The 144179-nt window shown below is 39.7% G+C and overlaps 1 protein-coding gene and 1 long non-coding RNA gene across 2 annotated transcripts; both read right to left on the bottom strand.

Moving 5' to 3' along the window:
* Positions 1 to 77695: 77695 nt before the first annotated feature.
* Positions 77696 to 86675, bottom strand: FAM170A (family with sequence similarity 170 member A). Its single transcript, XM_060146201.1, has 6 exons — positions 86529 to 86675; positions 83806 to 85237; positions 80299 to 80439; positions 78766 to 79492; positions 78435 to 78493; positions 77696 to 77830 (listed from the first exon to the last, which is right to left on the bottom strand). The coding sequence occupies exons 2-5, from the start codon at positions 83873 to 83875 to the stop codon at positions 78487 to 78489; spliced, it is 945 nt and encodes a 314-aa protein (XP_060002184.1). The 5' UTR covers positions 83876 to 85237; positions 86529 to 86675; the 3' UTR covers positions 77696 to 77830; positions 78435 to 78486.
* A 9043-nt stretch (positions 86676 to 95718) lies between these two features.
* Positions 95719 to 143133, bottom strand: LOC132518193 (uncharacterized). The gene is made up of 4 exons (XR_009539879.1): positions 142818 to 143133; positions 129374 to 129467; positions 98020 to 98178; positions 95719 to 96118 (listed from the first exon to the last, which is right to left on the bottom strand). It is a non-coding gene; the product is annotated as an uncharacterized LOC132518193 (long non-coding RNA).
* Positions 143134 to 144179: the final 1046 nt, after the last annotated feature.

Below are 144179 nucleotides of genomic sequence, written 5' to 3'. Positions count from 1 at the left end.
TAGAGGGAAATTTCCTCAATATAACATAGGCCATATATGACAAACCCACAGCCAACATCGTCCTCAATGGTGAAAAAGTGAAACCATTTCCACTAAGATCAGGAACAAGACAAGGTTGCCCACTCTCACCACTCTTATGCAACATAGTTTTGGAAGTCTTAGCCACAGCAATCAGAGAAGAAAAGGAAATAAAAGGAATCCAAATCGGAAAAGAAGAAGTAAAGCTGTCACTGTTTGCAGATGACATGATACTATATAGAGAGAATCCTAAAGATGCTACCAGAAAACTACTAGAGCTAATCAATGAATTTGGTAAAGTAGCAGGATACAAAATTAATGCACAGAAATCTCTGGCATTCCTAAACACTAATGATGAAAAATCTGAAAGTGAAATTAAGAAAACACTCCCATTTACCATTGCAACAAAAAGAATAAAATATCTAGGAATAAACCTACCTAAGGAGACAAAAGACCTGTATGCAGAAAATCATAAAACACTGATGAAAGAAATTAAAGATGATACAAATAGATGGAGAGATATACCATGTTCTTGGATTGGAAGAATCAACATTGTGAAAACAACTCTACTACCCAAAGCAATCTATAGATTCAATGCAAGCCCTATCAAACTACCACTGGCATTTTTCACAGAACTAGAACAAAAAATTTCACAATTTGTATGGAAACACAAAAGACCCCGAATAGCCAAAGCAATCTTGAGAACGAAAACGGAGCTGGAGGAACCAGGCTCCCTGACTTCAGACTATACTACAAAGCTACAGTAATCAAGACAGTATGGTACTGGCACAAAAACAGAAATATAGATGAATGGAACAGGATAGAAAGCCCAGACATAAAGCCATGCACATATTGTCACCTTATCTTTGATAAAGGAGGCAGGAATATACAGTGGAGAAAGGACAGCCTCTTCAATAAGTGGTGCTGGGAAAACTGGACAGGTACATGTAAAAGTATGAGATTAGAACACTCCCTAACACCATACACAAAAATAAGCTCAAAATGGGTTAAAGACCTAAATATAAGGCCAGAAACTCTCAAACTCTTAGAGGAAAACAGAGGCAGAACACTCTATGACATAAATCACAGCAAGAGCCTTTTTGATCCACCTCCTAGAGAAATAGAAATAAAAACAAAAATAAACAAATGGGACCTAATGAAACTTCAAAGCTTCTGCACGGCAAAGGAAACCATAAACAAGGTGAAAAGACAACCCTCAGAATGGGAGAAAATATTTGCAATTGAAGCAACTGACAAAGGATTAATCTCCAAAATTTACAAGCAGCTCGTGCAGCTCAATAACAAAAAAACAAACAACCCAATCCAAGAATGGGCAGAAGACCTAAACAGACATTTCTCCAAAGAAGATATATAGATTGCCAACAAACACATGAAAGGATGCTCAACATCATTAATCATTAGAGAAATGCAAATCAAAACTACAATGAGATATCATCTCACACCGGTCAGAATGGCTCATCAAAAAATCTAGAAACAATAAATGCTGGAGAGGGTGTGGAGAAAAGGGAACCCTTTTGCACTGCTGGTGGGAATGTGAATTGGTACAGCCACTATGGAGAACAGTATGGAGGTTCCTTAAAAAACTACAAATAGAACTACCATATGACCCAGCTATCCCACTGGGCATATACACTGAGAAAACCATAATTCAAAAAGAGTCATGTACCAAAATGTTCATTGCAGCTCTATTTACAATAGCCAGGAGATGGAAGCAACCTAAGTGTCCATCATCAGATGAATGGATGAAGAAGATGTGTCACATATATACAATGGAATATTGCTCAGCCATAAAAAGAAATGAAACTGAGTTATTTGTAGTGAGGTGGATGGACCCAGAGTCTGTCATACAGAGTGAAGTAAGTCAGAAAGAGAAAGACAAATACCGTATGCTAACACATATATATGGAATCTAAGAAAAAAATATGTCATGAAGAACCTAGGGGTAAGACAGGAATAAAGACACAGACCTACTAGAGAATGGGCTTGAGGATATGTGGAGGGGGAAGGGTAAGCTGGGACAAAGTGAGAGAGTGGCATGGACATATATACACTACCAAGCGTAAAACAGATAGCTAGTGGGAAGCAGCCGCATAGCACAGGGAGATCAGCTCAGTGCTTTGTGACCACCTAGAGGGGTGGGATAGGGAGGGTGGGAGGGAGGGAGATGCAAGAGGGTAGAGAGATGGAAACATATGTGTATGTATACCTGATTCACTTAGTTATAAAGCAGAAACACCATTTTAAAGCAATTATACTCCAATAAAGATGTTAAAAAAAACCTCTAATGCTAAAATCATAATTCTAAAATTAAAATCATTACCATTCTATCAGCTTGCTAATCTTTCAGGCTTAAGAATAGACTAGTGCATTTTAGCAATATAAGGTTAAAATACAATTAAGGTTGAACTTTGTATTTTTCCACTTAAATGTCCACTTTCTTTACATGCTTATAGGTTAACTCATTTCTACCTCTTTATTTTTTAAAATTTCTACCTCTTTTTAAAGCAAAAAAAGAGACGAAAGAAAACGAGAAAGAAAAACTGACAATGCTTTCTGTATTACTGATGCAATGAAAATAACAGAAATAGTGAGAGAAAAATAAAACAATTTCATGTACCTGTTTCAGGCTAATTTCTTTTCCAAGAAAAACATTAAAGAAAAAAAAAGAATGAGCCACAGATTGCCCAGTCTATCTTCTCTATTAAAATAACTGCAAAAAAAAAAAAAAGGAAGAGAGGGCTAATGGATCATTACAAAATAAAGTTGTCCCTAGTCACATTACAGTCTGCCAAAAATTTTTTAAAAGTCCATTCTTCATTCTTCTCTCTCCCCATTTACCTTGGTTCTTGAAATCACTGATAGAGCAGGATCATGGGAAAATAACAGTGCCTGAAATTGTGATAGTATACACATAAACAAGTGAACTCTTTATAGGATTGATGGATACATCAGACCAAAAATGTCAAATTAGTTCAAATTTTAAATTCTTTTACTTAATTTCTTTGGATACTGACCTCTAAAACTTGTTTGTTTGTATAGACACAACCTGTATCATTGCTGAGTTAGAAACCAGTAGCTCACAGCATATCATAACCACAGCAGCCCAATTCAACTCACCAACTTAAAAAGGGAGCAAACTCCACCATCTCCTAGTCTAAGAATTAGCCTCGAAGCTCTACCAACTGGTAGAGAAGGCAAAACAACAAGGAAGTAGATTTGCAACAGCCTAAGACATCCTCAAAAAGGCACACTTAGTTTTATAAATTTATATAAAACCAAAGTCCCTCCTTTGTCCCTTCTTTGACTTTATCCTTGTTCTCTGGGACTACCTCCCTTAGGGTGTAACCGAGAAGGACCCTATGGGGCTCTCCCAGAACAGGACTCTTCACCATGTCCTCCACCTGCCTTTTGTCTGCACAAAAACTTTAGTCAAAGAATAAATTTAATCAGAGAAGTGAGAAAATGCAGAAAGAAAGGAAAACAGTCAAGAAAGACAAAAAAAATAATAGTTTAGCCATTAAAGTCAAGGACCTTTAATTCCTCCCTAAGGGCTCTAGATAATATTCTAAGCCAGGTTCTTTGAGCTGTTTTGCAGATACTGAAACCCCCAACAGGTGGAAGAAGTTAACTGTATGGCTGCCCACAAGCAGTGGACCACAGACTGGTTGGAACCAGAATGTTCATGATGTTGGCTCCCAATTACCTCACCAACAATGAGTCAGAATAATGTCCACAAGCTGACCCCCTTCCTCACCCTGTCTTTAAAAACCTTTCCTTGAAAGCCTTCAGGGAATTCAGGTCTTTCAAGCACTAGCTGCCTGGACTCCTTGCTTGGCACCCTGCATTAAATTCAGCACTTTCCTTCACCACAACCCTGTGTCAGCAGATTGGCTTTACTGTGCACAGGCAAGTGGACCCAAGTTTGATTCAGTAACAAGGGTAGTGATGCCAGCCCCTTATTTCCATGAGCAAATATGCTTTACACATCCACCTTTTGTACTATCATGACCCTGCTGATGGAAGTAGTTTGGTGCTTGGCTTACCATGTTTGCTGACTGACCTATCCTTCCAGATCAGTAACCCTAGGCTAATTGGTTTTCTCCCAATAACATGAAAACAAATTTTGCTTCCAATATAATTGTGGAAACAATTGATTGTACTTCCTGATATATCTTACAGACACCACCTGCTGTCAAATAAATCTTTCTGACTTATCCCTATGCTTGTATTTTGGGGTATGTTTCCTAGGATGAGTCTATTTTTCATTAGAGCATTATAAAGGGATAGATGAGGTTGAAAAAAATACTCTTTACATATGAAGATAAGGAAGAGCCTCCTATTTAGAAAGATACTTAAGCTGAGTTCTAAAAGGAGGAAGAAAGCACACTGAACAGATACATGGGGGAGAAAATTACAGACATGGGAAGAGGTAGTGTAAAGGCCCTGAGGGACGAATGAGTGTGCTTGATGTGCAAGGAATAGCAAGGAGGCCAGTGTGATGGAGTAGAGTGGAATGGACTGGAATAGAGTGGAGTAGTGTAAGGGGAGATGGTAGAAGATGTTAGGAACTGTAGACCAGAGCAAGAATTTTTTAAATGTGAAACCATCTTAAAGTTTTGAAAAGAGAACTGACAACACCTGTCTCTCATTTTTAATGCTCTATGGAAAAGAGGTTATAAGGGCAGAGTTAGAGCAGAGAGATGCATTAAAATGCTATCGCACTTCTAAGCAATAGATGAGGTGGACCAGCATAGGAGTGGTGGAGGTAGTGAGAAATAGTTTGATTCAAGAAATAATTTGAAAGGAGAAAGAAGAAGGTTGTGGATAGATGGTTGCATGTGGGGTATGAGAGAAAGAGAGGTAAGGATGACTCCAGATTTTTTACATGATCAACTGGAAGAATGGATTTGCAGATACTAAGAAAGAGAAGAAAATAGAGGAACAAATGTAGAGAAAGAAATTAAGAATTTGATTTTACAGTATGGAATTAAAAATAGAACTATCATACAATATAGCATTTCCACTTCTAGGCATATATCCAAAGGAGATGAAATCACCATCTCAAAGAGATATCTGCAGTCCCATGTTCATTGTAGCATTATTCACAGTAGCCAAGACATGGAAATGACTTAAGTGTCTGTTGATGGAAGGAAATGTGGTGTATAGATAAATAATGGAATATTATTCGGCCATAAAAAAGAAGGAAATCCTCCCATTGTGACAACATGAATGAATTCTGAGGGTATTATGCTAAGTGAAATAAGTCACACAGAGGAAGATAAATACTGTATGATATCACTTATATGTAAACTTTAAAAACATTAAACTCACAGTAACAGAGAGAGAATGGTGGTTGCCAGGGCTGAGGGATGGGGAAAACAGGGAGATGTTGGTCAAAGGGTATAATTTTTCAATATAAGATTAATAAGTTCTGAGGATCTAATTACAGCATGGTGACTACATTTAACAATATTGTATTATATACTTGAAAGTTGCTATGAGAACAGAGCTTTAATGTTCTCACCATACAACAAAAACAAAATGGTAATTATGGGAGATGAAGGATGTGTTAACTAACCTTATTGTGGTAAATACAGCACAATATATATGTATATCAAATCATCACACTGTACACCTTAAACTTACACAATGTTAATGTCAACTATATCTCAATAAAGCAGGACATTTTTTAATTTAAAAACATAATTTGGTTTTGGACAAATAAAATTGGGATTCCCATTAGTCACTCAAGAGGAGATGTCAAATAGGCAGTTGCCTATGCAAGTCTGGCATTTGGTAGGAGAAATCTGGGATAGAAACGCATATTTGGCAATATCAGTATATAGGTGGCATCTGGTTGGGATAGAGTAAGTGACTCTGTTGGTAAGGGATTATACAGAAGACTGCTTTGAAGACCCTTGTTATTCCACATCCAAAAGGTGAAGGAGAAGACTCAATTTCAAATCATTCAGTCATGCTTCTTAATGTCAGAGGTCTCTTTTGTAGCTATATGCAATTGGTAGTTATCATTAAGTAGTATCATTTTCAGAGGAATCAGTGCTAGTGAAGTTCACATCTTATTTATTTGCTGCTAAGCACCAGCTACTAGCCTCAGCTGATCTGAATCTGGACAAAATGAGTTCAAGTAACGGGAGAGTTGGACTTCGGTAAAGAGCATTGTGCCTTTGAATAATGTCCTTTAAGATAACCCAAAGGCTCTGCCCAGCCACCTGGTGTTTGAGAAATTGGTAGGGCTGCTCTAGAGCATTTTGATTCTGATAAAGGGTCTTCAAGGAAGCCACAAGCTTGGGTTCATATTATTCAGCTTAACAGACATCCACCCTTAAAATAAAGACAAATATTTATTTATTTTTATCCCAGTGTAGTAGCCTAGATAGACCCAATGATTCCAGACTCCAGACCTTTGTAGTCCCATCTCACATTGAATAGGGCTGACCTGTATAACCAATAGGATATTGTGGAAATGATGGTGTATGACTTCGAAGCTTTCTCTTGAATTACCTGCTTGGGGGAAGCCAGCTGCCATGTTTCAAGGACATTTAAACAGCTCTAGAGAGGAAAGCTCTTGGCAAGTTGCTAATACCCCCTGCCAACAGCTAGCAAAGAGCGGAGGCCTCCTATCAACAGCCATGGGGCTAGGCATCTTAAAAGAAGATTCACCAGCTCCATTCAAACTTTCAGATGACTGCCGCCTTGGCCAATAGCTTGACTGCAGTTGCATGAGGCCCTCAGCCACGACAACCAGCTAAGTTGTTCCCAGACTCCTAATCCACAGAAATGAGAATGAGAAAGGTTGTTGCTCTAAGTTGTTAAATTAGGGAGTAATTTGTTACGTAGCAATAGATAATGAATACCTCCATAGTCTTTTCTTTCCTATGCCTTCTTTCTCCTTGTCTACACATTTGATTTGGGGTTTGCTTCACTCATAGGATGACAAAAGTTGGAAGAGTGAGTTCTCAACTGTGACTGCATACTGGAATATATTTGGGAAGCTTTAAAAACACTCACACTTGGTTCCCAACCCCAGAGATTCTGACCTAATTGGTGTGGGATACAGCCTGGACATCAGGATTGAGTAAAAATTATGTTCAAACAATACATCACCTGATTTCACATGAGATATAGAGCCAATTTGACCTGCCAAACTTCCTTCCAAAAGTGAAAGGTAGGGTAAGTGTTTTATGGGTCAGAGTCTTCTAGATATGGACTCTGCAAAAAAGAGTCAGCAATTAAGGTATGTCTCCCATCATTTGGGATGCATACAGAGCAAATAAAGCCACAGCAGAAGGTACAGAGGAAACACCAGGTAGATGTGGGCTGCTTTCCACCTGTACCCACTTAACACTTGCTGCTGTGTACCTACAGTTTCATAAAGGGTGACTTGAACTATTTTCTTCTTTTTACCCAAACTTTTACCACATTCAGTCCTCCTCATGCTCCATACACACCACATCCACATCAGTTAAGACACTTTTAACAAGTAAAAAAAAAAACCAATCAGCTTAAAAATAAAAATGTATTCTTTACTTGTAGCTGATTCACTTTGTTATACAGCAGAAACTAACACAGCAATGTAAAGCAATTATACTCCAATAAAGAGGTTAAAATATATATATATCCACTGACAGAAAAAAAAATGTATTCTTTCGAATGATACAAAACTCAGAGGTAAGACAGTCCAGAGTTGGTTAATTGAGTAGCTCATTGGCATCAGGCACTAAGGTTCATTCCCTCTCCGCTATACTCAGGTGTTCCTCGATGGACACCGTTTCCTCAACTCCAGGAAGAAAGAGAGAAGAACAAAAGAATAGAGAACCTCTCTTCCAACGTATCCTCTTTTACCAGGAAAGGAAAAAAACTCACTCACACACACATACACACACACACACACACACAAGATTTCCCATACATCTCATTAATGTGAAAACTAAGTTATATGCTCATTTCAACCAAAACAGGAAAAAGAATAGGAAAACATGATTGCTAAGGCTGGACATGATCTACCTCACAGGGCTAAGGATAGGATCATACACACATGCTTCCCTCATACCATCAACATCCATATATTCCATTGATTAGAAAACTTTCAATTGCAAATAGCAGATATGTATGTTAGCTATTGTGTGCTACAAAACATACAAGCACAAAATCTCAGTGGCATAAAACAAAAATCATGTATTTCTCAGAGAGCTGCAGGTTAACATAAGCTATTTGGTTCTATTAATCTCAGCTGGACCTGTGTTTCTTTTGATAGGCAGCTAATCCAGGCTGGGCTTGGCTAGGTGGTGCTGCTTCAAAGTTCAGTTGGACTTTGCTCCTCACTGCAGGTTGGGCTGAGGTCTATCCAATATGCATTCATTCTGGGGCACAGGCTAAAGGAGCACAAGGTACCCAAAGAAGCTTTCTCATGTCAATAGCAGAAGCCCAAGAAGGCAGGCAGAAATGTGATACCTGCTAAGGTCTAACTCAGCACTGACACAGTATCAAAGTCAAGACATGAGGAAATGCACACCATTTCTAATGGAGAGGACTGCAAAGTCACATGGCAAGGAACTTAAATATAAAGAGAAGTTAAGGACCAAGGTTGGTATTTCTATCTACCACAGATACTAAATCTGGCTCTATTTACCAAAAATAAAATTATTAGAAACATACTGAGGACTCACACAATTGATGGAAACTTAATGATCAGGCTCATAAAATAAACATCTCTAAAACCCAAGGAGCTGGAAGCACAACAATCATTTTTAGCAGTAATAATCTGCCAGGATACTGCCACCACTGGACACTCTATGTCACTGCCACTCCGGTGAACCCAGCTGTCCTTTCTCGTATTTCCTAATTTAAGGTTTTAAATACCTGGCAGGAGCATCCAGTCAGCTGAGTATAGGTCATGCCCAAGCAGTATTATCAAGATAAGGGCCTAACCTTTTGCATTTCCATATTGGGAAGTGGACACTGCCTCCACCAAGACTACGCATAATTAGAGATTCTCTCAAGATATGACGGGACTTAGAAGTCAGAGAGAAAAAGACACAGTGTTAAGGGGCTTCACTAAACTGGAAAATAATAGGGATTCTGTGAATGGATAAAAGATATTCCATTATAACATCAAAGCATCCCTTACAAAGGGAGGTATTTCATGCCCAAAAACAGGAGGGTGAATCTTTAGATCATTCATGATAAATCATCTGAGGCCTAGCTAGCATTTACTAGTAATACATATTCAAACAACAGTTTCTTTTGGATCGAAGAGGAGAGATATCTGTTAGCCTTGCAAAACTCTAATTGCTTTGTGCCCCTGAATATACTTAAGGAAATCAAATATGTTCTCAATTTTATACTCAGCATTTAAATAATCTAATATACATGCTGCTATTTGGTCACTTCATGTTCAAACATGCTGAGGAAAAACTGTTGAGCCTTGCCATTTGCAGCAACACAGATGGACCTAGAGGATATTACGCTTATGGAAATAAGTCAGACAGAAAAAGACAAATACTAAATGAAATCTAAAAAATAATGCAAATGAATGTGTATACAAAAACAGAAACAGACTCGCAGATACGGAAAACAAAATTGTGGTTGCCAAAGAGAAGAGGGAAAGGGGAAGGGTCAAATTAGGGGTTTGGGATTAACACATACAAACTACTATATATAAAACAGATAGGACTTCCCTGGCGGTCCAGTGGTTAAGACTCCATGCTTCCACCGCAGGGGGCATGGGTTCAATCCCTGGTTGGGGAACTAGGATCCCACATGCCGTGCAGCACGGCCAAAAAACAAACAAAAAAAAGTAAAGTAAAATAAAATAGATAAGCCACAAGAATTTACTGTGTAGCACAGGGAACTATACCAATTATCTTATAATAACCTATAATGGAATATAATCTGCAAAAATACTGAATCACTATGCCATACACCTAAAACTAACCCAATATTGTAAATCAACTATACTTCAATTAAAAAAAAAAACCACTGGGCCTTGATATGTCCCTCCAAAGGCTTTTCTATGCTGAGAGTTCTACACTGGGATAGGTGTTTAATTCTACTCATAGCTTTAGGAGATCTTTAAATTCAAATTACTATTATTATGCTTAAATAATGTCATTGCACTCAAGGGACATTGACTGCAGTATCAGATTAGGTCATGAGATTATTACAGCCATAAAGAGAGCTGTTTTTAATAAAGGGCAAGTTTTATTATATGTTTGTAGTAGATCAGGTCTATATCACAAAACAACCATTTGGTTAGTGAAGAGAAGTGGAGAGGGAGCAGAAAGGAATATTAGAAAAGAGACTGAAGGGAAAGGAGGAGAGTCAGGAAAGGAAGGAGGGAGGGAAACAGGGAGAGAACAGGAGCTGGGGTCAGGCACCTATCACCTCTCATTGCTCTCCGCACACAGTGGTCCTCTGGGTTATTGATGCGTTGCCGTAGTAAGATGGCACAGGATCCATGCAAGGAAGGTGATGCCTGTTCTCTTTGGAAATTTTCTTCTTAAGCAACTGGGGACACTGCCAACAGGGGAAACATTATGGCTCTCAGTTAACCACACCAACCACAACCACATTGGTAGCCCAGGCTCCTGCGATCCCAAGCCTGCTCTTTACCTTCCTTTTTCTGAAAATAGGCAGAACAAGGATATCCTCATCACAAGGTGCCCACTCAAAGGAACAGGAGTGGAGAAAAAGGAATGCAAAGGTACGGCAATATTCTTAAGACTCTGACTTCTCATCTAAACAACTTTCTGGCCAGCTGTGGTTTTGTTCCCATCACTGCCCTTCTAGAACTCAGACTGTCCCCACATAATCTCCTTGGCCTTTTAGTTACTCCTGACTATATTCAGCGGAGCCCCACTTCCTCTCTCTGTAGACTACCAGACTGAGTGCCTAAGAAAGAAAATGGAACCACTATTTTCTACACTGAAATTGATAATAGACCCAGGAATCTTAATACATATAATGAAGAAGCTTTCCCAACAATGCCCTGAAAGGTCTCACCATATAGGAAGGAGAATGAATGAAGTAAATTAATTCCATTTAGTTGTATGAGCTGATCAACATGGCACAGTTTGGAGAGTTCATCAGTAAAATAAATGGCTTTCTAATTTAGGATATTCTTAAGCTTCTCCATTAAATAAGTATTTCTGCATGTATACATTTAAATAGGCTATCTAGTTCTAATTAGATCTAAAATGAAAGTGGATAAAATAGCTGAAATGTTCACAATTTATGCTCAATAAACTACAGTAATTAAATTATCAGAATAGTTCTTGCACAGAAGAAAACTTTATGTTAAAAATTATATACCCTTTCTCAGGGGCTTCCCTGGTGGTGCAGTGGTTGAGAGTCCGCCTGCCGATGGAGGGAACATGGGTTGAAGCCCTGGTCCGGGAAGATCCCACGTGCCACGGCGCAACTACGCCTGTGAGCCACAACTACTGAGCCTGTGCTCTAGAGCCCGTGTTCCACAACAAGAGAAGCCACTGCAAAGAGAAGCCCGTGCACCACAACGAAGAGTAGCCCTCGCTCGCCGCAACTGGAAAAAGCCGCAACTGGAAAAAGCATAGCAACGAAGACCCAATGCAGCCAAAAATAAATAAATAAATTTATTTATTTATTTAAAAAATGATATACCCTTTCTTTATATTAAGAGATCCTAAGACTCCCAATAACTAGATAGAGGGTCATTCTTTCTCTATTCCTGACTGAAAATGGGCAGACAGTATTTGAAATCATTTTACTTTCTAGCCTAGACAACTCAGTGACAAATGATGGCTTTCGGGCTTCCCTGGTGGCACAGTGGTTGAGAGTCCGCCTGCCGATGCAGGGGACACGGGTTCGTGCCCTGGTCCGGGAAGATCCCACATGCCGCGGAGCGGCTAGGCCCGTGAGCCATGGCTGCTGAGTCTGCGTGTCCGGAGCCTGTGCTCCGCAATGGGAGAGGCCACAGCAGTGAGATGCCCGCGTAGTGCAAAAAAAAAAAAAAAAAAATGATGGTTTTCAATACCAGTGATGGATTTTAGTTCTCAATTGCACTAGTGCTAAAAAGTCCTGATTTCAAAAGAAAAAGAAAAAGAGACCTTCCTATTTTAAATTCCATAAAACCATTGAATAAGTATAAAATTCTTACTTTTTTGGTACTTATAGCCTCCAAAAGAATTATTGTCATCATGTTATTCCTTAATTTTTCCAATAAATGTTCTTACAAGACTCAAATTTACTCAATTATTTGCATGCTTTACCTCTACTATTCAAATTCCTGCCAAAATCCAAATTAATTCTATTGAGCATTATTTCCTGTAGTCAAACAATAAAAGAATATTGTCTAAATGCTAATCTGCTGTTTATTCATTTTCCTCATATAGCTTCAGTCCCCCAGAGTTTGACATTTCAATAAATCCTTAAAAGGGATTATAATGCCGCTTGCTATATTTTGTTTTCTCCAAGAAAATAAATTAAGAAACTTTCCCACCTTTAACCTCTTAAAAAATTATAAAGAAGCCTATCTTTCTTCCTCTAGAAAACAGGCTTTGAGTGTGGAATTAATTCCAAGCATCTGGAATAAAGAAACAGTCCCTGGGTAACAGAAGATGATTTCAATGGATTCTAGCAAAAGCTTCCCTGTAACTTGTTTCCTTCAAAACAATCTGATCACCCTCATTCTCATAGGATGCTAAAGCAGAGAATCCCATATGTGCTTATGCAATATTCAAAAGATCCCTGAATTTTTTTTCTGCAGCTCTAACTACAGCCCTTTGGTTTGCCTGTCATTGGAGGCAATCTGTGCATAGTGGATGGAAAATGTAGTCCATGATGTGGTTCTTAACAGCACAAATTAAAGACAGGTTAACATTTTAGTCATGATTGGGGGGAAATTTAATATGCAGGAGTTAATTAATGTGAAAACAACTAACTGAATTAAGAGCTATGCATAGCTGACTTGCTCATATGGAGCAAGTTATGTTGAAGAACCCAAATCAATCTTATTCTCTTCATGCACTCATTACTTCCAAATACTCACATTGAGCAGGTAGAGCCTGAGCGCTGTGCACGGCCTACGATTGCCTGGTTTTTTTTTTTTTTTTTTTTTTTTGCAGTACACAGTCCTCTCACTGTTGTGGCCTCTCCCGTTGCGGAGCACAGGCTCCGGACGCACAGGCTCAGCGGCCATGGCTCATGGGCCCAGCCGCTCCGCGGCATGTGGGATCCTCCCAGGCCGGGGCACGAACGCGCGTCCCCTGCATCGACAGGCGGACTCTCAACCACTGCACCACCAGGGAAGCCCCGATTGCCTGTTTTTTAAAGCTGATTCTATCCAGTAGTTCATGCCCACCACACAGGTCAGATTTACTTCACAGCTGCCCCAAATCATAAGGGCCTCACTGCCTCTGGCACTCAGATGTTCACAGTACATGGCCAGTCTTACCAAGGAAATAAACCCCTGCGGCCAAGGTGTTTCTACAGTTTTTAAATCTGTATTGGTCCCTGCAATTGATAGGTGCCAAGAAACGTAGGATTTGTAAAAAGAATGAAATCTCCTCCCAGAAAACAGCTATTGGCTCAAAAAAAAAGTTTCACTTCAATCAAATGCTTCACTTCAAAGCCAATATAAACCACCCTTTCTAGGACCATGTCAGTCAGTTCAGGGGTTTAAAATCCAGAAAAATATTCAAAGTGGAAATCAGTTTACACCTCCAACTTCCTAATGGAGTGCCCACAGGCTAAGTGCCCACTGGACAGTTGAGTGTTTTGCCACCACTTTCAATTCAATTTGTGTCAGGCCACGTCCTAGGGACAATGAGGTGAGGAAGCCAGGAGACAGCAGGAAACAAGTGTAGTTAGGGAAGAAGAGAATAGCACATGGAGATTTACAACCATAGGTCAAGTTGGATAGGAACGAGAGTACAAAGACTGGCCACAGACTAGGGAAGGCTGAGAACATACAGTGATCACGTGAGGGTTGAGGAGTATTTTAAGGGACAGGATGAGTGTGGAGTGCATCACGTCTATCAAACTCTTTCATGGTCCCACCCAACTCAGAAATATAGTCTAGCCATGGGCCCAGGATAGGAAATAAGTGGATTAGGAAATTGGGTTTCATGAATACATGACAGTCCTTGACACATCAGTCTAGAATTTAAATAGTTTTAAGTCTATGCATCCACCAAGCCTTCACTCAAATCCAGCTCTTTTATGAAAATTTTCAATTCCACCTCAGTCAGATGAAGATCTGGCCAGCTTCTGAATACAAACACTGATCTCTCATTTGACAAATAACTCCCTCTTGTGATATCTCTTTACTTTTATCCTATTGTTTTCTAATTACCATCTTGTTTTTAACATTCTAAGAATAGAAGATTTGTTTTTCCAAATAGATAATGAGTCACTTATAGGCAGGGAGTATGCCGTATTTCTAGTTCAGACACATATGAACACACAGGCAAATACTTACACACGGCCTCTGCCCCTTATGCATATTAGGTATATTACAGGAATGTGGTGAATGAGAACGTAAGAATCAGAATGTGTAAAACTAACTCATCAATGCTAAACACTTTTGAGTTTACAACACAAGGTGCAGTGTTTGGGGAACTAGAGATCCAAAAGATGTCAACCAGCGTCTACCTCCTCAACGGACTTTGTAAAGAATGAATATATGTATAAAGTCATTCTTTAAATAGCAAATAGGAAGTTCTACATAAAATGGTGGTTTGACTCCATGGATTTATTTCTTGAAACAAATTTAGCATAACATAAAAGAATAAAAAACATTATAAACTTTAAAGGACAAAGGAAATGGGAAAAAAGGCAACGACAAACAAGATATTTTTATTATAACTTCAGAGGGTGGAAAACAGATTGGGAAGTGGTAAATGACTTGAAGCATAAAGAAAGCTGAAACTTGCAGAGAATGATAATGATGACAAGTAGATTAAGACTCTCTTTAGAACCCTGGAAAGCTCTCAAGAATTGGAGGCACCAGGTATCTTGGGAGGCAGAGAAAAGGATGGGGCTACATAAGGATTCATTTGATACTACATACCTCCTCTACCCTGCACCAAGTGAGCTTCCCTCCCCATGCCCTCAAGAAAAGAGAAAATGTACTCTAGAGAAACTGAGTCCAGGAAGACTTGGGACTCAGACACACCCAGGCTTAACAGAGTGAGAACAAGGTGTATGTTGAAAACAAGGAATTAAGAAAATGCCTATTAAATAAAAAGATTATTCTGACACTTGTGAAAGACTTTTTTCAGGGAGACTATTACAATGGGGTTTGTAGTGGGGGATAGAGACCGGGTCAACTCTGAATAGAGCAAGAAGAAGTGGAAATATATAGCCAAAGAGCAGGGTGGAAATCAGTGGATGGAAAATTACTAAAAGGAAACATCAGGAGTAAGGAGAGATTCTGCATAATCAATTTGACAGGATTATTGCTGAAGGCAGGCCAGGGTGATAAGATATCTAGAGTGCAGGATAAGGAATTTGGTGAGATGCCAAAGCTAAGAGATGAAAATTTTGATCAGATATCAAGAGTGCAGGATTTTCTCTTTGGTGGGGCTAATAGTGGACTCCAGGAGGGCTTGTACCAAGGAGTACTTCCCAGAGCTTCTGCTGCCAGTGTCCTTGTCCCCACATTGAGCCACAGCTGCCCCCCGCCTCTGCAGGAGACCCTACAACGCTAGCAGCATTAACCAAGAAGAACTACAATCCTGCAGCCTGTGGAACGAAAAGCACATTCACAGAAAGATAGACAAAATTGAAAAGGCAGAGGACTATGTAACAGATGAAGGAACAAGATAAAACCCTAGAAAAACAACTAAATGAAGTGGAGATCGACAACCCTGCAGAAAAATAATTCAGAATAATGATAGTGAACATGATCCAGTACCTCGGAAAAAGAATGGAGGCAAAGATAGAGAAGATGCAAGAAATATTTAACAAAGATCTAGAAGAATTAAAGAACAAACACCTAGAAGAATTAAAGAAGAAACAGACAGAGATGAACAATACAATAACTGAAATGAAAAATACACTAGAAGGAGTCAATATCAGAATAACTGAGGTAGAAGAATGGATAAGTGAACTGGAAGACAGAATGGTAGAATTCACTGCCACAGAACTGAATAAAGAAAAATGAATGAAAAGAAATGAAGACAGCCTAAGAGACCTCTGGGACAACATTAAATGCAACAACATTCACATTATAGGGGTCCCAGAAGAAGAGAGAGAGAAAGGACCTGAGAAAATATTTGAAGAGATTATAGTCCAAAACTTCCCTAACATGGGAAAGGAAATAGCCACCCAGGTCCAGGAAGTGCAGAGAGTCCCAGGCAGAAAAAACCCGAGGAGAAACACACCAAGACAAATAGTAATCAAATTTACAAAAATTAAAGACAAAAAAAATTATTAAAAACAACAAGGGAAAAACCCCACAGATAACATACAAGGGAATCCCCATAAGGTTAACAGCTGATTTCTCAGCAGAAACTCTACAAGCCAGAAAGGAGTGGAACGATATATTTAAAGTGATGAAAAGGAAGAACCTACAACCAAGATTACTCTACCCGGCAAGGAGCTCATTCAAATTCGACGGAAAAATCAAAAGCTTTATAGACAAGCAAAAGCTAAGAGAATTCAGCACCACCAAACCAGCTCTACAACAAATGCTAAAGGAACTTCTCTAAGTGGGAAACACAAGCGAAGAAAAGGACCTACAAAAACAAACCCGAAACAATTAAGAAAATGGGAATAGGAACATAAATATCGATAATTACCTTAAATGTAAATGGATTAAATGCTCCCACCAAAAGAAACAGACTGGCTGAGTGGATACAAAAACAAGACCCATATATATGCTGTCTACAAGAGACCCACTTCAGACCTAGGGACACATACAGACTGAAAGTGAGGGGATGAAAAAAGATATTCCATGCAAATGGAAATCAACAGAAAGCTGGAGTAGCAATACTCATATCAGATAAAATAGACTTTAAAATAAAGAATGTTACAAGAGACAAGGAAGGACACTACTTAATGATCAAGGGATCAATCCAAGAAGAAGATGTAACAATTATAAATATATATGCACCCAACATAGGAGCACCTCAATATGTAAGGCAACTGTTAACAGCTGTAAAAGAGGAAATCGATAGTAACACAATAATATTGGGGGACTTTAACACCTCACTAACACCAATGGACAGATCATCCAAACAGAAAATTAATAAGGAAACACAAGCTGTAAATAACACAGCAGACCAGATACATTTAATTGATATTTATAGGACATTCCATCCAAAAACAGCAGATTACACTTTCTTCTCAAGTGTGCATGGAACATTCTCCAGGATAGATCACATCTTGGGTGAGAAATGAAGCCTCAGTAAATTTAAGAAAATTGAAATCATATCAAGCATCCTTTCTGACCACAAGGCTATGAGATTAGAAATCAATTACAGGGAAAAAATGTAAAAAACACAAACACATGGAGGCTAAACAGTACGTTACTAAATAACCAAGAGATCACTGCAGAAATCAAAGAGGAAATCAAAAAATACCTAGAGACAAATGAAAATGAAAACACGATGACCCAAACCTATGGGATGCAGAAAAAGCAGTTCTAAGAGGGAAGTTTATATCAATACAAGTCTATCTCAAGAAACAACAAACATCTCAAATAAACAATCTAATCTTACACCTAAAGGACCTAGAGAAAAAAGAACAAACAAAACACAAAGTTAGTAGAATGAGAGAAATCATAAAGATCAGAGCAGAAATAAATGAAATAGAAACAAAGAAAACAATAGCAAATATCAATAAAACTAAAAGCTGGTTCTTGGAAAAGGTAAACAAAATTGGTAAACCTTTAGCCAGACTCATCAAGAAAAAGAGGGAGAGGACTCAAATCAGTTAAGATTAGAAATGAAAAAAGAGAAGTTACAACGGACACTGCAGAAATACAAAGCATCATAAGAAACTACTATAAGCACCTCTATGCCGATAAAATGGACAACCTGGAAGAAATGGACAACTTCTTAGAAAGGTATAACCTTACAAGACTGAACCAGGAAGAAATAGAAAACATGAACAGACCAATCACAAGTAATGAAATTGAAACTGTGATTAAAAATCTTCCAGCAAACAAGAGTCCAGGACCAGGTGGCTTCACAGATGAATTCTATCAAACATTTAGAAAAGAGCTAACACCCATCCTTCTCAAACTCTTCCAAAAAATTGCAGAGGAAGGAACACTCCCAAACTCATTCTACAAGTTCACCATCACCCTGCTACCAAAACCAGACAAAGATACCACAAAAAAAGAAAATTACAGACCAATATCACTGATGAACAAAGATGCAAAACTCCTCAACAAAATACTAGCAAACAGAATCCAGCAACACATTAAAAGGATCATAATCAAGTGGGATTTATCCCAGGGATGCAAGGATTCTTCAATATAGGCATATCAATCAATATGATACACCATATTAATAAATTGAAGAATAAATCCACAAGATCATCTCAATAGATGCAGAAAAAGCTTTTGCCAAATACAACAGATTTATGATAAAAACTCTCCAGAAAGTAGGCATAGAGGGAACCTACCTCAACATAATAAAGGCCATATATGACAAACCCACAGCAAACATCATTCTCAATGGTGAAAAACTGAAAGCATTTCCTCTAAGTTCAGGAATAAGACAAGGAGGTCCACTCTTGCCACTATTATTCAACATAGTTTTGGAAGTCCTAGCCACAGCAACCAGAAAAGAAAAAGAAATAAAAGGAATACAAATTGGAAAAGAAGTAAAACTGTCACTGTTTGCAGATGGCATGATACTATACATAGATAATCCTAAAGATGCCACCAGAAAACTACTAGATCTAATCAATGAATTTGGTAAAGGTGCACGATACGAAATTAATGCACAGAAATCTCTTGCATTCCTATACACTAACAACAAAAGATCAGAAAGAGAAATTAAGGAAACAATCCCATTCACCGCTGAAACAAAAAGAATAAAATACCTAGGAATAAACCTACCTAAGGAGGTAAAAGACCTGTACTCAGAAAACTGTAAGACACTGATGAAAGTAATTAAAGATGATACAAACAGATGGAGAGATATACCATGTTCTTGGATTGGAAGAAACAACATTGTGAAAATGACTATACTACTCAAAGCAATCTACAGACTCAAGGCAATCCCCATCAAATCACCAATGGCATTTTTTACGGAACTAGAACAAAAAAATCTTAAAGTTTGTATGGAGACAAAAAACACCCTGCATAGCCAAAGCAATCTTGAGGGAAAAAAACAGAGCTGGAGGAATCAGACTCCCTGACTTCAGACTATACTACAAAGTTACAGTAATCAAGACAATATGGTTCTGGCACAAAAACAGAAATATAGATCAATGGGGGCTTCCCTGGTGGCACAATCGTTGAGAATCCACCTGCTAATGCAGGGGACACGGGTTCGAGCCCTGGTCTGGGAGGATCCCACATGCCGCGGAGCAACTAGGCCCATGAGCCACAACTACTGAGCCTGCGTGTCTGGAGCCTGTGCTCCGCAACAAGAGAGGCCGCGATGGTGAGAGGCCCATGCACTGCAATGAAGAGTGGCCCCCGCTTGCCACAACTAGAAAAAGCCCTCGCACAGAAATGAAGACCCAACACAGCAAAAATAAATTAATTAATAAACTCCTACCACCCAACATCTTCTTTAAAAAAAAAAAGAAAGAAAGAAATATAGATCAATGGAACAGGATAGAAAGCCCAGAGATAAACCCACGCACCTATGGTCAACTAATCTATGATGAAGAAGGCAAGGATATACAATGGAGAAAAGACAGTCTCTCAATAAGCGGTGCTGGGAAAACTGGACAGCAACATGTAAAAGAATGAAATTAGAACACTCCCCACACATTAGAACACCATACACAAAAGTAAACTCAAAATGGATTAAAGACCTAATTGTAAGATACTATAAAACTCTTAGAGGAAAACACAGGAAGAATACTCTTTGACATAAATCACAGCAAGATCTTTTTTGACCCACCTCCTAGAGTAATGGAAATAAAAACAAAAATAAACAAATTGGACCTAATGAAACTTAAAAGCTTTTGCACAGCAAAGGAAACTATAAACAAGACAAAAAGACAACCCTCCAAATGGGAGAAAATATTTGCAAATGAATCAATGGACAAAGGATTAATCTCCAAAATATATTAACAGCTCATGCAGCTCAGTATTAAGAAAACAAACAACCCAATGAAAACATGGGTAGAAAACCTAAATAGACATTTCTCCAAAGAACACATACAGATGGCCAAGAGCCACATGAAAAGCTGCTCAACAACACTATTAGAGATTTGCAAATCAAAACTACAATGAGGTATCACCTCACACCAGTTAGAATGGGCATCATCAGAAAATCTACAAACAACAAATGCTGGAGAGGGTGTGAAGAAAAGGGAACACTCTTGCACTGTTGGTGGGAACATAAACTGATACAGCCACTATTGAGAACAGTATGGAGGTTCCTTAAAAATCTAAAAACAAAATTACCATATGACCCAGTAATCCCACTACTGGGCATATACCCAGAGAAAACCATAATTCAAAAAGACACATGCACCCCAATATTCATTGCAGCACTATTTACAATAGCCAGGTCCTGGAAGCAACCTAAATGCCCATCGACAGACGAATGGATAAAGAAGATGTGGTACATGTATACAATGGAATATTACTCAGCCATAAAAAGGAACAATATTGGGTCATTTGTAGAGATGTGGATGGACCCAGAGACTGTCATACAGAGTGAAGTAAGTCAGAAAGAGAAAAACAAATATCGTATATTAGGGCATATATGTGGAATCTAGAAAAACGGTACAGATGAACCGGTTTTCAAGGCAAAACTAGAGACACAGATGTAGGGAACAAACGTATGGACACCAAGGGGGGAAAACGGGGGGGTGGGGGGAGCAGGGGGCTACTGTGATGAATTGGGTGATTGGGATTGACATATATGTAATAATATGTATAAAATGGATGACTAATAAGAACCTGCTGTATAAAAAAAAATAAGTAAATAAAAATGACAAAAAAAAAAAAGAGTGCAGGGTTTTCACTAAGCTGAACCAGCAGGAATATTTCTAAAATTTGATCAACGGCAGGGCCCAAGAGTGACGCCTAGTCAAAAAGAAGACTCAGAGGAGCCTGACTGAAGTTTGGTCTTTGTCAGTATGAATGGTGAGGGAGGGAGTGGGGCACAGGTAAAATGCCAAGAATTGGGCCCAAAAATGGCATTATATTTCTCAGCAGCATGGCTAAAAGCTGGAAAATAATGGAATAATATCTCTAAAATTCTGAGAGAAATTGTTTTTCAATCTAGAATTGTATATCCAAGTAGCTTGATTCAAGTATGAAAGTCTCCTGAAAACATTTTTTGATTATTCTTAAAAAATTATTTTCCATGTTCCTTTTTTTTTTCAGGGACATACATAGGATATGTAAGCCCAGAAAAATATACCATGACAGCTTGCTGCCTGTGAGGGGAGCAGAATATGTGATCCCAAAATATGTCACCTTGGCATGTGGATTATTTTGAGCTGAAGGTAAATAAGACCCAGCAGACCTAAAAAAAAAAAAGCAACTTTTACTCCCTTAATTACCTAAAAGAATTTAGATGGAAGACCTGGCCCAGAAATATAGATATTACCAAAGATAATTTTTTATCCGAAAGACCAAACGTAGGCAGGGCAAACATCTAATTACCAAGCATCTGCTCTTCTTATTCTCCTGTGAATTTCCCTCTTCCCCTTTGAAGCCCCAGGCCCCTACCCCATTCTTTAGCTCAGTATGGCATATAATCCTCAACTGCCCAACTTGCTCTTGGGGCTCAAATCTTTGGGGGTCCCATATATACAAAATTAAATATTTCTCTTGATAATCGATCTTATTTCAATTTAATTACTTATTTCAATTTTAATTACTTTAAAAACCTAAAGGGGAAAGAGGGAAAATGTTCTGCCTCTATACCTGCAGAAAATTATTTAGCCTTTAACAGTTTAGGGAAATTAAACTATAACCAATTATTTTACAAAGGGTTTTGGAATAAGAATTATAAACGAGAGAAGGGGAGACCTTTAAAAAGGTGGGAAATAACACTTTCCTCGTGTTTAAATTTTTTAATTAACATTATCTTTTATTAAGCTTGTTTTGCAAGATAAGTATCCCATAAATGCTTCTATCAATACCCTCTTCAGATCTTTTAGTTTCATTTTTGCTGGCACCAACATTCAATGCAATCATATACTTGTGTGACCTTTTCGGTTTGTAAGGCATGGTAACCTGATAATTTTTCTTTTAGTTTTTCCATGTAAACACTTCACTGTGTTCAATGGGGCATAAGAATAGGAGCCTGCTTTTTATTCAGTTACCATATTAGTTAAGTCACCTTTTGTTGCAGAATAGACACCTTACGGATGCTAACTTGGCAAATAAAGGAAGTTATTGAATCACATGGATTAAAAATTCATGTATGACTTGAGGCCAGGGCTTGAACTACGTCAGCATAACCAGGCTTTCTCCTTCTCTCCACCCTGTTCCTTAATGTGATGGCTTAATGTGATGTCAATGAGGCAAGATAATTAATCCACACCTTTCATGTTCAAGTCTAGCAGAAAATATAAAGAGCATCTCTTTTAGAAAGCTCATTTTAGAACCCAAATAATTTACTTTGATTGGCTCACTTAGGTCAGGTAACTTTCCCTGAAACAGACACTATACCCTGGGAAATCAGGGTCACAGCTTTCACGCTGTAGAGTCTCTGGCCAGAGAATAGGTAATCCAGTTTCCCAAAGGAAAATTGGCATATTTTTTCCTGTAGAGGGGGAATAGATGCTGGGCAAGCAAAAATAGCATACATATGTTACAGCTCTTAATACATTCAAAAGCCCATTGTTCTGCTGTCTCCACCGAGCAGAATTCCCAAAGAAGAATTTACCTCAGCCCAACTAAATGCTTCTCTTGGTTAAAAAAAAAAAAAAAAAAAAAAAGTTAAAAATTAACACACAATTTCTTTTTAAACTTATGATCAAATCACACACAAATGCATATTTTTCAAGTTCTACATAGTCATTTGGAGTCTTTATAGAGTCCTTGCTCAATGTTTTTAGTAGCTTATAGTTATGACAGAAACTAACTATAAATGTAAGGAAAAGTTGTGATTTTCTTTCCTCAGAGGATGTGCATTTCTACCTGCAGTTTTCTCTTGAATATCATCACATTCTACCCTCAGCTTTGATGATGAAGTATAAGGGTTTTCTTTCACATCGATGCCCCCTGGGTTGCTGGCTATAATCAGCCCCCCGGGCAGGAAGCTGAGTATTCTGGGCAGTCACGTTGCATGTCTCCGAGATCAGATGAGGAGAGCAGCTCCATGGAGGCTTCCTGCATATTCCAAGAAATGGCTAAAGTGATGTGGTTTTCCTCTTTCCAAATAATTAATTTTCAAAAATTGGCATGAGGCTCTGCTATTTCTGTACTTGCATAAGATAAACCACTCTTGTTCCGTTCAGCTGCACATCTGCCTGTGGAGCACTGGGTTAATAAGTTACCCCTGCCATTGCCACCCGTGAAGGACTGGCTAGGGCTTTATTTCTTTTCTACTTTTATTTATTTATTTTGTGGTACGCGGGCCTCTCACTGTTGTGGCCTCTCCAGTTGCGGAGAACAGGCTCCGGACGCGCAGGCTCAACAGCCATGGCTCACGGGCCCAGCCGCTCCGCGGCATGTGGGATCTTCCCGGACCGGGGCACGAACCCATGTCCCCTGCATCGGCAGGCGGACTCTCAACCACTACGCCACCAGGGAAGCCCTAGGGCTTTATTTCTACAGAAACAATCCATTCTCTGCCAATGCATCTGAAGGTCAGACAAAGCAGCATAGCTTTTCTAGTTTCAAACCTCACATTTTCTTTTCTAAATGAAAGTTTATCACATTTGTTTATCCAGTACCTAGTAGAATTAAGTATCCTCTCTTTAAGAGATCATAGTCTGGTAGAAATTCTGATATGTTATTATGCTATACAATGATTTAGAAATGTATTCTAGAATCCTAGTATATATGCATAGCTAATCTCCTAGATTAAAAGTTGTCTTTGGACTTCCCTGGTGGCGCGGTGGTTAAGAATCCACCTGCCAATGCAAGGGACATTGGTTTGAGCCCTGGTCTGGGAAGATCCCACATGCCGCAGAGCAACTAAGCCCACGAGCAACAACTACTGAGCCCGTGTGCCATAACTACTGAAGCCCACGTGCCTAGAGCCCATGCTCCGCAACAAGAGAAGCCACCGCAATGAGAAGCCCGCGCACCACAGCAAGGAGTAGCCCCCGCTTGCCGCAACTAGAGAAAGCCCGTGCACAGCAACGAAGACCCAATGCAGCCAAAAATTAATTAATTAATTTTTTTTAATAAAGTTGTCTTTGATATTAAGTAACCACCAAAAAAAAAATCCACTTATGTATTCATGAATTCTGAGAGAGAAATATTTTTAATACATCTACATATATATATTTATATATATATTTATTTTTAATACATCAAAGACATTTTGATACATTTACTTAAAGCATTTTTCTCCTATTGAACAAATCCCTGTTCTTTGGTTTCATCAAATCATAATGATTATAATAATTTGCAAATTTAAAAAATTAATTTTGAACTTCCTTAGGGTATACATGGTTTGATAATTCTTTATATATCTTTAGATTCCATTATCAACTTCTCATAATTCTTTCCTGATAAAGTGGATTGGTGATGAACGGAAAGGACAACCCTAGAGGGGAAGCAAACTTCTTTTTTGTTCTGTTTTCTGGTCACTTCTTGAATGGGATTTCCCATGTATGGCTTGGATCTTGCAGCTAAAGAGAAGTAACTCCTGGAAGAAGATATTTAGGAGCTAATTTATATAAGACGAATAAATCCAAGACAAGAAGAAACCTTTAGGGTTATAAATTATAGGATTTTTCCCTATTATAGATCCAAGTACAATAAATAAAAATTGGGGTTTATTTTCCCAGAGATTAAAGTACCAGAAACGAATCTCCCATGTGGAACTTGCTCTTAGGCACAGCATCGGATTTCTCCCTTGATGTGTAAAGCAAGAAGTAATGGAAAAAAATATCCCAGCTGAATGAAAACCACAAGTGTCTCTGATGCCCTGGCCCTAATGGCTTTTATTCCTCTTGCAAAAACTTTTTTACCCTATAACCAAAATAACTGTCTAAGGCACATTGTCTGCAGTCCTTTGCAAGGCTTTTAAAATACTTTCAAATATAGTTTAACCCACCAAAGAAGCAACAGGTCAGATTAGGATTTGAGGCTACAGTAGTAATTACAGGTCCCTTTGGTTGTTTAACACATAACAACTCGTCTGGGGAAGGCCGGTATTAGAGTAAATTAAATTACAAGATAAACTTGTTAGACAAGTGTACTTTGACTAGACTTTTGAAAAAGAATCCAAATGATGAAAACATCATCCACTATCATTTGTTTCACCAACCCACAAAATCTTCACTCAAATATTAGGGTCAGTTATATATTTATCAACTCGTGTGTGCTCTGAAAAGATAAACTAACGCATAGGGAATAGAAGTGTAAAGTGGGACTTTAAGTTATGTATCAGGGAAACACATAAGTCTTTGAGAATCTACACTGAAGATCAAATTTAAAACTTTCACTTGATTCTGGAAGGCTGAGAAAGCCCAAGGAAATAAAGTGCTAATAAATGAGGAAGTAGAAATATGCACTGAAATGCAACAGAATAAGGAAACAAATGTTATGCAGCTCAAGATACACTTAAAAAGATTCAATGTAGCTGGATTCTAAAATAAGACTTAATATTCAGGTTTAAGAGGTATTTAATTTTTTCCCAGCTCTGTCCACTGAAAGGTCCTAGAAGCCCAGAAGTAATTACACCCCCCGGAGCAATTAGCACACCCAACACCCAGATCTTTATTCCTAAATACCATTCTCTATTAAAAAGAATCAGGTAACCCTGGAGAAATGACAGATTCCAGGGTTGGTGCAGGGAAGGTACAAGATGAACCTGAACATTTTGTGCCAGAAAGTAAGGAACTGCTAAAAATACACTAAAAGTTAAAAAAAAAAATTGACATGTCAAAAGGACACATAGAGCCAGCTCAAAGGCATTCCCACTGGGCAAGTCAGAGACAATTTAAGCATCAAAATAAACAAGGTCCATAACATATTATAACCCATTGAATAAAATAATAATCCATATTGACAATAAATAGATGATTGATAAATAAATAAATAAATGGTATAGATAGATCTTTCTAACTAGAATGCCAACTAATAAATCTGGAAAGATCCAATTTGAAAATCACATGCAACTATCATGATAAAAATTTATTTAGATAAGGCTAATTGATAGATTAGTCTTGGGTGATAAGGGTGGTGAGTGAGTTTGGTGAGAAACAGGATATTTCTATAGTTCCACCCCACAAATTATCACAACTATCACACCAACAGTGGAGCACAGCCAGCAATCTACCCAGTAGTGAAGCCTAGGCTGCAACCTTCACATCGTCAGGGTACAGCTCTTGGCCCCAGTGATCACACAACACAGCCTGAGGCCCTGCACCAACTTAGTACCCTGTCTGTGGCCCCACCTGAACATAGAGTCAAGCCAGTGGCCCCACCCTGCCAGGAAACACAGCTTGTGATACTGCCCAACCAGAGGTGATTGCAGAGCCCAGCTGGTGGCCCCACCTGACAGCAGAGCACAGCAAGTATCTCTGCCAGACTAGGGAGCCCACCGAGCGGCCCCACTTGAATGTGGAGCCCAGCCAGCAGGCCCAACCAACTGTGGAGTCCAACCAGCAGTAACTGCCCTGACTTCAGAGCATGGACAGTGGGCTCATCCAAATGTATCCAAGGAGATGAAAGATCTGTACACTGAAAGCTATAAAGACACTGATGAAAGAAATTAAGCAGATACAAAAAAAATGGAAAGATATTTCCTGTTCATGAGAAGAATTATATTCTTCTTGTTTTGGATTTTAGAAAGTTTATTAAACATTTTGGGATTGTCTGGGCTATTGTTCTCCATTGCCAGTGTTCACAGAGTATAGGAATTCATGCTTTGGGGTTGAGAGAGAGAGATTTATCCTGCCTTGTAGTCTTGGCTATTTCTTATCACACTTAGGGGGTTTGACAGTTTGGACGAAGCTGGGAGTAGAAGACGTTTCCATTCACTACTGTTTGAGGACACACTGGAGGAGGTCAGACACGCTCTCTGCAGTGACCCTGTAATTGTCCCTACTGGAGAGAAGTATTCTTCTTAATATTTAATATTATTAAAATTTTCATACTACCCAAAGCTATCTATAGATTCAATGTAATCTTTATAGAAAAAAAGGCATTTTTTTACAGATATAGAAAAAATTGTTCTAAAATTCATTTAGAGCCACAAATAACCAAAGCAATCTTGAGAAAGAAGTACAAAGGTAGAGGCATCACACTTCCTGATTTCAAACTATATTAAAAAGCTACAGTAATCAAAACAGTATGGTACTGGCCTATACACTGACACATAGACCAATTGAACAGAATCAAGAGCCCAGAAATAAACCCCCATATATAAGATCAACTATTATTTGACAAGGGAGCCATGAATACTCAATGGGGAAAAAATATTCTCTTCAATAAATGGTGATGGGAAGACGGGAATAAAGACACAGACCTACTAGAGAATGGACTTGAGGATACAGGGAGGAGGAAGGGTAAGCTGAGACAAAGTGAGAGAGTGGCATGGACATATATACACTACCAAACATAAAATAGCTAGCTAGTGGGAAGTAGCCACAGAGCACAGGGAGATCAGCTCGGTGCTTTGTGAACACCTAGAGGGGTGGGATAGGGAGGGTGCGAGGCAGGGAGACGCAAGAGGGAAGAGATATGGGGACCTATGTATATGTATAACTGATTCACTTTGTTATAAAGCAGAAACTAACACACCATTGTAAAGCATCCAATAAAGATGTTAAAAAAAAATGGTGATGGGGAAACAGGATATTCACATGCAGAAGAATGAAAATGGATCCTGATCTTACACCACTCACAAAAATTAACTTGAAGTTACTTTAAAAAGTAAATGTGATACCTAAAAACTGTAAAACTCCTAGAATAAAATATAGCAGGTAAGCTCCTTACCATTGGTCTTAGAAATGATTTTTTGGATATAACTCCAAAAGCACAAGCAACAAAAGCACAAATTTTTAAAGGACTACTTCAAACTAAACGTGTCAGAGTATCAAGAGAAACCATTAACAAAAATGAAAAAGCAACCTTTGGAATGGGAGAAAATATTTGCAAATCATGCATTTGATAAGAGGTCAATGAAAAGGTAGGAATGTAAATTGGTGCAGCCACTATGGAAAACAGCATGGAGCTTCCTCAAAAAAATTAAAAATAGAACTACCCTATAATCCAGCAATCCCACTTCTGGCTATATATTCAAGGAAATAAAATCATGATCTCAAAGATTTATCTGCACCCCCATGTTCAATGCAGCATTATTCACAACAGCTAAGACATGGAAACAACCTAAGAGTCCATCAATAGATGACTGGATAAAGAAAATGTTGATATATATATATATATATCTTTTAACATTCCCACCAACAATGCATAAGAATTCTCCTTTTCCTACATCCTTGCCAGCAATTGTTATCTCTTCTCTTTATACATACAATGGAATATTATTCAGTCATTAAAAATAAGGAAATCCTACCATTTGCAAAAAATAACATTAATGAAACCTGAGGGCTTCATGCTAAGTGAAATAAGAATGACAAATACTCTATCCCACTACTGAGCATATACCCAGAGAAAACCATAACTCAAAAAGACACATGCACCCCAATGTTCATTGCAGCACTATTTACAACAACCAGGTCATGGAAGCAACCTAAATGCCCATCGACAGACAAATGGATAAAGAAGATGTGGTACACATATACAATGGAATATTACTCAGCCATAAAAAGGAATGAAATTAGGTCATTTGTAGAGACGTGGATGGATCTAGAGACTGTCATACAGAATGAAGTAAGTCAGAAAGAGAGAAACAAATATCGTATATTAATGTATATATGTGGAACCTAGAAAAATGGTACAGATGAACCAGTTTGCAGGGCAGAAATAGAGACACAGACGTAGAGAACAAGCAGAAATAGAGACACAGATGTAGAGATTGGGATTGATATATATACACTAATATGTATAAAATGGATAACTAATAAGAACCTGCTGTATAACAAAGTAAATAAAATAAAATTTTAAAAAATTAAAAAAAGAATGATATACTCTATGATCTGATCTCCCTTATGTGTAGAATCTAAAAACATTGAATTCATAGAAACAGAGTGTATACTGGTTAATGCCTGGGGCAGGGGATGAGGGAATGAATGAAGGTGGTCAAAGGGTATAAACCTCCAGTTATAAAAAGAGTAAGTGGGGCTTCCCTGGTGGTGCAGTGGTTGAGAGTCCGCCTACCGATGCAGGGGACATGGGTTCGTGCCCCAGTCCGGGAAGATTCCACATGCCGCAGAGCGGCTGGGCCCGTGAGCCATGGCTGCTGAGCCTGTCCGTCCAGAGCCTGTGCTCCGCAACGGGAGAGGCCACAACAGTGAGAGGCCCGCGTACCGCAAAAAAAAAAAAAAAAAAAAAAAAGAGTAAGTTCTTGGGATCCAATATAAAGCATGGTAACCGCAGTTAACAATGCTGTATTGCTAAGAGAGTAAATCTCAAAGGTTCTCACCACACGCACCAAAAGAAACACCTATGTGAGGTGCTGGATGTGTTAACTAACCTTATTGTGGTAATCATTTTGCAATATATACACATATCAAATCATCATATTTGTATGTCTTAAACTTACACAATGTTATAGGAAAATTATATTTTGGTAAAGATAGAAAAAAATTTAAAACACAAGCAGAATTTATTCTCTCTCTCTCTCTCTCTCTCTCTCTCTCTCTCTCTCACACACACACACACACACACACACACACACACACACACAGTTAAAAAGCAGTTGAAAAACCTTAGAAGCCCTGCTTCTAAGGCCTTTCAACTGCTTTAATCAGGCCCTAGAACATCCCAGATAATCTCCCATAGTTAAAGCCAACTGAATAAGGATTTCAATTACATCTGCAAATTCCCTTCACAGCAATACCCAGATTAGTGTTTGAATAACTGGGGATGTAGCTTAGCCAAGTAGACACATCAAAAAGAAAAAGAGAAACCATCACATTATGAAAACTCATATATATAAACAAGGAGGTTAAAAAAGATTATTTAAATGTAGAAACTATAGCCATTCATTCAATACTACTGCCATCATAAAAAAACGTATAACAATAAAAGCCAGGCAAACCTTGTAAAAGAATAAAGATGTTTCAATAGGCACAAAACAGACATTTAAGATGAACGTCATTCTTGAGACAAAAGTAAGAAGCTATCAAAGAATAGTCAAACATAGCCATCTATAATATACTGTTTCAGAAGGAAAGCTTTAGCTCATAAGTCAGGTTCACCACGATAAACAACCAGAACCTGGAAAATACTGGACATCATAAATGACACAGAGACTGAGAAACAAGAAGTTGTCATATTTTATCATGGTTCAAAACAAAATGACTCTCAGTCCTATGCCTTGAAGGGGACAGAGGTTAGAAAAACGCTAGCAGTTGTTTTATGACCTTTCCAGCTTTGAAAAGAAAGGCCCCTTAGGCCAAGCAAAGCCCATTTTTCCCCATAATTTGAAGACCAACAACATTTTATCCTGGTGTGAGAGGTTGATCCTCGCTGTTTGACGGCACACATCTTTTCACAGATGGAACTGAAGGCAGTGCTTTCCCAGAACCACGACTCTTTTCCTCCTTTACCCTGAGCCTGCAGTGCCTGGGTACACTTCACTCCAAGTGACTGTTCCCTACAAGCTATAGTTCATCTTTTCTTTTCTTTTCTGAAACACTATATTGGAGAAGAAAGCTGCAGAGCAGCTTTTGTGAGACTCTATTATCAGAACAAAAGGAGGAAGAGCAGGCATCAGTAGTTCATTCTTCTTAATAATTTTTATGGACTGAATGTTCTCACTGAGAAGTTAGAGAAGTCACTTAGAAATTCATTATGCAGGGAGAAAACTCAAGATGGCTCCTGGCACTAAGCAATTTTTTTTTTCTATTAGATCGCTAAAGTAGTTACCCCGCACCTGGGTGTGAACAAAGCTTAATAAAACCTTGTAAGTGATAACACTATGCTCTCAGATTATTATCTTCAGGATGTCTCTGTACACAGTGCATATAGTCATCTTCAGTACCACTGCCTACACTGAAACAAGCAGAGGCCAGGAAGACCCTGCTGAGATGGAGATACTATTGGGTCGCTGATCGGTTCACTTACTAAGAGGTCCACTCCTACCCACTGGCCTCGCCTGTGAGACCAGACTCAGCTTCAGGGTCTGCCTGTTAGTAGGGTGGGAAAACTCCCACAAAGTTGAAGCTTGAACTTCAATTTACCCAAACAAGCCCTCTCGTGGGGGAGGGTGAGTAAGCCTAAAGAAATAATGTTACTGAGAAGTTAAGACTTCTACAGTAGAATCCCCTCCTACCAGCACTAAAAACGAGGAGTAGGACACAACATGGCATAAGTATTCCCTATTGGCCAGATAAAGGGGTGAGCATGTGAGATTCATAGGAAAGTTGGTGAAGACTCATAGTCCTGGATTTGTACAGAGAAAAGACAACAAGGAGCTTGAGAGGTCAAGGGTGAGTCAAGGTCACTAGATGGGTAACCAGGACAGAGTGCTAGTGGCACAGCAGGCCAGTGCAGACAACAGCAGCAGCACATGTTTTGTACAGCATCCTGGAGAGATAACAGGAGCAGTGGCTACAGCACACAGAAGCAGAGGCACAAAGAGAGGCACAAATCTTATGTAAGATAACCTTCCTCTTGGGGTCCCCCAGAAAGACTAGAAAGGGGAAGGTGTAGGTACCTGTTGAGGCCCTTGAGCTCTCAGATTTCTTGCTGCCTCTGGAGGTAATGGTTAAGTCCCCCTATGATCTTAGCTCCGTAGTTCTTGCATTATGCATTTTCAGACTTTATTTGAGCATTTCTTTTTCCAGACTGAGTCTGAAAACCAGTGGTGTCAGACTAAGTGTGATTTAAAAACCAGACTGGGTCTGGGATCAGACCCAGACCACCTTCAGGGACTTGAACCTTTGGTTCACATCCCCCAATTAAAAAGGGTTACAGCAGGCTCTTGGAACGAGCTGGAGATCTGAAGTTAAAACTGACCTAGGGAGGTTTCTCTATAGAAGTAGTTGGCATCTTAAGGTGGACAGTTCTCCCAAGATCGTGGATCAAGATCTTAATCTCCAATATGAAAGCTTTATTCCTTTTGCTTTTTCACTACTTGCCTTTTCTCTCTGTTAATGTACAGGAAGATAAGGTTCCGTATCTCCGGTATCTTTCACTGAATGTACTGCTAAGGTCATAGCTGCACAACAAAAGTCCTTAAAACTTTCTTGCTAAGGTGGTTTAGATAATAAAATTGCAGAACTAGAAGGAGTCTGTGCCATAGTAAATATCTCTTACTGTACCTACATACACACCTCTGGTATTGCAACAAATACAAGAAATTATCAAACAAGCCACTTGGCTAAAACAGGTTGATGCTCCTTCAGGTACATTCTTTGATTTATTTGATGCCAATTGGTTTGATTCTTGGGGGCCCTGGCTAAGGAGTACACTCAGTCTCTTGGTATTATCCTCCTAATAGCTATCATTATAGTTTCCCTGGTGTGCTATATTCTCTCAAAGGTCTTAAATGCATGTTTGCAGCCATCAGCAGTACATCAAATGGTCTCGCTGCACTTGGAAAAACAGAAACAAAACAAACAATGAGATGAACAGCAAGAACAATTCTTTCACGATCTGGCATTATAACCTAAAACTTTTATAAGGAGACAAGAAGGAACTTAACTCTGATGGTTACTGAGAGTGGGCTAATACCAATTTTTGGTCAATCTCTCATGTATGAGAGGATGAACAAAAGGGTGGAATTGTTAAATGAATAAACAAGGAGGGCATTAGACTGACGTGGCTTTAATGCTGTGGTGACCTATATAAGCAAACCAAAATCTCAGCCTATAAATTCCTCAAGACTACAAAATCAAAATACTGAGGACAACTAATCACAGTCAACTAGGCTTTAAGTTACAGCCAATAACTAATTTCCTTACTTTGCTTCTGCCTCTTCTCTATAAAAGCTTCTCCCCAAGCTTTTACTGGTGGACCATTCCTAAACACTTCTGGTTTGGTATTGCCCAATTCAAATCAATTTTTGCTCAGATAAGCTCAAAATGTTTACTATGCCTCAATTACTCTTTTAACAGCATGAACACTCCAGTCCTTCACAGTCCCCACAACTCTCAATTGTCTTTTAACAGTTGTGTTTCACATTTTTGTGACTCAGTGACATTTGAGCTTGAAAGCCTCTGCTATAAGTGAGTATGAGGTGGGTCCAGTGGTAGATGATTCAAGGAAAGGCCAATTAAACTGTAGGTCACTCTTCCTGATACCCCAATTAACACATTTAATAAAAAGCAAGCTATGCTGTATTTCATGTTCTTCCAGGCCTTTCATCCAGCATTCCAAAGCTCATGATCAGAAAAAATATGCAGTCCCGATAGCTCTCTTCTTATAAAATATGTATATTCATAGAATCTTTTCTGTTCGTTTCACAGAATCACAGCATACGTACATCTCTTTTTTGGCTTATTTGTTTAGCTTGAAATATCTTTTCTCAGTATAGAACAATGGATGAAGTATTTAAAAATACTGACACAAAAATATCTAACATTTTTCTTTCAGCTTAGCAATGTACAATAAAACAACAAACAGAAAGCATTAAGAGCTGAATTATTCCGAAATTGGTCACACAGAATTCCAAAATACTTGTCAGAAGATTTTAAGCAATAGATATTAGGAAGGTAATGCATATATTTACATGAGTCTAAGAACATTTTTGTAGCCTCCTACAGTTGAAATATACTGAGCCACAACAAGTCTCCAGACAAAGCTCACTTCTATAATTTAAGTCCCATTTGCAATAACTTCATAGGACAGCATAGACATTAAAACATATAATTTGTGTCGGCGGCAAAGAGATTCCATTATTCACTTATTCATCTTGAGATTCTCAGTTACAAACCAAAGAAATTGTTCTAGCTCATTAAAGCAGATAAAAATACTTCATTAAAAGGATATAAGTTTCAGAATCTCTGGGAAAGACCCAGAAGCAGGCTTGATGTTCACTCTTCCAAGAACAATCTCCAAAATAAGACACAAGACTGTTCCAGCACCAGGGCTACCACCAGGTACAACATCACAGTTTGCACTTGTGGTTCCAGGTACTAGAGACAACTCCTAGAGTCTTTTGGACTGTGTCTCTGGAAGGCTGGATGTCTTGGCCTGCGTCAATGTTTGTGCTTGGCTACAAAGCATGATGGCTAGAAAAGTAAGGTTATGGGCTCTGCCACTGTGAGCGGTGGGCTAATAAGGCGAAGAACTCCCCACACACAAAAAAAGGTATACAAAGGTGCTGAGGAATCAAATGACCACTGCCCACCCACCCACCCCTGCCAAAGCAACAGGGCATTAGATACTGGGTGAGAAAGTGTTAAAGAAAAATAAAATAACATGTTAAGAAACAAATTCTTGTGGAATTTGGGGAAGACAGGACAAAAATTAAGCAAATAATCACATTAATAAAAGTATAACTACCAACCGCGTAAGTGATCCAAAGGAGAAAGTTCTGGTTCTCTGAGAGCTCGTATCAACTGGAGATCCAGAAGACTTCTTAAGGAAATGATTTCTGACCTGGGATCTGAAGAAGGAATAAGAATTAAACTGATGAAGGGAATTGAAGAACATTCCAGAACATTCCATTCAGGGGAAGCACATACGCAGACAGCTGTGATGAGAGGGAACACAGCAAGTTTGAGGAGGAGGAAGGACCATGTATTTACTTGAGATTAAGGTTAGGGTGGGAAAAGAGTTGTGTAAATAAGGTTTGAGAGGTAGATGAGGCTAGATGAGGCAATATTTATGTCTTCATTCTGAAAGCAAATGTGGAAGGGGAGTGCAAGAGTACTCTAATCAGATCTCTCTGATAATTTTGTGTCAACTGAGCACTGGGAGGCTGTAGACAACATGTGGTTCAGGAGGGAGGTGATTGTAGTCTCACCTCTTACAAGACACTTGGAGAAAACCCACCAGCCACTTTACAGTAGATCCTTGTTGCTTTTTCTTCGGCGTGTGTAAGTTCTGTTTTAATCAGTTTTGCTATAACTGTTATTTTGCAAAATTGAATTACATACATGCTTAAAACATTTTCTGATTTTGAAAAGTTTAATGTCATAAATATTCCTTTTTTGGAAACTGCATCTCTGATGACACTCTAGAGCATTTGCAATTCATAGCCTAATGCATTTGGCTAAGTTGAAATTCCTTGAAATTCAGAATTTATAATAAAAGGCATTATGGTTTCCAAATAGTAGTGGATGACCAGGGAATTACAGTATTTAGCGCTGCTTTTCAGACTTCCACCTGAAAACTGCCTTTCCCTGGTCATCTGATCTACTGTCTCTTCGCCAATTAATTCTTAGTTAATTTCTGCATAAATAGCAATAGAAAGCTCTATAAGAACTTCATTAATTTTTTCTTCAATTACTTGAAATTTGGTTAGAACTGAAGATTTCTTTGCATTAAAGCAGCCTGAAGTATTAGCTTAAAAAAGTGTGGTTTGAAGCCAGGAGACTTGATGTTAAGTTCTGTTTGCATCACTTCCCAGATATATGACATTTTGAAAGTTATTGGAGTCTTTAGCCTTTATTTTCTCAACTGCAAAAGAGAGGGCCTCCAGCTGAGTTGTAATGAAGATAAAATAAGAGGCTATTTCATCAAAGTGATTCGCATGCTAGGCAAGTGTAGAAGCATAAACATGAAAATGATTTACTAAATAAACAGGGTTCGGAAATGCAGAAACACTGGGGTGCTTCATAGCAAAGAAAATATTCAAAAATTTTGCAGCATTTTAAGAATACGCACAAAAGTAGAGACCAGAACTGTTTTGACTGTGCCTGTGTTCCTTCTTTCGGGATTTTCCTTGTTGGTCTCTGAGTTTAGAGCATGTGAAAACCCTGGATCAGCCTCCAGCAGCCTCCCAGCCGGGCCACACCCCAGAAAGCAATCGTGGCAGTAAATTTAAACAGAGTCCAGGAGTAAGCAAGGCATATCTCTTCAACAGCCATGTATGCTTAGGTTCTTTTGGTACACTATGTTTCATTTCATTTTATTAGCTGTTTATCAGATATACAGGGCGGAATTAATAATACGCCTCAGCTCAAGGCACTTTATAATCATCGATCCATATGAGTCTCTCTACTTTTAACAGTTATTTATTCTACTTATCCACATCTCCAAGGTAACCATTCTGCTGTATTTCTTTTTTTTTTTTTAATTTATTTATTTATTTATTTATGGCCGCGTTGGGTCTTCATTGCTGCGCGCAGGCTTTCTCTAGCTGCGGTAAGCAGGGGCTACTCTTCGTTGCGGTACACAGCCTTCTCATTGCAGTGGCTTTTCTTGTTGCGGAGCATGGGCTCTAGGCGTGCGGGCTTCAGTAGTTGTGGCACACGGGCTCAGTAGTTGTGGCGCACGGGCTTAGTTGCTCCACAACATGTGGGATCTCCCCAGACCAGGGTTCAAACCCACGTCCCCTGCATTGGCAGGCGGATTCTTAACCACTGCACCACCAGGGAAGCCCTATTTATTTCTTTTTATTTTAAAGTGCTCTAAAATGTGTTGTGTGATTTTGTTAGCATTTATTTTAAACTAGGTAAATCCTTATAGATCTCATTCATTTTCTTACTCTTTTGGACTAAGTACTATCTTTTTAAGATCCAATCTTATTTCTATGTGTACATCAGATATGTCCCTCCTAAAGCTCCATAACCACCCATGGTATGTATTCTCCAAGTCTTGCCTATTTACTCCACCCAAACTGCCACCAACTCCCACCACTGTAAACATTACTGTAATAGCTATCTTTATATATTTCACACTACAAAAATATTTGAAATTTTCTGTGGGATAAATTCTCAGTAGCAGAATTGCTGTGTCATAGTATGTATGTACACTTGATTTGTCTACACCATGCCAGACTGTTCTTCAGAATGGCTGTATCAATCTACTCCCCATGAAGCTTTCTGCATAGCTGCTTCCCTGACAACACTCAGCATTATCCAGTTTTCTAATTTTTGCCAATTTAATACTGTTAATTTAACCTGAATTTCTCTGATTACATCTTCAGCATGCCTTTGAGGACTTGGTTTTGAGAGTTTTCTTTTCTGTAAATTGCTCTCTCATAGTCTTTACCTGTTTTCCTATTGCGGTAACTGACTTGTCAATTTACAGAAATTCCCTGCTAATTATTAATTCCTTTCCAGTTTTGAACATTGAAAATACCTTCTCCCATTTAGTCATCTATTAATTTGGTCCATAGTGTTCTTCATGAATGAAAAACCTTAATTTTCCTGAGCATAATGAAGCTTTCACAGAGTATTTCTTCTTTTCTAACTTTCTCATCCTTGGAGATCTTCCCCTGTGGTCCTCTCCCTGCCTGAAGTCTCACCTGAGGGTGCTGGGGACAGAATGACAGCTGCTCAAGTACAGAGGATGGATCAGTTTTGTTTGATGCTCTTTCCGCACAACTACAACAATGCCTGGACCAGGGTTAGTGCCATTATATATAAGTGCTAAATGAATGAAGTTAGAAAGTCTCCCAGAGCTATGGAGAGGTCATTTCACCTCCTGGATTCTTTAAGGTGCACAGTTCCCCACGACTTACTTGGTTTGCGTACAAGAAAAATCCTTCTTGCTCAGGGAGGGAGGGCTGCAGTGGGGTGGAGCAACGGAAGCTGTTTGTCACTCTCTTTCCATGATTTCAATTTCCATGATTTCAATCTCCATATTGTTCCCAGTGGATCGTTCCGAAAAGTCAGTATCTGGAAGATTTTACATAGATACGCATATGAGTAAGTATCTTGCTGGTAACCAATATTTCTTGCTGGTACAAACCAATCCAAAACGTACATTCCCACAATATTTCTGATTGTTTTCTTTATTGGGGTATAACTTACATGCAATAAAATTCTCCCATCTATACAGCATATTTGCAGGGGGAGCCTTAATTTTGATATAATTGTATTTAGCAATCTTTTGCTTTGTTTTTCCTTTTGAAATTTTTTGAAGTGTTTCCCCATTCCTAGATTGTGAAGATTATCTCATACATTCTCTTAAATCAGCTGTATTTTTTTCCCTTCTAACTTACATGTTTAATCTATCTGGAGGTAACTCATTATGTAGTCTTAGGTAGGGATCCAATTTTTCTCCATATAGTGAGACAATTTCCCCAAAAAACTTCAACTAAACATTTTCTACTGATTTGTGGTAATTCCTTTAAAGTTTATTAAATTCCCATGGATATATGAGTCTCATTCTGAGTGTATCATTTTCTTCCACTTATCTGTTTATCTGATCTTATACCAATAGCACATTGCTTTTACTACTCTGGCCTTGTAGTATGTCTTAATATCTGGCAGGGCAAGCTCTTCATCTTTACGACTTCTCTTTAAGCAGCAGACAGCCATGAACTTTTATTTCTCTCTACAAATTTTACAGCAAATTTAACAGTTTCCCTAAAATATCTAACTGGAATTGTTACTGAAATTGCATTGCATTTATATACTAAATTAAAGAAAATCTCTATCTTAATAATATGAATTCATCCCATCCAAGAGCATGAAATGTCACTCTCTTTCTTCATAGCATCTTTCATGTCCTTCACCCAAATTTTAAAGTGTGACAGGAAAATTATTTGAAACTTGGAAATAAGACCACAAAAAGGTGAGTGGGATATCCTTTCAATATCACATGAGGGCAAAGGTCACAAAAGTATAGTTATGAAATGTATTTAGTTTATCTCATTGTTTACCATTAATAAAAGGTCTCAAACTTAGTGAGGTTACATGTTAACTTCTAGAATTTTTTCCAGTAGACGCAAATAATTTTGTGTCTAATGAAAGAGATGACTCCAAAGATTTATGGTCTGTGTTTGGGACATTAGTTTTATAACTAATTCAGCAGTCCCGACATTTCTCTGCTAAACTGCCTATAAATCCCTGGCATCTTAAGTTCTCTTTGAACTGGCCATACACCTTATTGGTCCCCTTATTTATTAATGGGTTTAAAATCTTTAACATGTTGATTTTATATTTGCATGAAAGTCATGGTTTTAACTTTTTGAAAAGCACACTTTGGTGAGTTCCTTCATAAAGGTCTTACATATTCTAGGTTACTTTAACTCTTAGATAGTTTATAGTTGTATTTCAATTATGAATGGAATATTATTTTTCTGGAGTTTCCCGATTAATTACTGCTGGTATAGAGAAATATTTTTGATTTTGTAAGTTGATGCTGTATAAAGCAACTTTGCTAAACACATACTGGTTCTAATAGGTTGTCTCTGGATTCTATTAGTTCTTTTAAGTACACAATTACAATATCAGCAATTAATGAACAGCTAGATACTATACACTAATAAATTTTTAAAGATAGATAAAGTGGATAAATCCCTAGAAAATTATCAAATGCCAAAATTAGCCCTAATTTTACAAATACTTCCCTTGAGGTTGATCCTAGGTTTAGCTTCTGACTCTCAATAAAATTCATATTTATGTTGTGTACATAAATGACCTCATTTAATATCCACTAAAATTCTGTAAGTTAAGTGCTATGCCCATTATATATTGAAGAAAATAAAAAAGCGCATCGTAAAATAAGCGCATCGTACAAAGTCACAACATTAGTTGTGGTGGCTCCTTGTCAAAAATTCAGCTCTTGTGCCTTGAAACCTGGTACAATTTTCTGAGGCAGAAACTTTTGTGTGTCTCTCTGCCCCTATCCTCCAGGTCGTTTTATTACCTAGAAGTTCAGAAAAAAATAAAACTGATCATAGCAAAGAAATGTTCATCAGCTAATAGGGTAAGTATTCACATGAGGTTTGATTTTTGCTACCCTCACATCTACAAAGGAAGACCAATTTGTTATCACAGAAAAGTGAGAAATACAAAATGATATCTCATCAGGGGTTTTGCTTTCTCTTTGGAGTCTGGAGGACAAGCAGGTTCCTATAACTGATGAAGCTGCTTTTAAGATGTACTTGTGGCAGTGTTCTCAGATTCGGCAAATAAATATACAGGGTGCCCAGTTAAATTTAAATTTCAGGTAAACAATGGATATTATTTTAGTATAAGCATGTCCCATGCAATATTTAGGATATATCCAGTATGTGTATATGTGTGCATACTATATATCCAGTGTATATTATATACACATAGTATACATTATAATCTTTACCACAACCCTGAAAGATTATTATTCACCTTTTAATATTGATAAGGAAGCTGAGGTTCAGAGATATTAAGTAAATCATTCAAGGCCACCAGGTGGTAACTGGCAAAGCTGATCAAGACCATCTAAAACCCATGCTCTTATACTGTTTCCCCAGTTCCTCAAGTAACCCTGTGGGACAGCACCATGTTTCAGTTAACCCCAGTCCCATTCCCAGCCCTCTCCTCCCTTGCTCCACTCTATGGCAGGAGTTGGGAAAACTAAACTCTCCCTTTCCAGCTTCCATCACTTCCAGAGCAGGCCATGTGACACAGTTCCGGCCAGAGAAGTGAAAGCAGAAGTTGACTGGAGCTTCTGGAAAATCTTGGCTTTCACGATCAAAGGGACAAACATGAGTCACTGATCTGCCCCTCCTCCTCTTGCCATGATCACAGATTTGATGACGGGCGATGTAGCCCTCATCTTGTGATGACTATTAAGGAAAGGCCAGGGGGTCTATAGAGTTGCCAGCCAACCCTGGTACTATCGAGCCTCTGAACCAAGGAAGAGCAACACCTACCTCCAGACTTCCTATTAGGTAAAGATAAAACTATTTGTTTAGCTACAGTAAGTCAGGGTGCGAATTTCCTTTCCACACTAATTATTTGGGTGTTAGGGATTCTCAATAGATTCAAATTCAGACAACATGAATTGGATGCCTATTACTTCCAGGCTCCTTGATAGATGTCATCATAATTTAACCCTTACAATAGCCTTGTGTGGTGGGGATTACTGTACACATTTCACAAAACTGCAGTTCAAAGAAGCCTCGCAGCCTGTTCAAAGTCTACCCTAAGCTGGTAGCAACATCAGGATTCAAACCTGTGTCATCTGAATCTGACTGTAGGCTTTTCTCTTTTAGATGACTGGAAACACTCGTATGATACTGAAATAACAGTTTGGTTTCATTTTGAAAGTATGCATTCAACAGGAATTTTCCAGTTTTCAGAGATGAATAATCATTTTATAAGGAAATTTTACTTTTACCAAAACTCATATTCCTTAAACTCACTGAATACATTAAATTAGCCTATGGTTTTTCATTTTTATGTAGAGCAAGTTATGTTCTCTACTAGGGAGAAAAGATGTGTGATAAAATAAAGGTTGAAATCCAAGGAACATTTTTTTAAAAACCAAGTACCAAAAACTACTACGTTACAAATGTGAAAAAAAAAACATGGAATATGATTGTAATAGTTACGTCTCACATTGGCTGAGGATGGAATATGTAATGCTGGAGAATTCTTTTACCATTGCATTTTACGCTGAGTTCATAGTACTACACTGACTGGCAATCTCTCTTCATAATGAGAGTCTTTCGGCAGAGGAAAAGAAAAATAAGTTGTCATCTTAAAAAAGAAAAAAAGTACTATAGAAAGGGACAAAGATTTGTCAAAGGGCAGCACAATAACCATTATGGGAAGGCATTACAAAGTCAAAGAGAGCTGGGTAACCACTCATTTGCCCACCAACTTAATAGGATAAATTCCTCCAGGCTCTTAAAAGATAATCAGCACACCAATTATTTTCTCAGGGCACAGGAGCAGGTCGAGGAATTACTGCTGTGTTCTGACACAAGCCAGACAAGTCAGAAATGTCATCGTCAAGCAGTCTAAGGATATTTGAGCAGAGAGATGTTAATCACAGGTGAGTCTTGCCAGTGGCTCTCCAATCACAGAAGTCAGGGTTCATTTTCAGTTCAAGCATGATGCTCTCAAATCAAATCTGGTATTAACGACATCCCACAATAAGGAGATTTGCAGCAACCATAAATGTTTAGATCTCTAAGTCAGTTGTCTATTTGTCCTTGTTGTCAGAGAGCACATATTTACTCAGCTTTCAGAGCAAAATAATTCATATAGATGCCAGAGATAGGGGAAGATAGCATTGATTCATGGACATGGGTTGCTGTGCAGTAGGTCTTTTGACGTAATAATAATTGCTATTTGTTTTGTACACTAAAAATAATTTCCAGGTACAAATATTACAATCTGTTCAAATCTATTAAGTTTTCAGGGGAAGTAACAAGAGTTTTGCTGGCTTAAGCAGTCCTCTGAAGTTCTTTTGTTGTTTCTATTGCTGTTCCATCGGGCTTTTAACTTTAAATATTTTATTTAAAAATTTTTAAACCTACAAAAATGCTGAAAGAAGAGAACAATAAATACCATTTATCTAAATTCATCAAAATATTAATATTTTATCACCCTTGGGTTTTTTTTCTGGGAATTTTCTTTTTTATTTTATTTTATTTTATTGATTTACAATGTTGTGTTAACATTTCTTTCCTTCTTGCCTATCTCTGGACTAATCATATTTTTTAATGTAAGAATATATATACTTTCTTGCTCTACCATTTGAAAATAAGTTCCAGACACCATGACAGTTCATCCCTAAATATCACACATCTGCTAAGAATGAGTGTTCTCCTATATAATCAGAGTATCACTTTCATATATCCACATTCAAATTTCCCCAGTTGACCAAAATTGTTTTTTTTAATTGTTTTACTTTTTCAATCTAGGATCAAATCAAGGTTCACACATTGCCTTTGATTATGTCTTTTAGTATCTTAAATCTTCTCCTGAAGAGCATTCTTTTTGTTTCTGTTTCTATTTTCACAACATTGAAAAATTCATATATATTATGAAAAATTCATAATTTTTCACAACATTGAAAAATTCATATATATTATGCCCCACATTCTGTGTTTAATTGTTCTTCACCACGAGAATCAGGTTAAATATTTTTGGCATAAATACTACATAGCACACAGGGGATGCTGTATACCTCCCATTGTGTCAGGTATCTATTCTAAAGGTTAATTTTCCTTGGCAATGAAAACACATAATCCATGGGATAATACCTCTTGCCACCTCCAACAACATTTTACTCAAAAGTTTTAGTATTCTTTGATGATCTGTGCTTGAATTGCATTCAGGTGCAAAATGGTGATTTTTTAAAGAATTCTCTCCTTTTTCTACATTTACTATAATCTTCTGTAAAGAAGAGCTTTCCTACTTATTTCTTCTCTCTCCCTCTCTTTCCCCTCTTCTTTCTATCACTATAGATTTATGTTCAATGTGATATAATCTCTTACCATCATTATTCTTTTCAATGCTCAAATTGTCCCGGTTTTTTTTTTTTTGGTTTTTTTTTGTTGTTGTTGTTGTTTGGTTTTTTTGCCGTATGCGGGCCTCTCACTGTTGTGGCCTCTCCCGTTGCGGAGCACAGGCTCTGGACGCGCAGGCTCAGCGGCCATGGCTCACGGGCCCAGCCGCTCCGGGGCATGTGGGATCTTCCCAGACCCAGGCACGAACCCGTGTCCCCTGCATCAGCAGGTGGACTCTCAACCACTGAGCCACCAGGGAAGCCCTCACTCAGACTTTCTTATCAGATTTCCCGGAAGTGGGGCAGAAGGGGAGGAGGGAAGGATGAGGTTTAAGATGTCAGCAAACATCAAATAAATGGGGTCAGATAAAATTTTAAATATTTTTTAAATTTGTTTAATTTAAAAAACTTTAAAAATAGAAAAATTTTAAAAAGTTATTTTAATTTTAAAAAATAAATTAATTAAAATGTTTTTAAAATGTTTAAAAATGGGGTCAGACTATTACACTGGACTACACTTACATTCTTTTACATAAGTCTATGAGATAGAGATCTGTTACATAGGTACCATGTGCGCCCAGATCACCTCCACAGGGTACATGTGAAGTACCTGGAATAAGAACACAAGGCACTTCCAGCTCTTTAAGTGGGAAACAACCTCTATTAATACACAGTAGCAGCAGAAAAATCATTATTCCTTTGCAAGTTACTTGACATTTTCAAATTGTTTCTAAATCAGTTATGGACAGGGCTATCAATTTTCTGTTTAGAAAATCAACTTTAGAAAGGATATGTGCTTTCATGATGTCAGAGGGCTCCTCAGAGGGTCAAAAGCATTTAAACTTGTCCCTCAGTCAAGACATCAAGATAATTCTAAGAGCCTCTATATTTCATATAAATGTCAGATTAGAGCAGCTCATCATTAAGTTGAATTAATAGAAATAACCATTACATTTAAACACTCAAAAAATAAAGCTACAGATCTTTGTCAAAACATATAATGATAAAACAATAATATTAGCAGCTAACATGAATTGAATGTCTTTATGTTCCAAATACATTATAGTCATCCTCGTAACAGTTCTTTGGATTTAATATTAATATTATCTCAAGTTTGCAATGAGGAAATTTAAGCCCAAAGAGGTGAAATAATGTGACCAACATCCCACGGCAGGTAAGTGAAGAAGTGAGAATTCAAACACAAAGCAGAAAAATAACATTGAAAATTCAACATTTCGGGACTTCCCTGGTGGTCCAGCAGTTGAGATTCTGTGCTCCCAGTGTACGGGCCCCAGGTTCGATCCCTGGTCAGGGAACTAGATCCCCCACACACCGCAACAAAGACCCCGCAGGTCACAACTAAGACCAGGCACAGCCAAATAAATAAAAAGATAGATATTTTTTTAAAAAAAGAAAATTCAACATTTCATTACTGTATTTTAGCTCTGAAAGTAGAACACGGATTGATTTCCACTAAAGATAGAAAGCGCCAGACTGGCTCAGATTTTAACCTAATCAGCATAAACTTTTATTCTCTTCTCTTCTATTTTTACCTTAGAATATTAGGGTCCAGCATCCAAGACAGCCAGTAGCCAAATGACCAGGGATGGGGCAGAAGAACTGTTTGGACTTTTCCAATCCAAAGGATCACATCAACAATCAGTTTGGAATTCAGTGAAGTATGCCCTGTTGCGGTCTTGAGGTGATTTTTTTCAGCTGAAATCCAGATTTCTCTGCGTTGTAACCACTCTGAAGAAACAGAATAAACCCCCCACCCAAAATCTGGTTGGAACGTCAAGACTGATGACACACAACAAGAAGGTATGAAAGGTTTATTACTTACATGAAATGAGAGAGGCGTTGAGTTCAAAAGTACCTATAGACTAATGGGTTAAAAAAATTGTTCAAACACTGTTTGACCTTCAGCTTTGGAGATCTCAATATCACATGTGTAGCATAATAGTCTACATGACATATTTTTCAGAGCACTTTTACACACATCTCATTGAATCACCTCAATAACTGAGTGTGAATGACAGAAAATTTACCTATGCAAACGTGAAGCAAATATCTCATGTAATCAATATGTGTATTCCAGTAGGCAGAGGGTGCTAAACACCTTTATAACCCCTTGGTGCACGGCTTTGCTCAAATGGCTGTGGCAACCAGCTGTGCCGCAGATATAACCTTTGACAAAATGACACACCTCTGCTGTACTGCCCGTCACTTGCTTTCTGGCCCAAGCTTCTCTGTCCACTGAGATTCTGGGCTGTGATGGGTCACATGCAAATCTGTAAGTACAAGGAAATTAACACCCCTGGAGCAACCCTTGATTAACATAGGATAGGAACTGGGAAGTAAACACTCACCTTTCCCTGTCCCTGGTGGACGATTCTGAGGCACATTCTGTATAACTCCAGTGGGGCCCTGCTAGCATTGAGCCCCAGCTGCACGCAGCCACCTTCTTAAAATTGCATCCTTGGATTCACTTCCTTTCTTCCCTGTTCCACTCTTCCCAATCTGCTGTGCTTATCCTGCTTTATCAGATTTGGCTACAGTAGTTAATAAATCGTTAATATATACTTCAAGAAAAATCACATTCCCTGGGGACTATTCATCAAGCCCTTGTCATAGAATCTGCTTTAGAAGGGAACCCAAACAAAATCAGAGAGTTTAAGTAACTTAAAAAAGAGTCAGTTAATGTTGCAGTTAGAAAACAGGTCTTCTGTCTGCTTATGGGATGTGATTAAAAGCACAGGCACTAAAGTCACATTCAACTGGGTCTGAAACTAACTGGTGCACTTTAAGAATGTGACTTGATTTTTCTGATGCTCAACCACTTAATCGGAATATTAATATAAATGATAATAACAATGGCCAGTCATTATTGAGTGCTTCCATGTGTACACTCTTTGCATATATTAACCTTCTAATCCTCACCGTAACCTTATGACATATATATATATTATATATATATATATATATTTTTTTTTTTTTATTCAAGACCCATTTATTCTCTAATTCTGCCCACATGGAGACACCCTCCTTGAAAAGGCATTGAATCCTTCCATTCACTTTAACACCTTGTGCTGAAAACATGTGTTCTGAGGTTTCAACTATGAGATCCACATTCTTAAAGCACTGATTCTTAAACCTCATCTAGATTTCTCCCCTTGGATGGGGGGAGATGACCCAACCACAGCGAAGAACAGCTCAGGACTGTGGGCTCTGCTCGCCCAGAAGACCTTGCAGCTCCCCTGACCACCCGGCTGGATCCAGGACTAGGGCCTGCTGGACTGCCGCCAGCGCCACCGCCCCCAGCTCCTGTCCTCTTCACTAGGCTGGCTGTCACCTCTAGTTTCCCTGGAGTTTGGGGATTCCAGACGGTCTCTGCTCACACTTCTGTATGACGCCTGCTGCCTCAGCACTGCTGATCCACACTAAGGGGGGAAAGCACACAGAACTGCTTTTCAACACACCAACATTCCACACAAAAGTTATTTTATAAGCCTGCGGGTTCTTTTTCAGCAGAGGAGATTCCCAAGGTCATGACTTCCCCCGGCTCCCCACTGCCCTTGCCGGCAGACTGGATGTGCGTGGCCGCCGTGCTGACTCGGGCACACCCCCGTGGCTCCACTCTGGAGCACTCTCCTGGAGAACCGAGGACGGTTCCCTGGGCTCACCTGTCCTGAAGCCAGCCCTAGAGTGACAAGAGCCACACCTGCAGGTCTATTCCACTGACCAGCCGCACAGGACCGAGCTGGGCCCACGGACCTTGGTCTGAATTGTGTTGGCTGGTCATTCTTGCCTAGGTTCACAGGCCAACAGCCAGTGTCCTTCCTTCCCTGCTCATCACTGCACCAGTGGCTCACTCCTACCTGCTGCCATCACAGGCCTGGCAACCTCGTGTTCGGGGCCAGCCAAGAACTGAGACCCCAGCAGGCCCCTAGTTCCCAGCAGGCAAACTCCCCATTAAACTACCGCTGCCTGGCCGTGTTCTCGAGGCCTCAGAGCCGGGAAAGTGCGAAGGGCATAGCAAGCCGCGGCGCCACCAGCCCCGGACCCGCCATGCTCCGCGGAGGCGCCGGGTCCTCGCCGCACCACTACCCCCAACACAAGCGACCTCTGCGCCCGCCTGTCCCGCGGACCCGGGTGCGCCTCCGGCCACCGCGACCCAGGACGGAAGCGCGGGGCGTGGTGCTCGGCGCGGGGCGTGGTGCTCGGCACGCGGCGGGCGCGCGGCGGGCGCGGGGGCGGGCGCGCGACGGGCGCGGGGGCGGGCGGGGACCCCGGGTTCCGGCCCCGAGGCCGCGCGGACCCGGCAGGCCCACCTCCGTCCCCGCCGCCCGGAAAGCGAGATATAGTAATAATAATATTAATAATAGTATTACTAATATAATAATATTAATATATTATATTAATAATAATATATAATTATATAATAATGTTGGTATTCTATTATTAATAATTATTATTATATATTATTATTATTTTCACCATTTTGCAGATGAAGAAACTGGGGTACAAAAAGCTTACTATGCCCAAGATCCTAGAGCCAATAAGTGGCACCTCAGGTATTCCAACTCCAGACGCTCAAACTCTAGGGCTCACACATTTAATCATTATTAAACACATTTAAACACTATTAGCCTCCTCACAGGGTTGTAATAATAAAATTTAAAATAAAGCATCTAGTACAGTGCCAGTTGCATAAACAGTGCTTATAAACATTAACGCAAAAAGGAAAGAAAAATACTTTTTAAAAAGTTTAAATCCTGATTTAAAAATTGACAAATACTTCTTTTCTGTTAATTTATCTTTGTTTCTCTAATTTCCTTTTTTCTTGGACTCTCTTCCATTAAAATGTCACTGCCCTTCCACCACTGTGACTCACTGATGTTTTATCTTTCCCTTGTTCCTGGTCCCCAATCACCTGCTCCAACTTTACCCATTTCTTCCTTTCAAAGCTCATTTTTCTCAATTTCAAGGCTGCTGACAGATCAGCCTGTGAAACATTAGAGAGTTTATTTTCATACCATTCCCTTCAGAATATCACCAGAATAAACGTATTTGTGGTACTTGAGACAAACACCCCAAAATACATGGACAGTTGCAATCAGTATTTGTCAGACCCTTCAGTATGTAAACAGAGGCTTCTCAGTGATCAAAAGGGATCAAGAAAAGGATTTCCCTGCATTGTGGGTGCTGCTTACAGTCTGAGGTACAAGCAATAAATAAATAAATAAATAAAATAAACACTTTATTTGATTCACTAACAAGATCATCTTTCTTTTAATTAATAGCATAAGTACTAACTCACCTTAACTTTCCTCACAAAGGATACCAATGAGGATAATTTGCATATACAAAAGATTCACTCAGGGAGCTTTAATTAAGGTCCCTGATAACTTCTCTGATTGCATTTTTCACAACTGCCAAGAAACAGTGCAGTGCGGACTTCTTTCCCCTGGTGGAGGAATATTTTTTATAGAATTCTGAATGATTCAATGATCACTAGTGAAACATCAGCAGATGACACATAGATAATTCCACAACTGATGCACTTTGTCTCCTTAGGCAACCTTGAATTATTCTAAGTTTTAGGAAAGCAACATCTATAACAGCTTGACTCTTCTTTGGAACTAAGCCGAGTATGAATTAATTTAATTTATTTTAATTATATTAGGTATTTCCCAATGAAGAAACATTCCCAGGCACTGTAAGTAAACTTGCAGTTTAGGATCTCCTTTTGATATAGCCAATATTTTATGATAACTGTAAATGGAGTATAACCTTTAAAAATCGTGAAACACTACATCGTAACATATAATATTGTACATCAACTATACCAAAATTTAAAAAAAAAAACCTTCCATCGAACAACCTTTTCAAGGTGGTTGGCACATTGACATTTCCAAGGTTTGCACTGGTTCCTCTATTCCTGTGGAAAACAGCCATTTGCTCTGACTTCTGCACAATGGTTAATTAATAAAAAAATTAATCTACACATCAAAAGACCTTAATGGATCCACATCTCACACTGAAATATTCCCCCAGCTGAAGAGTTTACATATTGCTTACTCTTTCAGCCATCACTTGTTTCAAATGAGTAATTAAAGGAAAAGCAAAATTCTCAGGACCCACATATTCAATGGTATCTGTGTTTGTCTAATGTCAAGGATGTGCATATCCTTGCATTTTAGGAGATAATATTTTCATGCCAAATATCAATATACTTCAGTGGTAATCATATAAATGTCTATAATTTCAATTTTCTCTGTGTGTTCCCAGTCTAGTTAACTCAAATATAGAACCCCATATTAAACATTCTGAAACATTGTGTCCTCCAGCTTTATCAGCTGAAGAAGTTGTACTGAACTTTAAAATATAATGAAATAAGATGTTTTTAAAGGGGAACTCTTAGCACCACTTTTACAGAGCACTCTTGGTACAGGAATCAAAATTATTAGCAGTGCCTTTTTTTTTCTTGTTTTAAGAGACTTCTCATTTCTGGCTGATGGTTACACCTCTAACTAGATTTCATGCTCCATGCTCAGAGAAAGAAAAGCACACACAGCTCTCCTAATAACCAAATAATAATCTCTTCACTGATCATCACAAAAGTCCAATCTCTATCCCAGAACCTATTAAATTAACTACAAAATCTTTGCTGGACTCGAGTTCTCACCAAAAAAGTCTGTCTGTGAGGACATTGTAGTCATTTAACCTCACTATTCTACAGGATGTTCCTACATTCCATAATGTACCTGAAAGGGTTAAAAAAAAAAGTCCTTTCCTGTGACCCTGTGAATTAATCATAATGACTGCTCTCGATGACAAAGAAGGTCCCACATGAGGAGAGATCTGAGTGTAAGAACTACTGCTTGGTAAAAGCTCTGGCTTAGGGATATGCCATCATTTAGCCATAGGAAGTTCAAGTTACTATAGTTCAAAAACAAGAAAGGGATTACTTGCAGAATCCAACTGAAGAGGTAACAATCCAAGGGGCAATTGATTCCAAGGGAGGCACTGATGCCAAAGCTAAGCAGGGCTCTAAGAGAATAGCCAACATTGGAGGTCAGAAATCGGGTCATAGAGTAAGGGTATCAGGAGGGGGCAGCAGGCAATCAGCTCAGAGGACACCTGCTCCCCAGGAGTGACACACCCCCACTGGTCCTTAAAGACCTACCACAGCAATGGTGCCTGGCAGGAAATATTCACGAGAGATGAAAGCTTTTCCTTTTGAAGCTTTGATGGCTCTCCATAGCCTAGTACCACCCAGAATCATCCTGTGCTGCTGGAAGGCATGCAGCTAACAAGTGAGAATGGCACTTTCATCCATTTGTTTCTCAATTCTAGAATGCTATCATTTTAAAAGAATATTCGAAAGAGATCTTACAGTGACCTCAGAGAAGAGGGACATACTGGGTGCAAATATGTTGCTGTCATGCACACTCATTTAGTGCTGACTCCACCTCTCCCAATATCACCTTCCCCACAACCATCACTATCAGTCAGTTCACCAGGAACCAATAAGCAATATTACCCAAAGCTACCAAAAATTTAATTTTAAGTTCAAAATGGTTTCATAGGGTGTCAAAATTGTTAATGCTATAGGGCCTAAGCCAATGCTTCTCAAACTTTAATGTGCACACAAATCTCCTGAAGGATCTTGTTAAAATTCTATAGTTCTGGGGTGTTAACTGAGTGCTTGCATTTGTAACAAGCACTCAGGTGATGTCAAAAGCTGCTGCTCTATGGATCACACCATTGAGTCCCTTGGTGACTCAGAACCCCCATAAATGTCCAATACTCTTGATGCTCCTTCAGATTAGAATTCAGCCTAGAATCAAATCAAATTCTCCAAATCAAGGGTTCTCAAACTGAACTCCATGGGTCTGCAGCTCTGGCACCAGACTGCCTAGGTTTTAATCGCAGTTCCTCTGCTTACTTCCTCCATTTCCTCATCTTATAGAATGAGTATAACATAGAACCTGTCTCATCAGGTCATTGCTGGAATTAATTGAGATGACTCAGGTAACATGCATCACATAGTTCTTAGCATGGTAATCAAACAGCAAAGGTTAGTTGTCCTTAGAGGACCCCAAGAAGAACTTCAGGGCACTCTATGAAGCCTTCAAAGTTATTTCTAACATATTCTATGTGCTGCAATTCATTTACCCGAGAGAGAGTCTATGTCTTTCATAGATTCTCAATGGGATTCACAACCCCCAAAAGTTTGAGAACTGAATTTAACAGCACATTAAAAGTACTATACACCATGCCCAAGTGAAATGCAGTGATGATTTAACATATGAAAATCAATCATTGTAATACAGCAAATTAACAGAAGGAAAGACAAAACCACGTGATTATATCAACTGATATAGAAAAAACATTTGACAAAGTTTAATACCCTTTCATGATAAAAACACAGCAAACTATTAATAGAAGGGAAGTACTTCAACATAATAAAAGCCATATATGAAAAACCCACAGCAGTGAAAGACTTAAAGCTTTTCCTCTAAGACTAGGAAGATGGAAAAGATACCCACTCTCATCACTACTATTCAACATAGTACTAAATGTCCTAGCCAGAGAAATTAGACACACAAAAAAATAAAATAAAAGGCATCCAAATTTGAAAGGAAGATGTAAAATGATCTCTGTTCACAGATGACATATTAGGCACAAAAATTCCTAAAGATTACACACACACACACACACACACACAAACCTGTTAAACCCAAGAAATAATTTTAGCAAAGTTGCAGAATATAAAATTAACATACAAAATTCAGTTGCATTTTTATACGTTAACAATGATCAACCTGAAAGAGAATTAAGAAAATAATCTCATTTACAACAGCATCAAGAAGGAGAAAATGCTTAGGAATAAACTTAGCCAAGAAGGTGAAAAACTTGTACATTGAAAACTACAAAACACTGCTTAAAGATATCAAGGAAGATTGTATTTGTATATAAATGGAAAGACATCCCCTGCTCAAGAATTGGAATATTGTTAAAATGGCCATGCTACCCAAAGAAATCTACAAATTGAATGCAATCCTATCAAAATCCCAGTAGCAGAAAAATATCTTATGATTCTTATGGAGCCTCAAGTGGCCATAACAATCTTGAAAAAGAACAAAGTTAGAAGCCTCACACTTCCTGATTTCAAAACACAGTACAAAGCAACAGTAATCAAAGTGGTATGGTACTGGTAGAAAAACATTTAGACCAATTTAACAGAATAGAGAGCTTAGAAATTAACCCTTGCTTATATGGCCAAATGATTTTTGACAAAGGTGCCAAAAATGCACAATGGGGAAAATACAATCTCTTAAACAAATGATATTGGAAAACTGGATATCTACTTGCAAAAGAATGAATTAAAGAACTAAGTACAGGACCAAAACTATAAAACTCCTAGAAGCAAACATAGGGTAAAAATTTCAGGACATTACATTTGGCAATAATTTCTGGGATATGACACTAAAAGCACATACAACAATGCAAAAGTAGACAAATAGGACTACATCAAATTTTAAAACTTCCATGCAGGTAAGGAAACAATCAGCAGAATGACAAGGCAACCTATTGGAATGGGAAAAATATTTGAAAATCTTATATCTAATATGGAATTAATATCCAAAATATCTGAGAAACTTCCACAACTCAACAAAAAACCCCACAAATAACTGATTTTTTAAGTGCAAAGAACTTGAATAGACAATTCTCCAATGAAGATATACAAATGGCCAGCAAGCATATGAAAAGATGCTCAACACCACTAAACTTAAGAGAAATGCAAATCAAGACCACAATGAGACATTATCTCACACCCATTAGGATGGCCACTGTCAAAAGAACAGAAATAACAAGTGTTGGAGAGGACATGGAGAGGTTAGAACCCTGTGCCCTCTTGCTGGGAATGAGAAATGGTGCAGCCACTATAGAAAATAGTACAGAAGTTCCACAAAAAATTAAAAATAAAATTACCATATGATCCAGCAATCCCAGTTCTGGGTATCTCTGCAAAATAATTCAAAGCAGGATCTCAGAAATAAATCTGCACACTCTGCAACATTATTCACAATAGTCAGGAGGTGGAAGCAAACAAAATATTCCTTCACAGATGAATGGACAAACAATGAAATATTATACAGCCTTAAAAAAAAAGAAGGGAATCCTGTCAAATGCTACAACATGGATGAATCCTGAGGACGTGATGCTAAGCAAAATGAGCCGGTCACAAAAGGACAAATACTGTATGATTCCCCGCATATGAAGTATATAGAGTAGTCAAAATCATAGAAACAGGAAGTAGGAAAGTGGTTGCCAAGGAAGGGCTGGAAGAAGGAGGGTGGGGGAATTAGTGTTTAATGGGTATCGAGTTTCAGTTCTGCAAGATGAAAAAGTTCTAGAAGTCTGTTGCACAACAATGTGAATACACTTAAAACGCTAAACTGTATGTTTAAAATGACTTAGATGATAATCACTGTGTTTTTATTACAATTTTTTAAATATATACTGACGTCTGAGTGCTAACCACAGAGAATATCATTTAATTTGTCTGGGACGCAGACTGGACACTGGGATTTTTTAAAGGCCCCCTGTAATTCATCAGTGCCATACAGGACCATGGGCCTAGTGTCCGATGTTATGATTTTTCCAAGAGAGGCTAAAATCAAGATTTTTATCTTTATTTTTAGCGTTTATATAAACATTGCTGATTTTTTTTTAATGCTGGCAACTAATTTTTTAAATTCTGTGCAAACCAAACACACCACTTGCTGCCTCTTGGGCTACCGATCTCCAAGTTCCTTTCTGGTTTAAAATGTCTGTGGATCAAAATTAAGTTTCCTGTGTCTCAGTAGGTGGCCTCCTTACCAGGGGACTCTCCTCTGGCTTTTGAATCTTCCTATGTGAAGTACTCATCAATAAAATGGGTCACTATGCACAATGGGGTGTCCCAAGAAGTGTATCATGGTTACAAGGCCTTAGCATGTGTGGGTTATCGTTTTGGTCAATAAACTAGACTGGAGGTTTTTGAACAACAATTTCAGGCAGAGAAACCTGTTTTTTTTGAGGGGGTGGGGGGATGTTTGTTTATTTGATTTCCAGTTTGAGAGAACCCTGTAGTTTAAGCTGAATAGTACATGGATTCCTAAATACATTTACCATACAAAAGCTGAATTGCTTTGATGTAAGTAGGACTGGAGAAGTGGGAAGCGAATGACTGTAATTCATTTCCTGCCTTATCAACAGGCTTTTCTGTCCTGAGTAAACTCGGCTCCACAGAGCCTCCATCCAGGTTCAAAGGGAAAGGTTCAAGGGCTGGAGGAGGGAAAGCAGTGAGCTGAACATCTTCATCCCCTGCTCCTGAGTAACCACTGCTCTTACCCACTGTACTGAGCTTCTACTTAAGCTTTTGTTAGAAAAGGGGTTCAAGTGCTTTAAAGAAAGAAGTTAAAAAACCCTGACCTAGGGGCTTCCCTGGTGGCGCAGTGGTTGAGAGTCCGCCTGCCGATGCAGGGGACACGGCTTCGTGCCCCGGTCCCGGAGGATCCCACGTGCCGCGGAGCCGCTGGGCCCGTGAGCCATGGCCGCTGAGCCTGCGCGTCCGGAGCCTGTGCTCCACAACGGGAGAGGCCACAACAGTGAGAGGCCCGCGTACCGCAAAACAAACAAACAAACAAACCAAAAAACCCTGACCTAGATGAGGGTATCTAGAATACTCATTAATTTTTCAGATAACACTAATAGAAAAGTAACTGCACAAATAGAAAATACAAGCACCAATGAACAGTGAATAAATAGATGGAAAAGAAAGTGGAATTCTGAGGCTATCCAACGAACCAAATCATATGTGAGTGTTTATAACACAACTTCAACCTAGAGAAAGCCTAAGTAAAAGCATGGGGATGTACGGTCCCGTGCAGCCTGCTCACTGACCTTCCGCGTGGAGCAACACTCCAGGCTAGATTTTAGTGTCTGTGAGAGTGAAAAGCATGCTTAGCAGTGAGGTTAAGTAAAGGTCTATAACATGAACCTTGAGGAAAGAGTAAAATAACCAAGATTATTCTTTCAAGATAAAAACACTATAAAAGATTGAATATAAAAAGACAAAGGCTGCAGAAGCAGCAAAAGAAAAAAATAGGTAAATTGGACTATATCAAAATTTAAAACGTTTATGCATCAAACTTTTGTACTATCAACAAAGTGAAAAGGCAGCTCTTGGAATGAAACAAAATATTTGCAAATTATATGTCTGACAAAGGGTTAATATGAAGAATATAAACAGAACTCCTACAACTCAACAACAAAACAAATAACTCAATTTAAAAATGGGCAAAGACTTGAATAGGAATTTCTTCAAAGAAAATATACAAATATCTAATAAGCGCATGAAGAGATGGCTTTACATCTCTAATATTAGGGAAATACAAATCAAAACCACAGTGAGATACTACTTCCCATTCATCAGAATGGTTATTATCAAAAAAACAGAAAATAACTATTGGTGAAGATGTGGAGAAATTGGAACTCTTGTGCACTGCTGGTGGGAATATAAAACCGTGCAACACTGTGGAAAGTAGTATGGCAGTTCCTCAAAAAATTAAAAATAGGATTACTATCTGATCCAACAATTCCACTTTTGGATATGTACCCAAAAGAATTGAAAGCAAGGATGTGAAAAGATATTTGCCCACCCACATTCATAGCAGTAGTATTCACAATAGCCAAAAGGAGGAAACAACCCAGTTGTGCATCAATAGATGAATGGATAAAGAAAATGTGGTATACACCTACAATGAAATATTATGCAACCTTAAAAAGGAAAGAAATTCTGACGCATGCTACAACATGGATGAACCTTGAAGATATTATGTGAAGTGAAATAAGGCAGTCACAAAAGGACAAATACTGTATTACCCCACTTATATACAATACCTAGAATAGTCAAATTCATAGAGACAGAAAGTGGAATGATAGTCGCCAGGGGTTGGGGGAAGGGAGGAAAGAGGAGTTATTGTTTAATGAGTACCGGGTTCCCATTTTACGAGATGAAAAAAGTCCTTGAAGTGGATAGTAGTGATGGTTGCACAACAGTGTGAATGCCACTGAAGTGTATACCTTTTTATAAAATGGTTAAAATGGTAAATTACATGTTATGTATATTTTACCACAATGTTTTCAAATATTTTTTAAAAACAAAGACTATAACAATCATGAAAGCATATTAGTCCACGTGCCAAGTGAGTTTCATGAGATGCCAGCCATACTGACTTAACATATTTCTTCTTTACAATATCATCCCATTTCATTTGATAGACATCAGAATCTGTGATCCACCAGGGTGAACTCTGAGTGCACCTGCAATGGCAGGACTGGTCATAGGGACTGTGACTTAGAGAAGGAAATCAATGGAAACAAGAAGGAAAGCTTAGAAGGGCTGGTTGAACACAATGAGGTGAGCAGGAATACTGAAAACATTTCAGGCCAAAGGGATTTTAGTGAACCTGATGGTTCTTGAATATTATTGGCAAAGATACTTATAATAGACATCAAACTACTTATTGTAACAGGGGAGATAAAAGTCAACTGGTACAGTTTGTGAGAATGAAGTCTTTAGACTACTAACAGGACAAAAGTGTAGACAGTAGGGATTGTTTATCAGACACTAAATGTAATACAGAGAGAAACTAAAGGATCTCATTCCAAAAACACATAAAATTGCCTCATGGATGCTGAAACAATCTTGTGCTTGGAGACAGCAATGATTTCACACATTTTACAATATTAGAAGGTCTGGCCCCCCTTCCACTGGAAAAGTGAAGATTCTGATTTTTTTTTCATCTTCTCTGCTTCAGATGGATCTGAGAAACTCAGACTTGTTTGGCATGACGTGTATCACCATTAAATATGCTTAAAGGAGTTTAAGTATCAATGGATAATGAATAACGTAAAATTAACAATGAATAAAAGACATACCAAATTTGATACTTCCACGAATTGAGAACTAATAGCAAATTCACAGCAAATAAGAGAAAACTCCAACAAAGTAACCTGGAAAAAGCTCCAAAAGATTTAGTTATAATGTAAAAAAGAATTTTCAAGAAAACGTGTCAATTAAGCTTTTGGCAAGATTTAAGAGCAGAGGCAAAGCTCTCAAGTTCAGGGTGGTGCTAGAGGATCCAAGCCCCTGCTGTGCCTGAGGTAGGCAGTGAAGGAAGAAGATAAAGACATGATGCTTCATGGGAGGTAGGAACAGCTGGAAGATACACAAAGAGCTGCCAATGAGCTCCATCAGCCAAGTGGCCCCCCAGCCCACTGGCAGCACAGTGGGAGCCAGACACCTGCGCACGATGCCTGAAGCACACGCCAGAAGGATGTTCTGTGTCCAAAGACATGCCAAGCTTCAGAGGCAAAAGCCTGTCCAGGTGGGCAAGATGTAATTGACCTATGTGCTTTTCTTTTTTTTGTTCCTCTTGTTATTGATGTCAGGTCACTGAATATTCATATCTTAAAAGCTGTGTTCCATTTCATAGAGATAGCCATTTCAGGGTTTGGGATTTAGACAAATGATCTACTTCACAACAACCAGCCATAAGACCCACATCACTTTACTTCTCAGTATTCAACCTTCCTAAATCCTCCTAGATGGCTACATTTTACCCAAAAGACATCTCTCCATTCACAGGAGCAGGGCTTCATGGGGGAGCAATTGCTCACACTTTCTGTGACTCGCCAACCACGTTCCTTGTGAGTAAAGGTCACCACGGCTTAGTAACACTTTCTGTGTAGAATATGGAGAGGAATACAATTGCATTTTATAACCAGATCTACGTTTGTCCTTGTGACATAGCGACAGAGGAGAAAAAAACATTCACTGACTGTCAAGCCTCAAAAGATGACTTTAAATCGCCCAGCTTTATGTTTCAGTGGCCTTTTTTATTGAAACATAATCAACTTATATTTGATGAAACAGACACAAGACTATGGGAAGAACAACGATTCCAAATGTGGGGAAGGTCTAGACTTCTTACTGTTTGTTATTTCAGTAATTTAAGCGTTTTGAGATTCAGGTCTATGAAACTCCTTTCTAACCCAAGTCAAGGACTTGGTCTCTCTCCAAAGTTTTTTAAAGAAAACACAGATTCAAAGTGAATGCACATCAGTCATGTGGGGGAAAGGCGGCTTTTGTAGTGAAATACGGATCTGAATCTCAGCCTTATCACTTATTAGTTACATGACCTGACATCAGTGTCTTTACCTCTCTGAGCCTCAATTTTCTGTCTGTAACAGGGTTCTGATAATGCTTACTTCTGCTGCTTGCTGAGGATATTAAATGGGGTAATGAAATCAACATTACCTGGCACAGAGCCAGGGACATGGTCAATGTTTTAAAAATTGAAGGTAAAAAGAGGTTAGGAAATTTCTGGCTTCTATATTGTCTGAGGAGAAGGAAGAGGATGGGGAGAGAAGGAAAGAAAAGAAGGAGTATCACAGCACAATGCACTGATATCCCTAAGATATGTCACTATCCTAACATCCTTTCTAACAGAAACACAGAATAGAATCAAAGACCCATCTTATGCAGCCAACTCATAAAGCAGGTATAGGACTCCCACCATAACATCAGGAGTCCAACGGGTTCCACTGTAAGTAACTTGGATTTGTACTCAGACCATTCAGATGTGAGGATAAAATCATTTCTTAAATAAACTAAAGGGAATTTAAAGCTATCCCTCTACCCCCAGTCTTTACTGCAAGGGCTAAAGAATTTCCATATTCATCTCCCTTTCCCACTCACTTCAGACGTGCCATGTCCCACTAAGATGCATTTACCCTACTTCCCTCTCTTCCATCTCTGTTCGGGTGAAAAAAATCATCCATTCCTGTATTGGTTCAGTCTTTTGGACCATTTCTAATCGATTTTCTTCATATCTCATCACAGAATGATAACTTTAGGCAACGCTTGAAGAGTAAACTGCAGCCAACTAGCGAATTCAAAACAAGCCCAAGGTCAGCAGCACACCAGTGAGACCAGGGTTCATTCCTTAAACGTTAGAATCATTTCACGTGAAAATGAAAAGCAGGGTTAATCAGTTAATGGATCTGGCACGGTAGCATCCAGAGGGGCAGGGGAGGACAAAACACTGAATGAGTTCAGAGACATTATAAACAAAGAGGGTCATTGCCTACATGTTCCTGCTTCTCTCCTTAAGATCTGAATGTCCTTTGAATCCTAACATTTAAGAGTGCAACCCTTTCCAGCTCTGGGAGGCTTGAATGCCTCTAGTGAAATGCCAGCACTAATGAAAGTCTAATACCTTTCCACCTGCAGCACCTGTGCAGACAAATTGTACCAGGCTTCAGACAAGCTGAAGAGCCCCCCGTGTGCTGTAGATGGAACAGCTGGTAGAGTCAGTGTTCATTTGCTGAATGGTTCCTGTAATCCCAGCTTGAGCTGGATAGGAAACTCTACAAAGGTAGCTAACTCGGAGCTTCCACGCAAGAAACATCTGTCAACTAAACAACTTTGTGTGAGACGCCTGCCTTCTCGGCTGTGGTGAATGATGACAAAGACTGCCACCAGATAGACTGACAATGGTAGTCAACACATCCTTTCTGAAGTGACACAGCAAGACTCCATCGCCACTAGCTCCAGTTGTTAAACAACATCTGGCACAGAACCGGAGTCATTTACCCAACCCCCTCTTTGGAATAAAATGAACACTTGGTTATTCACAATGCATTTGGTCCCCTTCCATTGAGAGGTATTTTAGCTACCTATTTGTTCTATCTATTGAGTGTATCCTGCATCATTGTATCTACTCTACAAAGCCTGTAAGCATTATTATCAAAAAGAAAGATGAAAAAAACCTTTTCAGGAACCTTCAAACCACCCAACTAACTTCGAAGTATTATCCTACTCCCAGAATTACCCCAGTGGGTACAAGCATATACTATGGAGAGAGTGTATTTTTCAATAAAATATTCCCTTTGTGTGTATGCATTGGTTGAAACATGCCCTATCTTCTTATGAAATTATTAGTTCGTTATTAAAATTCTTCAATTGAACTATTTCTTGAGATCTGTTCCTTTGCTGACTCGTACCCACTATCACTGATCCTAATCCCACCCTATACCAGAGATTCTCAGTAAAAGGAAACGAGAAGATTGTACATACACGAAGCCTATGTTCACACCTTCTCTCCAAAACTAATACACCAATAAACCAATTGAAAATCAACAAAGAGAAAAAGAGATCCTTCCATGCTCCGTGCCCACCTGATCTCACATTGTCCTACTTCTACTCTCAGCTTTGTCTTCCATTTCTAGATCTTTTCCTATCTTTTGGGAAAATCTGAACTTATCTTCTGAATGAGAAAACTAAATGCCTTTAGTGAATACTCACCCCTACCTCCTCCTTCACTACACAAACTTCATCATGCATTTTCAAGGCAAGCACCTTAACTGAGCTCCCCCTGACTCTCCACAATGAGGGAAGGGGACTGTCCAGAATTTCCCATCAGAATGAATTTGGATGCAAAGAGTCATCTGAACTTTAAGGCTAGAAGAGGTTGTTCTGAATTTCACTCTTTGAGGAAAAGGATTTCTTTAAATGATGGTCCTTTAAAATGTTAATCTATTGGCAATGTGCTTCAGCATCACTTTAGGGAAAAACAAATGACACTTTGTTTCCTATAGACACTTTACAGTCTACAAGTTGAGTTGATTAACACTTGATATTCAGTACAACATCATGGCCCAAAAGCTAATAAGAAACTTATTATGAATGCCTTCACAGCCTAAGACAGTAGCCTACAATTCCTTCCCATTACTGGTTCTGTCTTCCAAGCCTAATGATTACTCCTGCACATAACTTTACACTTTGATTTTTTATCATTACCAAGCCATCAGACATGGATTAGGAGAAAAGTCAAAGTAATAGGAAGTTATATCCCAATATTATTTTTGAGCAACTAACAGTTCTCACTTGAATGAAATGAATTTTATTTTACACCAAACTCAACGATATAGCTGTCGTCTGGAACTTCAGTGCTATACTCTACTTACTGGAAGTTTAGCTCATTGGATTCCTGGATTTCAGCACAGAAACCCTGAGTTCCACTCTTCAGGCCTGCCATTGAGTTACTATGTAATCATGCCTGAGTCATTTTTTGATTTGTTTGCTTTTTCTCCATTTGTAAAATGGCAATAATCCAAATTCTCCAAGTCAGGGATCTCATTTTAGGATTTATTTTTAAGCTATGTTTCTAGAAGCCCTAAAATTCTGCATAGTTGTTTCAGGTGTTACATATAAATAATTTAGTCCAAATTTTTTATTTTTAATGTATATTTTAACACTGTGGTAATATTCTAGGAGTCACTAACTCACAAGTGATATATATTAGATTTTAACACATTTTGGTGAACCCCCTTGCAAGATATGTCTGGTTAACTCATTCTTGTCTTCAAATCTCAGTGTAAAACTCCTACCAAATTTGTGTATATAAATGACCTTACTTTAAATATGTTATTTATTAGTAAGTGTGTAGATTAGCCCTGGTCATTTTTTTAAAACAGCAGTACCTGGTTTGCTCTCATTTCTAAAGATGTGTAATCAAGTCCTCATGTATGTGAAAGCCTTTGTCAAAGCCTACATGCTAAACCAGTCCATATTGGGCATGTGCAGTACCTAGTCTTATCATGCAATCTTTGGGCAATGAGGCAAGATGGTGCTAGTGGTATATTGAGAAACTACTAGAGCCAGGTTACAAGGGCTGTTTCATTAATGGCAGATTTTGCAATCATGTTGGGGAATCATGCTGGATTTTCAGGGTGAAAAACAGTTTTGGGGATCATAAAGGGTTAGATGAGACACCATTCTGGGTTTCATGCAACTGGATAGGACCTCAGAGAATGGAAAATCCATGTTCCTTGAACATCTCACAGACTGGCCTATAGATACAATTTGCTAAGTGCATATCATTTAAGTTTATCACAGTAAACTGTCCCTTCTCTAAGATTTATATAATAAGAGAACTCAGTTTTCCCATATCAGTAACACAGTTCTACAATAACATGCCCCTCCAATTTCTATACCATGTAAAATTCAGATTCATCTACCTGGAACACAGTCTTATCACATAATAGTCAATTACTCAATAACTAATTTCCAACAGATAATGTTTTAATATTATTTAATTATAAATCTTTTAGTACTTATTAGAAGTTTTGTGTGCTTCTTCTCTGACTTTGATGCTTATGATAAGAAATACAAGGGCTTCCCTGGTGGCGAAGTGGTTGAGATTCCGCCTGCCGATGCAGGGGACACAGGTTCGTGCCACGGTCGGGGAAGATCCCACATGCCGCGTAGCGGCTAGGCCTGTGAGCCATGGCCGCTGAGCCTGCGCGTCCGGAGCCTGTGCTCCACAACGGGAAAGGCCACAACAGTGAGAGGCCCGCGTACCGCAAAAAAAAAAAAAAAAAAATACAAGCAGTAGTTAGGTATTGTTGGTGATGCAATTTTGAAATGGAATTTCTTACTATACCTCCCATGGGTTTCTGGGTAAAAACTGCAGAGTGTCCTGAGAGCACACAGAAGTCCATTACCATTTTCAACTACCTGCCTGTCAAATCAGTATTTTTATAATATAGTTTATACTTTGGAGTTCTAGAGAAAATATATTTGTAAAAGGAATCAATCACTGGGGAAAAAAAAGTTTGAAAACTGCTATTTTGAAGATACAACCACTGGCATCATTTGTAAATCAACCTGATAGGTAGAACCAAAACATCCAAAGTGTATTCCATGCTGTATTTTGTCCGAGTTATGAGTAGGCATCCCCACTGAGAGTGAGACTGCTTACTTCAGTCCAACTCAAAACACAGATGGAACAGCTCTCCAAAATCAAATATGCGGTCAATGCATGAAAATAGAAAAAGTAAGTTTTGTGGGGAGACAAAAAATTTGGGTTTCATCTGAAACAGAAAGAATACACAGAGGTCTCATGATGATACTATCATGTCACTGATATTTATTATAAATATTGGATGCCTCTGGCCTGGTTTTATATTTATGATAAGGAATTAAAGCAGTTGTTAAATGCTGAGCTGTGATTACACATGGGTTCCAGCTATGCTCTTAGCCTTCTGGTCTGATTCAATCTTTTTTTTTTTCTTTTTTTTTTAACATCTTTATTGGATTATTTATTGGATATTTTTTGGATAATTACTTTAAAATGGTGTGTTAGTTCATGCTTTATAAAAAAGTGAATCAGCTATACATATACATATATCACCATATCTCCTCCCTCTTGTGTCTCCCTCCCACCCTCCCTATCCCACCCCTCTAGGTGGTCACAAAGCACAGAGCTGATCTCCCTGTGCTATGCGGCTGCTTCCCACTAGCTCTCTATTTTACATTTGGTAGTGTATATATGTCCATGCCACTCTCTCACTTCATCCCAGCTTACCCTTACCACTCCCCGTGTCCTCAAGTCCATTCTCTACATCTGTGTCTTTATTCCTATCCTGCCCCTAGGTTCTTCAGAACCTTTTTTTTTTTTTTTAGATACCATATATATGTGTTAGCATACGGTATTTATTTTTCTCTTTCGGACTTACTTCACTCTGTATGACAGTCTCTAGCTCCATCCACCTCACTACAAATAACCCAATTTTGTTTCTCTTTATGGCTGAGTAATATTCCATTTTATATATGTGCCACATCTTCTTTACCCATTCATCTGATGATGGACACTTAGGTTGCTTCCATGTCCTGGCTGTTGTAAATAGAGCTGCAATGAACATTGTGATACATGACTCTTTGTGAATTATGGTTTTCTCAGGGTATATGCCCAGTAGTGGGATTGCTCGGTCACATGGTAGCTCTATTTTTAGTTTTTTAAGGAACCTCCATACTGTTCTCCATAGTGGCTGTATCAATTTACATTCCCACCAACAGTGCAAGAGGCTTCCCTTTTCTCCACACCCTCTCCAGCATTTATTGTTTCTAGATTTCTTGAGGATGGCCATTCTGACTGGTGTGAGGTGATACCTCATTGTAGCTTTGATTTGCATTTCTCTAAAGATTAGTGATGTTGAGCATTCTTTCATGTGTTTGTTGGTAATCTCTATATCTTCTTTGGAGAAATGTCTATTTAGGTCTTCTGCCCATTTATGGATTGGGTTCTTTGTTTTTTTGATATTGAGTTGCATGAGCTATTTGTGAATTTTGGAGATTGATCCTTTGTCAGTTGCTTCATTTGCAAATAGTTTATCCCATTCTAAGGGTTGTCTTTTCATCTTATTTAGGTTTTCCTTTGCTGTGCAAAAGCTTTTAAGTTTCATTAGGTCCCATTTGTTTATTTTTGTTTTTATTTCCATTTCTCTAGGAGGTGGGTCAAAAAGGATCTTGCTGTGATGTATTTCATAGAGTGTTCTGCCTATGTTTTCCTTCAAGACTTTTGTAGTGTCTGGCCATACATTTAGGTCTTTAATCCATTTTGAGCTTATTTTTTGTATGGTGTTAGGGAGTGTTCTAATTTCATTCTTTAACATGTAGCTGTCCAGCGGTCTCAGCACCACTTACTGAAGAGGCTGTCTTTTTTCCCTTGTATATTCTTGCCTCCTTTATCAAAAATAAGGTGACCATATGTGCGTGGCTTTATCTCCGGGCTTTCTGTCCTGTTCCATTGATCTATATTTCTGTTTTTGTGCCAGTATCATACTGTCTTGATTACTGTAGCTTTGTAGTATAGTCTGAAGTCTGGGAGCCTGATTCCTCCAGCTCTGTTTTTCTTTCTTAACATTGCTTTGGCTATTCAGGGTCTTTTGTGTTTCCATACAAATTGTGAAATTTTTTGTTCTAGTTCTGTGAAAAATGCCATTGGTAGTTTGATGGGAATTGCATTGAATCTGTAGATTGTTTTGGGTAGTATAGTCATTTTCACAATGTTGATTCTTCCAATCCAAGAACATGGTATACCTCTCCATCTGTTTGAATCATCTTTAATTTCTTTCATCAGTGTCTTCCAGTTTTCTGCGTACAGGTCTTTTGTCTCCTTAGGTAGGTTTATTCCTAGGTATTTTTGTTGTTGTTGTTGCAATGGTAAATGGGAGTGTTTCCTTAATTTCTCTTTCAGATTTTTCATCATTAGTGTACAGGAATGCCAGAGATTTCTGTGCATTAATTTTGTATCCTGCTACTTTACCAAATTCATTGATTAGCTCTAGTAGTTTTCTGGTAGCATCTTTAGGATTCTCTGTGTAAAGTATCATGTCATCTGCAAACAGTGACAGCTTTACTTCTTCTTTTCCAATTTGGATTCCTTTTACTTCTTTTTCTTCTCTGATTGTTGTGGCTAAAACTTCCAAAATTATGTTGAATGATAGTGGTGAGAGTGGACAACCTTGTCTTGTTCCTGACCTTAGAGGAAATGGTTTCAGTTTTTCACCATTGAGAACGATGTTGCCTATGGGTTTGTCATATATGGCCTTTATTATGTTGAGGTAAGTTCCCTCTATGCCTACTTTCTGGAGGCTTTTTATCATAAATGGGTGTTGAATTTTGTCAAAATCTTTTTCTGCATCTATTGAGATGATCATATTGTTTTACTCCTTCAATTTTTTAATATGGTTTATCACATTGATTGATTTGCATATATTGAAGAATCCTTGCATCCTGGGATAAACCCCACTTGATCATGGTGTATGATTCTTTTAATGTGCTGTTGGGTTCTGTTTGCTGGTATTTTGGTGAGGATTTTTGCATCTATGTTCATCAATGATATTGACCTGCAGTTTTCTATCAATGTGACATATTTGTCTGGTTTTGGTATCGGGGTTATGGTGGCCTTGTAGAATGAGTTTGGGAGTGTTGCTCCTTCTGCTATATTTTGGAAGAGCTTGAGAAGGAGAAGTGTTAGCTCTTCTCTAAATTTTTGATAGCATTTGCCTGTGAAGCCATCTGGTCCTGGGCTTTTGTTTGTTGGAAGATTTTTAATCACAGTCTCAATTTCAGCACTTGTGATTGGTCTGTTTATATTTTCTATTTCTTCCTGGTTCAGTCTCGGAAGGTTGTGCTTTTCTAATAATTTATCCATTTCTTCCAGGTTGTCCATTTTATTGGCAAATAGCTGCTTGTAGTAATCTCTCATGATCCTTTGTATTTCTGCAGTGTCAGTTGTTACTTTTCCTTTTTCATTTCTAATTCTGTTGATTTGAGTCTTCTCCCTTTTTTTCTTGATGAGTCTGGATAATGGTTTATCAATTTTGCTTCTCTTCTCAAAGAACCAGCTTTTAGTTTTATTGATCTTTGCTATTGTTTCCTTCATTTCTTTTTTATTTATTTCTGATCTGATCTTAATGATTTCTTTCCTTTTGCTAACTTTGGGTCTTTTTTGTTCTTCTTTCTCTAATTGCTTTAGGTGTAAGGTTAGGTTGTTTATTTGAGATTTTTCCTGTTTCTTGAGGTAGGATTGTATTGCTATAAACTTCCCTCTTAGCACTGCTTTTGCTGCATCCCATAGGTTTTGGGTCATCATGTTTTCATTCACATAACCGATGTGTCTTAGATGCTTAACATGAAAGCAAATATTCTAAAATCAGCAGGGTCCTTTTGATTTTTGTATCACTTCTATATTATATAATTATTTAAACAATACTGTAGCCAATTAATGTGCATAGGGAAAAATGAATCAACCGTAAAGAAAACTTAAGTTTTTCTATTATTTAATATCTTTTCATAGAAGGCAACTTGACAACTTTTTTTTCTCAAGAAAATGACTTCCTATGTGTTCTCCCAGAATCAAACCCAATCACAAACATTCCAGTTCAAATAGTTAATATGAGAAATGGATGAAACTCCAATAGGAAAGTGAGATAGGGAAGAGAAGGCAAGCATTAAATACTGTGTTATAGCCATGTAATAGTGTGGAAAAGTGGAGGTAATCCACAGAGAAACTCTGGGAAACACAAGCTTCCAACTTGAAGGGCCAGGGAGCTGGGGCATTTAGATACCCACTCCCATCAGTCCTTGGTTGAGGACTGCTTCTGGGAAGCTATTAATTCCCCTCACTTCCTCCCTGCCATCTACACAGGCAGAGCAGACTTCAACAGCTTCAGAAGTTCCTGGGCTGGAAAATGCCAAATAATGGCAGTTGAAAGTTTGCCACATGCACAAAATGGTAGGGTCTAAGAAATATAGGAGGGACATTGAACGAATTTCCAATAGCAGGCAAGTGTCAAATGCAAATTCAGAGGGCTTCACAAGTGATCTTAGCAATTAGAATGGATAATAAGAAACCTCTCTCAACAAGAGCCTGAGATGCACTATTCTTATCATTTGAATAATGAGTGCTGCTTTCCATTATTATTTTTTTCTTTTTTTTTTTGCGGTACTTGGGCCTCTCACCGCTGCGGTCTCTCCCGTTGCGGAGCACAGGCTCCGGACGCGCAGGCCCAGCAGCCATGGCTCACGGGCCCAGCCGCTCCGCGGCATGTGGGATCTTCCCGGACCAGGGCACAGACCCGTGTCCCCTGCATTGGCAGGCGGACTCTCAACCACTGCGCCACCAGGGAAGGCCTGGTTTCCATTTATTAAACAGTTCTTTTGTGCCAGGTACTGTACCAATGGCCCAACATCCATGATCTCATTTAATGCCCACAACAATCCTATTATTACATCATCAGTTTATAGATTAGGAAGCTGGACTCAGAGGGATTAAGTAATTTACTGAAGTAACAGACACCAGCCCAGGTCTCTCAGTTGCCAAAATATTTTTTCTTTCTGCCTCCCACTGTTTTCAATGTCCCTAGATGGACAGATATATTTTCTTTAGCTTGAGTATGTCATTAGCTCTGGAAATTCTATCTAAAAAACATCACAGTCCCCCGCCTTTCAGAGAAAGACCTGTGTCTTCATATCTTTGAAATTCCAGCCTGTGTACGAAAAATGGAGAGACTTCTCACCTGGTGCCCCTGCCGTTTTTGCCGCATGGACTTTTACGAGAAGCTCTCATTTAGTGCTCTGCACCTGCCCCTTGGTGGTTAGCACTTTCAAAGAGCTGCAGGCTCCATGAATTACAGAATCATCTCTGCTTCTATTTCCTTTTCCGTCTGATTTCCATTTGCTCTGCCTGGTCATGGATGGGAAGTTTCTTTTTTTGTAGCATCATTCCAGTCTGACTTTTCTTTCACCTCTTCACATTCCACATTCCATCAAGTGGCAATTTTATTCTAAGATCACCAGTTAGATCTTTAAAATAGATTTTCAAAGAATATCTGACTGTTAGAACTTCAAATAGCTCAAATATAACCATTTTCTTCAATAAACCTAAATTCTAATCTATTTTAAATAGCATTTTGAGCAAAATAATAATTCATACTCACTTGTATTGGTCCCTTTTTACTCCTGAGTCTCCAAGTCACTCTTAAAACCTTCAAACTTTACGTCCTCTAATGCTATCACAGCACATTTTTAATTATTGGTATCAAAAGAAAGGGACTATCATAGGGGAAAAGCCTTCAATGTTATTTTACCAGCTTAATTTCTACACAAAAGCTTTGAAGTAATCAACAAAAAGAAGAAATGTGAATCCAAATATGCCACAAACTAGGAAGACAGTCCAAGAATTAACAATGAAGGTCAAATCCAAGTACAACAATCTCATGGAGAATACTGATATGTTTTGCTGTAGTGACATTTCATGGTTAATTGGTGGTTTGTTAAAGATTACATTTCCAAGACCAAAAAGAATAATGATAAAACACACTCAGAAATGGAAAGCAAGAGGGCTCTATAAACAGTAGCTGTTTGGAAATTATAAATGGTACTAAATGACTAATAAGGAAGATAAACAGCTTACCACTTCTCAGGGAATTTTGTAACTTTCAAACCACAGAGTGTTGTGGGCAGAATTTGATCAAAGGTCTCTAGAGTACACTTTCATCCTCATGAGGTTGGGGGCTGTGAGTTGGAAAGGCCTTTAGCGGTCATCTACTTCCAGCATACTGCCCCAGAATTCCTCAAATTCCATTTTTTTCCCATAAGCTGTTATTTCCATCCAGGTGTTACATGTACCAGACCCCTTTTCTACAGCAATGGCCCTTTCAGGTCTTGAGGTAATTTTAAATAATACAAAGAAAAATCTGCCTTGCAGAATCTTAGGAGATTTCACTGATTTCACATTGCTCTTAATGGAACGAAGGCATGGCATCATCTGCCTAGCCTCATATAAAAAAGGAAGAAAAAGCCAAAAACATTCATTGCCCCATTGAATCTGGTGACCTACATAGTCCCATGTGTGACACTGGTCCCACATAGAAAAATTTGAGCTTACTGTCCACGCTGAGGCTCAGTTAAACCCACCCTATACACAGTCACCTAAGTGACTTTTCTAGAACACAATCTGATGGAGTCACTCCTCTGTCTTCACCTTCAGTGAATCTCCATCGCCTACAGAACAAACTCTAAATGACAGAGCCATGCCTCTCTTTCCAGCCATATCTCCTATCAACCCCCTTTCTCAGAGTTCATGCCCCAGCCATACTGAAGAACATACAATATTCTCTTTATCTTAAGGATTTTGTACAGAGTGGTCCCTCTGCCTGAAACTTTCTTTCTTCCTTCCATCTTTGCCTGGGAAGGTCCTGGAAAATTTCTACTCACCCTGCTGATCTCCACCATCACTTCGTTCAAGAAGTCCCTCTGGGTCTCCCATTCCCTACCTCCACCACTGGGCTTAGTTAAATTTAGCCTCCTGTGTACACCCACAAAGACCCACTTCCTCTATCAAATGACTTATTTCCTATGTTGTAATTACCTATTTCTTTATCAGTCTCTCTGACTGAACTATACACTCCTTAAAGACTGAGAATTTGTTTTCTTCACTATCATATCTAAAAACCTAACAGAGTAACTGACACATGACAGTAACTCAGTAAATACGTGTTGGATGAATGAATGAATGAATGAACGAAAGAACAACACACTGACCAGCTGTATGAGGTCAATCTCTAGTCCATCCCTCCCTCTCTTACCTGCAACCTAAAACAAAGCCCAGTACTTCTGGATGTCTTCCCTGGTCCTGGAGCATTTGTGAAATTACAGCAACATCATTCCCATCCCAGACACCTCCACTTCCAATAATTTGTTCTCCTTGGCTATAGTAACACCAGTTACCTAAATGTGGCCCATCTTCTCCCACCACATCCTAAATCCTCTGAGCCAGGTGCAGCAGCTTCCTTTCACGATGCTAGGACAGGCCACAAAACAGATGATAATCCCTTTGCACATTTCAAGGAGCAGCACCAAGGGAACAGTACCTGGGAAATGCCATTGAATATCCATGGCATTTCAGAATATCCATGGCATTTCTATAGCCTCAGCACTTCTCTTTCTCTGGGAATGAAGGTCCAAAAAGCACATCAGAGAATGTTCATAGTTGTAAACAAGCTCCACCTTTGAAACACAATCTAGATAGAACCAAATATAAAAGCCTGAACAATGGATGAAGCCAAGGTCTCCTCCATGATTTCCCTTCTGACAAGCTTATTGTCTCCTCAACCATAAAAGGTGAACTTGAAACTCAGGACCTTACCTTGTCACCAGAAACATCCAAGCTTGGACCAGTCTTTCTAAGACCATATATTTGCTCTGTGAACTATTAGAGACTTGTCACATACACAGAAGTATAACAGGATTATTTCTATCTACCTGGGGACCTGAAGTCTTTCACATTGCTCCTGTTAAAACTCTCAGAACAGCAAAACTTTACCTACAAAGTGTTAAAGCTATGACACTCCCAATTTTCACAAACCTCCTCATCTCTTGTGCGTCACATGCAGCCAATTCCAGGAATTGGAAACATGGTTGTGAGGATGAAACTGACTTTGGGGCTCCCCTTGGATATGGTCTTCCAGACTTACCAAAAGGCCATTAAGAGGAAGGTTTACCCCACCTCAGGGAAACCCGAGGATGTACTTGCAGTCAAGGGCTGCCCGTGGCTTCTGAGCTACGTCCGAAAAGAATTTCATACTGTACCTGGATCTGCTGAAGCAATTTCTGACTGTCCAAGAGCCAGCATGTACCGTTCCTGAACTGCCTCCATTGTGGACCATCCGTAGGGCTGTCAGAGTTAGTAAATAAAAATACAGGATACCCAGTTAAACTTGAACTTCAGATGAATAATAAATCATTATTTTTAGTATAAGTATATCCTATGTACTATTTGGGGCATACTTATCTTAAAAATGTACTCATTGTCTTTCTGACATTCATATTGAACTAAACAGCCTATATTTTATCTGTCAACCCTACTCATCAGAAATGATGGAGGCTTATCGAGATCCAAGAGATGCCTCAGAGCATCCTCAACTTTTATTTATATGTCCTGGACAGTGAGCACGAACTTTCCACTCCCATTAATTGGCTATAATGGAGTATATTCCCAATTTTAGAGCTTTTTCTACTTGTCATTGTTATTATCTTCCTTATTTTAAAGAGATGTTTATTTTTCTCCAAACTTAATAACTCATCAGAAAGTATTTGAAAGTTCATTAGACAAGGGAAAAACAACACGATTCTGAAAAGTGAAGGAAACTGCCTGGTGTTTAGTAAAGAAGTATTAGGGAGATTGAAAAAGCCAAACTTAATAAGCAAATCTCTCCAAGCGTATTTTCATAGCTTGATACCCTCCCACACCCTGAAAATATTATTACATCAAGAATGTAGAACTGCTAACCAAATGTAAGGCTCCCATATGATTCTATCAAACTGAGGAGGCTTCTTTACTAAGCAGTGAGCAGACTTGCTGCCCCAGGGACCTTGGCAGTTGCAACAGAGAGCTCTTCCTTTTGGGATGGAAGCAGCAAGTTTTCCTGTGGTCTACACGTTGGCCCCAAAAATACTACACTCCCAATACTTGTCAACTTTAAGTATTTTTCTACATAACTCCATTTTTCTGTTACTATTTGGACTACATCCTAGACTTGACATTACATAAATTGCATTCAAGAAGGTATTTTTAAAAGTTGGTAGGAAATCTTAAATCTATAGCTTGCAGTCCCTGGCTTACTTTCATCCAGGGCTTATCTTTCATCCAGGGCTTATCTTTCATCCAGGTGCATAAGGGTTTTCAAAAGTAGTCAGGTTAGTTACCCCATATCACAACCCCACGCTTGTGTCAGAGATATAAAAATGTAACATGATATTTAAGGTTTTAGTTGCAAAATCATCAAGCCTTCCAGACAGAGGCAATAGAGCAAAATGATTACAGAGGCATGGATTTTGATTTGCTCCAGTGTCTTGGGCAAGTCACTTGGCCTCTGTATTTATTTGTACTTATCTGCACTTATCTGTCACTTGGGGGTTATAATTGTACCTAGTCCATGGGTATATTGTACAAATTATCTGTAAAATAGTTAGAAGAAACCAACACAGAGTAAGCACTCCACAGACATTGGCTATTAGCTATTGGAAATATTTCTCCATGAAAAAGATTACTTTATCAGTGGATGACTCGGTGGGAGAGAGTGAATCACAGAATCACAGCATGTTGAAAGTGACCTAGTTCACACTCTTATGTGAAAAAAAGAAAAGTGTGTATGTGTAGAAAATGTCTGAAAGTTTACATAACAAATAGTCAATCATCTTAACTTTGAGGATTAGAATAAATCAGGAAAGAAGAAAAGATTGAGTGTAATTCAATTTCTATATCATTTGTGTTTCTACACTGAGACTTTTAATACACTGGAAGTGCAATTTTTTTTAATGTGGCGGGATAAAGGTTTTCAAGTTTTCCTGATACATCTGTATTATTATTTCAGAATTGCTGGCATTTCTTGTCATCTTCAGATCTACACCCATTTGAGTCAGTGGGCCATTCTGGATGGAGGAGATAATAGAGCAGAAGTGAAGTGAGAGAAAAGGAGAGAAAAGATTTTCTCTTTTCTCTTAAAAGAGGAAAGGTCTTTGGAATGGGAACAACTCACAACCAAACTTTTGGAAAGGATGTGATGGAAAATGAGACAAACATCCTACCCCTGTGATGAGAAGGATTCCTTGGGCTGGATGGAGGGAGGTCAGAGGTGGCTGGACAAGGAAACCAACTAGGGAGAAACACACATAAGTGCAGAGCAAACACCCTGAGGCCACTCAGCCTGACTCCATGCAAACATATGTCCAGCAGCCAGCCCTTCACCTGTGGTTCCCCGGCAAGACAGGTACCTCGGGGGTACCAACTCATTCTGAGTCCATTATGCCTGGCCATTCATAAACCGCTGTCTGACTTGTGAGGAATAAACTCTAAATGTTTATGAGGAAATTGGGGAAGGAGATTGAAAGGTTACTTAAACAGAAAAACAAGTTCAGGAAGGCAGGATGGTAGAGAGACAAGAAAAGGACCTTAAAAGATAGAAAGGATTTGCCAAAGAGAAGAAAGAAAAAGAAATTATTCCGAATGGGTTAACCTGCAGCTAGGAAGTTAAGGAAGATTATTGATGTGTGAGGACTATGGAATAAAGTGAATAAAATTTATCAGAAGTTGCTGAGAATATGGTAAGAAGCATGATTATCAAATTATTAATTTCCTGCAATGGGATTCTAGGGGGACACTAGGAAGGGGAAGCAAATGTTCATGAGATGACAGTAGCAGGTGGAACGTTGTTTCAGGGGAATATCAGTCTTGCAGTGTGTATCAGAGGAGGGCAAGTGTGAGCAAGCAATGAAATACTAAGTGTATACGGTTCCTTCACTGAGTGCACCCAGCCCCGTGGTCAGACTTGAGAACAAGCAGGACTTCAGGTACTGGAGCTACGTTTCATTCATCAAGACTTGAGAAGACACCCTTAACTCAGGTCTTCTCTTCAAACTCCATCTTTCCTTCTTGAGCTTCATTTGGCCTCCTCCCTTACCCTCAAGCTGTGGACTAATGCCACAGAGCAAGATGGGTCACTAGTGTCCTCCATCCCCTAGCGACTGTGGTTCACATCAGTGGAGTACCAAAGGCAATAACCAAGTAACAGACACAAGAGTGTATGAACAAGAAGAGATTCTGATAAGGCTTTCTGTGACAGTGTGGACCAAGTCGGCTGTATATGCCTGGTATCACCTTCATCATGAGCATCCTTAGGGGAGAAGTTCTCAGAAGGCAGAGCCTGGCTCTCTAGAGGCTCTGCGTCCTCACAGCCCACTCAAAGACCTCAGTTACAGCTTCGGCCCCCAATATCTCTCCCTCTGCCTACTCACGGTTTTTGAAGTCTTTCCTCCACATTTCTCTTGAGAGATGGAGGAGGAGGAAGAGGTTCAGGCCAGCTCAGACTCCCCTGGGATCCCAGCAGGATGCCTATCATTAACCTCCCACCTTCTAGGAAGCTCCTAAGATCTCCACATTTGGGGGAGTTTTCATTTCATCTGTGCTTCAAATTGCTGGCTGGAGATGGCCTGTTGGAAGGTGGCTAAAAGCAAGTAGGAATCCTTCGGGCAGCCTGGCCCTTCTCGACTGTCAAACATCTTCAGGGAGATTCTAGGAAACATTGTTTGTTCTAGAGAAGGGAGGGAAACAATCCAATTGTCCAATAATGCTTGAATGGAAAATAAATGATGCTATACACATGTGACGAAATAATATCAAACAGTCAAAAATAAAAGACCTAGATCTATATGGATTGACGTGGATAAATCTTGAAAACATAATATTGATTGAAAGAAAATAAGATAAAGAATGTTAGATTATGATAACAGGTATGTAAGTATTTAAATATTTAAATCAATTCAACATATTACTTGTATATATATATATAGATGCAAGAAAATAAACTTTATCCAAAGAACACATTATTTACATTTAATTTGCTCATTTATCTAGGAAACCCAAAAGAACCCACAGATAAACTAGTAGGAACTAATAAGACGGTTCAACAAGGCAGACAGATACGAGATCAATAAATTTTAAAAACCAATCAGGCTCCTCTACACTGGTGATAACAAATTAGAAACTGTAAAAGAAAATAAGAAAAAAATAAGATCTAAAAATAGTTACAAGAGCTATATAAATTTAGAGCTAAGCATATGTAAAAGTAAATAGAACTAACAAACTGAGTATGACCAGTTAAACTCTGCCCATCCCAAGGATTAAAAAAAGACCATTCTTACTTTATGAGAACAGACCCTCTTCTTAAGTAGCAGATCAGTAAGTGAGAGTGAATCAAAGAAACACAGCATTTGAAAAGTCAGCTAGTCCAAGCCTCTTGATCACACATACAGAAGCTGAAGCCCAGGAAGGTTGAGTTACTTGGTAAAGGGCCCAATGTCCTGACTGAAGGACTAGCATTTTTCACTAATTCATAAGACACAATCAACTTCAGTACCTTGGAAAGAGATGGGAAAAAAATAAAGAAATCAATCATATAGTTACTCATCTTTAAGTACAGAAATAGCCATGACAAAATTACAGGTATTGAGGGAAAACTGAAGTACAGAGTTTAAAAGGTCAATAATCCATTGGAGACTATTTAAAATATTAATATTAAATCTCTATATAAAAGACATTAAAAGATCTCCAATCAAAATGTTAATTTTAGAATAGATATGGTATGATATAATTTATAAATAAAAAATCTCTATAAAGCTATAAATCACATATAAAGCACCTACATATGTAAATTCATGGACCAAAAGTCTTGAAATCAGACAGCTAGTGATCAATAATCTCTACAAAAGGAAGTAGTCTTGAGAGTGGGGTTGGGGGGTTATGAAGGGGGACTTTTATTGTACTTTTATACATTGTACCCTTTAAAATAATTCAGTTTTTTTAAATTAATTTATTTGGGGCTGCATTGGGTCTTTGTTGCTGCCAGCGGGCATTCTCTAGTTGCAGTGAGCGGGGGCTACTCTTAGCTGTGGTGCACGGGCTTCTCATTGCAGTGGCTTCTCTTGCTGCGGAGCACGGGCTCTAGGCGCACAGGCTTCAGTAGTTGTGGCACGTGGGCTCAGTAGTTGTGGCACACGGGCTCTGTAGCGCAGGCTCAGTAGTTGTGGCGCGCGGGCTTAGTTACTCCGTGGCATGTGGGATCTTCCCACACCAGGGCTCGAAGCCATGTCCCCTCCATTTGCAGGCAGATTCTTAACCACTGCGCCATCAGGGAAGCCCAATAATTCAGTTTTTTATAAAGAGAATATTCCTAATATTATTCCTAAATTTTAAAAATATATAGTTGGATAACACTATGAAAAATTAACTGATATATTTTTTATTATTTCTCTTTGCTCCGTGGATTTTTTTCCCCATCTGGTCAGCTAGGCACTCTGAGTTCACTGCATTAGGAAGGTAAAGACTCAGCAGAAATGAGGGAGAAAAAAAGAAAATTCTCAGCTTTGGAATGTTAAAAACAGAGGCCACAGTAGAACAGGTGAGAATTCTGTGAACAAAAAATAAATCTCATTTCAAATGTAAAAAGTATTCTCTGCACTGGGAGGCAGGAGAGGGAGGGAGGGAAGGACTGAAGGAGAGAGATCAGCGTGGCCAGGGACATAGAAACTGTGCTTGAGGACGATATGCCCAGGAAGAGAATCAGAATCTGGAGAAGATTCAGCCTGCACGTGACCATTACCTCCAGCCAGCACCCCCATCTCAGATCTCAGGAAATTCAGAGAGAGAGTGGGAGTAAGTCAGGAGGGCCACGCACACAGTCTGTGTGGCAAGGGTTGTGGCCATTCCCTATGTGTGAGAAGTCCCCAGCAATTTCCAGGCCTCCTTCTGGAAAATGCTGGCGGACGTCTCTAGTGCTTATGCGAAAGCTTGTTCACAAACCTTGAAAGATACAGATGTAGATGACTGATAGATAGATGCATAGATAGAAAAACGTAATTAAATAAAACATCCAGGAAAGGTTTGGAAAATGCCCTTTATTGCATATGATGTTTATAACATTATATTAATGTGAGACTGAGTGCTGGTCCCTTCATCCTCCTTCAGACCACGGCATTCTGTCTGCTACTATCCTGAGGGTCCTTTCTTCTCCCTGGAATGGAGAAAACAAATGAGGTAGAACAGGAAGAGACAAGAAGCACTATAAGCTCTGCTGGTCAGGGTTACCCTCCAGCGTTGCCTTAAAGCTCAGAGCCACACACAGCACAGTGAGCTTGGCTCCAGATCAACTACCGCACAACGAAGGTTCTGGAACATTTCCATATCTCGGGGGACCTCATTTCCACGTGACTCTCTTTCACATTCCCCTTTGCCCCGGAAGGCTAGGTACAGTGGTCAGGGTGAGATCTCAGCTCAGGCCAAAGGCTCTCAGACCTCAAAGTTCTGGTCCTGCAAGGGGCCCTGTCCTCTCTTCAGACCACTCCTGGCTCTCTCTGCCGAGAAGGAGCTGCTGGAAGTACATCCTCTCAGAGTTGAGGTCCACCGTGCAGGCCCTGAGAAAACTCCTAGTCAAAACGCTCCACATTCTTGTTTAAGTCAACAGAGGTCAATTCCTTTGGAAGTGCTGGGTGTGTCCCCAAGTCGACGCAACTGCACAGCCATTAGGTAAACCAGCACATCTCTGCGGCCCCTTCCCTTAGACTCCTCTGGGCCCTCGTGACATAGGCTCAGGAGACTGTGCCAGCCTCCAGCCTTACCTCTTCCAAGAGAAGGCCACACCGTCTTCCGGGATCTTCTGTCCCATGAATCTCAGTTGCTGTGTGGAAATCAAAAGAGAGAAAAACACTTCTTAGCTAAAGAGAATTTCCTGTGGGAGCTGAAAAGCTCAGGATAAATTCCCACTTACAGTCATGACTTTATTATTAAATGACTGGGCCAGAAGCACGGGAGCCGGTTATCTCCCATTCAGTTGTCCCCTGAGGTGCTAAAGCCCCCAACTCTCCCTTATGGAAGCATGAGCCTGGGGTGGTGAGACGGGACTGGCTCAGGGAAGGTACAGCTCCCTCCGCAGCCCCAGCCCCTGCTCACTTCCTGTCCTTCGGAGAATGAAACACATAGACTGGACACCGGCTCCTCGGGCAGAGATCTTCCCCCGTGGGCTGCTGCCCCTCATTCTCCTTTCCTTCTTGCTCCTCTTTCTCCTCCTCAGAGGTGCTCTCGGATTCCACATTGTCCGTCAGCTGGGACATGGCGAGATGAAAGACATGGCAGCTGAAGCCGTCCTGGACACTGTACTGCACGTGCTGCTGGAGGATCTCCAAGGTGGGGAAGACCCGGCAGCAGGCCATGCACCTGAAGCCCATCTCCATGGTCACCAGCCAGTCCGGTGTCTTGGCCCTGGGCGTCTCCTTGACTGCAGGTGACCCTGATGGGCTGTCTGGCTCTGCCCTTTCCTCACACTCATTCTCCTCCCCAGTGGGCTCACTGTCAGACAGGTTTCTGGTGGACACATGAGAGATGGCATTGCCTACCCACACATGCTCAGGAAGGGTCACTTCTTCTCTCCTCAGCTGCTTTTCTAGCAACTCCAAGGGTTTCTCTATCATCCAGGAGACAGCTACACCCTTGTTCACTTGTACCCGCATGTAGAATATTTTCATGCCCCTTTCCTCTTCGTCTGTATACAGAGAGTCCTCATAGGATGAAGAGGATGAGAAGGAGACATACTGTGATGGGGGAGTGGTCTCCCCTTGTTCCTGAACCTGGGCTAGGGGTGCTCTAGGCTGGGCAGTGTCTCGATGTAATCTCTGGATTTCTGAAAAAGGAAATTAAAAACATAATAACATGCATGGGCCATGCCGGAAGCTGAGGGAGCAGGTGTGGTAGACGAGGGAGGGACATTTGCATGACATAGCTGTGTCATGAGCTTGGTGTCTGTTGGCCGTAGGATGGAGTGGTGTATCTGGTGTCATCTGTGGGCTTTTCATCTGCGCGTGGGGGGATACTGGAGCGGTGTCTGTATACGGGGGTGTGGAGTATGGTGGTGAGGGCTGTGGTATGTGAGGGAGGCGGAAGGATGCGTGTACGACAAGGAGTGTGAGTTTGGGAATATCGGTGGTGCATTACTTGTGGAATGGGGCTGTGGTGCAGGAGAAGAGCACCGTGGATCACGTGCCTGGGGTTTATGTGTGCACTGAGAAGGGCTGTGCCTGGAGGGCGGATGTATGTGTGAGCTGTGTGGACCTCAGCTGGACGGTCCTGCTCTCAGGCTGGAGGTCTATGATGAAGAACTCTGTCCTTCTCTGGAAGCAAGGGCAAAGACAAACCCTACATTTCCCCCTGAAGATGCTTAATCTGGTCCCTCTGCCCTCCACCTCAAGCCCAGACCTTTCCGGCCCCTGCTCCTTGACTTCCCCACCATGGTGGTACCAGGATTCACACGCCCCCCGGACTCAGCTGGGATCCCTGCCCTCGTAACAGCTCAGCCATCCTGCCCAGGCTCCTCCACAGAGCCCTCATCACCTCTGATGACCCTGGGTTTCCTCTCAGCCTCCCTGGGATCTGTGTGCCTCCTGCCTCACAGCCAAGCACCCCCTCACCTGAGGAGCCCCGCGCCCTTACCACTGCAGATGAGCTTGCGTGGAGAAGCAGCATAGGAGAAGTATTCAGAGGCAGAGGAGACCTCCCCTGACCCTGGGCTGCAGCCTTGGGCCACCACAGTGGATCCAAGCGGAGGGGGATCCTCTTGTGACTTCAAGATTCCTGAGGGAGGAATGAAAGGCTCAGGGTGGGTTCATCAGTCCTCTGTCCACAGATATTTACTGAGTGTCTGACACGTGTCAGGTGCAGCGAATACACACAGTTGAGAGTGTGGTTCCCAGTGGATACTCCAGTATTCAATTCAAATCAATACTTATTCTGTCAGTGTCTTGTTGGTAATGTAGGCCTCGGTGGTGACTGAGTATGAGGGAAGAGTGAGTGATGTGTATCAGTTAAGTCTGTGGTAAGTGTGGGGTTGGCGTGGGGAGCACAGTGCAGATGTGTCTATCTGTGTCTGCGGCCTTTGTGTGCATGGTTTCTGTTCACAAGTCAGGAATTCTGGGACATGTAACTTTTCCTCATTACATGGTGTGGCTTGTATTTATGGTGTGTGTTCATTCTTTCATTCACCAAGATTCAGTAAGCAGCTGCTCCTATGTATCCGGCACTCTTCCATTGTTCTAGTCTCTGGTAATGCTGCACATTCTAGCAGGGGAAGACAAACACTAAACAAAAATACAATAAATATATAATACATCAGCTGGTGGTAAGTATATAAGGGTTGCCAGACTTAGCAAACAAAAATACAGGGCACCCAGTTAAATTTCAATTTCAGATAAACCCAGAATAATTTTTTAGTGTAAGTATTCCCATGCACTATTTGGTCTTACTTATTTTTAGTGTAAGTATGGCCCATACAATATTTGGGACATACTCATACTGAAAAATTACTTGTTGTTTATCTGGAATTCAAAGCTAACTGGATAGCCCATATTTTATCTGGCGACCCTGACGTGGGTTAGTGAGACTGTGGTTTACTGTGGTTTGTACAAAGCGGGTCTGGCATTACTCAAGAATGTGTTATAAGTGTGGTGTGTATGACATGTGACTGGTTCTTATAGAGGTATTTAGAGATAGCTGAAGTTAGCTGTGTTTGTGCCAGAGTTGAGGAGATACATACATAGAGAGAGTGTGTGTCATATATATAGTGTGTGTGTCATATATATAGAGTGTGTGTCATATATATATAGAGTGTGTGTCATATATATAGTGTGTGTGTCATATATATAGAGAGTGTGTGTCATATATATATAGAGTGTGTGTCATATATATAGAGAGTGTGTGTCATATATATATAGAGTGTGTGTCATATATATAGAGAGTGTGTGTCATATATATAGTGTGTGTGTCATATATATATATAGAGTGTGTGTCATATATATATATAGAGTGTGTGTCATATATATAGAGTGTGTGTCATATATATATAGAGTGTGTGTCATATATATATAGAGTGTGTGTGTCATATAGAGAGAGTGTGTGTCATATATATAGTGTGTGTGTCATATATATATAGAGTGTGTGTCATATATATATAGAGTGTGTGTGTCATATAGAGAGAGTGTGTGTCATATATATATAGAGTGTGTGTCATATATATAGAGTGTGTGTCATATATATATAGAGTGTGTGTCATATATATATAGAGTGTGTGTGTCATATAGAGAGAGTGTGTGTCATATATATAGTGTGTGTGTCATATATATATAGAGTGTGTGTCATATATATATAGAGTGTGTGTGTCATATAGAGAGAGTGTGTGTCATATATATAGTGTGTGTGTCATATATATATAGAGTGTGTGTCATATATATATAGTGTGTGTGTCATATATATATAGTGTGTGTGTCATATATATATAGTGTGTGTGTCATATATATATAGAGTGTGTGTCATATATATATAGTGTGTGTGTCATATATATAGTGTGTGTGTCATATATATATAGTGTGTGTGTCATATATATATAGAGTGTGTGTCATATATATATAGAGTGTGTGTCATATATATATAGAGTGTGTGTCATATATATATAGTGTGTGTGTCATATATATATAGAGTGTGTGTCATATATATATAGAGTGTGTGTCATATATATATAGTGTGTGTGTCATATATATATAGTGTGTGTGTCATATATATATAGTGTGTGTGTCATATATATATAGTGTGTGTGTCTATATACATATCTCATCTCCAGCGTTTGGTGTTGGAGGAGAGGATTGTGATACGGGTGGGTTGTATGAGAATGTAGTACAGGAGTGATGCGTGTATATACCTACATGTGCTGTGTGTGGTTTAATAAGGAAGTCATATGTGGGGTGTGTGATATTTTTGCTGTATCAGAGTGTACATGGGTGTATGAGTTACTGTCTCATAAAACACCCCTAACAATAATTCTGTATACACTCTTACATACACCGAGTGTCACCCAGGTCCAGGCAGGGTGACAAGAACTTTACCACGCAGACTTTATATCTGATAAGCACTCTACCCCCATTCATCCCGCTCTTCTCTCCACTACCACACACACACACACACACACACACACACACACACACACAGGAACATAGAGAAAAATATTCTGAATGGTGGGGGCAGGGCCAGTCATTGCCTTCCCCAGCCTGTCCCAGCCACTGCCTGAAAATCTGCCTGCTGTCTAGACCTCCATTCCCAGGGCCCATCCTACAGTCTCCAGGGCCCTGGGCCCGGTAGGAGCTACCGGGCTCTAATCTGGGGCAGAGGCCTCTAGCTGGAACTCTGGGGTGGGCTCCACTCTGCCCCACTTCCTCACATGACCACCCCTCTCCCAGGGCAAGCTACTCGCCTACATTTAATGCACGCAGGCACCACGTGGCCCGTGGTTCTCAGAGCTCCCCGCAGGACCCTGAGGACATTTCTCACCCCTGCCCACGTGGTCTCAGTCTCTGGAAAGCCCTTCCCTTCCCTTGATTTCCTTTGGGAAATTCTTCCTGTTGAAGGAATAAAACTTCCTTGCTTTCAATATGACACCATCCCTAGACAAACAATCTTCTTTTGAACTGCATTCCACTTCTCAAGGTATTTTTCAACAAGGCCTTCAACTCATGGGGCTTCTCTTTCCACTTTGGTAAAAGGGGCCAAGCAACTCATGGGTCTCTCTCAGCATCCTTGCATCCTTCACATCCCACACCTCATGACCCCAGGGAAAGATCAAAGAGACAACTCGGGGACTGAGAAAAGCTGCACCTCTAGGTCTGTGCAAGCAGGATGCAGCCTGCTGTGAGTCCGACAAAGCTCCAGGCCCGGCAGCCCCAGGAGAGAGTCCTCAGACCGGCGGAGCTGACCTCCCATCTCCCAGGGGCATCTGGCCCGTTCTGTGCCGTCTCACACCACAGGGACCCTCCGGATGGATACGGCAGCATCAGTGAGACAAGGTCTCTCGCTCCCTGCTTCACAGGTGACACGTTCTCAGTAACCCCCCCTTCCTAGAGAAGGTTCAGTTTGGCAGAAACCCATGTGCCCCAGACAAGTTGCCCCCCCACATACCTCCTCCCTTCTCGGCAGTTTCCTGGGACTCTTCATTTTCCAGATGTTTCCTCTTTTGTCGCTGTTTCATCGTACCAACTAGAAGTCTCCCTTAGAAGATGCCTCACCTCCAACTCCTCCTCTTCCCTACACCTTGGCCCTTCTTGGCTCTTGGGAAATCCGTTGAAATGATTCAATGCAAATAAAAATAGTCAAGTCTCCTAAATGGCTGAAGAACTTAGACCACTTAGTGAACCGGCAGTACTGCCTAGTGCTCACCAGGGCTGCTAAGTTTCAAAGGTTGCCACGGCCACAGCAGAGTTCTCTGACCTCAAGGATGACCTCAGAGCATTCTGTGGACCTAGGTTCAACAGTCTCTGCAACAGCACAGACCCCATTTTCAAGAACAATTCCTTTTTCCCAGTAGAACCTTTCCCGTGAATTCAACTCTCACATCTTTCCAATGTGGCAGGATATTTTGAGATGTTAATCTGTTCCTGTTTATTTTCTTTTCTTCCTTTATTTCACCCTTTCCCTCCTGCATTCAGGTGGGTAGCAGACCCTATGTTCTCTGGCCAGTGGAAGAGCCTGGCAGGGCATAGCAGAAATAGCATGCTGATGATCCTGGCTTTTATTTCTAAAATCGCAAACTCCATGGAAAAGAGAGGATACTTGAGCAGAAACATAACAGAAGCAGGTTTTTGAAATTAGGTACTGTCTTGTTTCCCTACTGGAGTGTTGAAATGTGCTAATTAAGTCAGAGAGAGATGTCTGCAAATCCTAGAGGAGAAAAGGCCTCTCAAGTGTGGCTGGAGGGGTAAATGGGGCAAAAACTCTAAAAGGAGATGGCTACAGTATGCACACAAGCAGAATCATGGCAACCTGTCCCATGCCTGGCACAGCAGCCACCAAACCTAAAGGAGGCATGGCCCCCGAGCTGATGGACGTCTACACTTACAACTGTGGGCTCCAGTCAACAATGATCATGCTTCCACCCACTTCCTCAAAAGCTTGGGCCTGTATGACTTCCAAATAGGGATGGCGGAAATCCCAACAGGACACCAGCAGGATCAAGGCTTAAAATACAAATTACGTGGAATTATAAAAAAAATTTTTGTACTGTTTCTTGCACACCTCTGCTTGTGGGCTGTAATTTATACCAGTTATAAGTGGCAATGCATCTGGATCCTCCTGATTCCACTCTAGAATTAGAGACACCTCATTTTGAGGTAGTGGCCAGGATCCAGTGGGAGTATTGGTGCACGGGACGAGGTAGACTCCCAGAAGTCACTGCTTTCATTAGAAATACCACATGGACTGAGGCGGGTCCCAATTTGAAAGGGCACTGCAGAATGACTTAAGGTTTCAGGCAACAGGAGAGTGAAGAGAGGACAACTTCAGCCTTGTGAGGATTTGCTGATGAGATTAAATCTTTCTGCTTCTTGGAGAATCCCTAGAAAAGATGGGGCAAGGAGGATTTTTCTTCTTAGTTTTTTTGGGGTAGAAATTTCCAAACATACACAAAGTAAAGAGAATGATATAAAAGGAGTGCAGCACCATTTACCCATCACCCAGTTTCAACAATTATCAAAAGTCTGCCATTCTTGTTCTGCTACACACACACACACACAAACACACTCACTCACTCGCACACTTTTAGTTTTTTGTGTATTTATTTTGGTTTAGGAGTTTGAGGAGGGTGGGACAAGTGCTGTTTTTTATTGCAAATCTCAGACATCATGTCATTTCTCCTTACATGCCATAGTATTTATCTCCAACAGATAAAAACTTGTTTCTAACATAACATCATTATCTCACCCAACAAATTTAATTATAATTTTTTCTTACCACAATAACTAAGCCACACTCAATTTCCTCCAAATGTGTTTAAATGTCTTTTTTTATACATGATCTATTGAAATCAAGATCTAAAGAAGGTCCACACCTTGCAATATGTCAATGTGTCTTTTAGTCTACAACAGTTCTCCCTCCCTTTTTCTTGGCACTGATTTGTTGAAGAAACTAAGTAATTTATCCTTTAGAATTTTCCACAGGAATCTGTTGATTGTATTCCTGTGATGTCATTTAAGATGTTCCCTATTACCTCTATTTTCTTATAAACAGGTAGTTACAGCTAGAGAATTAATTAGATTTAGATTCGATTTCATGTTACTACAAGATTATTTTATAAGTGATGCTGTGTACCTTCCTATTGCATTGCAACGGGAAGTACAAAAAGTTGTCCGTTTTTTTGTTTGTTTGTTTGTTTTGTGGTACGCGGGCCTCTCACTGTTGTGGCCTCTCCCGTTGCAGAGCACAGGCTCCGGACTCGCAGGCTCAGCGGCCATGGCTCACGGGCCCAGCCTCTCCACGGCACGTGGGATCCTCCCAGACCGGGGCACGAACCCGCGTCCCCCACATCAGCAGGCGGACTCTCAACCACTGCGCCACCAGGGAAGCCCTGTCTGATTTTTAATGAAGTTAAGGTTGATCGGTGAGGTCAGGTACTGTCAGCTTGGTCCCTCCATCCATAATGATGAGGAACCACAATGCTCCTCACCAACCTTTCAACAAAGAGCATAACAACCGTTGATGATCACCACTTCCTTAGGAGTTGAACTTTCATTAGAAGTTCTAATTCCATCATTCCAAGGAGGACGATTCTTTAGGCATCTTTCTTAGACCCTGAATTTCTGAAAGAAATGAACCTCCCCTCAGAAAAGGAAAGACGATTCCAAACGTACCAGCTCAGGTTGTCCAACGTAGAAGCAATGGATTCATCACAGCAAGCCCCAGCTAGGTTGGGACATACTTTGGTCATTCCTTCATTTCTCTGTCCATTCTTCATGATATAAACAGTTATTTAGCCCCTCCTATGTGCCAGGCTCTCTAGATTCTGTACTTGAACGTTTAAGAACAAAAGAGATACAAAGATTTTCTCTCAAGGAGCTTAATTCTAGAGGAGAAGATAGACAATTTTTTTTAAATAAGTGAAATATCTAGTAGGTTAGATATTTGCATGTACCATGATGAAAAATAAAACAAGAAACTGGATATGGGACTATAGGAAATAGAGGAATCTCTATGCTGAATGGGAGATCATGGAAGGCTTCACTAAAAGGGCCTCATCTCAGTAGTACCTGAGGGCAATAAGGGAGCTTAGAGCCAAGGTTACATTTTTTAGGCAAAAAGAGACTGGAGTCTGGATCAGGGATTGCTTGGCGTGTTTGAACACCAGGAAGAAAGCCAGTGTGGCTGAGGGAGGGAGAGAGTGGTAAAAGGGGAAGTCAGGGATAATGAGGAACCAAATTATATAGGGTTTATAGGCTACTGCTAAAACGTTGGCTTTTACTCTGAGTGACGTGGGAAGCTTGGAGAGTTTCAAATGAGAAATTACATTTTAAAAGATCACTCTAATTGCTTTGTTAAGAACAGACATTTGGAAGGCAAGGTCAGAATCAGAGAGAACAGTGGGCCTATTGCAATAAACCAGGAAAAAGATGAACCATAAAAGGAAAACTAGGTAAACTAGACGTCATCAAAACTAACATCGTTTGCTATGTGAAAGATTCTTTTAAGAGTATAAGAAGTCAAGCTAGAGACTGGGAGAAAATATTTACAAACTACATAGCCAACAAAGAAGTAAGTCTATAACATATAAAGAACGCTCAAACTCAACAGTTAAGAAAATAAACAATTTGATTAGAAAATGGACAAGAGATATGAAGAGATTCTTCATTGAAAAGGATATACAAATCGCAAATAAGCACATGAAATGATGTTTAATAGCACTAGCCATTAAGAAAATGAAAATGAAAACCATAATGAGATACCACTACTCATCTATCAGAATAGCTATGGGATCCAGGTAAAAAATTAGCTTATTTCCCCAAACAAATTTTTCTTAGCACCTGCGAAGTCACTATGAAAGGTACAGTGAATAAACATTTTGCTATCCACGGAAGAGCAAGTAAGTTAACACTGGAGAAAACACTTCATAAACCATACAAGCTGCACAAAGGTGAGGCGCAACAGTTACCCTCAGGAGCTGTAATTCTGAATACTTTTAACCTCAAATGGACCATGAACTTCTCTGTTCCAACCTAAGATTCTATAGTCGTTTCGCAGTATCCTCAGGGGATTGGTTCCAGGAGCCCCTGCAGACACAAAAATCCACGGATGCTCAAGTCCCCTATGCAAAATGGCATAATATAGTCAGCCCTCCTTACCTACAAGTTTCGCATATGCAGATTTAACCAACCATGGATAGAAATTTTGATTCACATTTGGTTGAATCCAAGGATGTGTATTTACTGAAATAAATCCACCTATAAGTGGACCCACGCAGTTCAAACCCACGTTGTTCAAGAGTCAGCTGTAGTACCAAGTCCAGTGGGGAGGGACAGGGGTTCCCCGTATCACCAAGCAATTATCAGACACCACCTGAGTGTTGTACAAATGCAGCTCAATTCTGACACTATTTACACAAAGATAGCGTCAGATTCCACAGATTAGGGCTCAGTCCTACAAGACTGCTCCTACCACACACACACACACACACACACACACACACACACATTCAGACACCAGTAGCAAATAATGCAGGTTTCCATCCTTGCTTCTGACCAACCAGATGTTACTTTCAGCTTGATTAATCCATTCACACAAAGCGGGCTCACAGAACTCAGAGAAACATTTTACTTACTAGATGACCATTTTACTTACTACATATTACAAGTTTTATATATATATAGACTCAGGAACAGCCAGATGGAAGAGATGCATAAGGTAAGGCATAGGGAAAGTGTCTAAATCTTTCATGGTCTCTGAGCATGCCACTCTCCTCGTATCTCCACATGTGCACCGACTCAGAAGCAATCCAAACCCCCTCCTTTTGGGTTTTTATGGAGGCTTATTAACATAAGCATGATGATTAAATCATTTGCCTTTGGTGAATGATTCAACCTCCAGCCCCTCTGACCACTTCAGAGGGGTGGGAATGGAAGTTCCAACCCTCTAATCACTTGGTTGGCTCTACTAGCAACGAGCCTCCGTCCTTAGACACCTTTATTGCCCTCAGCACTTAGGAAATTCCAAGGGTTTTAGGAGCTCTGCGCCAGAACAATTGAAGACCAAATATCTATTTCTTATTATATCACACAACCACCTTCAATTTCTACAGCACTGCCTTCAAGAGGTTGCCCAGTCCATATTTCAGTATTTCCAATGATAGGAAACAATTCCCCTCAAAGCAGCTTTGACATTTATGTATAGAAAACTTAAACTTTAATTCAGTAAAAAGAAGGATCTTCTATATCCATAGGGCTTTCCCTATGTATCCCAGTTATACTCTTTTTTTTTTTTTTTAGAAGATGTTGGGGTAGGTGTTTATTAATTAATTAATTTAATTTTGCTGTGTTGGGTCTTCGTTTCTGTGCAAGAGCTTTCCCTAGTTGCAGCAAGCGGGGGCCACTCTTCATCGCGGTGCGCGGGCCACTCACTGTCGCGGCCTCTCTTGTTGTGGAGCACGGGCTCCAGAAGCACAGGCTCAGTGGTTTTGGCTCACGGGCCTAGTTGCTCGGCGGCATGTGGGATCCTCCCAGACCAGGGCTCAAACCTGTGTCCCCTGCATTAGCAGGCAGACTCTCAACAACTGCACCGCTAGGGAAGCTCCAGGTATACTCTTTGAAGGCCATATCAATCAAGAATAAGCTTGAACTACCACTGGCATTTTTCACAGAACTAGAACAAAAAATTTCACAATGTGTATGGAAACACAAAAGACCCTGAATAGCCAAAGCAATCTTGAGAACGAAAAACGGAGTTGGAGGAATCAGGCTTCCTCCCTGACTTCAGACTATACTACAAAGCTACAGTAATCAAGACAGTATGGTACTGGCACAAAATCAGAAAGATAGATCAATGGAACAGGATAGAAAGCTCAGAGATAAACCCACGCACATATGATCACCTTATCTTTGATAAAGGAGGCAGGAATGTACAGTGGAGAAAGGATAGCCTCTTCAATAAGTGGTGCTGGGAAAACTGGACAGGTACCTGTAAAAGTATGAGATTAGATCACTCCCTAACACCATACACAAAAATAAGCTCAAAATGGCTTAAAGACCTAAATGTAAGGCCAGAAACTATCAAACTCTTAAGAGGAAAACATAGGCAGAACACCTTATGACATAAATCACAGCAAGATCCTTTTTGACCCACCTCCTAGAGAAATGGAAATAAAAACAAAAATAAACAAATGGGACCTAATGAAACTTCAAAGCTTTTGCACAGCAAAGGAAACCATAAACAAGACCAAAAGACAACCCTCAGGATAGGAGAAAATATTTGCAAATGAAGCAATTGACAAAGGATTAATCTCCAAAATTTATAAGCAGCTCATGCAGCTCAATAACAAAAAAACAAACAACCCAATCCAAAAATGGGCAGAAGACCTAAACAGACATTTCTCCAAAGAAGATATACAGACTGCCAACAAACACATGAAAGAATGCTCAACATCATTTATCATTAGAGAAATGCAAATCAAAACTACAATGAGACATCTTCTCACACCAGTCAGAATGGCCGTCATCAAAAAATCTAGAAACAATAAATGCTGGAGAGGGTGTGGAGAAAAGGGAACACTCTTGCACTGCTGGTGGGAATGTGAATTGGTACAGCCACTATGGAGAACAGTATGGAGGTTCCTTAAAAAGCTACAAATAGAACTACCATATGACCCAGCAATCCCACTACGGGGCATATACCCTGAGAAAACCATAATTCAAAAAGAGTCATGTACCAAAATGTTCATTGCAGCTCTATTTACAATAGCCTGGAGATGGAAACAACCTAAGTGTCCATCATCGGATGAATGGATAAAGAAGATGTAGCACATATATACAATGGAATATTACTCAGCCATAAAAAGAAACGAAATTGAGCTATTTGTAATGAGGTGGATGGACCTAGAGACTGTCATACAGAGTGAAGTAAGTCAGAAAGAGAAAGACAAATACCGTATGCTAACATATATATATGGAATTTAAGGGAAAAAAATGTCATGAAGAACCTAGGGGTAAGATGGGAATAAAGACACAGACCTACTAGAGAATGGACTTGAGGATATGGGGAGGGGAAAGGGTAAGCTGTGACAAAGCGAGAGAGTGGCATGGACATATATACACTACCAAACGTAAAATAGATAGCTAGTGGGAAGCAGCCGCATAGCACAGGGAGATCAGGTCGGTGCTTTGTGACCACCTAGAGGCGTGGGATAGGGAGGGTGGGAGGGAGGGAGACGCAAGAGGGAAGAGATATGGGAACATATGTATATGTGTAACTGATTCACTTTGTTATAAAGCAGAAACTAACACACCATTGTAAAGCAATTATACTCCAATAAAGATGTAAAAAAAAAAAGAATAAGCTTGAAATTTTATTGTAACAAATAATTCCTCCAAATCTCAGTGGTTTAAAACAACCAAGGTTCATTTCCCGCTCCTCGTACATGCCCATCATGGGCTGCCTAGGAGTTCTGCTCTTCATTGTCCTTATTCCTGCCCCCAGCTTGACAGAGCCACCTCTCTCAGTCATCTTTGTAGAGAGAAAGAATTCTGGAGCTTCACACTGGCAGTGTGAGTTCTGGCCCAAAAGTAACACACATCACTTCCACCCAAAACTGTTGACCACAATCTTATTTTTAGGGAAACCACTGCCCAAAACCGCCTGCCCTGACCAGGCCCGATAGTAACCACTTGCACGAGTTATCTTCCAACAGGAGGTCCCGGTAAGGAACGCGGAACTAACAAACTACCACCAACCGGAAGAATTCGGGATAGGTCAAAAGGAGAGAGGAGACTCCAGTCCATATGTCCTACCAACCTCCCAGAATCCTTCTCGCTGGAACCTATCCTAGCTGAGCAATGTGTGCACCACCAAAAAGGATCCTGAGTCAGAATGATCGGCCAGAGACAACCCAGAAACTAACCCCATTACCATAAAACCTGAGACTGCGAGCCACATGGCAGAGCAGTTCTCCTGGGTTCCCTTACCCTGCTGCTCTCTGCCTGGACACGCCTTCCCAATAAAGTCTCTTGCTTTGTCAGCACGTGTGTCTCCTCAGAAAATTCTTTTCTGAGTGGTAGACAAGAGCCCACTCTTGGGCCCCGGAAGAGGTCCCTCTTCCTGCAACATTATCATATGTCTCTCCATTTTCTAAACTCCTTAGGGAAAAGTAATTGTGAACAATACTACTGAATAGTACAGAAACCATACAGAACAATTCTAATCCCTCCCTGTTAAAGATAAGACTTGACAAAACCATCAAGCTATGCATTCACAAAACTGGGTCTAGAACTCAGATCTCTTAGGTCATGATTCAGAACCTTTTTCCACTATGCTATGTTAGGATTTTTATACCAAGACAATGTAGTTGGGTTAATAATGCCTTTACTTCATTTTTTGTTTTTGTTTTTTTTCATAAATTGATTCAGGAGGGAGGCTTTGGAAGCCCCTAAAACACTTGCCTTAAACTGAAAAGCAACTGGAAAATAATCCCACTGCCTTTTGAAATGGTTGACCTAGTCAAGATTAGATGTCTGGGAGGCTTTTATGTTCTGAATATAGGGAATAAAAAGGAAACAATCTTCCTAAGTCTTTAAGAAACAGGGGGAAAAACTCTTGACTCCCACTTTGCCATTTTGATTAGCTTGTTGACACTTCAGTTCTTTGAGTAATAGCAGTGGCAACAGCTAGAGTTTAGCCAAGATAAAAGTATATGTAATAGTGTGGCAGCCCCTGCAGAACCACATACCACTGTAAATGCTTTAGCTCAATCCTATTTGCTCATAAGTCTGTGCAAAGTAACAAATGGTTCTGAAACATTTATTCCAAATAGCTTTCTTATTATTACTTTAAAGATAACTTGGCTGCCAAATACTTGCTCCCTGGTGAAAAAGAATGCATAAATGGGAGGAGGATTTATGTATCAAGATATGCTGCTTATTTCGCTCCTGCTGATACAATGCACATCTAATGAATTAGAGATAATCTCCCTCTCTTCCCCAAACTGTAGATAAATGAGTATGTCGTTTCTCCCTCCCTTCAATTCATCCTGGTCATAGTTGTTTTCTTTAAGAATATTATTCCCCTGCTTAACTCTTAAATGGCTTCCCAACGCGAGAAGAATAAAACCTAAAATATTCAACCGAACATTCAAAGGCCCGTAGGGTTGAAGACCCTGCCGAGTTTTCCAGACTAAGCATAACACTCACCTTCCCGCCTCCACTCAACTAGGCCAGACTTCCCTCCCTCCATCAGAGGACAGGCGCTTGCTCAAGTCATTTCTTTCAAAAGTATAATTTTTCAAAGTACAATTTGTTTTTAAGTCCAATTAAAATCCCACTTTCTACAAGAAGCCCTTCCAGATATCCCAGTGAGAATGGACCACACATCTTCCCAGCATGTAAGTTGTACCTCTGTGATAACTCTTTTCACATTCTTCACTCGGGCAGACTCTTAACGAATGTGTCTGATTTCCCCCACAACATAGAGTAGGATCCCTTGGAAAGCAGAGGCCAAGATTCCTTATCTCTGGATTTTCCACATCTCCTTGCATTGAGCATGATCCCTAGCAGGACCCTGGGGGCTCCTGGGCACAAAGCCTGTATCAGTGTCCCCCATTTCTTGATTACAGGAAAAAGGCTTCATTCAGCCTCCATGACCTTCCCTGAGTTCCAATGAGCAGGTTCAAACAGTTGCTAATTAGAGAAGGGAGGGGATGTGAGACAAGGGAGGAACAGTCAAAAGAAACAATAGTGCAGCCTTGGGGCAGGGTCTTGGTTCCCCCTCAAGGGATACACATAACAATATCTTTGAGCTGTTTTGCAGATACTGAAACCCCCACTAGTTGGGAGAAGTTAATGGTGTGCTACCCACAAACACGCAGACCCCAGAACCAGTTGGAACCGTAAGGCTGATGATGCTGACTCCCACTTACCTCACCACCAACCAATCAGAGGAATGTCCATGAGCTGATCACGCCCTCCTCTTTGACCGATTACTATAAAACTCCTCACTACCCTCTCCAGGTCAGGGCCACAGAGTTTTGAGGGCAATCGCCTGCTCTAGCCCCCCTTTGCCTGGCAAAGCAATAAAGCTATTCTTTTCTACTTCACCCAAAACTCTGTCTTGAGATTTAATTCAGTGTTAGGGTACAGAGGCCGGATTCGGCTTCAAGTATGAGCTCCCCTACTTGCTCCCCTATCCCGCAAAAAAACAAAAGCTCAAATAAATTGCCAAAGTACTGGATCTTCTTCCTCCCTAGGCCAAACAATGTCCTGACCAGTGGCCTCTCTTCTTTTTCCCCATACCAGCACAGGAATGCCATCTCTGCATTTATGCTTGCCTGTCACCATGTCCATGTAACTGAACAAAAGTGACAGCCCTGTTCATCCCATGTCCTGTGTAATCCACCCAACTCCTTTCATCTCCATCTAAAACTATTTTTTACACTGCCTAAAATTTAACCATAGAGAAGCAGTACTTTGAATATTTACCCTTCAAAGATTTTTATTAAAATACAAGTAACCTCATGAGAAGTGGTGCCTTAACTTAAACCATCATCAGCCCTTGTTTTAGCAAGGACTAGGGGAAAACAGGCTGAGCATTGGGCCATTTTTTAATGGGATTGGAAATGTAGAGACAGGAAAAAGAAGAACTGGTATCTGGTCAGGAGGTAGATGTTGGGGAGGTGGTGAAAAAGTACCAACAATAAATATTCAACTTCCTCATAAATTTGCAACAGACAAAGTCTTCCTGAGCTGGTGCCCCTGTGTGAAGCAATGTATTAAGGACATAAGACATACAGATCCACTTCAAATTAATAATGTTAATAAACTGAGCTGAGACTCAGAGAGTTCAAATAACTAGGGTTGAGGAGAATATTCGAAGTTTATTTTTAAAGGAGCCCAGAGATTGAGGTAAAACCCACAACTGTAAAGAACACCTTTCCATCAGGGACTTAGCTTCTATGTATGAATTGTAAGTAAGGGAAGCAGCCTTAGAAAGCAGAATCAGATGATTACTGGTGCCTAGGAAAACCTCTGGCCTAAAGAAGTAATCTGAAGTTAGCCCCATCTTCCTCTAAACCCATTTGGTAGGGTTTTGAAAATCTCCTCCATGAACATAATACACTTGACATGAATTCATGGAAGTAAATGGGGTTAACAGGATCTGACCAACATCTTAGTGTATCTTCCAAAGGATGGGCAGTGTATCCATAATGAGGAAAGGAATATGAAATGCTCACAGATCCCATGATTAAAATGCCTCTTGGTCTATAAATCATGTTTCCCTGCTGTTCATAGCTCTGAAAAGGATTAGAGAGAAACCTACTCCTGGGTGTGACAACTGGGGTCACTGAAGATTAGATGTTGCCAGGAGCCCACAGAGTCTGCCCTGCAGAAAGCAGTGAAATGATCAAACCCCCACCACTCCTTCTGCTGGAATATTTACTGTTGACACAAGAGTTCAGCTGTAGACTATGAGCAAAAACCTTCTGTCAATCCCTTTCAGTCCTTAATGGGATAAAAAGAGCTAGAGATCTTTCAAAACAGTTGAAGATTGTTACCTGACAGGGAGCTGGGAGTAGTGCAACTAGCATATGGGTAATTTTTAAGGCTACTTTTAAGTGTGAAGCCCTTTGACTGGTCTCTGTCTCATGGGTGTCCCGAAATTTCCATCTCACTGAAATTTGGAAAAGAATTCAGGCTCTATCTTTCCCCACAGAGGGGAGGCAGCCACAAGCTTTACACACCTAGAGTTTGTACATACGGCAAAATTAGATTTGCTTACTATTGGAGCCTGACAATACTTGATACCTGATAAAAATCACTGTCAAATAACATTTATAAGAACCCAGTTGCATGAGATGGGGTACTATGTTGAGGATCACAAACAGTTACAGCAAAGGCCTCCAGGTGCCCAGAGTTTAGGGCAAGCAAATGAGCATGTAGGAAAGGCAAAATTTAAAAATGGCAGACCAAATTTGAATGGACCAAGTAACTGCTTTGCCATTGTACATTCTTCCTATCCCCTGTCACCCATCCATCTATCCATCCCTCCAAAACATACCCCAACCCTAGTGACAAAGGTGGAGGCAAAGCCTGGAAGGACAGTCCACAAGTACTGAGATGCCCAGGGTTGGGAAGGACTTTGATTCTTGTGAAATCCAGTCCGTGGTACCTTTGAATTTCCTCTGCCATGGCTCCACCAAGTAATTACTTGGCACATGTCCTAGGACCTTCAGGGACTGGGAATCCACCACTTTCTAAAACAAAACAAAAAATAAACTCAACATATTTAGGCAGATAAAACATATTTAGGCGGATATAACAAAAAATTCTTCCTTGTAAGGACAAATCCACTTCCCCAGAGCCTGTTGCTTCTGGTTGCATCTTTTAGGGCCACAGAGAAAAAAAAAAAATCAACATTCCTCTTCCATAAGACAATCCTTCTAATATTTGAAGACTGTTATCTCAGCCCTTCAGGTCTTTTCTTCAGCTACACAGCCCTGTTTCCCTAAACGTCCAGATTTCATTTCCACATTGTGATCCAAACTTTCTCCTGAATGTGTCCTAGTTGCTTTATATTTATCTTAGTCTACATTCCCCAGAGCTTAACACAGTATTCCAACTAAGGTCTGACCAAGGCAAAGTAGAGTGGGGTTATTACCTCCCCCAGCAGAGATACTTCTCTTAAGACTGGCTTTTTGGTAGCCACATCAAACTGCTAACTCCTACTGAGCTGATACAGCCACTTTAAAGTAGCCAAGTCATACTTCAAAACTTCATACTTCCAAGTAATGTAGCTATCTGGGTTATCCAGACCTCTTCTATCCCTCACCCAAAGACCATCCATAAGCCTCACCCCACCAACATAAAAGCACAAGAAATGGGTAAAGTTTTCTGGTTTGTACATTCCTTTGAAAAAGCTGAAAATTATTTGATTTGCCCATGACTCCTCAAAATACCCCAGGTCAAAAATTGTCATCTCAAAACGTTATGCAACTCGGTGAGCTAATTTCGTGAATCTTTAAATAGCATGAAGGATACCTAATACGTTAAACCATTAAATGGATCCTGCCTAATTAACAGTAAATCCTAGGGGAAAGAGGGCAGGTCTGTCATTAGAGCCACCTGAGTCTGAATCGCAGCCATATTCATAAAGTGCTGTTGGCCCAGGACAACTTATTCTGAGTCTTGCTTTCCTCCCCTAGAAATGGGGCTAATACATCCACCTTGCCATGTCCTTGTATAAAGTACTTGACACAATGCCTGGTCTGTGGCGGATGGGCAGTAAATGATATGCTTCCCCTCGCAGCACAGATTATTACAGCTTACACCCCATTTCCCTTAGTAGATTCCTAGCTCTTAGAGAAAGGGCCTGGGACTTCCTTGTCTTCACATCCCCCAGACCCTCAAGACCAGTGTAAGCAGACACACATTCCTCTTGAATATAAATGTGAGCATTTGGCTTTAAATTCAGTTGTATATCATATAGAAATAATTACATTTCTGCTCTGGCCTCTCAGTTTCAAAGGGATATTTTTTTAATTCCCAGGGAATAGCTAAGATTACCTATTATAAAAAAGAAAAAAGATAGACTCTACTCAAGTCTCGGGCAATCATGTTCAAATGGTGCTCTAAGTCTCGGAGAACAGGTTGACATTGACATTTCTAATATTCTTAATGTTGACCCAATTTTAAGCTCTATTTCTCTCCTCAAGTAACCGTGTTTCAAGACACAACCAGAAAACAGGAGGGGCAAGACGAGGCTCTGACGGGGAAAGCCAACCTCTGATATATCCAATTTCTGACCTATGGCTCAGTCAGCTCAAGGAAAGTTTTGTGGGTCCCCAGTGTCTTCCCAGGGCGACAGACACTCCCACACGGCCTCAACCAGGCTGAGGTAATTGTTACTGTTATGGCTTTAACGATGTGAGTGGGAGAAGATGAGAATTCTGAAAGACTTATTTACTGCAAAGCATCCCAAATATCTCATTAATCTGCTTTTCATTTGGCAAACTCTTCCTTCATTAAAAGTGCCACGCTCTGCTCTGCGGTTTATGACAAAGTAAAACCGTCTCTGGGAGGCAAAGCAGCAAAATGGAAAGAATGTGGGCTCTGGAACAAATTAGACGTGAGTTTGATTTCCAAGTGTGCTACTTACTTGTTCTGTGACTGTGGGCAGTTTTCCTTAGCCTGTTAGAACCCCATCTTCCTCATCTGTCAAGAGAAGATGATTGTCCTGTCCTGGTTTATGAATATTGAGATCAGCCCTAGGCCCTAGGGCACTATGTTTGTTTCTCCTTTAAGGTTCAATGGTCACCTGCAAAAGGAAGATCATAATATTACCAACTTCATACACTTCGTGATGAGGATTTAAATGGGTGAATGTATGTAAACTAATTAGAACAGAGTCTGGCACAGAGGAAGTTCTATATAAGTGTGTTATCATCATCATTAAGGATTAAATGACACACATAAAGGACGCTTTGAATAGTGACTTGCACCTGTTACATATGAGGTGCTCAATAAATGTATGGGAAAATATCTCCCCTCCCAACTAGAGACTTTTCCTTGGGGTCTGAAGAAACTCCTTGGGTGGGAGGAGCTTTTCAAAATTATATACTCAGGGCTTCCCTGGTGGTGCAGTGGTTGAGAGTCCGCCTGCTGATGCAGGGGACATGGGTTCGTGCCCTGGTCCGGGAAGACCCCACATGCCGCGGAGCAGCTGGGCCCATGAGCCATGGCCGCTGAGCCTGCGCGTCCGGAACCTGTGATCCGCAACGGGAGAGGCCACAACAGTGAGAGGCCTGCATACCACCCCCCCCAAAAAATTATATACTCAGAACTTTAGAGAAAGAGGGATCACGTAGATAAAACCTGTTTACAAAGAAACAGACTGACGGATGTAGACAGGGAGAGCAGGGATGAGAGGTAGAGAAGGGAGCTTCCCTGGTAAGGTGGCACAGTTATCAGAAAAGAAGATTCCAGGTCTCCTGATACCCAGATGACTACATTCTTTTCCCCAGGTCATGCTGCCTTTTAAGTGTTGTCTTGATTGAGAAACACCTTCCTACAAACAGAGTTCAAATTGTCAGGTGACCTCTGATCTTCTTTGAGGTTCCAATAAAATGAGAATAAAGAAAAGATGTGGACTCAGGATGGTTTAGGAAGATGCTGGGAATGTAAAGGGAGAGAACGGCTCCCCCAAAAAATCCCAACTCAGAGCAGGGACTATTTACCTCACTCTGGTCAGTAAAATAAGGGCAGTGCACCCAGATACTTGCCACCCACAAATCCAAATCCAGGAAGCTCTGCCTCCCTTGGTTAATTTTAAACGCTGCTTTTATATCGCAGTTTAGATTTGTTTTGTTTTGTATGTACGGTATCAGTGAGCTCCAGATTCCTTATTCCTTAGCTCTAGGAATGAGAGCCCTTTCCAGCTGATTTGGTGTCACTCACCACTGAGGGAGGTAGAATATTCCTCTTCTGATTGGAAATACTCACTTTATTTCAGTGGGTCTCCTTCATTTCTTTCCTTTCCATCAGGGAGATAGAGCTCACCTAGGGTGTTCTGCCTTTCAAAGCAGTTTTCACTTCAATAACTAAGATTTTAAAAATTTTTTTAAGTAACCAAAGAAACAGAAGCCAAGAGTACAAGAAAGAGAGCACAGAAAAATAGAAGGGGAAAAAAATCAGCCCCAGGGTGAACACAAATATTGATATTTGGGGTCCCCTAAGCTTGAGTCTAGGCTCTATTTTGTGCTAAAATTCTGGGCTCCTCTGGCAGCTAATAGGTATAAACGTCTGCCAAAAAACGCTAATAAGTATTTTCATGAGGAACCAAGGCGGGGACAAGGTGAGGGTCTTAATACAGTTTTAATGTTCCCCAGCTCTGTCCATGGCCTACCTACCCTCATGGACTCAGTGCTAAAAAGAGAAGGCTGTCCATCTAAAAATAAAGAGAAGGCATACTAACAATCCTGCCCTGCTATGAGATCCATGCATATCCCAAAAGGGGGAAGACTGCATGTCCTGCTTCTGCCTGGCTCACATCAAGAACTCCAAGAGAGAAATCAGAGGCAGAGGCAAGAACGGTACCAGGGGAGGCTGCCCAACTGAGAGCAAAATCTGTGTCCCCTATGAGGGCAACCAGCCTACCACCACGGGGGCTGAAGCGGGGGAGGAAGGGAACGTATCATGGAACCCACAGGAGGCGGACAGAACTGGAGCGCATGCAGGAGACAACCCGTGGGACTCCGCTGGGGCTGGGTGGGGAGGACATGGAGATTTGTAATAGCCAAAGAGATAAAAAGCTAAAAATACGGGTTATTACCATTGCTGTGACCCCTTTGAAAACTCCAGGCTAGCGTGGCCTGAGAAAATGGGTTGACATTGGTAATATCACCTCCTTCTGTTATTTCTCTACAATTTAATCTGCACACAGTGCTGGAACGAGGATCCCTAGTGGGCTGTATTCATCCAGACTAAAGCTCTTCTGATGCAGGTGTTCCCAGTAAAAGAAATACGATTCTTGATTCTTAGAATTTAATTATGTGCTGCTCTTTGTATATTAAAGTAATTCAAACTACTGTACCACTGGGGTATATGATTTGTATTACTTTTCCTATACGTGGGATGGGCTGGTAAAGAATCATGCATTTTCTCACGAAGGTTCCCTTGCAACTAATCACACACGTTTGAGAAACAGCAGGTCAGGACTAGAGGCACTGTGTGTGTCCATGAGACAATTTCTCTGCAAAGAAGCAATATAATATAAAGAACGGTTAAATCAATTAAACAAGGAGACCATTAGACTGAGGCAGCTCTACTACATTAGCCTACATAAGCAAACCAAAACCTAAGCCTGTAATGCCTCAAGGGTAAGAAAGTGAAACCTAAGGACAACCAATCGCAGACAGCCAATTCAGCTTTTCCAAATAATGCAACTGCTTCAGCCAATCAGATACTTCCCTCACTTTGCTTCCCCTGCATCTTCTCTACAGAAGTCTTTCTCCCAGCTCCCGTATGGGGAGCATCCTAACCATTTCCCATTCGGTGCTGCTTGATTCAAATCAATTTTTGCTGAAATAAACTCTTAAAATTTGAATATGCCTCAGTTTATCTTTTAACAGAACTAAGCAACACTAGTCCAGAAGATACACCAAAAAGCATTATTATTAGCTAGCGCCTAGCCTTAATCTGTCTGGGTCTCAGTTTTCTCATGAGTTAAAAAAAAATTTGCAGTTAGAAAGATTTCATATGCCACCCCTTGGAGTTCTTGTGAGGGCAAAAAGAGAGTATTTGAAACATTTTCTAACATTTTCTACTGTAAAAATAAGGGGCCACCTAGTCCATTGGAGTAATGGAACTTTGTTTTCAGGTAAGTTAAAATACCTGCTTCCTTAATTACTAAATTTACAATTTAATAATTTATAAAATGTATCACTCCAGCTCCTAAAGAAAAGAAAGAAAGAAAAGAAAAAGACCAAACCCCCTTCAATCACAGTATCTGTGCAGTTCTGGCTCATATTAGAAATCTCTGTATGATATTACATTCTAACATCCGATATTAAGCTTTCTTTCAGAGAATAAAGAAAATATGTGCCAATATTAAGTTATTCTTGCCATTGTTGTCTTAAATGAATGTGGGTGTCTTCTTAAGGCACTTTATACAAATCAATATGCCACCAACCTAGTGAAATGTGGCCACCCACACCAAAAGTACGACTAGAGAGAAGCATCCAGCCCATGAAAAAAACTAGTGACTTTTAGTGAACAGAATAAGGAAGAAATTAAATTGGAGTCTGTGGGTGGTGACAGCAGAAGAAGTGGGTCATCCTTTTAAACCTCATTTCCTCCGAAGTTTTATGTTAAAGAGGCCCAACCACCAAAAAGTGAGTTTCCATATTGCCTAGAGAAAACGATGTCAAAGTAATTTGAATATTTTTCAAATAACTTTCCTTAATACCCTACGCAACTGAGAAATCCCACAGGCCTGTAAATCTTAACAAAGCCATTGTTTCCAGCTCTAAACCCTGACTTTGGGTTTGGCTTTCTCCCTTTCTTTATGGATGAATAACATTTTCAATCAAGTTGTTTTTCTTCTTACTCTGGGAACCAAGCTCATTTTGCATAAACATAATCCTCTCTGGCATAAAGCCAGAGATTTTCAGGCTCTCTGGCTTTACCTTCCCTTTCTCATCACTACTAGAACATGAGAGTCACACTCCAGGAATCTCAGGGGGTGCAGGAGAGATGCTATGCAGTGGGATGAAAGTTGCTTCTGAAATCTTAAGAGCAGAGTCACCTCAGAGAAGATGCTTCACACCCAAGTCAGGTTCTCAACTATAAACCATGTATAATACTGACACTAGTAAGAATCAGATAAGACTTCACTCAATGACTGCTCCTCTATGAATGCTATCCTGTCCACTTTCCCCCTCCCTTAATGAGAATGGCCCACTTGCCACCTTTGCCTCCACCACTGAGGTGTATACAAGCTTTGATCACAACGTTTCCGTCATTTACTTGCTTTTTTTTTTGGCCGTGTGCCTTGTGGGGGGATCTTAGTTCCCCGACCAGGAATGGAACCTGGGCCCCCTGCAGTGGAAGCACAGAGTCCTAACCACTGGACCAGCAGGGAATTCCCTCATTTACTTGTCTATATTTCTGTCTACCCTCACCAGACTGAAGACTTTTACAGGGCAGTACCTTTGTCTTATTTATTTTAGAAATCCCCAAACCATACTTGCCAATGTTTGTTATGTAATAGGCTCTAAAGAAATGTCTGTTGAAGGATTAATTTGTTAATTGACTGACTAGTTGATTGATTGAATGAATGCCACAGATGAAAGCACCCTAGAAACCTCCTATCGCTAGACAAATGTAAGTCATTATTATGTGGAATTCCATAAATTAGCTTTGAACTTGAGGTAATTAGGCAATTGCTCAAAGTCAAGAGGTAATGGACCTTTTAAATGTTCTTATTTCATATCATCCTTTGTTCTTGTTTATTTATTTAATCCAGACAGCTGCCAAGAATTTACACATCTTAAGATAACACACTAAAAAAAAAAAAAAACAGTCCCTGCCACAGAAATACTGAGAAATATTCTGCTGGCTAAATTAGAACTGACTCTTAGAGACACAATGATGAAATTACAGACTTTAAGTTCTTTCTCAAGTACAAACTGGTGTCCTGGGGAGACCAATTAATGCTAACGCCAACACAGAACAATGAGGGGACTGTCCTCAGATGCCCATTTTGTTTTTACCAGTTGCTCTCAATATGAGAGTACTTACAGGAAGTAGCTGGGTGTTTGGTTTTTTTTTTTTCACTATTCACTTCATAAATATTGGACACTAGCTGTGTGTTGGCTAAATATAAGAGATGCAAACAAGGATTTCAAGGTGGCGTGTGGGTTGCATGAAAGGTTCTTGACAAGATTACATATACCATAACCAAGGCAGAATGAAATGCCATAAGACAAACAGAAATACAAAACTCCCCAGTGCAGTAACAGGCCCCTGGAGAAGATCAGAAAAGACTCCATGGAGGAGGTGGTAACTGTGATAAATTAGGCTTTGGACAATACGTCAATCCACATAGACAGGGAGAACAGCGTGGTGGGACTGGGGAAGAGTGGGGATTCCAAGGAGGAATGATGCTATACAGAAATTACAGAAGGGAGGGCCAGCTCCCATGGCTGTTTTTAGTCTTCATTTCCAGAAGTTTCCATTCCATGTGCTCCTGGTATGCTAATTTGACTCTGGTAATAACCAATTTGACATTAGTGTATTTAATGTAAAATAACACTGATATCATTACTATAAATCTCTCTCTCTTTTCACAGCAGCAATAAATATTATCTTGAAGCAATAGATCAAATACTACATTTATATAATATCCCTAGAGAAATTATTCAAAATTGAAGCACATTTTGAGTATATTATAATTACATTTTCTTTAATTTTCCATGGAATTCAAAACAAATACTTCTCAGCGTTTTCTGAAAATGATCTGTGCTTAACATGGAAAAACCTTTTAATTACTATAGCATAACATCTTGCCAACTTCTACATCATTTAATCCTTGCCAGATTCTGATTCTAGCATTAGAATTAGCTTCTCTGGAATATTTTTACAAGCTGGGAATGGACATGTTTAACTGTATAACATTTCTTAACTTCATCAAATTCTAGAACAGCCCCTTCAATCTGTGATAGAAATAAAGAATCAGTTTAATGGTATGTCTCTCAAACTAATGTTCTGAAGGATATTAACAGGTGTTTCATTAAAAAATGAGAAATGTTAATGGAACAAAGTTAAGTAAAGATTTCCACACTTATGTGTGGAATCTAAAACATTCAACAAACTAGTGAATAAAACAAAAAGAAGTCAGACTAGCAGATACAGAGAATGGACTGGTGGTTGCCAGTGAGGAGAGGGAGTGGGGAGGGGCATTATAGGGGTAGGGGATTAAATATGGGGTTATTATCAGATTATATGAAATCATGTGTATGAAACTTTTGAAAATTGTAAAGCATTGTAGAATTTAAAGAATCTTTCATTCAATAAAAGAGTTTAAATTTTTTTAATTTTAAAAAATATTCACTTAGATTTGAATAGGGAAGATTACCTGAATATATATTTGGACTGCTCATAGAGTAGGTGATTCAATACCTGACAAAATAAAGGGTACACCTTTTCCAACTAGACACCTCGGGAGTCTATAACTTTACTCCAACAATATCACCTTTATTCAAAATATTTCTGAACACCTCTTTAGTTTATGACATAAACTTTAGTTTATGACATAGACTCAGTGGTGACAACTTTTCATCATTTATGGGTAGATTTGATTTGGAGAATAGACAAAGACATTCAGAGCCAGATCTGGAAAATAAGGTAAATGGCCTTCTGATCACCTGGAATCTTCCTGTGAAGTAATGACACCAACGTTCTTGTGTAACTTATGAAGTAGTTCCAAAACCAGTAAGATAGGAAGAATTCCAAAGTGTTTTAAATAATGGTAGCATCATTAGAAAAGATATCTTTCTCCAAAAAGAATGTGACAAATTAAACTTTTTGTTATGAACATTTCGATATGGTTGTTCAAAATAGTTCTCAATCCCTTTTTTCACATTTTGTTCAAAAGTAACTTGTCAACTTAAGGCAAATTCCTAAAGATACCTACCTACCTCAAATGGGTTATTTCCCTTTCAAGTATTGTTTGAAAGGAGAAATGAGACTTACTCTGTCAGCTCTGGCTCCCTCCCCTTTACAGGGTAGAAAAAAACCTGAGAGAAGAAAAAGACAAGACAAGATTGGGGGTTGGGATATGGGAGGTAGTCAGCAGATATTATCAATGGCCTGGAGGTCAATCAGATTCACAAGGCAAAAGGATTGTTTCATAATCTCCCAATACCTCTCAAATCAACCAGGCAAACCTCTGATGGTTTCCAGTCATAATAGTTACATTACATGAATTTTAAATAACCTTAAAGCTACGGTCCTTTTGGCCCTGAGCAATACAGCAATGGGCATTTAAGACACCTGGCTTCCAACACCCATCCTGCCCCTGCTGGTGGGGCCTTAGCACCTGAGATAGAGAACTCTGTTTTGTTCATTAATGAATCCCAAGCATTTACAACATATACTCATAGGTGCTCAATAAACACTTCAAGTAAGAAGGCTCACTCTCACTAGGCCTCAATTTCCTTATGTGTTAAAGAAGGTTATTAGCTTAGACCAAGAGATTCCTATCATAATCATGAACTTACTAATGGAGACTCATCATTTTTTCTTTCCTCTGCTTTCCAGTGGCAAAAACCTTTCCCCAAACTGTACCAAAGAGCCAATGGTCAACTGTCTCTTCCTCACGCCTGACTACCATCTATATTACCAACAGACATTTTGCTTTCATAAACTCAAGATTTTCCAGAAATGAGGAGGTGTAGCTAAGATGATGGAGTAGGAAGAGGTGAGCTCACCCTGAGCTCACTTCCTCCCATGGGCACACCAATACTACAACTATTTACAGAGCCACTATCGATGAGAATGACCTGAAGACTAGCAGAAAAGATTTCCCAACTAAATATATAAAGAATCACAATGAGAACTTCCCTGGCGGCACAGTGGTTAAGAATCCACCTGCCAATGTAGGGGACACGGGTTCGATCCCTGGTCTGGGCAGATCCCACATGCAGCAGAGCAACTAAGCCCACGAGCCACAGCTACTGAGACTGCGCTCTAGAGCCTGTGAGCCACCACTACTTAGGCCCACGTGCCACAACTACTGATCCCCGCGTGCCTAGAGCCTGTGCTCTGCAACAAGAGAAGCCACCGCAATGAGAAGCCCGCGCACCACAACGAAGAGTAGCCTCTGCTCACCGCAGCTAGAGAAAGCCCACACGCAGCAATGAAGACCCAACACAGCCAAAAATAAATAAGTTAAAAAAAAAAAAAAAGAATCACAATGAGTTGGATAGGAGGAGTGGAGATGTAGTAAACTCAGGAGCCATATCCCTGGGGTAGGTGACCCACAACTGGAAGGATAACCACAACTACAGAGGTTCCCTCCAAGAAGCAAGAGTTCCAAACCCCACATTGGGCTCCCCAGCCAGGGGGTCCTGCACTGGGAAGATGAGCCCCCAGAACAACTGGCTTTGCAGGTCAGCAGAACTTGTATATGGGAGAGCCAGAGGGCTCTGGGAAATAGCTTAAAGGGCACATGCAAAATTTCACATACTCCAAATCCCTGTGCAGAAGCAGTAATTTGAAAGGAATTTGGGTCAGACCCACTTGCTGATCTTGGAGAGCCTCCCAAAGAGGCAAGAGGCTAGTGGGACTCCCCCTGGGGACATAAACACTGGTGGCAGCCATTTTGGGGAGCTCGTTCTACCATGAGGACACTGGAACTGGTAAGCACCACTTTGGAGTCCATCTGCTAGATTATTAGTGCCAGGGACTTACCGGCCCACCCAGTGCCAGCCCCGAGCCTCCCTGGCCCCACAGCCAGCCTAGTAGGGACCCACCCCTGACCATCAGAGAGCCAACACTGGCCCCAGGACCCACAAGGCCACACAGCCAGCCATGTTGAGACTTATCCCCACCCACAAGCAGGTCAGCATCCACTGCACAAGGTAAGCCTGGCAGCCAACCTGGCTGGGGGGTGTGGAGGTCAAACCCTGTCTACTAGCACACCCACAACAGTCAGCCCCACCATAAAGAAGGGCCCACACAGCCCACATAAGGGTACCCCTAAAGCATATATCTCTGAAGACCACAGGGGAACGTGCTGCTAGGCCCCATAGTATGTCTCTAATATGGCCACTTCTCCAAGATTGGGAAGCATAACCAATCTACTGAATACATAGAAATAAACAGAGAATTAGGCAAAATGAGGAGACAGAGAAATATATTCCAAATGAATAAACAAGACAAACATCAGAAAAAGAACTAAATGAGGTGGAGATAAGCAGTCTACCCAATAAAAAGTTCAAGGTAATGATCATAAAGATGCTTAACGAACTCAGGTGAAGAATAGAGAAACATAGTGATAAATTTAACAAAAAGCTAGAAAATATGAAGAAGAACCAAACAGAGCTAAAGAATACAATAACTGAAATAAAAATACACTAGAAGGAATCAACAGTAGATCAGATGATACAGAGGAACAGCTCAGTGAATTGGAGGACAGAGTAGTGGAAATCACTGAAGGTGAACAGAAAAAAGAATTTTTTTTTAATGAGGATAGTTTAAGACCTCTCTGGGACAACATCAGGAGTATAAACATTCACATTATAAGGGTCCTAGAAGTAGGAGAGAGAAAGGAACAGAGACTTTATCTGAAGAAATAATAGCTGAAAACTTTCCTAACCTGAGGGAAGGAAACAGACATCCAGTTCCAAGAAGCACAGAGAGTCCCAAACAGGATTAACCCAAAGAGGTCCACACCAAGATACACTGTAATTTAAATGGCAAAAATTAAAGATAAAGAGAGAGTCTTAAAAGCAGCAAGAGGAAAGCAGCTAGTTACACCCAAGGGAACGCCCATAAGACTATCAGCTGACTTTTCAGCAGAAACTTTGCAGGCCAGAAGGGAGTGGCATGATATATTCAAAGTGATGAGAGGAGGGAGTTCCTTGGCAGTCCAGTGGCTAGGACTCCATGCTTTCACTGCTGAGAACCTGGGTTCAAACCCTGGTCGGGGAACTAAGATCCCACAAGCCACACGTCGCAGCCAAAAAAAAAAAAAGTGATGAAGGAAAAATCACAACCAAGAATACTCTACCTGTCAAAGCTGTCATTCGGATATAAAGGAAAGATAAAGAGTTTTACAGACAAACAGAAGCTAAAAGAGCTCAGCACCACTAAACCCACCTTACAAGAAATGTCAAAGGGACTTCTCTAAGCAGAAAAGACCAGAATTAGAAATATAAAAATTATAAAAGGAAAAATTCCATTGGTAAAGGCAAACATACAGTAAAGGTAGGAGATCAATTACTTATAAAGTTAGTAGGAAGGTTGAAGACAAAAGTAGTAAAAATCATCTTTATCCACAATAAATAATTAAGGGATACATAAAAAGATGTAAAATATGATGTAAAAAACATTAAGCATGCACAGGGCAACAGCGGGTGAGTAAAAATGCAGGGTTGTAAGAATACATTCAACCTTAAGAGATCATCAACTTAAAATAAACATATATATATATGTATGTATATGTATACATATACATATGTATATGTATATGTATACGTATACATATATATACATACATATATATGTATGTGTGTATGTATATATACATATATATGGTATACATATATACATATATGTATATATACATACATACATATATGTGTATGTATATACATACATATATATGTATGTATATATGTATGTATGTATGTATATATACATATATATATATGGTCACCACAAACAAAAACCCGTAACAGATACAAAAATAGATACAAAAATAGAGAAAAAGGAGTCCAAACACAATATAAAGGTAGCCATGAAATCACAAGGGAAGGCAGCAAAAGAAGAAAGGAAAAAAAAGAACTACAAAAACAACTCCAAAACAATTAAGAAAATGGCAAAAAGTACATACCTATCAATACTTACTTAAAATATAAATGGACTAGATGTTCTAGTCAAAAGACATAAGGTACCTGAATGGATTAAACAAAACAAGACCCATATATATGCTGCCTACAAGGGACTCACTTCAGATCTAATGACACACAAAATAAATGTGTGGGGATGGAAAAAGGTATTACTCGTAAATGGAAATTAAAAGAAAGCCAAAATACAATACTTAAATCTGACAAAATAGACTTTAAAATAAAGACTGTTAAAAATCCACAAACAATAAATGCTGAACAGGGTGTGGAGAGAAGGGAACCTGTTGGTGGGAATGTAAATTGGTGCAGCCACTATGGAGAACAGTTTGGAGGTTCCTTAAGAAACTAAAAAGAGAGCTACCATGTGATCCTGCAATCCCACTCCTGGGCATATACCTGGAGAAAAACATGGTTCAAAAGGATACAATGTTCATTGCAGTGCTGTTTACAATAGTCAAGACATGGAAGCAACCTAAATGTCCATCAACAGAAGAATGGATAAAAAAGATGTGGTACATATATACAATGGAATATTACTCAGCCATTAAAGAGAATAAAATAATGCCACTTGCAGCAACATGGACAGACCTAGAGATTGTCATACTGAGTGAGCTAAGTCAGACAGAGAAAGAGAAATATCATATGATATTGCTTATATGCGAAATCTTAAAAAATGATACAAATGAACTTATTTACAAAACAGAAACAGATTCATGTACTTAGAGAATGAACTTATGGTTACCAGGGGGGAAGGGTGGCAGGAGGGATAGTTAGGGAGTTTGGGATTGACATGTACATACTGCTATATTTAAAATGGATAACCAACAAGGACCTACTGTATAGCACAGGGAACTCTGCTTAATATTCTATAACAATCTAACTGGGAAAAGAATTTGAAAAAGAATAGATACATGTATATGTATAAATGAATCACTTTGCTGTACACCTGAAACTAACACATTATTAATCAACTATACTCCAATATAAAATAAAAAGATAAAAAATAAAATAAAATAAAATAAATAAAATAAAGACTGTTACAAGAGACAAAGGAGGACAATACAAAATGACCATCGATCAATCCAAGAAGAAGATAAAACAATTGTAAATATATATGCACCCAAAATAGGAGCGCCTCAATATATAAGGCAAATATTAACAGACATAAAGGGAGAAATCAACAATAACACAATAATAGTAGGGGACTTTAACACCCCACATACATCAATGGACAGATCATCCAGACAGAAAAATCAATAAAGAAACACTCACCTTAAATGACACATTAGACCTCATGGACTTAATAGATATCTATAGAACACTTCATGCAAAAGCAGGAGAATACACAATCTTTTCAAGTTCACGTGGAACATTCTCCAGGATAGATCACATGCTAGGCATAAAACAAGTCTCAACAAGTTTAAGAATATTGAAATCATATGAAGCATTTTTTCTGACCACAGTGCTATGAGACTAGAAATCACCTACAAGAAAAAAACTACAAAAAAACACAAACATGTGGAGGCTAAGCAATAGGCTACTAAACAACCAATGAGTCACTGAATAAATCAAAGAGGCAATCAAAAAATACCTGGAGGCAAATGAAAATGGAAACAATGATCCAAAATCTATGGGACACAGCAAAAGCAGTTCAAAGAGGGAAGTTTATAGCAATACAAGCCTACCTCAGTAAACAAGAAAAATCTCAAATACACAACCTAATTTTACCTAAAGGAACTAAAAAAAGAAAAAACAAAACCCAAAATTAATAGAAGGAAAAAAAATCATAAAGCTCAGAGCAGAAATAAATGAAATATAGAGACTGAAAAACCAAAAGATCAATGAAACTAAGAGCTGGTCTTTGACAAGATGAACAAAATTAATAAACCTTTAGCTAGATGAACCAAGAAAAAAAGATAGGGCCCAAGTGACTAAAATCAGAAAGGAAAGAAAAGTTACAATAAACATCACCAAAATAAAAAGTATCATAAGAGATTACTACAAACAATTATATGCTAAAAATATGGACAACCTAGAAGAAATGGATAAATTCCTAGAAACACACAATCCTCCAAGACTGAATCAGGAAGAAATAAAAAATATGAACAGACCAATTACCAGGAATAAAATTGAATCAGTAATAAACAAACAAACAAACAAAACTCCAAACAAAGAATAGTCCAGGAACAGATGGCTTCACAGGAGAATTCTACCAAACATTTAGAGAAGAGTTAACGCTTATCCTTCTCAAACTATTCCCCAAAACTGCAGAGGAAGGTACTCATTGTGAGGCCAGTATTACCCTGATACCAAAACCAGGTACCAAAGACACCACAAAAAAACAAAATTGCAAGCCAATATCACTGATGAATATAGAAGCAAAAATCCTCAACAAAATATTAGCAAACCAAATACAACAATACATTAAAAGGATCATCCACCATGATCAAGTGGGATTTATTCCAGGGATTCAAGGATGGATCCATACCCACAAATCAATAAGGTGAGCACCACATTAACAAACTGAAGAACAAAAACTATATAATTATCTCAATAGATGTAGAAAAGGCTTTTGATAAAATTCAACATCCACTTAGGGTAAAAACTCTCCAGAAAGTAGGTAGAGAGGGAATAGCCTCAATATAATAAAGGCCAAATTTCACAAACCTACGGCCAACATCATACTCAACAGTGAAAAGCTAAAACCATTTCCTCTAAGATCAGGAACAAGACAAGGATGCCCACTCTCACCACTTTTATTCCACATAGTATTGGAAGCACTAACTACAGAAATCAGACAAGAAAAAGAAATAAAAGGAATCCAACTTGGAAAGAAAGAAGTAAAACTATCACTGTTTGCAGATGACATAATACTATATATAGAAGATCGTAAAGATGCCACCAAAAAAAATCAGAACTAATAAATAAATTCAGTAAAGTTGCAGGATACAAAATTAATATACAGAAATCTGTTGTGCTTCTATACACTAACAATGAACTATCAAAAAGAGAAATTAAAAAAACAATCCCATTTACAATTGCATCAAAAGAATAAATACATAGGAATAAATCTAACCAAAGAGGTAAAAGACTTGTACTTGGAAAACTGTAAGACATTGATGAAAGAAACTGAAGACAACACGAACAAACGGAAAAATATACCATGCTTATAGATTGGAAGAATGAATATTGTTAAACTGACCATACTCCCCAAGGCAATCTACAGATTCAATGCAATATCTATCAAAATACCAGTGGCGTTTTTCACAGAACTAGTACAAATAATTCTAAAATTTGTATGAAAGCACAAAAGACCCTAAATAGCCAAAACAATCTTGAGAAAGAAGAACAAAACCGGAGGTACCATGCTCCCTTATTCCAAGCCATACTACAAAACTATAATAATGAAAACAGTATAGTACTGCCACAAAAACAGACACATACATCAGTGGAACTGAATGGAGAGTCCATAAATGAACCTACATGTATATGAACAATTATTCTACAATAAAGGAGTCAAGAAAATATGATGGGAAAAGATAGCCTCTTAAATAAATAGTGTTGGGAAAGCTGGACAACTGCATGCAACAAGAATTAAACTGGACTACTTTCTCACACCATATACAAAAATAACCTCAAAATGGATTAACGCCTTAAATGTAAGACCTGAAACCATAAAACTTCCAGAAGAAAACATAGACAATATGCTCTTTGACACTGATCTTATCAATAATTTTTTGGTTATGTCTCCAAAGGCAAGGGAAACAAAGACAAAAATAAATAAAAAACAAATGGGACTACATCAAACTAAAAAGCTTTTGCACAGCAAAGAAAACTATCAACAAAACAAAAAGGCAGCCTACTGAATAGGAAAATATATTTTCAAACAATATATCTGACAAGGGGTTAATATCCAAAATATACAGAGAACTCATGCAACTCAACATCAAAAAAACAAATAACCCAATTAAAAAAATGGGCAGAGCACCTGAATAGACATTTTCCCAAAGGAGAGAAACAGATGGCCGACAGACACATGAAAAGATGCTCAACACCACTTATCATCAGGGAAATGCAAATCAAAACCACAATGCAATACCACCTCATACCTGTCAGAATGGCTATCATCAAAAAGATAACAAATAACATGTAACGGCAAGGATATGGAAAGGGAATCCTCACGCCTCATTGGTGGGACTGTAAATTGGTGCAGCCACTATGGAAAACAGTATGGAGGTTCCTAAAGAAATTAAAAATAGAACTACCATACAATCCAGCAATTCCACTTCTGGGTATTTATCCAAAAGAAAACAAAAACACTGATTTGAAAAGATATATGCACTCCAATGTTTATTGCAGCATTATTTAAAATAGCCAAGGTATGGAAGCAACCTAAGACAGACATAGACAAATGTATAAAGAAGGTGTGGAATATTACAAAATTATAATGGAATATTCCTCAGCCATAAAAAAATTAAATCTTGTCATTTGCAACAGCATGGATGGACCTAGAAGGTATTATATTAAGTGAAATAAGTTAGAAAGAGAAAGACAAATATCACCTGGTCTCACTTATATGTGGAATCTAAAAAACAAAAACAAACAAAACAAAATGAAAACAGAATCATGCATACAGAGAACAAACAGGTGGTTGCCAGAAGGAGGGGTGGGGAGGTGAAGCAGGTGTAGAAGATAAGAGGTAACAAATCTCCAGTTATATAATATATAAGCCACAGGAATATAATATACAGCATAAGGAATATGGTTAGTAATATTGTAAAAAGTTTGTACATGGACAGATGGTTACTAGAGTTATGGTGATCATTTTATAATGTATGCAAATGTCAAATTATTATGTAGTAACCTAAAACTAACATAATAGCATACATCAACTATGTTTCAATTTAAAAAAATGTTTTCCAGAAATGAAAAGAAAGTGGGGCAAAAACTACTTGTTGCCTACAAAATACCTATTCTTTTCTTCTTTCTCAGTAGCAGAATTCAATTTTGTTGGGACTGTGATATGTTCAGCTAAAACAAAAAACGTTTCCCCACCTCCCTTGTGGTTGCTATAGTTATACGACACAGTTCTGGCCTAAGAAATGAAAGCAGTAAAATTTCCTAAAAGGAGAACAGAATCAGTTGGTAGTGCTGCATTCTGCTGAAGCATGGGCACAGTGCTGAGATGCTGGAGGTGGGAGCACCATTCTACAACCTCAAGTAAATAGAAGGGAAGGGCCATTTGCAACAACATGGATGGATTTGGATCCATGTTCTGCTAAGTGAAATAAGTCAGACAGAGAAAGACAATACTGTATGATATCACTTACATGTGGACCCTAAAAAATACAACGAACTAGTGAATATAACAAAAAAGCAACAGATTCACAAATACAGAGAACAAACTAGTGGTTACCACTGGGGAAAGGGAAGGGGGAGGGGCAATATAGGGGTAGGGGACAAAGAGGTACAAACTGTTATGTATAAAATAAGCTACAAGGACCTAGAGATAATCATACTAGGTGAAGTAAGTCAGACAGAGGAAGACAAATATCATATGATATCACTCATATGTGGAATATAAAAAAAATGATACAAATGAACTTATTTACAAAACAGAAACAGACTCAGACTCATAGACTTTGAAAACAAACTTATGGCTACCAAAGGGGAAAGGAAGGGGAGGGATAAATTAGGAGGTTGAGGTTAACATATACACACTACTGTATATAAAATAATCAACAAGGACCTACTGTATCTGGAACTCTACTCAATATTCTGCAATAACCTAAATGGGAAAAGAATCTGAAAAAGAATAGATACATGTAGACGTATAACTGAATCACTTTGCTGTACACCTGAAACTAACACAAAATTGTAAATCAACTATATTCCAATATAAAATTTTTTAAAATTTTGGGACTTCCCTGGTGGTGCAGTGGTTAAGAATCCGCCTGCCAATGCAGGGGACATGGGTTCGAGCCCTGGTACGGGAAGATCCCACATGCTGCGGAGCAACAAAACCCGTGCGCCACAACTACTGAGCCTGCACTCTAGAGCCTGCGAGCCACAACTACTGAGCCTGAGTGCCACAACTACTGAAGCCTGCGTGCCTAGAGCCCGTGCTCTGCAACAAGAGAAGCCACCACAATGAGAAGTCCGTGTACCGCAGCAAGGAGTAGCCCCCACTCACCGCAACTAGAGAAAGCCCGTGTGCAGCAACAAAGACCCAATGCAGCCAAAAATTAAATAAATTTATTTTAAAAAAATTTTTTAATGGAAAAATAAAATAAGTTACAAGGATACAACATAGGGAATATAGCCAATATACCATAATAACTATAAATGGAGTATAACCCTTAAAAATTGTGAATCACTATATTGTACAGCTGTAACTTATATAATATTATACATCAGCTATATTTAATTTTAAAAAATAGTAGGGAAGGGCCAAGAGGAGCGCTGTCAGGACCTCCAGGAAGCAGACACTGAATCAGAGTTAGGAGTGCAACTCTGGCATTATTGGGAGGGTAAATATCAAAAGTGGTATTGGAGGGGGGTAGGGGATTGGGCCACAAAGGCCTTCAGATTTTCTGACTTGAAAATCTGACCACGCTTATGAGAGGAAAGGGGGAAGAGGGCAGTATTGAACAAGAGGAGCCTTGAATTAAAATGCAAATCTCGCAAAATTTCAGCAAAGCCAACTGTCCAGTTGATGAATCCTATATCAGAGAGAATGGCCATGCCCAAGTGTCTTCTGCTATGCTCAGTCATTACTTGGGGGCTGCCTGGGAAAAGTGTGGCCCTGCATCAAAAGCTGAGGCAGATCCTGAAAGCGTTGCGTTTGGAGTCTCTCAAGATGGCAAATTCTTCCTTGAAGGAAGACTAAGCGGTAGACCTGCATGGCCAGCACCACAGTGAAGGTCTCAGCCCTGACATCATTAAGCTGGGATTACTGCCGGCAACTCCCCATTTCTGGCTTCTCATTGTGTCAGGAAAATGAAACCACTAATTTATTTAGTCCCGTGTTTGGGGGTTTCAGTTCTCTGTGTTTCTATAAATTATCAACTCAGATTCCACTGGGCGAGTCTCTAGTTAACAGTAAATTAGGTGCCTGGGGAGACACATTCACCACCATTCCAGGCTATGAGAGCTCTAAGTCAATGAAACAACAGCCCGGGCGCAATGCTGTCACCAGGCAAATATAAGCACCAGTTTCCCAGGAGAATTTTAGTGACAACAACTTGAATAACTGTTTGCCAAAAAACAGAAATAATAGGCTTAATGAGTGTCTGCTTGGGGGGCTGATGTTTGGGCCTTAGTGTAAGAATTTTCAGATAGCTACTCACATCAAAGAAATTACTGTTTTCTTACTGCTGGATTCTTAACTGCATTGTCAGTGCTTGAAATGCTAGAAGTTTGACTTCCAGATAGCCTTCGGAAGCACACTTTTATCTCTCTGGACTTCAAATTCCTCTTTACAAAATGAGGAGGTTGATTAGGTACCACTGCAAGTATTTAAAACAGAGGGGATTGAAGGCACAGAATGGGTAACACACGTGATGGAGAAGCTGAGAGTTGAACAGGTGATGATGTGTCATAACCCAGATATTAGCAACAACAGGAAGCCAATACCACCTTTAGGGTGGAGAACAAAGAGAAGAGGTGGTACTGCGGGAACTCAGGACAGTCCGTCAGCCAACAAAGCCTGAAGCACGGAGAGCCTGTACAGTGGGAGCTGGAGCCGCGTGATAAATTCACCTGCTGCCAGAGCATCAGCCCAAGGCAGAGGGAGGAGGGAAGATACCCTGGCTTCTCCCAGCCTCCCTTGGGGCTCTCACCAGTGCCTCCGCTGGCTAAGGTCAGTGAGAAGCTAGCAAACACAAGACTTTGGTAAACCACAGCCTTCATGGGTCAGCCCCTCCGTGACAGAGAACACAGCAGCAGAAGGACAAAAGAAAAGGAACTCAGGCAGAGCAGGTCCAAGACCATCATAGTCTAGACCAAAGGCATCTACATTTTTTCAGAAGTAGGTCACAAGAAAATAAAAACATAATTGGGAAGACTGTTTGAACTGTTGATAATGGTAGCTAGAGAAGATCAATGATTATCATATAAACATGGACTTTACTCAGAAATACAGCAAATGTATACCAAGGCATTATTCATACTCATGATCTCTTGATTCATCAAATGGATCTCTTGATTCATACTCATGATCTCTTGATTCATCAAACGGGTCTGGTGTAACTAGCTGAATTCAGATAGTTCAAAATTATGTAATTAATAAAACTCATTTGCATCATATCTGCTAACATGATTCCTGTCAGCTGCCACCCATTCAGCATGAGCTAATCTGTGTGTGTGATTTTGTTTGGTCATTTTTTTTAAGTGAACCGAAAGCTCCAGGCAGCCAGGACCCAGAGGGCGGGTAGCTGTGCTGCTCTGAGGACCTCTTACTGGATGCTGGGCCAAGACACCACAATTCCTCCTAATTTAATAGCCCCTATTTCTCCAGGGTAAGAGCACCTTCTACCGAGGAAAGGCTCCCAAAAGCTTTAAGGAGGCGGTGCATCTGTCACATGGTCGTGCCAACATTGTCAGCCTCCACCAGGCCAAGGGGTACTGGCTTGTGCCTAGGAAGTTCTTTAAGCCTACTTCTTACCGTCACACAAATGATTCATAAGGGAGCTCAGAACCGGTGAGAACTTCCTGGCGCCATAAACATTTATCTATCTCTAGACCTTTAGGGCATCAAACTTCTAAAATGAAATCGCTGGATGTCAAATAAAGCTAAGCCAAAAGTGAAACTTCTCAACCCCATCATCCTGGTTTGTTCTCTGGAATAGGGCTCCCCAACTGGTCCGTGGCCAGTTAGGAACCAAGCCTCACAGCAGGAGGTGAGTGCTGGGCCAGCAAGCAAAGCTCCATCTGCTGCTCCCCGTGGCTCGCGTTACTGCCTGAACCATTCCTGCCCACCCCCCCTCCACCGGTCCGTAGAAAAACTGTCTTCCACGAAACCGGTCCCTGGTGCCAAAATGGTGGGGACCTCTGCTCTGGAAGCCTGCTGGGCACTGCATGTCAGCCAACTGTGCTGAAGGCACACAGTCGAAGCCTAGCACTTCTGTGTTTCGTGAGCAGCATTTTAACATCCCCCCAAAAAGGATATGAGTTAAAAACGACCAACATAAACACGAGCTTGTGTGTTTCTCTATTCACTTAAGGAAAGGGTATAATTCCATAACTACAAAGCCCCTGTTCCCATCCTTCAGATTCTCCTCCTCTGAATCCAGAGTTCCAGCCAAGGGTGACGTAGTAACTTCGGTTCCAGGAGGGCAATGAGATGGCTGAGTGGAGAGCGTCGCGTCTCAGCCTTAGCTCAATAGAGCCGACCCAACAAAAACAGAAGCGCTTATCAGTGAGGTAACAGACAAACAAAATGTTCTTTGTGGCTTAAAAACTATACTCCCATGCACCCCATTTTAAGAATTTAGGAAAGAGTGAAGCAACCTAAATGTCCATAGACAGATGAATGGATAAAGAAATGTGGTACATATATACAATGTACAATGGAATATTACTCAGCCATAAAGATGAAATAATGCCATTTGCAGCCACATGAATGGACCTAGAGACTATCATACTAAGTGAAGCAAGCCAGAGAGGGAAAGAAAAATATCATATGATATCACTTATATGTGCCATCTAAAAAAAAGAGATACAAATCAACTTATTTATAAAATAGAAATAGACCCACAGACATAGAAAGCAAACTTATGGTTACCAAAGGGGATGGGGGGGATAAATTAGGAGTCTGGGATTAACATGTACACACTACTATATATAAAATAGATAGCAGCTTCCCTGGTGGCACAGTGGTTAGGAATCCACCTGCCAATGCAGGGGACACAGGTTCGAGCCTTGGTATGGGAAAATCCCACATGCTGAGGAGCAACAAAAACCATATGCCACAACTACTGAGCCTGCACTCTAGAGCCTGCGAGCCACAACTACTGACCCCGCATGCCACAACTACTGAAGCCCGCGTGCCTACGGCCCGTGCTCTGCAACAAGAGAAGCCACTGCAATGAGAAGCCCATGCACCGCAATGAAGAGTAGCCCCCACTCGCCGCAACTAGAGAAAGCCTGGGCGTAGCAACGAAGACCCAATGCAGCCAAAAATAAATAAATTTATTTTTAAAAATAAACAAAAATTTAAAAAAATAGATAACCAACAAGGACCTACTGTACAGCACAGGGAGCTATACTCAATATTTTGTAATAACCTATAAGGGAAAAGAATCTGAAAAAATAGAGAGCTGAATCACTGTGCTGTACACCTGAAACTAACACAACATTGTAAATCAACTATACTTCAATTAAAAAAAAAAGAATTTAGGAAGGAGTAAATATGGCCAACTGTCAGGTTAAGGAAAGAAATCCATGAAACTAGGTGGGAAAATTTATCTGAGAGGAAATTTTTTAGAGGAAGGTATTTAAGGCAATATAAAGGTTTATCTTGTTTACATTTAACATTTAATGGTTGGAAGGTTAAAGTTTGGGAACAAGAATTGCTGCTATTCTCCTAGAAGCAAATGATTATATTTTAAAGAACTTTACCCTCTCACAGGTCTTTGAGGAGACCTGTCATAATGTCAAGTCCTGATCTTTTTCTTGAAAGGAGGCAAGAGACATAAGAATTAACTCTATAGAATGGCACTGTGTCACAGTGCTTTCAGGGCAGCTAAAAAGAAGGAAAGAGCAGACAGCAAGTCTGAAAAGGACAGAGGGGAAGGGGCATCCCAGATTTCAAGATAAGTTCCCTTGACAGAAAAACAGGATATAGACTCTGTGATGAGGGGACTTCAGGTCATTACCTCTATTACAGGCTGGGATCCTGCAGTTGATTTCTCTCTCTCTCTCTCTCTCTCTCTCTCTCTCTCTCTCTCTCCCCCCCCCCTTATGCCCTTCCTCCACCCAACCTCATCTTTTCTCTGCAGGAAGCAGGTAATTAACAAGCACCCCTAAATGGAGGCCCCTGTTATCATTCCTTAATGTGTTTTCGAACTAAGTTAACAAGAATCTGGGGCTTTCTAAACCAGTTCAACATATGGGCCCAAAAAACAAAATTTACACTTACGGCTACTGTCAATGGCTTTTTCACAGTTTAATGTGTTTTCTTCAATCTTGTGCTACTATTTAAAATAGCCAGTTCTACAGAAAACTGTCCCTGTGGAGAAAGTGCTGTGATTTCCAGTGTGAGAGGGCAACAGAGCACTTTAAGGCAATTGATCTCAAAGGGAGCAAAACACACCAGCACCCAAGAGGAAGAGCGGCCACAGGAGAGGCAGCCACCTGCCTTCCACAAAGCTGTTCTGGGTGGACACAGGGGAGAGCTTAGTTGAAAGAAAACATGAGGAGGAAAAGGAGTTCAGCATCAAAAAGCACCTAAGCACCGACTCGATACCAAATAGGAAGTTAAAATAATATCATTCCCAAGATGAAAGGAAGAGTTTCAGGTTGTCAGACCCAACTTCCATAACTTTAATTTTTTTCTGCAGTAGACTCTCTCAGCTCTGGGGGCATATTGGAATCACCTGGGGAGTTTTAAGCTTTAACTCTGATGTCTGCTCCCATGTCGAACCAATTAAAGAAGACTAAATGAGGGAAAGGGACAAGCACAGGGAGCTTTATTGGAACATCTCCACTGACAAGGAATTCACTACCTTCCATGGAAACCCGTTCCCTGTTGAGACCATTCTGATTTTTCAAAGTTTTCCCTACGTTGAAGTTAAAGCCGCGTTTTGTACCATCCCTCAATTTGTCCTTGTTCTGCCCAGAAGCACCATGGAAATCTACCCAATACGTATATCAAATTCTGGAATGATACAAACCTGGAGAGCTGCTTTGATAGCACAATTGACAGGCTGAGGGCAAATTGAACAAAATGAAATCCAACAGGTATCCACAACCTTTTTTCCTTGGGGCTAAGAAAGTATAGCACAAGGCGAGGATGGGAGAAAAAGGGCGTTAGCAGCAGGAGTTCCGTGATAGATTTCTGGGGTAGGGAGGGAGGGCTGGGGAGCAGTAACTCCACCTGAGTCATCAGGGTGACGTGGCTGCCGAAACCCCTCGTGCTCTCCCAGGCTGCATCCATAGACATGAGATCTCCAGAAGAGGGTTAATCAGGAGACACACCCGTAGGAGAGAATAGGTGACCACGCTTCAAAAGCGATAGAGAAAAACAGAGAGAAATGAACCCAACAGTGAAAGATTTTTGAAGGTTCAAATAAAGAACTGGTAGGGGGAAGGCCGATGAAAAAGAAAGCATTAAAGTGAGGAAGAGGAAACAAGCATTTGAGTATGTACTCTGTGCCAGCTACCCTACATACATCACTTCAGATAATCATCAAGACAGCCTCTGATACATATAACTGATTCATTGTTATACAGCAGAAACTAACACAACATTGTAAAGGAATTAAACTCCAATAAAGATGTTAAAAAAAAAAGACAGCCTCTGAAGTTACCTAATTAATGAGAAGATATTTACAGAGCCTCAAGGGATAAAACTAGAAAGAAGGGGTGGGTTTGGAGCTTTAAAAAAGACAGGTATCTTCAATTTTTTTGCTTTCCTTTTCTTTTTGGGTCTCCTTCAAAGACTGAGATGATTACACACCTCGGTTGGTGGGACTCAGTTTATTGGTCCACAGAGACTCCTCTCTTATTTATTCATTAACTCCTTTGTCTCTTCACATGTATATTTGTAAATCCCCATGGCCCACCAGCATTTCTCTGCCTCTTCGTAAACAATGTATATTCTTTTATTTGCATATGTTCTTGTAAAATTTTGTGTGTATTCTGTAAATTTTCTTTTCCCATACTTCACCATTTTCCCCTACAGTTTGTACCTCTTTCTTGTTAATTTGCAATAGTTTTCAGATATCAGTCCCTTGTTGGCATTAGCACTTTATTTATAATGTCTGTTAACATTCTAACCTTTGTATCAACAATAACATTGCCCAGGTGTAATCGAAATCAACTTTTTTTTTAAAGACTTCACATTTGAGGATTTAGTTAATACATCCTTCCCCACCTTAAGATCACAAAGAAATTGTACATTTTCTTCTAATAACTGTATAGTTTGAACTTTCACATTTAGGTCTTTCATTCTTCTGGAATCTGCCTTTGTATATGGTGTTATAACAAGGTCAATCTTATTCTGCTCTGTATAATGTGCCTGTTCATCCAGTAGTATACTACACAATCCTTCCTTTCCCCATTGACTTGTGGTGCCACCTTGACGATACATTAATTTCCAATCAATATACAAATCACATTGAGCTCTCTATTCTGTTCCATTGATCGACCTGTCTGTCCTTGTATCAATATCACACTGTTTTCATTACTATGGCTTTGTAGCATGTCTTAACATCCGCCAGGGAATGTTATTCCGTTTACTTTTCTTTTGCAAGATTGGCTTACTATGAAAAAGTTCGGGAGATCGGCTGTACAACATTCTGCTTATAGTTAGCAATACTGTACCGTACATTTGTTAGGAGCATAGATCTCATGTGTTTACAATTTTTAAAAAGATATTGGTTTACTATTTGTGGACTTTCATTATTCTGTATAAATGTTCAAGTAAAGGCTATCAAATTCATCAAAAAATCCAAATAGAATTTTTATCAGGATTGAATTGAAATTATAGATAATTTAGGGAAAATTGTCATCTTCATTATATTAGTCATTTCATCCAAGAGCATGAAATGTTTCTCCATTTATTCAGATCATCTTCTATGCCTTTTCTTTACATTTTAATTTTTTCCCCATAGAGCATGTGCATAGTCTTGGATAAATTAACTCCTAGATACAGTCTGTCTTGCAGAAATTCCTACATATGGACTGACAGACAAATGATATCAGTATAACAGAGAAGCCTCTGGTTAATATGGGATTTTCCCAACACCATTCATATCCTGTGCTATCCAGCCACAGCAGCTGTATGCTAAACAGCTAACCCAGCTGCCTTTGGCTCCTCCAGTCAAGACCCTTCACTATCTTGGTCTGTCCTTCATCTGCTTCAGGTCCCCAGTGTGTGGTAGCCAGTACCTCCCTAGACCTCAGTCTTTAACTCTAGCACCACAGATAGATCAGAAGACCCTGTTTCTTCCCAGCCAGTTGTTTACCTTCCCAGTCGAGCGGTTCAAGCAGGTCCTGTTCTCAGGGAGTGCCCCAGGGAAGCCTATTTCAACTCAGACCAAGGAAGGGCTTTCTCACCCAGCTGCCCTAGGAGGGAGCAGTGCAGTCCCTTCTCTCTGCCTCAGTTTCCTCTAATCAGGAGGTCCTGGTGTGACATTGAGTCTCCACATACCAGCCGAGGTCTCCAATCCTGAGTACACAGAGCTCTCGTCTGCTGGGGAGGTTGAGGAAGAAGGGAGCGGGAAGAACCTGGCACCGTGGTGGCACATCTTTGGACTCAGTGGGCAAAGGCCAGGCTCCAAGCTCTGCCCGGTGCTGAGGGAGCCGCCCCTCCTGGCAGAGGGTGCGCTCATAGACACACTGTGAAGCTTAGTTCTTACTCTGGATCCATGAAATGAGTCAGGCAGTTTTTATTCTCTTCCATTGTCTGGAATATCCAGTGTAGGTTAGAAAACAACTGTTTCTTGAAAGTTTCTTAGAATTTACCTGTAAAACAATCTAAGCTTGGGGTTCCAGGGAGGGGAAGTTGTTCAATGCCATCTCAATTTATTTCATATGTATGATTCTATTTCAGTTTTCTATATTTGTGCTAGTTGTGACATTTTATATTTTTCAAAGAATGTATCCACTTCATCTACATTTTGAGTTCACTCACATACAGTCATTCACAGTAGAGAAAAAGCCATAATTGGATAAGTAGAATGCAAACATTAGAAATTAGCCATGTAAATGAAGAGGTGTTTAATTGTGAGACTAAATGAAATGTCCAGCACAAGCTTCTATAACCATGGACCGAGAGTTGCAGAGTTGCACAGTTCAAATTCATCCTGGCTAGCTGCATTATGATGCCATCTAGTGGTTATTGTCCACTAGGGCTTCATTATAGATGGTAACAATGCTAGGACTCAGGTTAGCCAAAACTTCCAGGTCACTGGCAGAAATGCTAGGAATTTCCCAGTTCGCTGGTTGCCCATTGCTGCAGATTTGGCCTAAAGGGACTCCTTCTCCCTTTGAGGCCCCTTCAAAGATTGCTGTTGCCCCCCAACCCTACCCTCACACCCCCAACATGGCCCTCCCAGAAAAGATAAAACCTTAAGCCCACAGCCATTTGAGAACACGGGCAGGATACGTCATCAATCCTGATATATCAAGCTCATACTATTGTAAGATGTTTCTGTAATCTTTTATTATTTTTTTTAATATTCCTGTTGTATCTGTATTTATTTGACCATTCTCTTTCTGTATCATATTTAATTTTATCGACCTTCTTTTTCCTCGACACTTTTGTTAGAGTTTGTCAATCTCATTTATCTAGTCAAAGAAACAGCCTTTGATTTTGTTAATTTTTCTATTGCTTTATTGAGCTATAAAGGGTTTTTTTTATTAGTATATAATTCATATACCATCAAACTCATCCTTTTTCAAGTGTACAATTCACTGGTCTTTTAGTATATTTACAAGAATGTGCAACTATTATCACTATTTAATTTCAGAACATTTTTGTTACCCCAAGAGAGCACCCATATACATTAGTCATCATTTTCCATTTCCTTCTTTTGCTCACTGATCTGCTTTATGTCTCCATAAGTTTCCTATCCTGGATCCATCACATAAATGGAATCATGCAATATGTAGCCTTTTATGGCTGGCTTCTTTCACCCAGCGTAATGTTTTAAAGGTTCACCCACGTTGTAGCAGATATCAGTGCCTCTACCTTTTTATGGTGGAATATTATTCCATTGCATGCATATAGCATAGTTTGTTCATCCATTCATTAGCTGATGGACATTTGAGTTTCTACTTTGGGGCTATTATGAATTATACTGCTACAAACATTCATGTACAAGTTTTTGTGTGGACATATGTTCTCAGTTCTTCTGAGCATATAACTAGGAGTCAAGTGGTTGGGTCATGTGATAAATCTATGTTTAACTATTTGAGGAACTGCCTAACTTTTCCACAGTGGCAACACCATTTTACATCCCCATCAGCAAAATGAATAAGGGTTTCAATTTCTCCACATCCTAGTGGCTATGAAGAGGTATCTCATTATGGTTTTGATTTGAGTTTTCCTAATGACAAATGATGTTGAGCATCTTTTCACATGCTTATTGGCATTTGTATATCTTCTTTGGATAATGGTCTATTCAAATTCTTTGCCCGTTTTTATTTGGGTTATTTGTCTCTTTATTGTTGATTTGTAAGAGTTACTTATATATTCTGGATACTGGACTTTTATCCACCTCCTTTGAACAATTTCTTTGGCCAAGATTTTATGAGTAAACTCAGGGAACAGCAGCATTGAGAGGAGGCAGTAAATGAGGAATCGTGCCAGGCAGCTTATGTATGTTTTTATCAACTGTTTATCCCATCAGGACTCTGGCATTGCCTGGACTTTACCATCCCAGCACCGAAGATTTGGGTCTTCGATAAGATTTCTGCAATAAACCCCTATTTTTAGTCCATGATCTTGAGGATATTCCTGATCCTTCCGTACTTCATCTGTAAACTGGAGATATTATCCTTGAAGCTTCTTTTGAGGACTATATGATATAATGTATACAAACACTCGGCTTATAGTTGAAATAATAGATCCTCCTCCTCTCATTTTAATGTTTATTCCCACATTCTGCCTTCCAAAGTCTTAATCTCACATATTCTCACTATTTAAATATAATGAAGGTTTTCTTCCCATACTGACTTTGTTTGGCCTGCCACGGGAAGAAGCACCTTTGCCTAGTTACATATATAAATATTATGTATGTATGTAGTTATCTATCGCCAGCCTTCTAGCATGACTTATGTCCCACAAAGTTAAAAAAACAGCCCTAAGTTAAAAGTTAGCCTTCTTTTCTGATTGCATTTCTTTTTTTTCTTTCTTTTTTTTTTTTTTTTTGCGGTACGCAGGCCTCTCTCTCACTGTTGTGGCTTCTCCCGTTGCGGAGCACAGACTCCGGACGCGCAGGCTCAGCGGCCATGGCTCACAGGCGCAGCCGCTCCGCGGCATGTGGGATCTTCCCGGACAGGGGCACGAACCCGTGTCCCCTGCATCGGCAGGCGGACTCTCAACCACTGCACCACCAGGGAAGCCCTCTGATTGCATTTCTGAATATGGCCTGTGGCTTATCATTTATTTCCCACAGACATTGCTGAATGAACTTTTATCCTGAAGCTTCATTTGTTTAAAAGAATATTAACATAAAAGAATCCTCACTAGAGCTCCGAGGAAGATATATTACTCCATTTTTTTCTAGACATCTAGTAGCAGAAAGCACATATTTTATTAAAAAGATTCAAAAGACTATTGTTTACAAAAATGACTCACAGAAACCTGATTCACAATTGATTTCTAAAACATATAATGGGAAGAATAAGTCACAGAGTGGACATATGAGGAACTGGGGAATCCTTTTTTAGTCAGTGTCTGATATACCCAATCTTCTAAAAATCAATCTCAGTCTTGACCATTCTGGGATAGTTTGATAGGGAAGCTATTCAGCCAAAAAGGATGCTCAATAAGGAATCGTTAGCTCAGCATATAATATCCACACAAGGGAAGGGGTAATTTTAGAAAATTAAGAGCCCCGTATCTCAAAGGTAAGGCATTCCTAAGGTGATATTTTTACTTTTGTATATGGTTTCTCCTTTATGCATATAAGGGTTCTCATTTTCAAAAACCTTGGTTTGGCTTGAGGTAAAATTCGGTTACTTTTAATTTTGTATCTTTTCCATAGCAGTGTAACTCTGTGGTCAAAAAATCTTATTCACCCTTCATATGAATGTGGCTGACTCTTTCTCTTTTCTTTCTTTTTTTTTTAATTTTTGAATTTTATCTTATTTTTTTATACAACTTTTTTTATTAGTTATCTATTTTATACATAGTGTATATATACCAATCCCAATCTCCCAATTCATCCCACCACCCCCTGAATGTGGCTGACTCTTCCTAACATTATTTGGAGGAAGGTTGAGAACACTATTACTATTCTGTCCACATGGTAGCCACCTAAATTCTGGTCACATTGATGAAAGAAAATATTCATAAAATTCCATATTCCAATTGGAATTCCTTATATTACCGAATGAACTGACCTTAACGTGAAGAACACATTACACATATAATGATTTGCAAGAGGGCCTTCATATTTAATCTTTATACCATTTGATTCTCATCACAAACATGCTATATAACTGATCCAAGGCTAAAAATGACTAAAACTCCCATGACTCTTCCTGCTGATGGTTTCTCTGAGCTGGTACAGAGTTAAAAATGTAATTTCCACAAATGAAAAATTGCTGTTACTGAAATTCAACAATTTCATGGTAATTATCCATCCATATTTCCTTTTTATATGCTTTCATTTGGATAAAATTTCATTTAATATCATCAAATAAGTTTTCTTTGGGGCCCAGTGATTTTCATATTGTCAACTAATAACCAGTCAGGTGTGTGTCTTGGTGTTTCCCAGAATCACCCTTTATTCCTTTTCCTCTTTAAGTCAGTACTTTCCTTCTTAGCTTCAGGAATATTTTATTCTGAAGAGGCAAAATATCTCCAAGATTTTTAGGAAAAGAAATTTTGTTCTTAAATCTGTGGCCAACTTTAGCTGCCAAAACTCAACCTCCTGTTTACTCATTCACTACAGGAGAGCTTACAAACCAAGCTCTAATCTCACCAATTCACAAAGAGTTCTGGAAATCCCACATACCTATGGGTGGGATCCACTGAAAGGATGTAGACAGGTGGCTCTCCTACAGGCATCAGGCTCTCCTACAGGCATCAGGCAGGCATCAGAATCACCTGGTAACTTGTTAAAACAAACTGCTGATTCAGTAGGTCTGATCTGGGCCCAAGAATTTGCATTTCTAGCAATTTCCTGGATGACGCTGATGCTGCTGATTCCATGACCATGATCTGAAAACCGCTGCATAAATCCCTGTGCATTAACCTCCAGTCTGGAAAGATACTGACTTTTCTCAACACACACCAACTTTAAGGTTAAAAAGATTAGAAAAACAGCTAAAACCCTCAAGAATTCGTTTGCAGCCCTCACCTACTCTAGAGATCCTGGATTCCATAATCACTTGCTAAAGTCACTGCTACTGATACTGTGGCCTTCTGGATTCTGGATCCTTTTCCCTTGCCAAGATTTTCAGAATTTTCCACATTCCCTCTGCTTCATTACTAGACCACTGTTGCCCTTGTCTCAGGATCACATTACTGTTACTGATCTTCTGATTCAGATAAAAGCCCAATGAAGGAAAAACTTGGCTCTTTTCTGAAGGCAGATGCAAACTGCTCACCAGGTCACGATTTCTCTAAAGCACTTTTAAGAGTTCAACATTTATTAGCAAGTCAGTAAGTCCCTCTTCATTTTTTTTTTTTTTTTTTTTTTTTTTTTTTTTTTGCGGTACGCGGGCCTCTCACTGTTGTGGCCTCTCCCGTTGCGGAGCACAGGCTCTGGACGCGCAGGCTCAGCGGCCATGGCTCACGGGCCCAGCCACTCCACAGCATGTGGGATCTTCCCAGACCGGGGCACAAACCCGTGTCCCCTGCATCGGCAGGCGGACTCTCAACCACTGCGCCACCAGGGAAGCCCAGTCCCTCTTCATTTTAAAACCTCTCCATACTCAGAGGGAGGGGGCAGTCTGGTATTAGCCTCTCTTATTGCAAACACTTTAATAGCTTGTGAACAATTCTGAGAGGTAAAAACACGTCCTCCGTAGACTAACGACTGCAATAGAGACAGCATAAGGGCAGGAAAGGTGGGAATGTGGCTGGACTCACATCCCCTTACAGTCATCTTAATTTATTCCTCTGCATTCCAAGCCATTTACAATACACTTAAAACATAGCTTAGGCTCTACTAGAGTCCCTGGCACAAAGCAGGTTTCCACAAAGCACTGTTTTTTTGGTCATGGAGCAAAATCATGTACTGATTACCTTATGTCTAATACTGTATGTGAGATAGTTCAGGGAGCAGTCATGAGTAATCTTTATCAAAACAAAAAAAAACACAAAAAACCCTTTCTGAATGATCTTCTCACAGCTAACACAATGATTTAAGAGAATGCCAAAGCATATTAACAACTACGATTAATTTATGGTAAAAAGCAAGGATTTAAAAGTACCTTGTTAATACAAGGTAAAAACACACTGTATTAGATATCAGAGATCACCTGTTTCACTTGTGCAGCCCAGTCTCCATGTAACAGAGTCAGAGAGGAAAACTCACTTGTTACAATATCCAAAATGATGTGGCCATCCTAGCACCTAAGTAGACAGAGAACACGTGTCAGCCACGCTTGCCATTGTCTGGTTTTAGCTCCCTAATTTACACTTGCCATCTCTGAACCTCTAAGGCCTCTTCCCCTGTCACATTTGGAAAAAAGAAAACCTCATACTGTAGAGCAATGAAATTGATTTCCATTGGCCAAATATAACAGGAAGGCTTCTTGCTTCAAAAGCACACCTCGGGGTTTCCCTCAGGGTCTTCCGTACCTCAGGCACCAGAGGCCACAGAAGCAAGAAAGGCCTTTGTCAGTCCACACACAGACCAGAATGAGTCAGGAGCGGCCTCTTCCGCTTTCCAGGCACCGTCCTCACCACCTTCTTCCCCTCTTGTTAGGAAAAGCTCTCATTTCAATACTTAACACTTGTTGACTGATGAGACCTCAGGGTAAATGAATGCCAATGCTTCATCTCAACCAGGTGTTTGCTTTTATATATCTCATCATGGATTCGAGATTGAATTGCTTTCTCCTCTTACGGGGATTTTAGCCATCAGCAAGTAGATGGAGTTTGTAGGGAGCACCTAAGAACCACTTTCTGGAAATGGAGGGGAATGTGATGGGTAGGAGGCAAGAGCCACAGGACAGCAGTGCCCCAGAAACACAGCCTCAGGGACTGGAGCCCTTCTTTCCCCAGCACGAATATCTCGTGCAGTCTCAGCCTGGATGCAGAGGCTTTCCTTTCCTTTCCCACCCTTTGACCCCACCCAGCCCTGCACCAAGTACTCAGATGCCAGCCTCCTAGGCTCACTTGGACACGTGGGGGTGTTTCTGGTTGTCACAAGGACTGCGGAGTAACCCTAGCATTTTCTAGACTTCCTTGCTCATCTTTTCAAACTGGGCAGAGGGGGTTGGGTTCACTCTATGTGTGCGGATCAAAGGCGGTAGCTTTGCATTATAGCGTGCACGCGTATGAAGGGGCTAATTTTATTTTCCTTCCAATGTTATTGAGATATAATTGACATACAGCACTATCTAAGTTTAAGGTGTACAGTGTAAAGATTTGCCTCTTCTACATCATGAAATTATTACCACAATAAGTTTAGTGACAACCATCACCTCATATAGATACAAAATAAAAGAAAAAATTTTTTCCTTGTGATGAGAACTCTTAGGGTTTACTTTAACAACTTTCATATATAACATACAGCAGTGTTAAATCATACGTATCACGTCGAACATTACATCCCTAGTATTTATTTTATAACTGGAAGTTTGTACCTTGTTACCACCTTCAGATGCCCCCTCTCCCCACCCCCCCCACCTCTGGTAACCACAAATCTGATCTCTTGTTCTATGAGTTTGTTTGGGTTTGCAGTATTATTGACCTACAACACTATGTTAGTTCCCATTACACAACACAGTGATTCAATAGTTCTATACATTCAACATGATCACCACAATAAGTCTAGTTGCCAACTGTCACCATACAAAGATATTACATTATTATTGACTATATTCCCCACATTGAACATTTCATACTTGTGACTCATTTATTTTGTAACTGGAAGCTCATACTTCTTAATCTCCTTCACCTATTTCTCTCATCCCCCTTCTTCCCTCTCCTCTGGCAACCACCCATTTGTTCTCTGTATCTATGATTCTGTTCCTGTTTTGCTATGTTTGTTCATTTGTTTTGTTTTTTAGGTTTCACATAAAGGGAAATCATACAGTATTTGTCTTTCTCTGTCTGACTTTTTTCACTTAGCATAATACCCTCTAGGTGCATCCATGTTGTCACAAATAGCAAGATTTCATTCTTTTTTATGGCTGAGTAATAGTCCATTGTATATATATATACCACATATTCTTTATCCATTCATCTATTCATGGGCACTTAGGTTGCTTCCATAACTTGGCTATTGTATATAATGCTACAATGAACAGTGAAGTACATACATCTTTTTGAACTAATTTTTCATTTTCTTTGAATAACTACCCAGAAGTAGAAATGCTGGATCATACAGTATTTTTATTTTTATTTTTCTGAGGAAACTCCATACTGTTTTCCATAGTGGCTGCAGCAATTTTCATCCCCACCAACAGTGCACAAGGATTCACTTTTCTCCACATCCTCACCAACAGTTTTTATTTGTTGTTTTTTTGATAGCCATTCTGGCAGGTGTGAGGTGGTGGTATCTCATTGTGGCTTTGATTTACATTTCCTTGGTGATTAGTGATGTTGAGCATCTTTTAATGTGTCTGTTGGCCATCTATTTGTCTTCTTTGGAAAAATTTCTATTCAGGTCCTCCCCCCTTTTTTAATTGGGTGGTTTGTTTTTTTGATATTGAATTGTATGCATTCTTTGTATATTTTGGATATTAACCCCTTATTGGATATATCATTTGCAAATATCTTCTCCCACTCAATAGGCAGTCTTTTCATTTTGTTGATAGTTTCCTTCACTGTACAAAAGCTTTTTAGCTTGATGTAGTCCCATTTGTTTATTTCTGCTTTTGTTTCCCTGGCCTGAGGAGACATAGCCAAAGAAATACTGCTAAGACCAATGTCAAAGAACATACTACCTATGTTTTCTTCTAGGGGTTTTATGGTTTTAGGTCTTACATTTAAGTTTTTAATACATTTTGAGTTTATTTTTGTATAAGGTGTGAGAAAGTAGTCCAGTTTTCCCAACGCCATTTATTGAAGAGGCTGTCTTTTTCCCCATTCTATCTTCTTGCCTCCTTTGTCATAGATTAATTGCCCATATAAGTGTGAGCTCATTTCTGGGCTCTCCATTCTGTTCCATTCATCTATGTGCCTGTGTTTGTGCCAGCGCAATACTGTTTTGATGACTAAAGCTTTGTAATTTAGCTTGAACTCAGGGAGCATGATACCTCTTGTTTTGTTCTTTTTTTCTTAAGACTGTTTTGGCTATTCAGGGTCTTTTGTGTTTCTATACAAAATTTAGAATTATTTATTCCAGTCACATGAAAAATGCCAGTGGTGTTTTAATAGGGATTTCATCAAATCTGTAGATTACCTTGGATGGTATGGTCATTTTAACAATATTAATTCTTCCAATCCATGAGCTTTTTATCATGAAAATGTTCAAATATGCACAAAAAAATAGTATAATCAACTAGCATATCACTTCAGTCCTACATGATTCAGTGTGCATTTCTATAACGTAAGAACATTTTCTTACATAAGCACAACACCACTACTATCCTTAATAAAATTCCTTGATATCATCTAACATCCAGTCCATATTCAATCCTGAACTGGAGAGAAATATTTTTATTTTGTATGGATAGCAGGAAAACTAATAATATAGAAAAAATGATTATAGTAATATGATTATAGATACTGAACAACTATCAAAGGGAAACGAAACTTAAAAACATTTGGTTTGTTTAGCTGTATTAAAACAATACTAATTAAGGCAATTTATTCAACTGCTTGATATTTATCCCCAGTGACAACAGATCATCATAACAATTATGCACGTCATTAAATGTGCCCAGGATTACAGCTGGAAACAAACAGAATGCACACAAGTAGTACAGAAATCTGCTTGCAACTTGAAAATTGTTTACTTCGAAAGAAATAGAATTGACCTGGATAATCTGCGTTCAGACCCAGGGAAGTATAGTTGATACCAAGGGTACAAAAAAATTTTGAACTTCATCAAACTCCTGACAACCTTCTCTCATTACCTTTGCAATGATACATTATACTCTTAGCTAGGCGAGAAAAATGCTGATATGAAACTACAGCACCAGTACAAAAATGCAATTGTGCTGGGACCTCTGAGGAAGAACTCTTTTCATAAGAAAATCTTGGAGCCTGGAGGACCAGTTTTGCACACTGTAGCTGTTTAATAACTCCTCTTCCTTCTCCGCCTCCCTATGCCCACCTCAGTTTGCAGGACTGCACAGGTGAGGGCTCAGAAAACCGACCTGGAGCAAATTCCTTCTCATGACACAGTTTGTCATTTGGAAAACACTGATGGTTACATCAAAAGGCTTTCTGCAATGTTACTGCACTACCTTCACAGCAAATTTGCACAGTCCTTTCTAAATCTAGATTTTAAAAGGATGTACTTATTTCAAAGGAAAAAGGATTAAACAGAAGGTGAGGGGGAAGCTCCAGGCACTTAAGTCTCCTTCCACTCTGGCAGTGAGTGTTTGCCATTAAGGCAGCCTCAGACCCTTGTTCTCATCCTCTCCAGGGCCTTGTGTGCACTTGGTTCTTTGGACACAGAATCTAGTGAACTCAGGGACCCCAACTTACCCCAGTGGTCAACCAAGACTGTCTTAGAATCCTTCTGGCAAAAGTAACCTCAGAAATGTTGACCTCAACACATTACTGAGGTTGTAAGCATAACTGGGCAGCTTTTGTTAAGTTCACATTAGCCACAGCCTTCTGCAAAAAGGGGAAGAAAGAAAGAGGGAGTGAGGGAGGGAGGAAAGGAGAGAGGGAAGGGAGGGCTGAGCTTGGAAATGGACTCTCTGAAACCAAAGTACTGGTGAACTTGTTAAAGATTTTTAAGTCTGACAGGCCAGCTTTCCCAAACCATGGCAGCTGTAAAGGGAATATAATTATACTTAGCAGAAGCCACCAGAATTTTGAAGTTACCCTAAATTTAAAGCTTCTGGGAGACTTAATTAAATTTAATGAAAACCATAGCTGCTAAACAAAGATGTTGTAGCTCCCACTTAGTTATTCCTGAGAAAATTAAGTAGCAATCATGAAGACATACCTCAGCTTTCACATTTAAGCCGCTAGGTAGTAATGCCCAAAGTCTATAAATAAGGTAATGCTCTCTTCTTTTCATTAGCTAGTACCATTGTCAAACTACTCAACTGTTCCTGTAAGAAAGAAAATCAGAACTAGAACAGAAGGAAAAAATAAGAGGAGAGGGCTTCCCTGGTGGCACAGTGGTTGAGAATCTGCCTGCCAATGCAGAGGACACGGGTTCGAGCCCTGGTCTGGGAAGATCCCACATGCCGCGGAGCAACTAGGACCGTGAGCCACAACTACTGAGCCTGCGCGTCTGGAGCCTGTGCTCCGCAACAAGAGAGGCCGCAATAGTGAGAGGCCCGTGCACCGCGATGAAGAGTGGCCCCCACTTGCCACAACTAGAGAAAGCCCACGCACAGAAACGAAGACCCAACACAGCCAAAAATAAATAAATAAATAAATAAAATTTAAAGTAAAAAGCAAGCCCTTCCAAGTTCATTAAAGGAAATGTTTACAAAAAAAAAAAAGAGGTGAGAAAAAGGAAGTACAGGGAAGTTATCCTGAGTGTGATATAGGGTAATATTCTAGCTGACTTCAAACCCTTAAGCTCCTCCACCATCCCCACCACTCCCTCCTGTGGCATTTCTTTTGTTTTTTAAAAAATTGTATGTTGTCTGCCATTGCAGAATTAGTACCCAGTTAGTGCAGGTCAGGATGGATGTCTGTAAATCACAGCACCGGAATATGTGGCTCGTTATGCTCCCATGGTAATCTTAACCTGGACTATTTATATGTAGAAATAATCATGATCCTTTCGATGGATTTGAGCAACAGGATGGTAGAGATAGAGTGAAACCTGACCCCAGGCAGAAATTCTACTCTCGGACTAGTACAGGGAGGAGGGGGAGATGAAGTGGCCTAATCTGCCTTCATGGAGGCCAACCAGACAGTCCAGGACGGGGTGTGCAAACAGTAATGTGCATCAGAATCCCCTGGAGGGAGATTGCGAGACCCTATCCTAAGAGTTTCTGATACAATAGGTCTGAAGTTGGGCCCCAAAACTTGCTTCTCTAACAAATTCCCAGGAGACACTAATACTGCTGGTCCAGAGACCATATTTTGTTTTTATTTTTTTACTTTTAGTTTTTTTGTTTGTTTTTAATTGGGGTATAGTTGTTTTACAACGTTGTGTTAGTTTCCACTGTACAGCGAAGTGGAGTTCCCTGTGCTATACAGCAGGTTCTCATTAGTTACCTATTTTATACATATTTGTGTATATATATCAATCCCAATCTCCCAATTCATCCCACCACCCACCTTTCCCCCCTTGGTGTCCATACATTTGTTCTCTACATCTGTGTCTTTATTTCTGCCTTGCAAACCAGTTCATCTGTACCATTTTTCTAGATTCCACATATATGCGTTAATATACGATATTTGTTTTTCTCTTTCTGACTTACTTCACTCTGTATGACAGTCTCTAGGTCCATCCACATCTCTACAAATGACCCAATTTTGTTCCTTTTTATGGCTGAGTAATATTCCATTGTATATATGTACCACATCTTTATCCATTCGTCTGTCAATGGGCATTTAGGTTGCTTCCATGACCTGGCTATTGTAAACAGAGCTGCAATGAACATTGTGGTACATGACTCTTTTTGAATTATGGTTTTCTCAGGGTATATGCCCAGTAGTGGGGTTGCTGGGTCACATGGTAATTCTATTTTTAGTTTTTTGAGGAACCTCCATACTGTTCTCCATAGTGGCTGTATCAATTTACATTCCCACCAACAGTGCAAGAGGGTTCCCTTTTCTCCACACCCTCTGCAGCATTTATTGTTTGTAGATTTTCTGATGATGCTCATTCTAACCGGTGTGAGGTGATACCTCATTGTAGTTTTGACTTGCATTTCTCTAATGATTAGTGATGTTGAGCATCTTTTCATGCATTTGTTGGCCATCTGTATGTCTTCATTGGAGAAACGTCTATTTAGGTCTTCTGCCCATTTTTGGATTGGGTTGTTTGTTTTTTTGATATTGAGCTGCATGAGCTGTTTGTATATTTTGGAGATTAATCCCTTGTCGGTCACTTAGTTAGCAAATATTTTCTCCCATTCTGAGGGCTGTCTTTTTGTCTTGTTTATGGTTTCCTTTGCTGTGCAAAAGCTTTTACGTTTCATCAAGTCGCATTTGTTTATTTTTGTTTTTATTTCCATTACTCTAGGAGGTGGTTCAAAAACATCTTGCTGTGATTTATGTCAAAGAGTGTTCTTCCTGTTTTCCTCTAAGAGTTTTATAGTATCCGGTTTTACATTTAGGTCTTTAATCCATTTTGAGTTTACTTTTGTGTACGATGTTAGGGAGTGTTCTAATATCATTCTTTTACATGTAGCTGTCCAGTTTTCCCAGCACCACTTATTGAAGAGCCTGCAGAGACCATATTTTGAAAACCACAGGTCTAAGACATACTGTCTCAGAAGTTTAGGAAACAGAGGCATGTTTGGGAAATGGTTTGGTATTAGGTGAATCCAATCCGAGACACAGAAGATATGGTTGAGACAACTAGCTAGCAATGATAGAAAGCAGATGGGTAATGGGTGAGTCCCAGAAACCTGCCGCATAAGGGCAGGCCCTTCACCATCAGATGAGGAGTAAAGTCTCACCCTAGGAAAAGTGAACAGAGCTGGGTGGGGTCCCATAGCCATGATCAACCTGCTGAAATCAGATCAGGACCTCAGCCCTCAGGGGAACCAGCCAATACGTTGTAGGAGGTCCCCAGGGGCTGATGGAATGAATCTGGGACAGAGAGCTTCAGGGAAGGGAAGCTGGGAGCATCTCCTATCCGAAAGAAAGATCTGACCCGTCTGCAGGTAGACTGGAACACATGCTCCCTCTCCTGGCATCAGATCTTTGACAATCAGGACCCACCCCACACCCCACACAGACAAACTCTTGCCTGCAAGTACTCCAGGCCCTGACAACCCCTGTATAAGTAAGCAAAGCACCTGCATCACTGAACTCTACACTCATCTGACTACATTTAGAGCATTGTCTCTCCCAATTTAATGACTCATAAAGCACAGAACTATAAAGTGGTCTTATTAAAACATATTTCACAGTTAGCTAGTGGGAAGCAGCAGCATAGCATAGGGAGATCAGCTCGGTGCTTTGCGATGACCTAGATGGGTGGGATAGGGAGGGTGGGAGGGAGGCTCAAGAGGGAGGGGATATGGGGACATATGTATCCATATGGCTGATTCACTTTGTTGTACAACAGGAACTAACACATTATTGTGAAGCAATTATACTCCAATAAAGATCTATTTTTAAAAAACATATTTCATATTCATTTTCATCTAACTCTTAAAACAACCCCAAGAGATGCACCACGAAAACAGCCAAGAGGAGGGATGCTCAGGAATCACAGGACTGGCTCTCAGACCCACCACTGTGTGAAGCTGGGATTGGCCTCCTGACTCCAAGGTTAACATTGTTCCCCTTAGTTCATATTCCCTCCCTTTTGAAAAGGATTTGTTTGTGGGGTTTTTTTTGGGGTGGGGGAGTGGCTTGATTTTGTGTATTTATGTATGTATTTATTTTTATTAGTGCTTGTGAAAATTTTAATTTTTTAATTTTTATACACTTTTTAAAGGTTACTTTCTATTTACAGTTACTACAAAATACTGGCTGTATTCTCTGCGTTGTACAATGTATCTTTTTTTCCAACTGAAATATAGTTAATTTACAATGTTGTATTGGTTTCAGGTGTACAGCACAGTGATTCAGTTATACATACATATATATCTATTTTTTTCAGATTCTTTTTCCCTTATTGGTTATTACAAAACATTGAGTATATTCCCTGTGCTATACAGTACGTCCTTGTTGGTTATCTATTTTATATATAGTGGTGTGTATATGTTCATCCCAACCTCCTAATTTATCTCTCTCCCCTACCCCCCTTTCCCGTTCAGTAACCATAAGTTTGTTGAAAACAATTTGAACCAACTCTACAGGAGAAATTTAATCTCTCCTGCTTCATTAAGCAAAAACAAAAATCAACAGATTATACCAGAAAACATATTACATCATTACACTCAATTATGTAACACTTAGCACAGCCTGTTTTCCTAAGGAAGTCCCTCCCTGCCTTAGGAAAAACAGAGTTCTCTATCACTAGAGGTAACCAAGAAAAGGCTGCACAAATACCCACCAGGTACATCAAAAAAGGAATTCAAGCATCCAGTGGGATGGATATTGACTGATGTTTCATTTTATTGATTTTCAATTCTCTTAATTTCTCTATTAAGCTCATTTTTAAAAACAGACTCAACATCTCTATTACCATTTCCATAATTTTTATGTGTAAAATGTTTCTGTGGGCACAGTAACTTTATTTAGACAATGAAAATTCAGTATTTTCACTGCAATGTTTAACATAAATGACAATGCATATTTTCATACTTGCCAGTCCGTTTATTTTTGACAAGTTGAAGTACCCGGAAAAATGTTTCTTACCAGAATCCATGGGTTTGGAATTCCAAAATTAGAACAATACCCATACCTTACAATCCTAAATGTGTGTATTTCTTGCCCAATGGTATTTTTACTATCTGAAAGTGTTTTCTTTAATCTTTGATGCACTTTCTCCTATTCTTTCTATTGCTCACACTGTAAACTTTGAAAATAAATGTTCTTAGGCATCAACTCTGTGATGTTTACTAAAAAACCTGGCAAATTTTTAATGGGATCATTACAAATTCTGCTTGTTAAACCCAAGGAAAAGTATGGGTATATCAATATTTTAAATGGAAAGCCCATCAAGGCAACATGCCACACAGACTTAGGAGATTAGTGACGTGAGCTGGGTTTGATTCCTGGCGCCACTACATCCTAACTCTGTGATTTGGGAAAGTTTACTCTTTGGAAAAAATGATGAAAATTGCACATAACTCACAGGAATAGAATGCAATCATGTACGTGGGGTGCCGGCAAAATGGTTAAGGCAGCAGCATTTCATAGTGATTTACAAAGATTGCCTGTATCCAAATCCCAGATCTGCCACTTAGCTATATACTGTTGAGCAGGTTATTGAACCTCCCCAAACCTGTCTGCTTGTCTTTATAATAGGGATGATGGTATTATCTACTTCGTAGGCTTGTCGTGATGCTTAGCTGGGATAATACTTGTAAAACCCTTGGCACTGGGTCCTGCAGCTGGTGGGCAACTCAGGGATGCTAGTTCCCTTTCCCAGCATCCTCTTCCCAAGCTGCCTCCAAGTTTCCCTACTCACTTCTCCCTAACTTGCCATCCTACTTTGCCCCAAAGGAAAAAATACTTGTAAGAGAGAGGCAGAATTCCTTTTAGAGAAAGAATTATCTTTGTTTAGGCATATACACTGAAATCCTCCCTAGCTGTGAAAAGAGCTCCAGTGGACTGGTTGAGAAACAGAGCTAAACGGTTAGGTATATTTGCTTTATTAAGCATGGAGACGTGGGAGGTAAGGAAGGCAGATGTGAGAGGAGTCAGCCTATTTGGGGCTTTTCAACAGTGGGAGTGGCAAAGGCACTACTAAGAACCAGAGAATCTAGTATATTCCACAAGTAGCCTACTGGGCTAAGCTGTGAGGTAAACCCTCTGTGTTAATCCCAATGCTTCAGTCCTGGTCTAGTACACATAACTACCTTGTGTAAATGGTTTGGGATAAAATATGAGCAAAAATGAATGCTGTTCCGCATTTAGATTCAATGCAATGATAAAAGAAGGGAATAACTGAATAAGGAGAGATGAGAGACTGCTAATTCAATGGAGTCAGAAAATTATATCAAAAGATGAATAGAAAAACTATTAACCACTGCTCCCCTCCCCAAGAATACGTGGACTTGTTGGTAGGGACATGGGAGTTCGTATTGTAAGCAGGACGGAGACTCTTTGAATTAAATATTAAATGAAAGGTGACCAAAGAGACTGAAAAACCTGGGCCCCCCCCCCAACCTTCTTTCCACCAAGACTGCTGACATCTTGACTATGCCAATTCTCTTTTTTCATCACTGGTTTTCATTAGACATCTATATACAGTATTATTCCTACTTGATAAAGTGAAATAATTGGTTTCAAACGAAGATTAGAACTTTAATGTTTATAGACTCCTAAAATCTTGAAACCAGAAGACCTACCTAGTTCAAGCTCTTAACAACTAGGAGACCAGCCTAGAGAATGCTCGCCGGGTTTTCATGCAAGTTACCAGCAGCAAATGGACTTGAGTTTTCAGCCAAGGGCAACTATTCCCTTCCTTATCATTGGCTGTTTCAAGTCAGAAAGGGAATAAAATTAAGCCTAGGTATGTAAGGGGGCTCATAAAACTAGGGAGCTATTACTAGTTGCCTGCATATATTCCTGAGTTGCGATGTTAGTTAACCCATTTTAGCAACAGATAATCTCTTTATTTCAACTACACCAATCAATGCATTATTATATCAGATAACTTTCTAACGTTCTCCTTAGAATAAAATATCATGATGAAACTCAATCTTTGACATATAAAAGTGAAATTGAGTATGAAAGCAGACCCATTTGATTATCATAATTTCTGAAGTTTTTCATAGAGAACAGACTTGTGGTAGCCAAGGGGAAGGTGGGACGGGGAGGGATGGATTGGGAGTTTGGGATTAGCAGATGCAAGCTAGTATATATGGGATGGATAAACAACAAAGTCCTATTGTGTAGCACGGGGAACGATATTCAGTACCCTGTGATAAACCATAATGGGAAAGAATATGAAAAAGAACGTATATATATGAATAACTGAATCACTTTGCGCTACGGCAGAAATTAACACAACATTGTAAATCAACTATACTTCAATAAAGTAAATTTTTAAAAACTTCTGAAGTTTTCATTCGCTTTCCTATGTCTCGAACTGATTTTCAGGTGAGTTAAAGTGAACACAATTTACAAAATTCAATGCCTTTACAAAGAATATGAAATTTCAATAGTTTCTCTTGCAGTCTAATTATTGAATAAGCAATTGAGCTAATTTTCACTGAATTTATGAAATGAAAATCAACTAAACACTTTAACCTAACTTTGGAGATTTGTAACGGGATTAGTTTTTAAATGGCTGTGTGATAAAGTCATAGTTCTACAGCAATTCAATGTTTACAATAGTAATAATTTTACTTTTAAGATATACAAAGAAGATAAAGATGAGCTACTGTATGGAAACTGGAGCTAACAGACCATGTCTTAGGCCTCTAAGTATTATTCTTTTATAATAGTTATAGTTATAAGCCTAATTAATTCAAGAAAGAACTTGATTTTGTCAACTACAAGATTTTATCAGAAAAATACAAAGAATATTGGTTTGGATATTGGAGGACGGGTGGAGGTCCCAAAGAGATGAGTCCCTAAGGTTTTGTAAAAAGGCACTTAGGGAATGAAACTTTAATACATAAAGAAAGGAGGTATAAGGTATAAGTGAGAAGCATATTTTCAACTCTGTAAGAATTAGAAATAAAAAATGCCAAAGATTGGCCTCTCTGGTCCAATTAATTATACAATACCCAGACTTCTCTTATTTCACCTTTAGTTAGAGAATTTTCTATAATTCCAAAGTTACAGAGCAAAGTACTGCTAGCTTTATAGACACAGCACTTCTCAGAGTCCCAATCTCCTTAATTAAGGAGTCCATTTTAAGACAAATCATATTACCTTAAAGATAGGGATGGAAAGATATGTTTAGAGATACTGCTTGGAATGCATAGTAGAACAAACACAAACTAGGAGATGGTGAGTATGTTTCTTGGTCTGACTCTTACACCTCTCCCAGTATGACCTGGGACAACTCATCAACTTCTCGGAGTTTCACTGCCATCTGTCAAATTTTTTTTTTTTTTTCGATTGTCAACTCTAAATAATAGAAACTGACAATTCACACGTGGAGAAATACACACTCCTTAAACAACTGATGGGAAAACGTTCATTCTCTAATTTTAAAACGCAATTTAAATCAAACCAGAGAAACCACTGAACATCTGCTAAAGAGTAAGAATTCCTTTTAATGATAATCCTTAAGAAGTAATGATAAAATTGGATTCACTCATGCAATGAGCTGCTTAAGATCAGATATTCTCTCTTCCTTATTCCCATCTAAATCTTTAATGCCTGGTGCACATTAGGAGTTCAATAAACAGTCATTAACCGACTATCCATTGGTGGGCTTGAAAATTGTTATTTGGGAATCAGTACGGTTACATGTAGCAAAAACCATAAATCTGGAATAGCTCACACATTAGGCTGAAAGGTGAAGAGTGAGGGGAAATGGTTTATTCCAATCTGTCCTAACTCACCTCCACAGGCCAATAAACTTGAGTACTCTTTACCAGGCAGAGGAAAAAGAAGACACGTCTATTTTTACAGGGGACGGTGGGCCAGAAGGTAGTGGTACCAAAAGCCCCTCTCTCTAATCTCCCAATCTGAAATCTAAGATGAAATACTCTTACTGCCCAGGTGTCCTCCCTCGGGACATGGGCCAAAGTGATGGCTCACTCTGGACTGAGGTTTGGTTGCCACAGAACCCCAACTTCAGTTGATTATTCAGAAAGGCAAAAGAGTCAGATCGTTGAAACACACAGTACTACCCACCTTCTTGTGATACAGTCTGCGAACAGGACTGTATCTTCGGATGATGACGGGTTTCCAATCAGACGCGGGGGCCTGCTTCTCCTGGTCCTGCACCTGCACACAGCAGTACGCACTTCCTGCCTACTTTACTTCCACAGACACCTCATTTGAATCAGAGGTCTAAGTCATATTGCTTCAATTGCTTTCTCTTGCTTGGCGATACAAGATTTAGTCACATTGGGAACTAAGGGACTGTTGCAGTCCGTAGGCGTTGACTTGTATAAGGCTTTTTGTATAAGACTTTTGTTTTTTATGACAGAACTCGCCATTCATAAACATGCTGACATGTTTGCTCTCCTCTCACCTCCCAAAGTGGGATAAGCACAAATGAAACTTCTTGGCTGTATAGGACTGTCACAAGCTGCTCTCACCCTTTGACCCAATAATCCTACCCCTAAAAGCTTTGTCTAAGAAAACAGTTCAAAAGAATTGCAATGTCTAAAACAGTAGTGTTTAAGTAGAGGGTAGTGATTCGTGAATGTTGATGGAGATGAAAAGGGAAGATCAAGGGGATACTGGAGTTGCTGGTTTGGAAACCTGAGTGGATGTTGGTGCCACTCGCCGACACAGGGAATGCATCACGGGGCTGGTAGGGGCACAGCCAGTGTGTGTGCCGTGTGGTTTTACCTGCCTGGGTGTGGGAGTGGGAGAGGGCCTTTCACACTTTCATAATTCATATGAATTCATATTTTCGTAACTGTTCAAAGCAAGTAAAGGTGACAGTTCGATATTTTGTTTTCTAAACTGGCACTCTCAGCACCTATGCCTGAAGGCCATATCCACCGCCACCACCCCCTGCAACCCTGGCCTGTTTTGGACAGGTTTTTACATTTTTTTTACAAAGCTGTTTTAAGAAAAAGAAGATGCTACAGAGACCATATGCGGCCTACAAAGCCTAGAATGCTACTCGCTAGCCCTTTACAGAAAATGTTTGCTGACGGCTGATTTAACCCATCATTGTTCTTTACTGACATGCTTCTAACTTCAAAAGAGACTAAGGAAGACAGAGCTGTTCAATCTCCCTTCACATAAAACTCACTTGAAGTGATACTTTTTAGACATCATTTTATGTCTTCTTCCACGCTGCCTTCAAAAACTTCCCTGGCCAACACTGCCCCAACTCGCGGCGCTTTCTACTTCTCTGTTTTCTGACTCTTAGCAGCTGTGGACTCAAAAGTTATGCAACCAAACTGTCTACAAGACGGATTCTGGATGAGGCCATCAACAGCTCTCCCATGAGCAAATTTTGAATTTTAGTGCCTCAATATTTTACCTCCTCAGATATCTTTTTATTTTTTAAGCTACGATAACCCTGATAGCTGG

The sequence above is a fragment of the Lagenorhynchus albirostris genome, chromosome 3, assembly GCF_949774975.1.
Source record: "Lagenorhynchus albirostris chromosome 3, mLagAlb1.1, whole genome shotgun sequence".
NCBI classification, from domain to species: Eukaryota; Metazoa; Chordata; class Mammalia; order Artiodactyla; family Delphinidae; genus Lagenorhynchus; species Lagenorhynchus albirostris.
The sequence above is the reverse complement of the archived record's forward strand: the minus strand, read 5'-3'. Positions and strand labels throughout refer to the sequence as shown.

What these genes read in the sequence shown, in the direction of transcription:
- FAM170A (XM_060146201.1), bottom strand. Translation starts at nt 83,875, where the DNA reads ATGAAACAGCGACAAAAGAGGAAACATCTGGAAAATGAAGAGTCCCAG. An exon ending in AACTGCCGAGAAGGGAGGAG is followed by an intron (nt 80,440 to 83,805) that starts GTATGTGGGGGG and finishes TTCCTCCCTCAG; the next exon opens with GAATCTTGAAGTCACAAGAG. An exon ending in ACGCAAGCTCATCTGCAGTG is followed by an intron (nt 79,493 to 80,298) that starts GTAAGGGCGCGG and finishes TTCCTTTTTCAG; the next exon opens with AAATCCAGAGATTACATCGA.